A 144,179-nucleotide genomic window follows, 5' to 3' on the forward strand; every position below is an offset into this window, starting at 1 on the left:
ACCTTTCTTGGTTTGCAGAGGAACGCTTGAATTAATTCAGTGCCACACGCGTACTAATGCGTGGCTCAAAACGCGTCTTCACTTTTACATTTATTTACATTTAGCAGACCCTTTAATCCCAAGTGACTTTAAAGTTAAAGTCAACTAAAGGGCGCGCTGCACAACTGCTCTGTTTTAAGCATCAACAGTGCATCAAAGAGTCCATGTAATGGCTTATAATTACTGTAATTGCAACAGTTTCCTTGTGTTGTTTTTGCTATATCTATTATTGTTATCAGTTCACCACTTTCAAGAAACTCCAGCTTGTGGTTTCACACAGCCACGAGCGTTAGACCAGTCCGCGTGGCTGTGGGCTGTTTCTCTCTCCTCTCCTTTTTATAGCTTAACTGCAGGACTGAAGCGAGTGGCTCGTCTTTAATCAGAGACTGGAGAGGCGGGCCGAGGTGCTGACTGTAATGCGATAGCGCGCCCGTCCTTAATGCTATTACATCCACATGCTGCTGCTGCCGCGCTCAGACGCGGAGACGCGCAGTGCCAAACGAGCAGCGTAGAGACGGAGCCCGGGATCTCTATCACAAGACTTCACTTACGGATTCGCTTCACGGAAGATCTGATCCCAGCTGTAGCTTTCTGGCAGTTTTTAAGTGTGAGACAGAGCATTTGGTAGTGGATTGTGAGGGAAGACGCTTCATGTCAGTTGGATTTTGAAGACGAGCGCAAGCCGCGCGTACTCACTCCGCGCTGCTGTAGCTGAGGAAATCAAGGCAGTGGTAACGCGCACAGGCGGTTATCAAAAATATACTTTCTGTGTGAACTTTTGTGCATGAATAGAAAGTTGTTTCGTTTTATTTAAGTTTTTTTGTTTTGTTTCCGTGGTTGTTGCTTTTGTTTAGGATTTGAAAGACAATGTTTCGGAGATGTTAAGCAACCAAGTCTGGGTTGAAATTACAAATTTTGAAGCGTGTCGAGAAAACAAGACATTGTGATCAGACTCGAGTCTCAGTGGATACATTTGTGGACAAAATCATTTTTAAACAACATCTGAGGAACTTGAAGCCCTCAGTATTTTGCCTTCACACGCTGGGTGACATTCACCCTGAAAAGATGGATTTATTCACACAGCTCTGTGGATCTTTAATTTTCGTATGTTTATCAGCAGTTGTTTATGGAGCAGACGGTAAGTTTTTTGTTTTATTTGTTTAGTTTTCTCTAATTCTGCACATTTTGCCAATTGTAGCCTACATTTGTGATTTTTAAATTAGTCCAGATTTTGGAAATATTCATCTTAGTGTCATTTTAGACTATTCTTTGTGTCCTTTTTCAGTTAATCTAAAAATTTAAGGTGCAATAGGTTATCGGTCTTTAGATTTGAAACACCAAACAGCAATGTCTCACATTTTAATTCAAGATAAATTAGTTTAAAAAATAAAGAAATAGAACGATACAAACAAAATAAACGGGTAAACCAACAGCAACATTAGGCTCCAACGTGTAGTTTGTGAATATTTTAAACAGGTTTTAGTCTGATTATGAGTAAGAGCTCAGCGAAACGGACAGTCTCATCCCCGCAAAAGGAGACGCGCGCTGGGCACGAGCTCAGACTAACCACCCATGTCATGATGAACCCAAAACCCTTTTATTTCAATACTTCTTTACATTTTCAATCTTCTATAGGGGCCACTACATATATTTTTATAAACTGGCCCTAAGATATTTTCCCACAAACAATCCGGAGTAAATTGCAGTATAATTCTCTTCAATGAGCTTTCATAAACGGGCTCTCTATGAAATACAATTTATTATATTTTTTAACACCCATTTATGAAACAGTTTTGCAGTACAGACTACACAAGTTACTCATAACCCGTCAGTTACTGGTGATTTTCTGTCATTGTGCCTCGTGTCATGGTTATTTAGTCTTGACGACTGTATTTGTGCCGCCGCGGGCAGTTGAAGCGCCTTCAGGGACTCTCATAAGGAATATCACTGCAAATACACTAAACAGTTAACGCACACATACACAAATAGACTATAACTTGTTTGTGTTTACGCATCTTTGTTTGCGTAATTGTATTAAATATTTAAATAGTCTTTTTTGGGATTTTTTTTCGATCGTGAAACCTGTTTTTCCTAATATTCAGGTAAATACGTTTTCTTGAGTCGTAGAAAACTCCGACTAATAAAATTCACTAAACCAGTTATGAAAGCGCAAACTTTTATCAATCTTTAAATAAACACATTAAGGTTAAGCACAGACGTTACAGTATTGAACTGGTGAAGTGATATGGTAGTTTTGGCACAATATTTTAGACGGGACTTTAATGAATAAAAAACTCTAATTTTTTTAAGTATGATGATTTATATACTGACTGAATACGTTTATATTCGTGTAGTATTGTAGTATGTTAAAAGTTTTTATCATGTAATACGCATTACAGATGCATAGATAATATTCTTCTTTAAAAAAAAAATTAGTCTACTTTACACAAAATCAAAACCTAATTAGTTTTTCATTGATACCTGATAATGCAAATACTTTAACAATGTCACATAAAACGTGTCATCTGATATAAGAAGGCTAGTTTGTCGGTCTCTTTGTAATGTTAGTGGTTTCGTCTCTATACTGTATGTGCTGATGATATTTTCTCTAGTGAGGTTCTTCCGGGCTACATTAAGCTTTATTTTAAAACCAAATGTGGATGGCGGTATTGCCAGACACAACAGATCCACATGGTGATCTGCACCTGATCCAAGAGGAAAATCTCCACAGGGGTTCATCTAAAAACCCAGCTATCTCTCCAACACAACAACAGCGCCTTAATTAGTCCAGTTAAGCTTCAGACGGCTGGATCAGATGGATGAATAGTTTAGAGAGAGAGTGAGCGAGCGAGAGAGAGAGAGAGAGAGAAAATGGCTTAAATATCTACTGCTGGGCTAATATCTACCGCTCAAGCCCTGCTAAAGTGAGCTGGACTCAGCAGCTGATAAAGCACATGCTACATGATAGAATGGATGAAGCCTTTTATTCTGGTGTAGACAAAATGTAATAAGACAAGCTCTTAGAGTCTCATCACTGTGATTAAATATCTGCTATTCATCAGCTGATGTTCACTCAATGAAAATGAGAAACCGTATTGACTCCTGCCAGTCAGCCGAAGATATTTTCCAGCTCCTCTCCCGCGGCAGCCTGCGTAAAGCATGTGAATCTGCAGGTCTGAGCCGGAGAGGAAACGTGTCCACATGCGACACCATATTTTCCTGGTGTGCCTACTGGTACGAGTTTAAAAAGCATGTTGTCCACCTGCGCCTGGAGGCGAAGCTGCGATTGATTACATGCTTACGCAGCTGTGCAGACACACCTGACCACCTGCAGAGCCTCGCCAGCCGTCACCACGCTCCAGAGAAAGCACAGACCGCCGGAGCAGACTCGATGGGTAGTCTGCCCTCACAAGGGTGCAGTACACGTCAGTCTCACGATGGAGGCCGCTGCGTGTCGTGCTAAATTTCGGGAGGAATATGTGAGCAATTCTCTCCTGGCACTGGTTGTTTTCTGTGGCGTACGTACGGAGTCAATGGGAATCTCTTTAAAGTTTCATCAGATCCCTGCTAAGCCCATTTGTCATGTTCATTTTCTTCTGTTCGGTGCCCTCAAGCTTATTTTGTTCCATGTGCATAGCTTTGGTTTTTTGCAAAGTTTGTTAACTTTTTTTACATATGAATATAATTATCTTGTCTTTTAGGTCCACACCTTGTGTGTGTGTGTGTGTGTGTGTGTGTGTGTTTGTGTGTGTAGAGTTAGATTTTGTACAGCAGCTCCTCCTTTGAGCCTTGTGTTCTGTTGACACTGATGAAAGACAGATGTTAGGATTGGCAAGCTGTGTGTGTGTGTGTGTGTGTGTGTGTGTGTGTGTGTGTGTGTGTGTGTGTGTGTGTGTGTGTGTGTGTGTGTGTGTGTGTGTGTGTGTAAGGAACTCAGTGTACCACAATCTGAAGGTTTGATACCAACACCACCGAGAAAACCAGGGCGATGCATACCATGCCTGCTGAGTAATCACTTGTATCTCAGTGCCCATTGTAAAATACGCCACGTCTCCGTGGTTCTGGTGAACCATACTGCCTTGCTCATGGCATCAGTAACCCAGTGAACCACTGAACCTCACAGTTTAAGCAGAAACAAATGCGTCCATTTGAATGACGGGCCAATTAGACCACATATGTTTTTGTAATTTGTAATCAGCCTGAATGGGATAAATGTACGGAATCGCCGCAAACAACAGCCATTATGTAAATTACTGCAGTTTGTTGTCATGTCTGCTTAGTCTGTTGCACCGTTTTTTTTCCCTTTACCATCTCTTGTAATGGGAAATATTAGCACTCTCTCAGCAGAAAATGGGCCTGTAAATCAACTAAAAGAAGGTCAGATATTTGTATTCGTGCCAGCAAACGCACAGGCACTCGTTCACTCAGTCTCGTATGGAAAAGTGCTGAAACAGTGCTATCAGGATGAAATTCAAAACAACCAAGAAACACATAAATAATGCAGCTCTATTCTCATTCCCCCACCCACCTGCTCAGCACCGTTTACAGTTACTTATGGTCCTAAAGCGAGGGGGCCGGCGGCGGGTCTACCCACCGGCAGCATCCTCAATCTTGCAAGAAGTGAGGCGGGAGATACGTCTAGTATTCGAGGAGTAAAGAGGCGCTGAGTTGCTCGACTTGACAAAGTGCCGACACCCGGAAGCTCTGACAGACTGAGATCTGTTGCGGTTGTTGTGTGTACTCAGCAAAAAAGCAAGCTGACTTGGGTTGTGTGTGTGGAATAGTGAGTATTTGTGTGTAAGGGAGGATGGGAGGTGGTATTGACGCGTGCAACAATCAAAGCTATTGATTGGTTCGTGGAGATTTGATTTTGTGAATCGAATGAGTTCTGTTTGTGAAAGTAGAAGATTTGGTTTCTATCGAGCACTGATGAGAACAGTGATGTTCTGCTTTAGTCTGGATTGTGTGTTATCTCAACCATAACGCTTGTTCAGTGGGAAAATACTCCAATCCTGTTGCAGTGCCGCGAGTTCCAGTTTATCATTCTTTAATCTCCCCAGACCGAAATAAAAAGTTCACTGGAAAACACATTAAATGCTTTTTTTTGTAAAATCTTGGTTTATTTTGTAATGACTAATGATTTTTCCTTTTCTGGAAACATTTGTACAGGCTTCCATACAACACATAAAATAAAATTCGTATTTGCATTCAAATCTGTTAAAAAGCTGAACCATGTTATGGAATAAAACTTTGCTTGTTTGTTAAATTTTTTTGCATCAATTACGCAGATAATTTGCCTTTTAATAAAATTAATTTAGCAAAATTCGTAACTTCCATCCATGTTTGCTGCACTGTAAAGCCTGGTTTGTTTTTTATGTGTACGTTTAGTGGGGAACGCACAGTCTTGCTTTTATTTGACTTATATGCATTAAAGGTTTATTATACTTCTAAGCCGTAGCCTCTACGCCGTAAGCTACGTGTGTTTTCATTTATACTTTGCATCGTTTTTCGCGTCGACATGCAGTTACCCATGCAGTTACACATACAAGACCACTAGTAGGCAGTAACTACGTGTGTAACTCTCAATAGCAAATCAGCAGCCGAAGAAGAAGCAACTTGCCCATTAATCCCACAAATGAAGAAGAAGCTTGTGTTTAAAGCCCGGGATACACTGCTAAATTTTTGTCCTCTTATAAGATCATTACCTTATCACACTGTGCGACACGTATTGTTAAAACTCGGGTACGAGAGGCATATAGACTGTATGATGATGACACGGAAGACGGAAGCTTTGGCGGGAGCGTCACACATTGCGCAACGTCACCAGCATGCGCTCGTGGTAAACAAATACCGGAGCGCAGGTCTTAGCAGCAAACACACTGTGTGGTAATCATGCCAAATTTCTGACACTGTCAGAAAACTATCGTAGGCTATCTTTGGACGCAAGACCGGGAAAACGTCCGTCTTTGAACCTCTCTCACTGTACAACATAAGACCACCGATGGAGAGCCACGATCACAGAAATCGCGACGATAGTTTCACGATGGTAATCTTTCGTCTGGGACAGCCAATAATCGTGCAGTATATCCCGGGCTTAAGATGACAAGCAGTGATGATATAAATAGACAGCTAATTTTGTGATTGGTTCCTTATTTCAGGGGCAAAAAAGGTCCATAGTTTCCATGCTAGACTTGCAGCGTGAATAAATTTGCGCGCAAGGCAGCATGGGGAAACCCAGGCAAGTTAAATATCACATCTCAAGCCCATCTTTGTTTTTACTGTGGTAAGCGGAAATCCGTATGAGTAAATGCAGATATTTTTGACCTAATGGGAGGGGTTCTAGTACACCAATCACAGCGTTTGGGGCTGCCTAGCATTGACACAATGTTACATTTTGGGAGAGGTGCATGTCGGCAATGGCGTAGGCTAGCTTTACACACGCATGCGCATTGCGACAAATTGCAACGCCTTTCTTGGCCTTCATACTAAATACTCGTACAACCTTCGCGTACAAATTTCTGATGACCAAATTTGTACGCTGTACCACTGTACACTGACCCTCGCATACTCTTAAAAACGTGACTATACTACAGCCTTAAATCATGGACAAGACCATCAAATTGGCAAACAATTGGCAAACAAAACCAAAATTGCACACACGCGCACACACGGGGTGTTGACTTTGGCCCATTCACCAGGGCTGCATACTGCTGTGATAGCATGTGGCAGAGACTGTAGATGGATAGGCTCCTTTAGGAGCACAGACACAATAATTCATGAGGCCACCTCACACAGCAACACCACACTACTGCAGTACCTGTTTCTCTCTCTCTCTCTCTCTCTCTCTCTCTCTCTCTCTTCTCTTCTTTCTCTCTCTCCTCGGAGCGGAAGTAGATCTCTGCACTGTCAGACCGGTTCTGTGAAGGCCCAGAGTTTAGAGCAGCAGAACACCTTCTAATGAGACCCGTCAGCCGACACCGCACACACACATACAAACACAACCGAGCAAACCCAAATCATTTGAGAAAGTGTTGAGATGTCATGATCGTTCAGTTGCAGCCTGCAGGAGTGTGTGTTTCGGTGTTGTATTGTGCCAACAGCACACAGGCGAACCTTTGAATTGAGCTGCTGATTGGCTGTTCAGAGCTAGATTTGTTATTTTAGTCAAGATTGCATTATTTTTTCTTGTTTAATGGTACTTGATTTATTATTATTTCCTGAAGTGGACCTTGTTTCCTGTTCCTAGCTGCGCATATAAGTGGAGGCCAGCTGGGTTTTAAATCCAATATAGTACTGTACACACCACGCTGTCAAGGTAGGTTTCCAAATGTCACTGCTTGAAATTCTGCTGCGTTGCGGGCACCTGGTGTCGCTCCCATATTTTAAATATTTGACATTGAATCGTGTTAGATCAGAGGTGAGTGGGTTTTAGAATTAGGATACATTTTAGTTGCAGTGTGCATTTGAATGCAGCGTGAATACTGAAGGTGTAAGAGGGTGCAAGTGTCTTGTTTTCCATCGGTGAGAAAGAGTGAATGAGTGAGAGATCAAGCGTGCAATACAGATGAGTTGTAATTGTTCACAGAAAGTAGCGCGGAAACCGCCACAGACCTCAAACTGTCAATCAAAGTTTCATTTTCTCTGAACACTTTCCCAGCGTCCCCAGTGGGCCACTACGTGTGACGTTGAAACGTCAACTTTGTGCATGTTGGTTGCGGTGCATTTATATTGAATTTCAAGTAAAGGCACAATCCATGTTGGCATATGTTCGCCGGTGCTGCATTGTTGGTTTACAGTAACCACTAAGTTTTGGAACAAAATGTGTCCCATTCGCTAGACAAGACGAGTTGTTTGACTTTGATGAATGTGAAAGATCTGAATCTTTCAGCATCTCCATACCTTAAACATTCATGCGTATCCTTTCCGTGAACATGTCTGTTCGGTGCAAGCTGACATCATAACGCTCTACTGGAGGTTAAACAGCTGTGCCTCCATACTACGATGAGAGCAATAATTAATGAAAGCAATATCAATTATTTGAGCTTTGGGAGCTCAGGGGTTATCCTAGAAGAAAATGGTAAACACAGGCACGGGAGAGAGGAAGAGAGCACTGTCTGTTCATTTTTTCCCCTTACAATAAGGGATCTTTGTGGATGAACATTGGACAGCTCACAGCATTGGGTTGACCTTTAACCTCATGTGGACACGCTTCCTGTCAATGAATAGTTTGCCCTGTGTAATAGAGCAGTTTTTATAAAGAAAGACTGATAGTGATGCTGATTGTGTCCTAATGTTTGCAGATTGCTTGCCAATGATACAGTTGTTTGCTAGATGTTGTATATAACAATGTATGGCAGCTAGGGTGTTTTCTGATTGGTCGGTTTGTGCTGATGCGAAACAAAGGGATTGGATCATATTGAATTTTTACGATTTAATCATTTGTGTGAGCCACAAATGTTGCAACTCACCTTTTGTCCTTCTTTGTATTTCTGAGTGTTTGTTTGACTAGAGGAGTTGATATTGAAAACCTTTGCTAAGATGTGAATTGTTATATTGCTTTATTTTATTACCCTTGGGTTTAATTGATTTATGTAATGTAATGTTTAATGGCCTCTTATTGTATATTTGAATCCATGCATTTGATGAAGTAATGTTAGGATTGGTGGAAATTGGGTATTTAAAAACATTGTATGTAAGCCTGATATAGGTCAGTGGATCGAAACATTTTCATTAATAAATAATCTTTGCAAGTATGGGTAGTGTGCGGGGTCTTATCTTTTCTTGCATCTCACCTTTTCACCTTTCATTTCCACAGAGCCATGTGGTGGTCAATTGGATGCCAGTGACGCCGGCTACATCACTACGCCCGGTTACCCTTTGGAGTATCCACCCCATCAGAACTGTAGATGGATCATCACAGCCCCTGAGCCGTCTCAGCGTATCGTCCTAAACTTTAACCCTCACTTTGAACTGGAAAAACTCGACTGCAGGTTAGTAATACAGTATGACATTTTAAGTGCAAAGGCTGTGTACATACTGTACAACAATCCATGCACTACAAATAATGTGTTAAAAAATGAAAGTGTGCCGCGTCCATCTAAAGCACTGATCTCCAACATGAGTCTGTAAGTTGCCCGCCAAAGCACATTCTATTAACAGCCTCAATTTTACTATTTATTTATTATATATTTTTGTATAAGCTTGGCTTATTTTATGTATGATAACATTTTAAACACTGATAAAACAAAAAAAAAATGTTATCAGAGACTATAAATAGCTCCCCAGTTTTATCCATTATGGTAGCTCTTACAAAAAGGTTGGAGACCCCTGATCTAAAGCTTCCTACAGTACATATAACAGTCAATATATCAAAGGTGAGTTATATTTCCTCTGACACAGTTGAAGATGTCTGTTTTTTGGCTATGGGTCCCAGACATCAAAGCAGATGGAACGTGAAGAAGAACAGCAAATTATTCGCTCTAATAAGGCTGTATTTCATATACCCAGGGCAATCATGCTTTTTTTAATGAACAAATTAATTCTGCTATAACTCATAATGCCTTTTTCTCAAACGATAAGATTTGGAAAAGACTGCCGAAATTTCCAGTCTCGCCTAGTGATTATTGGGAGCCTTCCCATAATGCTTTCCCGAGTCTGGCTCTAGAGTCGACATTACAAACGCTCTTCACTTTAATTAAATATCCAATAAACAAAGCTTTGACACGCGTTTCTGGGAATCATGTGCAGGCTTAAGCTCAAAGCATGTATTTCACTGGCAGCTGTGCCCATTCCTCCCTCTGTTGGACAGCAGCAGAAATGCATGGAACGTGTTCAAGAAATGCATGGCACATGTTACACAGAAATATACAGGATGATGCCGTCAAAGTTTTGCTTCACTTTCACACTTTGGGTAGGCTTGTTTCATAAAATAGGACAAATTCAGGGGGAATTAGCAATCACAACTGAAGGCTTTGACGTTTGTGAGTCGTGCTTTACAAACACTTCTCGGCAGAGCCACAAAGTCTGTCACAACCTGCCACTTCAAGCTCTCTCACTCTTTTCACTGAATTTTGCCCTCTGTCCTTTCGGCATTTATTAACATTTTGGATCCATTAATTATACATAGAAGTGTTTTTAAAGAGTGAATTTTGGGAGGGCTTTTGACATTCCTTTGTTGATTTAAGCATTCATTTTTTACAAGCTTTTGTTGAAAGTCGCTTCTCTGAGCACTTTCATTGAGAACGGCAACACAGAGAGAGAGACAGAGAGACAGAGAGACAGAGAGAGAGAGAGATCAAAAGGAGGAGACAGGAAGGCTTGATATATGTTTCATTTCCCCACTTTGCTCCCTCCTTGGTGGTTTGTGCATGGCACAGTAGTGTTGTTATTTTTGTCTTTATTCTTCCTCTGTCTCTGCTTGTATAGCAGAAGATGTTGTACAGTAAATTACATCACGCATTTTATTGCATGCTTTTCTCTGACTGGGATTTTTTTCACTTGCATTAGTAAACAAAGCTCAATATTGCTTAATATTGTTGTTAGTAATTCTTAGGCTAACATCCTTACACTAATAACTAGAGATGCACCGATAAATCGGCCAATAATCGGTGATAATCGGCTTTCGGCTGATAGTTTAAAAACAGCTAATAGTTATGGCCGATATATGGTCGAATTTAAGCTTTGTGCAGTCCCTCCAGAGAAACGTGATTATGCGATCGCATGATATAACGCATAATATATGGGGCGCAAAATATGCGGGACTTGCATGATTTTATAATCCCTGCATTTTCGTAGCAAAAATCCAACCCATTCTCACCAAAAAGCGTACAAATGACTTATCGTGCAATAGATACGGCAAATCCCGATTTTGCGTGCATATGATACGCCAGTCCTTCCCATTCACTTATATGGCGAATCGTTTCGTGACGTTTTGTTTGTTGTTTTCTCGTTTGTTTTCTGTTTTTTTTACCATTTTCGCTTGGGTTTAGGGTTAGAACAACTTTTTGTTATATAAAAATGACATCCTAACCCAAACCCCAACTCTAACCCCAACTCCAAGCGACCATGGCTTAAATATAGATACAAACATAGAGAAACCTGTATATTAAATAACCTGCTTAAACAAATGTGAAATCTAAGCCTAAACCCAAGCGAAAATGGTTTAAAAAGCAGAAAACAAATGAGAAAACAATAAATAAAACGTCACAAAACGATTCGCCATATAAGTGAATGGGAAGGACTGGCGTATCATATGCACGCAAAATCGGAATTTGGCATATCTATTGCACGATAATCACACTGCGTGTCATTTGTGCGCATCTTGGTGAGAACGGGTAGCAAAAATCATTCAAGAATTTTTTTTTGCATTTACCTCTCACAAGCGCAGCAATTTTTGCAAGTTTCCACAATTTCATCGCATAAAATTGCATAAATATCCCGCATATTCCATCGCATTTTTTAAGAAAACGTGCCGCAAGATCAAGGATTTTTGCCCGCAACAAAAAAATATTTTCTGAAAGGACTGTCTGTGTATAGAAAATTTAAAGAAACATCACTAGTTTAATGTTCAATATTAATGGTCATTACATGAATGAATAACATGTAATGTAATATTCAGAATTGAGTAAATGCAAGTTAATATAATCACCTAACTATCAGCATCGGTATCAGCAGATATCAGTCTGAATAATTGGCTATCGATATCGGTGCAAAATTTAATATCGGTGCATCTCTACTAATAACATGACTTTTTTTCTGTGCCTGTACAAAAAGTCACTGCCTTGTTTGGATGGTTCCTAGCCAGGACATTTATATGAAGTTGTTGTTGTAGTAAGCCAAATGAGCCCCCCCAAATGTCATTTATATTTTCTAGTGCACAGATATGGCTTAGGTTGCATCTTTTAAGGAAGCCTATGGGATTTGAAAGTACTGGCAGCCTTTCCTCAACAAGCCAGATATTTGAGGTTTGATTTATTTCTATAGCCTCCGTAGTGTGGGAGGAGTTACAAGTCAAAGTTTAATACTTAGGGGTTTGTTTAAATCCCTAACCCTAAATATGAGCAGTAGTGATAGTTATGCTTGCCTTAAGCTCACAGGATCAAGAGAGACCACGTTTTGCTGTAGTGAAGGAGAATGTAAGCTGATCATAGCTACCTTACATTTGTATGGTTTGTTTGGCGGTGAGAGGAAAATTGGGTTTAAATTGAGCTATAAGACCTTGGCAACTATGCTGATAAGGGTGACTACAGCAATATAGGCTCAGCTGATCGCCCCCTTGAACCTGTGCTCCCACTCTCTCTCTCTTTCTTTCTCTCTCTCTCACTGTGAAGCCCTGTAACCGTCTCAGCCACAGTTATTTACAGCCTATGATTTCACTCTAGGTACAGCTACTTTTACAGCTGTGAATTCTGATCTGTGTGCCTTACAAATATACTAATTATACGTCAATCTTTACTGTACAGTACTACAGGAAAATACAATCAAGATGTTTTTTTCCCTCGGCCAGGCTGTCAAATTTCAGAGTATCGAGCTATTTTGGAATCCAACAAGATCCTAATTTGTTATTGCACAGTAAACACAAGTCTTTAATAAACAACTCATAAAATGATCTATCCATTAGCACAAACAAACAAACACAGCAGCCATTTGTACAAGTATACAGTTGTGTTTTTCCCATTAGCTTCAGCAGAGAAAACAATTCTCAAAAAGACAGATGTCATGCTGGAGAGATTTTAAAACAAAGTTTTTGTGAGGTGGACAGATAGTTTAGTTGTGTTGCCGGGACTCACGGAGGGATAATAACAGACGCTGAGCAGTAATAGTGTACCACTAGTGTAGACTATACAAGCATTCAAGCCCACCCTAACAACAGCAAGGGCCATTAAACTCTACAGTAAGTGTATAGTATGTTAATACATGGCTATGTCTAAGCAAGAGTTAGATGTACTTAACCAACTAGATGTTTTTCGTTTGATTTACTTAGGGTGAACATAGACAGTATTCATCGGTGAACAGGATGGTTATGCAAGTTAGCTTGGACTAGCATGAAAACTGTTAGCTAGTAATTTCTCATAGGAATACATAATGCAACTTCTTAACAAATTCTTTATCTCCTTGTTCTTTTAGCGGATGTTTACAGCATGTTATGGCCCTGGATTTGTTATAAGATGTTATCCTTCACACATATTGTGGTTAAGACACTTTAACAACAATATTTATTTGATCTAAGGTGATCCTGAGGTAGTAACAGCTCAGTATCATTTTATTGGACACGAACTGGCTCCATTGACAGCTTAAGCACCATACTTAATTTATTTAACCTGAATCACTTTCTCTGTCAAATATGATTATGCAGCTCGGAGATCATATCCAGACAAACCTCCCAGTACTGACTGACAAATGTTTATGTTCACACATGCTAAAAACTGGCTGGACTTTTGGGTTTCCTCATGAAGTTTAGTCTGTCTCTCTGCCACCACACCCATGTTGTCTGTCACATTGTCTCTTACTTCTTCCATTTCCACTGTTTTGACTCGCGTAGACTAGCATATGAAATGCAACGAAAGTAAATGTGACCCTGGACCAAAAAAACAGTCATAAGGGTACATTTTTTAAAAATGAGATTTATACTTTATATGAAAGTTGAATAAATAAGCTTTCCATTGATGTATGATTTGTTAGTATAGGACAATATTTGGGAGAAATACAACTTTGTTTGAGGGTGGAAAAAATATAAATATTAAGAAAATTTATGCTATTTAAAACATGATCTTTACTTAATGTCATAATGATATTTGGCATAAAAGAAAATATCATTGATTTTGACCCAATGTCAATGTATTGTTGGCTATTGCTACAAATTTAACCATGCGACTTAAGTCACAAATGATGAGTGATCTACTTTTGTGGTCCATTATTTGGATTTGGAAAAACCTGTGGAGAAAATGTTTTTTTTTAGCTTACAGTTGTGTTCAAAATTATTCAACCCCCAATGCTGTTAAGGGTTTTAGGGAATTTAGTGTACATTTGTAATTGTATTCAGAATGAAATCCTACAATGACTTCTTAAAGAACCATATGCAACTAAAATGACATCAATTGGTTTTGTAATATAGTAGTAAATGTTTTTTTTTGTGAATTCTTCATTGACACAATTATTCAACCCCTTAAAGAACTACCACTCTGAAGAACAGAGGTTCATTGAAGTGTTTTCAATCAGGTATTGAAAACACCTATGGATGTCAGGGAACAGCAATAAAGCCTAATAAGCACCAATTAGGCAGCTTTAAAATGACTGTGATACTCAACTCCTTCTAAACATTTACTGGTGTGGTTACAAACATGGTGAAGTCAAAAGAATGGTCCAGGAAGACAAGAGAAGAGGTGATTAATCTTCACAGGAAGGGCAATGGCTATAAGAAGATTGCAAAGATGTTAAACATACCAAGAGACACCATAGGAAGCATCATTCGCAAATTCAAGGCAAAGGGCACTGTTGAAACGCTTCCTGGTCGTGGCAGAAAAAAGATGCCAACTGCGACTGCTGTGCGCTATCTAAAGCGTAGAGTGGAAAAAAGTCCCCGTGTGACTGCTGAGGAACTGAGAAAAGATTTGTCAGATGTGGGTACTGAAGTTTCTGCTCAGACAATACGGCGCACCCTGCATACTGAAGGCCTCCATGCCAGAACTCCCAGGCGCACCCCCTTGCTGTCTCCAAAGAATAAGAAGAGTCGACTGCAGTATGCCAAAAGTCATGTGGACAAACCACAGAAGTTTTGGGATAGTGTTCTGTGGAAAATTAGAACTGTTTGGGCCCATGGATCAACGCTATGTTTGGAGGAGGAAAAACAAGGCCTATGAAGAAAAGAACACCTTGCCTACTGTGAAGCATGGTGGGGGGTCAATCATGCTTTGGGGCTGTTTTGCTTCTGCAGGTACAGGGAAACTTCAGCGTGTGCAAGGTACCATGAATTCTCTTCAGTACCAGGAGATATTGGATGACAATGTGTTGCAGTCCGTCACAAACCTGAGGCTTGGGAGACGTTGGACCTTTCAACAGGACAATGATCCCAAGCATACCTCCAAATCCACTAGAGCATGGTTGCAGAAAAAAGGCTGGAACATTTTGAAGTGGCCATCGCAGTCACCAGACTTAAATCCGATTGAGAACCTCTGGTGGGACTTAAAGAAAGCAGTTGCAGTGCGCAAGCCTAAGAATGTGAATGAACTGGAGGCTTTTGCCCATGATGAATGGGCGAAGATACCCGTAGATCGCTGCAAGACACTTGTGTCAAGCTATGCTTCACGTTTAAAAGCTGTTTTAACTGTAAAAGGATGTTGTATTAAGTACTAAGATTGAATGTCACTTGGGGGTTGAATAAAACTGAAAATGATGTGAGCACAGAAAAGACATTTGTGGTTATTTCATTATAAATGTTATGTTATATTTGTCTGACCTACACATGCCTCTTTGATGTAATTGTAAGCAGGATGACTGAATGATCAAAATCAATGTCAAACCGGCCAAAACAATCAATTTCAGTTGGGGTTGAATAATTTTGAACACAACTGTAAATAGGAAAAATATTTTATTATTTTTGAGCGTGATGCTAATGCTAATGTGCTAAGCTATGCTAAATGTGGTAGCGCCAGACCCGGAGATCGGCTGAATGGATTCCAAAAATGAAATGTTTTACTCTAGGGGACCTGGAAAATGAGCATATTTTCAAAAAAAAGTGGAGTGTCCCTTTAAGAAGCCTAGTGAGAATACAATTAAAAAGCATTTAGAAAATCATCTAAAATAGAATGGTGAGTGGTGACCAGTTATGTTTGTCACTCTCTCTTATTTACTTTCATGTCTTACTCTGTCCTCTGTCTTACTTTCCATCTCTGTCTCTTTCTTCACTTGTGCTCGTTCGTTCGGTCTGATTAAAATGAGTCATTTCCCAAAGCACGGCCCGTTATTTTACATTCCCCCCTCACTCTCATCAGACTTAGATGAAGTAAACAGTGTTGATAGTCCGACCACACCGCTGCTGCAAACGCTCCCTCAACAGCATTTACAATGCTCTGCAGAGACCACACCATAGATAGCGTTGAATGTGGGCTTACTAAAGAAAAGCATGGAGACGTTGGTTCCCTGCTAAACACCAAGTGAGCTATCTCAAACAAGACAGGCTGATTTCCTTATTGAACATTCAGGAGCGTGCCATAAATGCTGCCTACATACAGTAGGCAATTGCTAGGTTTTGAAACCATTATTCCACAAAAGCGCCAGATGAGTGGGAAAAATAGGAAGGGATGAGCATAGGATTTTTCCTCTAGTACTAGTGCCTGATAATGTGGTGGAATCCAGAGTGGCCTTTCATTGCTCTCTGCCACAGCAGGTAGATGACAAAGACCAGATGCAATTTAAGACAAGCTGATGTATTGGAGTTTACAGGCAACAGCTCAGAGTTTACACAAGAGAGATCATTGCATGAACTGTCATACCGACTGCATTCTGATTCACCAGATTGTTGCACGCCTCCTTGGCACAGCATCAAATGTGTCCCGCTCCTAAAAGTTATAAATAGATAATTGTGGAATAAATAAAATAAGCATGGGTTGATTTATTATGATATATCTGTAATGCAATCAGCAGAGCTGACATGGATATAGAAACAAGGCTGAGCAGGTTAAAGTCATGGTTCTCTCTTTCTCTATCACTTTCATCCTTATCTTTTTCTCCATCCGCACTCGCCTTCTCCTCCCGCAGGCACTGTATTCCAGTTTTTGATATTATCTAATCAAAATATTAATGCACAAAAATGCATATGCCATATGATTTCTTTCTGGGGATTGTCACTAGAACAACAACATCCTTGAGTTCATTACAAGGAGGAATTTATGCTTTACATTTATATACTAAGTTTAGAGATTATTTCACCTAATAAATTATAACATTACACAGTACCAAACATAGCTTGAATTGAATGTAGTTGGGGTGTGTTTTCTCTAACCTTTCTCTTAAAAATAAAGTTTTTTTCAAGCAACGCCATAGAAAAAACATTTTGGTTTCCAAAAGGACCTCTTATGTCAAAGGGCCAATGCTTTCTTTTTATGGTCTGCAAAACTTTAGGATTAGGGTAGGTTGTGTCTGGTTGTTAACCTTAACAACCAGACACATTTTTGAAAACTTTTTTTAAGGTTGCATAGTCTTATTTGTGGTTCTCAAGAAATTTGACCTGTCCATTGTTGGCATCTCACGAATGCTGTGCACTTTGCTGTCATACAGTTTGCATGGTAAAACCTTTGAGATTCATTACACAGATCGTTGGAATGCTTGATTCTGATTGGCCAGTCGCAACATTTGCAAGATGCTGCAAATCAGGTACAGTTTAATATTACACAAAAATGTAATATGTCTTTTAATACCATATATGACATTATATTTACAAACGATTAAACCAAATAGTGTGTTCATGACATTTAAACGTCTTATCTTATCTTATCTTAAAACCGAAAATAAATGGGTTTTCCTCGCACAATGTCTGCATTTATTAAAAATGAGCAAATAAAATTTTTCAAATCAATATTTAATGTTCCTTACTTATGAGGTAAATAGCGGTGTAATAAGCGGGATAATGTACAGACAGCCGGTTGCCTATACATTATCCCTTACTAAACACCTCCTAAAATGTACATTCGATCAGGGTCAGGCGAATCCGATGCCATCTCAACCACGCAGGTCTTTTTTAGACTTATCAGTCGACCAGTCGTTCAGTTGCCATCAACACTGGTGCTCTGTGACATTGAGGTTTTGTCATCTATAAAGGGGGAGATCCGAACTGACGATAACCCGAGAGCATTTTTAGCCTCTCAACTTCGGCTACATGCAGAGCTGCGATCACAGACCCTGTGACACCCCACCGTTTCCAGCTGGAGGCGGAGACATCTGCCTTTGTTCCTGCGGTACCCTCACAAGGGATGGCAGTGAAACTATGTTAACTCAGCATGTAGGCACTGGCCTCTTAGTTGCTGATGGTTGGCATGAGGTTCTACTAAGGAAATAGTTTTACACAGCAGTTTTTCGGCGTGTGTTTTTTTCCGTGACAGATTTGACAAATGAACACATTTGACCACACAGCTAGATATCCTCCCGAGCGAGGCGAACAGTACAGGATGATATCATCACTCTGTTGCTCTCCCCAAGGGTTCTTCTGATCAATGTGCGTTTTCCTCTTGTAATGAAGAATCAATGGATGGTGTGAAGGTGGACTGGACTCAGGGGGTCAGGCGGGACGTATCACATGGCTGTTATGAGTGTTATGACCATTATAGGGTTGCTAGGCTTACAGGGCATGTATTCAGTGAAGTTGGTTTATAAAGGAATACTTCAGATCTTTTTTTTGATAAATGACATGCTTACAATTTTCTCAGAAATTTCGGAAGGCAATATCAACCCCCATTCTTTTCGTTCTCTGCCGTTTGGTTTTACGGCCGAGCAAATGGCCGATCTGAGCGTGGTCTGGGAATTCTCTCAAACAAGCAGTTAATATTTTAGAGCCAGTTTAAGTAGTTTAATACTTCCGCTGGGTAAAACTGAGGTTTTTATGCAAAACCCATGATTACTTACTTTTGCTCAAAGGATGAGAATCCCTGGAGTGAAGCGAATCTGCAGATGTTTATTTTTTAGACTTGCATATGTTTTTGGATATTTGCCAGAGTATCTGCCCATCTTTTATTGGAAGCTAAAGAAATTAGTTAGATTTAGAGTTGACACAAATCAAGCTTTTGAAATGCCTGTTAAAACATTTACAGCCGGGTCAGAAATCAACAGGGATCAAGGCAAATGTACCACAAATTCTGTGTGGATTTATGTGTTATTAAAACAAAAAATGCAATGAATAAACACTTTTCCCTGAAAAACTATTAATTAAATAAGCATTTATAACTTACATTGCTCAGGCAAACATGGAGCTCCGCCCCCAAACCAATACTTTGGTGGTTGAGCCCCCATTATTTTAGTCCATCAATGTCAGGCTTTTCTATGATCTTAGTATCTCAGAAATGCCAAATTTCACTTTATAAAAACTGATTTACAGTATTTTGCTGTCAAAGCCTTGTGTCACTAAGAACAGGGTTCCCTTGAAAGTTTGTGAATCTGGGGGAAAATTCAAGGCCCTGGGAAGTTGTTGAAAATATACATACAAAGATACAGGTCATTGAAAGTGCTTGAATCTATTTTATGCAAGAAGTTTTCTGGAAAAAAATCCATATAATTCCCTGTTGTGTAGGATAATGTCTAGGGATGCACCAATATGGAAATTTTGGCCGATACCGATAACCGATAACTCTTTATATTTGGGGGGCAATAACCGATATATATATATAGGCCGGTAAATATTCATATTATTTTCACAATGAAAAACTCCCAGACCGCGGACATCTTGTCTTTGCGCTAGACTAGCTTACTCTTCTTAAGCCCGCAACACGTGTCATCTTCGTGCTATGTCACAGAAAGCACCAATCAAAACTTCACATGGCCAGCAATGAGCAAGTGAAGTGGTTCAACAAACCAAAATAATCCATCATTTATCGGCTTTCATTTATCGGCCTAATTTTGCTATCAGACCGATAACCGATAATATTAAAAATAAGCAGTTATTGGCCGATAACGATATGTCGGCCGATATATCGTGCATCCCTAATAATATCATAAACATTTTAGACTTTTAAAAACTAGTGCTAAACTGTTCGCTTTAAATGCTTATATGTTCTGTATGCGAATGTTGATTAATACCAAAATGCTTTTTTGCATAGTTGTGTTTGACAAATGAAAACGTCTCGGGTAACGTATGTAACTGTTGTTCCCTGAGAAGGGCACGAGACGCTGCGTCTCCCTTGCCATACTTCCTGCGTCCCTGTAACGCCGTCTTTGGCAATATTTCAGATAGCGATATACTTCTTGGCTCCTGCGTCACCCTGTCTTTGTTGTTATGCCTCAACATTTGTTGAATTGGATATACACATTTAGACGCACTTACCCCGGATGCATCCCCAAAGTGTCACCGCAGTGACGCAGCACGAGTTCCCTCGAAAGGGAACTGTAACAATGTATCTTTCAAAAATGTAACACTATGTAACCTTGTTCTCACTTGAAATGTGTCCCCACATTTAGTCCTTGAATTTGAGGTGTTGGACCTGGAAAGTCCTTGAAAGGTCCTTGAATTTGAAGTTTACTAAGGTGTGGGAACCCTGTAAGGATAAATGGCTCATCTGAAATCAGCAAGAAACTTTTGATGCTTGACTGCTATGCAAGTGTGAAAACATATACTGCCTGATAGCATTAAAAGACACTTGAAAAATAACAAGCTGCTCTATGTAGGAGGGGAACATATGCATACTTAACTACCTTGGTAAAAAAAACTCGGGTGACAAAGCCTGTTTCTCTTTGCACTGACTGGTGCAAAGTAAAAGTGAAATAAAGCAAAATTAAAAGAAAAGGAAATCAGTCATTGACCGAAAATGTTTTAGTGCACATTTACGTTTTCAGCTTTTTCTCTCCAAACACTATTCAGTACTAAGATCCATGAAAATCTAATTACTTTTGCATCTGCAGCAGCAAACACAAGCCAGTGTTTGTGTTGATTTTTGCTGCTCATGTGACTGTAATGGCCCTGCACAGCATGTGTTCTCAGTGATAGGTGAATGGGCTTTTGTAGCAGGGTTTATATCTTAGTTAAATGGTGACGGTGACGAATCAACCAGTTTAACAGTCTCAGACAAAGAAAAACTCAAATCAAAGCACCTAAAAGTTTTATTTATATAATTGATTTATAGCAGAACAGATGCGTTTGTTTGTGTGTGTGTGTGTGTTCTTGCTTTATGCACATTGTAAACACGTTAAAAACATTTGTGAGGACATTTTAGGTGGTCCTCATCAGCCAAATGCCTTTTTTTAATCTATTGATGTCTGCAGGTCTGTACCAGGATCAGGACTAGCGTTGAAAGATGGTAAATCTCCTCATTAGTCTGGTATTAAAACAGTGGATGAGATGTTCTAGATGATAGTGGAGCAACCGAGTAGTTGAAGGCAGTTGCCATTGTCTATGTGAAATGATCCAGTGAAATGATGTCTCTCTCACTGTCTGTCATGTTTTCATCCATTATCACAGAGTTTATTTTAATGTTGAAGGAAGAGAATGACAGGCAGTGTGAGATCAGGTGATAGCAATGAGGAGTGTTGTATAAATGTTTGATTGGAGAGTGCTTGGCTCTTTTAGCGCCCAAGATAAACTTCTCTCTTCTTCTCAAAACAAAGGTCCAGCTCTTTTTCACAAAACCAATGAATCAGGATGTTTATATATACATACATGCATCTTTCATATACACATCCATATCATATACACATATACACATAAGAAACAATCAAACAAACAGAGTTTTGAAAGTGCAGAGGTTATACTTTTTATTAGAGGTCGACCGATATGTTTTTTTATGGCCGATGGCTATATTAAATCAAGCTGTATGGCCGATATGAGGCCGATATAAAACAAAAATTATCACAGTAAACAAGAGACAAACAGAAAATTAGTGTAAATAATAATAATAAAACATTAGTTATGCATAACATTTATAAATACACCCTTTTAAAGTACTTTTTACAATATTAAAATTTTTACAAGACATAATAAATGTAGATCTGACATCTTATGGCACTGTTTGAATAAGTGTGTTAAACTAGTGTGGTGTTGTGTGTGAAACAACATAATGTCATGTTAAAAACATACCTGTCAAGTTTTGGATTTGAAAATAAGGGAAATTTTCTGGCGCTAACCGCGAGCAGTCCCCCCAACCCAAACAAGCTTCAATATCCCTTACATTTTAAGACTGGTGCTATAGCCTAAATGACAACACAAAATGGTATAAGGGGTGTCAAACTCATTTTACGCTGAGGGCCGGATGGTAAATAACGGCACGATGTGAGGGCCGGATAATTTTTTTAAACCTTAGTGTACTGATAATTGTGTTAAAATTAACTAAACAAACTAAATTAATAGCAAGAAAACTGGTGAAACACAAAGCTCTGTGAAAACTACATTTCATAAGTCACACTCATACTGTACAATACACACAAATTTGCATCTGTCCAAAACCCACTGGCATTAGGTTAAAAAGCCTTAATTTAACTTCTTTTGCATTATACCTTAATGGCAAAATTATTTATAAACCATTCACTTTTCTTTGTAATGAGAACATTTAGAAAATGAATATGCATATAAATATATGATGTGTTACAATATTACTAGCATTAACTTAGAAGTGATTACAAGTGATTATAAATGGGAAATATAATAAATAACAAGAATTAAAGTGTGACAATAAATATGCTATATGATTTACCTGCTGGCTTGATAAAGCTTTGAATCCACGTTTGCAATGTTGAACTGCCTTTACCAGCCTCCCTTTCCGTTCTCTGTCTTTATTTTGTGAAGGCATTGCATTGGTGGTTTTTTTTGTCTACAAAGTGTGCCAACAACAGCATATTTAGTGTTTATATTAACTTAGATCTGATCGGGAACATTAAATCCATTAGACAAGCAATAATACTTAGAATGTGGTTATTTTGTTGTAGTTTGCTTGCTAAGTTGCTAGCACTTTTAGAACACCGACAGCAAATCATTACCGGAAGAAATACATAAACAAACTTCCAAATGAGTAATTATCCGGTTTAACAACTGATATAATGTAATAAATCTACCTGTTAATGCAATGAACTTCAGAAACTGTCATCTTCGCTCTCCAGGGAGAGAGTGGACACAGAGATGCTGCGGAGCGGGCGGAAAAACACGAAGTGGATTAGCGGAATCTTAGTGGATCTTTTGCGTGAGGCTAGTGACAGAGCTCAGATAGATTGGGGATGTTTTTGTTACTCCGCCCGGGCTTAATTATTTTGTAATAACGGAGGTTAAAATACGGGAGATTTACGGGAAAATACTAATACGGGAGGACGGCGGGAAAGGAGGGTAAAATACGGGACTTTCCCGGCCAAAACGGGATACTTGACAGGTATGGTTAAAAAGTGAATAATGAATGGTCATTTTACTGTCTGTCAGACTTTGGCTTTACATTGAGTGACTCTTTTTTATTAGAAATATCAAATTTAAGTAATAGAAAATTTACTGGCCGATTGATAAAAATGTAATGGCCAATGGCGATTAAAAAATCCAAATATCGGCATCGGCAGTATTGTCCTCACTACTTTTTATACAACATTGTTTCAAACTTTGCTCAGATTTGGTATAGTTCACCCAAAAAATTTATCATAATTTACTCACCCTCGAGTTGTTCCAAACATTTATAAATTTCTTTGTTTTGCTCAACACAAATGAAGATATTTTTTTAAATGTTTATAACCAGATCTGGGGCATCATTGACTTCCATTGAATTGCACTAATCACCATTTAAAGTTCATTAAAACCTTTCATAAAATTCTTAAACAAAACCCATTCTTGTCTTACACTGTCAAAAATAAAGGTACAAACTGTCACTTTGGCAATACCCTTAAAAAAAGGTCCTAATTACCATTTAGGTACCAATATGTATCTTTGAAGTACTAATATGCACTCTTTGGTGTACTTTTTTGAAAGGGTACTGTCCCAGTGACAACTTTTGTACCTTTATTTCTGAGAGTGTAGGAACTTTTTGATTCACTTCAAATGTTGACTAGTGTATTTTTTCTATTATGGAAGTCAATGGTGCCATAGATCTGCTAGAATTTTTATTTTTGGGTAAACTATCCCTTTAAATTGAAAGTTTAAAATCAAATAATAAGAGATTTTATGATCTATGAAATATCTTTGCTATCCATTCATCGTATAGCTCTATACTTTTACTGTATGCCAACAATTGTTTTTTCTCTTAGAAAATGTATTTTTAGAAATAACAACAAAATGATACTAAAACAAATTACAACTGAAACTCCATTAAGCAGGAAAGAAACCTTTTTCTCTGCGGGAATACATCACGCTCAATGAATATGTCAGAGCAAAGGGAACATCGTCTCTCCTACTCGAGGCTCATTGATTTCTTTGTCTGTGCGTTTGTCTCGCAAGTTGCAGGAGTGTTTAAGACCGTGATCCTCGGCTACAGATGCTCTAAGAGCCCATAGGCTTTTCGAAAAAGAGGTTAAATGAGGCACAGCGTGCCTTGTGGCGTCACGCTTTGGTGTCAAGCACGATTCTACAAGTACAGCTTCATAAAACTAAGCCTTATTAACACGACAACACTGTGCTAAGTAGCAGCACTTTTTACATCTCCGTGGCTGCCAGCTGGACTCAGGTTTCTTTCTTTGTTATTGTATTTTAAAAAGAAACTCTTTTTCATGTGTTATGCTATCAAAAGAGAGCAGATAATACACCTGTCTTTGTATTTCTTATTGTCTGTGCCTCTTTGAATAAAAGCTTTTTGCAGTTTTAATTACTTGTCATTAGGGTCAAGTTTGAAAGGTCTATAATGGAAAGAATCTATTTTGTTCAGCCAGCCAGAACGTGTTAGGTGTGTATAATTGACATCATTCCATAGTTAATTGAGATCAAACTCCTTTTAATCACAATCCCATTGTGCATTAATGTTCCCTAACAAGGCAGTTCATATCCAGAGACTTAAAAACAATTCAAGTCAAAACTCATTATGTCAAGGACTTATAATGCCATCCATCTAAAACCTTCAAAAAAGACTTGCTACTGCCAAAACTCAAAGTAATGTCTACAATGTTGGTGTGCCATTTGTTGTTTATATGCAAATATCAAACTATGGATAAATCTAAGCGACAATCTGGTGCCCGGTCCCTTTCACATGATAACAGACGTATTTGATCTTCTCATAGGTACGACTTCATCGAGATCCGGGATGGAAACTCCGAGAACGCAGATCTGTTGGGGAGACACTGCAGCAATATCGCCCCCCCTGCGATCATCTCCTCAGGCCCTGTTTTGCACATCAAATTTGTCTCCGACTACGCCCACCAGGGGGCGGGCTTCTCGCTGCGCTATGAAATCTATAAGACAGGTAAGCGTGTGCTACGCAGCTGGATGTAATTCATCATAAACAACACGGTGTCAAAGCCTTGCCAATCTTCCAGCGTGTTTGAAGAAAGAATCCTCTGTTCTTGGGCTTGTACTAACACACAACGTTTAAAGCAAAGAGCGGTCCACTGAGCCTGCAAAGATCAGAGACATATGATTTCTGTGTTGATGGAGCTGTCTCCCTTAACACGTATTACAAATTTTCCCCTTCACACAGGAAACATGTGCCTCACCTTTTCTTTTATCTACCCGGACTGCAATGTGTCAAATCCCACCTGCCTGAGAAGTGTTGATTGGCTTTTGTAAATCGGAGGGAAGGGTCCCAATTGGTCAGTGTGGTGTCATTGACAGCCTACTATTTTTATTACTTGGTTGAAAGGTGTAGATTCACTTTGGAGGGAAATCCTCGGATTGGTGAGTTTAGAAGCAGGAAGACACGGTTGCCATTTATGACGAGTTTTAAATGTTTTATTGACAGGCGGGAAATGTGGAATTGCCTCATTCAATGTCTCACATGTCATTCTTTTTTGCATTCGTGAAATGCATCATATGCAGTATCTCTTTATTATATTTGTAAATGCCTCCGGAGCACCCTGCTTAACTGTAACCACCTATTGGTGCATTTTAACAATTTCTGTCCCCTTCACGGAGTCTGTTTGCAATGCACCATCACAAATTCAGATCAAGGCGGCCGCTGGCGGGCTAAATAAACAGCACAGAGAACGTCCCTTGTTCCTTTTTCAACCTTCCTAAAGTATTCCGGGAATGCCTCTTTAATTGGCCCCTGATATATCGTCCCCTGAGGCCAGCGACCGGGCAGATGGGGTTACAAACACAACATGTGTGATGCTCTTTTCTCTTAGCTCCCCATAGTAGTAAACTGGAATATAGAGTTGGAGCAGCTGTCATGAAGTTGGGGGGGGGATTTCAGGGTATAGGCCGGAGAGGAAGTGACATTTAGTGGTTCTGGGAGACCGAAACACAATAGAGAGTGTTTAATGAGATCTACCAGGCAGATGAAAAGCCAAGCTCACTCATTAGTGTGGACAACCGGCACTAAGAGATATCAGCGAACACTTTAGCGTGAAAAGATGCGGGGAGTGGAGGAGGAAGTGATGACATGCCACCCCACAATCCCTTGAGTGTGATCTGATAGTGTGAGAGCTCCATAGCAACCTGGCCGACACAGAGCAGAGGTACAAACTGTGATGAACGCTATCACGACGGCAGGTCGCCGGGTTTTTTTTAATCATAAACAAGCAATAATGATGACACCCGTCGGCGTGTGGAAGCTGGCAGTTGCCATGGCATTAACAAGATCTCATTATACTCAGAGGATGCGTGTGAAAATGTGTAGGAGTGTGTGTGTGGATGCATGCTGGTTCAAGCACAAAGACAAAGGAATTTTTGGACCGTAATGAACTTGAGAAAGTATGCGCGCCAATGTGATTCGGTGGTGTATGAGGATTCGTTCCATCACGACACCTCGAGACATCACCCACATAACCCACATGCTCATTGTTAACACACATGGTCAGACACAATGATGGACATATAGGGTGTCAAATATGCTAAGCCATTAAATGTTTAACTTTTTTAAAGTTCTGTGTGACTGCTAACTGATCTTTGGAGTTCATTCAAACTGGAAAAATAATAATCTGTCGTTTTTCGTGTGAATGAGAGCACAGCCACGCAAATTGCCAAAGCTGATAATTATACATTGGGCGGTTATTTATTTTCCTTGGAACTTCCTTGGAATGCATTAAACATTAACTTTAAATATTATTATTTTAAAAAAATAAATATATTAATGAATATTTATATTAAAATAATCTTTATATATTAATAAATTGACATTAGCCTGGACTTTTTCTCACAAAAGAAGTAAAAATAAGATGAAAGAAATAGAATTTAAAAGTAGAAAAATTCTACACAACAACATCAGAGATTAAAACAGAGAGACCCTGAGTGTTGTTTATTTATATTGGTGGGAGTACTGGACGTGTCCTGGCGTGGTCAGAGTAGTGTTCTCTAGCGCTGATAGGAATCTTGGGTAAATACACAGCCTGAAGGTGTGTCCGCCTTATGTTGCACAGCCTGCTGGCAAGAAACACTGCATCAATTCCCCACCTCCTGCTGCAAACAGGAAATCACTATCTAGTCGCCCTTGAGCCGCCCAACAACTACCTGTACCACTAAGCTCTGGGATTTCAACCCCTGCCCTTGAGAACAAAATTATGTGTTATTTCTCTAGCTACAGTATATGGAGCTTTGACCATGACTTGCGCCTTGCAGACTGAATGTGCATAGTAGGAAACACCCCCAAAACAGACATTTGTGTTCATGTGGTCAGAAGTAAGTAACACAGTGACTGTAGGGATGCATAGCGATTAATCGCGATTAATCTATAGCAGAATAAAGGTTTTTGTTTACATCATATATGTTTGTGAACTGTGTATAATAATTATGTATATATAAAAATATGCACACATGCATGTATAATTTTAGGAAAAACGATATATTTATATATTAAGTATTTATATATATAATATAAATTATACATAAATATACAAATACACATGTAAAAATTTCTTAATATATATATAAATATATATATGCATGTTTGTGCATTTATCTATACAAAGTTATTACACAGTTCACACACATAAATGATGTAAACAAAAACTTTTATTCTGCTATAGATTAATCGTGATTAATCGTTATGCATCCCTAGACTGTACTCACTGTGTTACCTCTGAACCTCATTCATAGTAACCCATTAATTTACATAACCGTGCTTAAAACCTAGCGATTCAGGCGTCACAGTTCGTATGGTCCATTTTTTACACGTATGCGAGGGTCCGCGTACAGTGCGCACGATGCAATTTTCGTCAATAGATCAGTGCGTGCATGCTGTACGCGCACAGCTAGATTTATTTTTAAAACCTTTGCATGCATTGTGTCTGCAGGAGAATGTAGTATTAAAGTAATATGTAGCCTAGAAGATGCATTGCATTTTGTCGCAATGCCCATGCGTCAAACATCTATGTACATGCACTATACTCTGGGCTTTACCGTATGAAAGTTTATCAGAACGTCCAAAAGTTGTAGTGATGATAGTATAGAAGTGCATGTTAAAACCTAATGGATGGAGATACTGCCCTTGAGATGTTTTTCTACATTTGTACATGCACCAATCAGATCACAGCTAAACTAAATGTTTTTTGAGAAATCAATTTGTCAAATTAAGGTCACATTTCATACAAAAACAAGTTATGTCATATATATATTACACATTGAAAATTAGCTTTTTAATGACAAATAAGACTTTCTACGCAAATTCTTATGATTGTAAAGCATCTGAATGTTGTTTAATTTTTGTGCATTTTTATTTAAATGTTCATTATACTGATATAAAATAAATCAATATTTATTAGACTCTCATGACTAAATTTGAACTGCAGGACACAATAAGGACAGAGACAGTCAATCTACTAATGTAAACTTGAACGAAATATCATACTGTACATGCTCACACGAACATTAAAACGTTCATATGAACACACTGCTGTCATGCCACAAATCCTCACAGACACACATCTACATTATTACTTGCGTGTATGGTATGAAAGCATAGACATAATCATGTAAGCACACCACCCACATACACTATAATAATCTCTCTGTTCACTCATCCATGACCAACTTTCGTATTCTACCCAGCAACGCTGCTTAAAAACAACCCCCTTCCATTTCCACTCCGGACACAGACGAACCCAACCACGCTCGCCAATCCAGCCGCTGGCCCCCAACGCATGACCCAGCCATGGCTTTCCGTCTGTATACTGCCTGTTTTTACCATGCTCACAAACGTGGATTAATGAGAGAGAACAAAAACGCTGATGCTGTCACGGTCACTCATGCATACACACTGTAACCCAGTACAGTAGAGGCTCAGCGGGGATCCTGCAAACTGTCTGCCCGTCTGAGGTAGCGTGAGCATGAGGGGGTCAACGCGTGACTCGAGAGTCTCATAAGCACAAATATATACTCGGCTGTACACACAGACTAAGAAGCTGGCCATTATAAAGCAGAATAGCTCCACTGCGAATTTGCCCCATGTATGTGGGTAACACAGCACACCCAGTCTGGGTGCTTTCAGTCGTGTGTTTGCACGGTTTTAATGCGTTAGGGGTCAGAGCAAAAGAAATTGCAATGACAAAAACCCAACAGATAGCAGTGAGATTGCATTTGTTATTTTTACTCCTGTTAAGTTCGTATAATGAATGACATAAATAACTATCCACATTAACTGAATGTATGTTGTTACAGTATAAATGATATTTGTGGCAAGATAAAAGTCATAGTGGTCACCATAAAGACCTAAACTTCCTCTCGTGTGAGATTTAAACTTTTTAATTGCATTTCTGCTATATTTTGGGTCTTTTAGCGCTGGTAATTAGGGTGTTATTTGGGGGCTGTCAGTTTTGACAGGGATAAGACTGCTGCATCATTGTGTTATGCAAAGACGTGCTGGGAATTGTTTAGACATTTCACCCATACAGACATGTGTAATGAGTTATTTATATCATCGGCGAAAATATATATATATATATATATAGTATGCGTCTGTATAAGTAAGAAAAGCATTGAATTGTTAGACGTGCACAAGCAGGTGATGGTGTACATGCATGACTGTTTGACCAAGGATGTGAGTCGCACACATACACAAGCAAACACACAAAGGCCTTGAACAGATGTAGTGTGCTGTATTAGTGCAGACAGTGTAACATTAACCGGTCCTGCTGTCTCTTTGTATATCAGCTGCCAGGGTGCCAGACAGGGCCAGATTTCCTGTGTGCTGCCCACATTGAGGTGTTGCATGAACAGAGGCGATCCTACACCCCATTTAGGGAAGGTTCAGGCCTTCTTGTCTATCATCTCAGCTCTCCCCTAAACATTTTTCATTAATTCGACTGTCAGCACCCTAATTTGTGTGATTACGTCAGCCTCCCTAAAAAAATGATTGTTTCCAAGTTACTTCCATTTTGGTACAATCACTAAAACAAAATGCAGTCAAATTCACTTCTGTTTCTGATATGCAAGAGTTTTAATACTGAGCCTGCAACCTTTGGCACTCAAAGCAAAACTAAATTACCACTAAATCACAACATCATTCAATCTCCTTAAGAGCTCAGTTCCCGCAGGCTGAAATCCTAGAATCGCTTGGGTGCATGAGACCACTTGCATGTGTCTGTGTGTCTCCTGAGTCTCAGGGACAGGCTCGAACCCGTCCCTCATGGGGTCAGTGACCTGTCATTAAGGGCCTCAGAAAGTACACTGCTCTGTCTGTGACTCGAGCGCTTTAAATAGATCGCTATTCATTTTGCAACGGGACTATTTATGTAAGGATATTTCTTCTATGGGAGAAGAGGTGGCTCGCATGAATTGTGTGTGTTTGCGTTTTACTGGGTGACAGGAGGTTGTTACTAAATAATTTATTAGCAAACTAGTCTATATGCTATCCATGATGTGTGAACTTATATGTAAACAGTATATGCACTATTAATTTATCCGTTGATTTGTTCTAAGATGAATTGGGAATGATTCATAATGCATAATCAAAATTTATTAAAGTATTATAAATAATTCTGTTTACAGAAATAAACACTAGCATTGTAAAACATTTATAGTATGCTAGACAATGACCACTGTACACTGTCAGGTACACTGTAATAAAAAGTTGGTTCAACTTAAAAAAAATAAGTTAACTGCTGGCCTTAACATTTTTAGTTAATTCAATTAAAAATATAACATTTTTACACAACTTTTCTAATATTTGTAAGTTGAATTAAATTTAAAGGCAACCAGGTAACATCAGATCAGTCATGTTTTTATACAGCCTTTATGCCAAATCTTTACAAAGAATTTGGTTAATATATACCGTAAATAAATGTTTAAATGTATATTGGCGATTTAAGGACGAGTGTGTTCGTGAGAAGCAGTTGTCGCTTTCCGGCGGCACGAATTCCCACGCAGCTGCTCAGCTGAATCTCAAATAGTTAAAGCGTTTGCGTTATTGAAAAGTTAAGCATGGATCATTGAGCGTTTGTTCTCTGATCCCCTTACTGAGCCCACGCCACCTTTTCCAAAACCCTGTCAACATCTTCTCAATCTTTCTCTTCCTTTAGCTCTCTCTCTCAACATCCCTGTCTTCTGCACTTTTATTTTGTGAAATATACGTTTTTCATATCGGGACCAATAAGATTACGGATAGGATATCATGAGATGTCATTTGTATACCAGATGTGTGTGTTTGTTAAGGAGTGTGTGTACACGTCTGTGCATCAGTATGAGTGCAGTGACTGAAGAGATGGCATTACATGTTAATGTGGTGTGTGTTGTGTCGAAGGCTGCCGGTGACTTGATGGGTAGGACATGTTTGCTAACGCCAAGGTGAAGCATGACTGTGCATGTGTTAGCAATAGCATACAGAAAACAGGAGCGTTTATTATACAAAATTAGTATTAATAGCCAGGCTGAAATCCAGCACAGGTTCCCTGTACTACCTTAAAGAGATAGTTCACCCAAAAATAAAAATTCTGTCGTCATTTTCTCATCCTCATCTAAACATGTATAACTCTCTTTTCTCTGATGAACACAAAAGAAGATATTTTGATGAATGATGGCACAGCATTGACTTCCATAGTAGGAAAAACAAAATGATGGGATTCTATGGTTACTGTCAACTGTGTGCTTACCATCATTTATCATTTATCTCCTTCATCATTTATCACAATACTTCCATAATATTTGTTTTCCTACTATGATAGTCAATGGTTACAATCAACTGTGTACTTACCATCATTTATCAAAATATCTTCTTTTGTGTTCATCTGAGTTTAGAACAACAACCCTACTCAAGTCAATGCTACTTTATTAGACTTTCACATACAAACATCCAGTATGAGGAACCATAAACGCTGTGTTTCAGACTCTTGTGGTAAATAAATATTGACAGCAGCTCCAGGGAATGGAAATCACTCTTATTAAGCACTTTGCAGATGACGGATTTTTCTGTAAAGATTTAAAGCTTCGCTTTGATGAATGTTCCTATTTTTGCACACATCAATATTTTTTTCTCAGAAATCTAACCAAGTCCGAGAATGATTCGAGTAAGGAGTAAAGCAAAGTAATGTGCTTTTACCACCACTCCAAAATAAGTGCACTTTCTGAACATTCTGGTCAATACAAATTTCTCTCTCATACGAGTCTCCTCATGTCTTGCACATACACAAAACTGTGAAGCGAATTCCCTAAACAGCTTTAGCCCAAAAAGCGTTTCATTCACTAACCACCCACAATCCAGTTTATTCAGGCACTAAATGTGATGAAAAACACTGCATGTTATTTATATTAAACCACTGACAGTTCATGGTTAGCAAACCCCCCCTCTTCATTTTTCCCATTTGTCTCTCCACAGGCTCTGACTGTTCCAGGAACTTCACCAGTCCGTCGGGTGTGATAGAGTCGCCTGGTTTTCCTGACAAATATCCCCACAATCTGGAATGCACCTTCATTATTATCGTTCCACCTCACATGGATGTCACTCTCACCTTTCTGACCTTCGACCTGGAAAACGACCCTCTGCAGGGCTCGGAGACCGAGTGCAAGTACGATTGGCTGGAGGTGTGGGACGGCCTGCCGCAGGGTGAGTTTAGACGTTCGTAATCCTGAAGAATTCCATGTGGATTTATAGTTGGGATTCGGATTAGGACTGCGGTATTCCAAAGTCCCGACCACCCCGTGACTTTAAGAGGATTGCATTTCCCATTTCCCTGTGACCTCATTGTCTGCTTTGAGATCAGTATGTCGTATGTCTGCCATACATAATTTGTTCACCTAATGATTTTAAATCCACATACCATGGGACACTGTCCGAGCCATCTGGTTAGTTTATCCACCAGTCTATTCAACTGTTCATGGTTACCCTGTGACAAGCACAACCTGTCCATTGCCCACTGTGCTGGGTTTAAAACTCAGGCGCATCGCTGTTGTGCTGTTACTGCGGCTGCCGCTGGAGCTATTTTAGTTGCCGAGCGTTGGCAGATAAAAGCGGAGCCCAGGGCTTCTCTTTGCCTTATCTCCGTCAGGCGGGCCAAAAAGCCATGGTACCCATATTCTTCCACTCAGAGGGGTGGAGGAGAGAAAGGATGGGGGTAAGAGCAACCATGGTAACCTTTATCAGCAAAGCGAAAATGGGGCGTGAATAACACTGCAATTGGATTTAATCCCTGTCTCGAGTAGAGCGTAGTGCAATAGTCTGTTTCCCCCAGCTGTCTTATTAATGCTTCAACCCTAATACTGCATATGGAAGGGTGGTCCTCCACCTCTTTTGCTTTTAATCAGATGCGCAATGACTGCAGACTATGAAGCATAACAGTACATCAAGGGGGTTTACAAAAGTTGACACTCAGAGCAGCTTGGTCTACTCCGTCAATACCAAGTCTACTTGATGGTAGTCCAGCCAATCAAACATTGAGACCAGCCTGGATTAGATAGTAACCATTCTTATTGGCTTGGACTAGATAGAAACCATAACTTTTACTGGATTTTACAATGGGTTAAAGGAAGGATCTCCCATGTTTGATGGCAAGCTCCAATGCTGCGTACACACCAGATGTGAATTGAACTATTTGCAGGAGTAGATTACATACAAAGTCAATGCAAAGATGCAAATTCGTGTGGGCCATGCGAATGGCGCGAATTGGGTGGCGTGATTGCCATGAACATGCGCTACAGTAAATTAGCCTTAAACATGTCTTCCATGCAAGTTTAAAATATTCAACTCAATCAGAAAATTTGCATTAAAGTTGAATCCCATGAGTAATCTAGAGCAAGGAATGCAATGCCTCGTGTTTGGTGTGTACACACCAGAAGCGAATTTAAGTATTTGGGCGAGTAGATTAAGGGCCAATCTCATTTCTCTGTCTTACCCCTTCCCCTTTGTCTTCGTCTTCCCCTTGCCCCTCGAAACCGAGTAAAGGGGAAAGGGATAAGACAGACCGCTTGAACATTTTATTAAAAGTATCATAAAACATGAGTGTCATAATATAATCTCAATTAAACTGCAGAAAATAACGTTACTTTCATTTGTGCGACTCCTTGACAGTTCGACGTTCATCAATAAAACATCTTGATGCCGGCTCTCCTGAGATATTCCTACGTTAACGTTTACCCCTCTCTTTCAAGTGTGCTCCTTATCACACTTCGTTTCAAGGGCTATGTATCCCTACGCCTTGGCCCTAGCCCTAGCCCTTGATCAAACTGAGAATTGAGACACCACTTCGCCTCACATGAATGCGCAAAACCGAGGTGAAGGGGTAAGGGGAAGGGGTAAGACAGAGAAATGAGATGCACCCTAAATGCAAAGTCGATGCAAAGACGCGAACAGACGCAAATTCGTGCAGGGTGATGCAAATGGAGCAATTTGGACGACACAATTGCAGCGAATCCTCGCTATATTTGTGTCAAACGCGTCTTCCGCCCAAGTTGAAAATACTCAACTGAAGCATAAAATTAACATGACACGAAGCTAAATCCCATGAGTAATCTAGAGCAAGGAATGCGATGCTTCGCTTTTGGTGTGTTCGTTAACTTTTAGATCACTTAGTTAGCAGTCCAATGGTTGTGGGTTCAAACACAGATAATATGTAGCTTCAATGCATTGTAAGTCACTTAGTCTGCCAAATGCATGACGTGCAACTGTAGAATGATATTTCTTATTATTTGTCTTTTGATTTTGGGACAGAACATCACCTGGATATATTTTGAGATTTACCACTAAGTAGGCAAGATTAAAGCTGTATACACACACACACACACACATATATATATATATACCCTGATCAAAGCAGTTTGCTATAGCCACCTCAAATTATCATCAACATTATCAAGAGCGTGAATAAGTTATGTTAACCAGCCATTCAAGAGCACTTGCCGTATTAAAGTCCTTTCCTCTCCAAAAGAGAAGAAAATCAATGTGCATGATTGATACAAAGCTATTTCACCCATCCAGACCCCTGTGTATGTGAGAGAAATATAGAAGATGGATTCATTACTGTGAGATAGTGGCCCCTCTACAACATTACAGCCTGACCAAACTAAATCACATACATCTGTTGACAGACAAACCTTTCAGGATTCAGAGAGGTGCTGTTGTACAGGCTGTAAGCATATATAAAGAATAACCATTGTAATCTTCAAAGGGGCCAGTTTACATCCAAACACTGAGAAACCATTTCCCATATTTCATCTGATCTCCAGCACACATGCATATTGAATCCATCAGGGTTTAAGTTTGTCAGCGAAGGATTTCACATATTAAAGCCAGACTTCCCCAGTCTGTATCCAGGCTGTGTTATATTATCATGTCATACCAAGAAAATTGTCAGGCATTTTGTTGATATATAGTTTTCTGTCTCCGCCCGTTTGATATTTTTATAATTATGTGTTTTGCAGTGGGACCTCTGATTGGACGCCATTGTGGTACCAAAATCCCCTCTGAAATACGGTCGTCAACAGGTATCCTGTCTCTGTCCTTCCATACGGACATGGCCGTAGCCAAAGATGGCTTCTCTGCCCGCTACAACATGACAGCGAAGGAGGTCAATGACAGTAAGTGGCCTTACTTCTTTATTCTTGCCCCTTGGGTGTCATACAGTATCGGTGAAGCTTTCAATCTATAGCTGTAAAAGCTCATTTTAAGTAGTTAAATTGTAGTCAAGATACCCATTGCTAGTTACACTAAGGAACAATATAATTTTAGTCAGCCAACAGATGATATAACTCATCTTTACAATCAGAGGGCACATAAAAATAGACATGAGTTACATGACACTGAATTGAACTGATTGAACTTAAAGAGACACTGCACTTTTTTATATATATAATTATTTTATTGGATTTTCACTGTAATACAAAACGAACAAGACATCTCACAAAAAAAACACGCGTCTCAGATTTTTAAACAAAATATTACTAACCCATACATAACAGATTAGTGAAAAAAAAAGGGGGGGGGGTATATGAATATAGCAGAAAATTTAAATTTCTAGACATTTAGAAAAATACCATGTTCCTTGTTGTATAATTGGGCGAAGATGAGGTTCCATATAGTCCAGATATAGAGTCCACACTTTATAAAACATGCCTGTTTTTTTATGTAATACATAAGTAAGACGCTCTAGGGGAATTTTTTCAAAAATTATCTTATGCCAACCTTTAAGTGATGGAGACTTATCATTAATCCAATTAAGCAAAATATTTTTTTCTGGCAGCAAAGGAAAGAATATTATACAATTTCATGTTAGCAGATTAAACTATGCATTTATTACACTCCTCTTTAAAAAGAAATATGCTCATTTTCCAGCTTCCCTAGAGTTAAACATTTGATTTGTACTGTTTTGGAATCCATTCAGCCGATCTCCGGGTCTGGCGGTAGCCTACCACTTTTAGCATAGCTTAGCATAATCCATTGAATCTGATTAGACCATTAGCATCGCGCTCAAAAATAACCAAAAGGTTTTTATATTTTCCCTATTTAAAACTTGACTCTTCTGTAGTTACATTGTGTACTAAGACCGACGGAAAATTAAAAGTTGTGATTTTCTAGGCCGATATGTCTAGGACCTATACTCTCAAATCTGGCATAATAATCAAGGTCTTTGCTGCCTTAACATGGCTGAAGGAGACGCAATGATATTACGCAGCACCCAAAAATAGTCCCCTGCTATTGATAGTTACCAAGGGTGCAGTTATCAAAGGTGCACTTGAAAGGTACCAGGGTTTAAATAGGACAAATATTGAAACTCTTTGGTTATTTTCGAACGCGATGCTAATGGTCTAATCAGATTCAATGGATTATGCAAAGCTATGCTAAAAGTGGTTCCGCCAGACAGATCAGCTTTTTTTATTTGTTAAACACAACATATTTTGATAAATAATGGTAACCACACAGGTACTCGTATTTACTTCCATAGTAGGAAAACAAATACTGTGGGAGTCAGTGGGTACTGTCAACTGTTTGCTTGGTTTTTAAGTGCATACTTAAGATGCAGTAATATGTTTTGTAATATTAATTGAAAATGTTGTTTGTTACTAGAAAATATTTTTAAAAATAGCAGAACAGTAGTCGTCAAATTCGTAAAAATGTTTTTAGTTTACTATTATCACAACTTTCCCGGCTCTGCTATCACGCTGTTTACTTGCATGTCTTTCTTATATCAAATTCAAGAATTTGATTGTAATTAAGAAATCTCTCTTAACCTTTTCCTTAGACTTCCACTGCAGTAATCCTCTTGGCATGGAGTCAGGCCAGATCAGCGAAGACCAGATCTCTGCATCATCCAGCTTCTATGATGGCCACTGGTCTCCAAAACAGGCTCGACTTAACTACCAGGACAACGCTTGGACGCCCAATGAGGACAGCAACAAAGAATACATACAGGTGAGGTTCTCTCTCGCTTTGTCGTTCATAAGCACTCATTTCTATCTCATTTTCTAATTTTCAGTGTGTCTACATAAAAATAAATAAAGCCAGGATTCAGTTATTGTTGTTGTTCCTCAGGGATAGTCTTTATAATAGTCACATTTAAAGCTTTGTGAGCTATTGTCTCTGTTGTGAATTTTGTACAGTTTGTGTTTACACTTCTTTAGCAGTTTAAGTGGTTTGTGGATTCTGTTTGTGTCCAGGACTCATTACTTCTGATATTACATTTAGTGCTCTGTCGTATTGGTGTCAGGACACTGCTGACTTGTAGGCCTGTGGTAAAGCTCACGGTTGTTTTGTTGTGTTAACACCTAACATCTCATCCTCACTCTCAGAGTCCACGGTCCAAACATCTATCTTGACAAACAGCTGTCGTAAATGCCAACATGCTCGAGGACCTCTGCTCTGTTGTGTGTCTGTGGATTTAAAGTGACAGGGCTTGGTGTATATGTATTTTTGGTGTATATGTGCAGTTTTTATTCTTGCACCATTGATATTCATCTATCATGTGAGAGGTGTTAAGTATAATTTATAAAAGGGGTTGTTCACTCAAAAATGAAGTCATTACTAACCTTTTGTAATACATTTTAAATTTTGGGTGAACTATCCCTTTAAGAGCACTACTATGAGAACATACTGCAACTTTCAGAACTCCAAACTTCTTCCAAAACCCAATTTAATATTCTACATCAGAGACTGAAAATAAAATGTCAATGGTGCCTATTGATTAGAATCTGTGTAAAGTTATATCCATTGTTTAAAGTGATAAACACTTTAACTCACACAAGAAGCTGTTTTAATACTGAATAATTCATGTGAGTGCTTTAACATAACCACTTTCCTCTTTCTAAAGAAACTGGCTCATCATTTTATTATATTGTATGTGCATCACCGCATGCACAAGTTCGGTATTTAATAAAATGATTTATTAAAATCTCTTTTCTGCACCTATCAGCATTAGATGATAGATGTTTATATGTGTGAAACCCAGACTTTTTTAACACTCCTTCTGCTTGTGTGGCATTTCCATTGATACAGTCTTTATGTTTCTCTTTATTTCTCTTCATGTATCTTTATTACTCTTGCTGGGACGTGCTAGGCTGCATCATTCTCTCTCTCTCTCTCTCTTTCTCTCTCCCCCTCTTCTCGGCACAGGGGTTGATGATGCACAGCCCGCTCTGATGGTAACAGCCAGTTGATTGATGAGGGTCCTTTCCTAGGAATAAATAGTTAGCAGCAGTCCAGGGTTCTATTGATTTTTTGTCTAGGTGTGTTTCTCCGTGGCCCTAAGCAGCTTTACAGACGGTAGTGTGTGTGCGTGCTTGTATCTTTGCGTGAAAGCCACACCTGTCTTTCTGACAGATAACAAACGTTGCAGTTTTCCCGCTTGTGTTCGGATGACATGCCGCTGAGCGGCGAGCGCCGAGGATCATGGGTAACAGCCCTCCTCTAGGACACGAGCTGAATGCCTGATTATAGACCTCGCTGCAGTTGAGGCGGGGCAGCAGAGAGGCAGCTCTCATACCGTAATCATCATCATCATCATCATGGGGGGCAGGGTACAGTGAGCAAGGATGGGCGATAATCTGTGCGGAGGGAGTTGAATGAAGGTGGTTAGTATCGATCAAAGCTGAGGTGATTGATCTTAAACCCCTGATAACACCTTTGGTGCCGCCCATGTTCTGAGAAGCTTCGTATTCCCACAGCTCTTTCCCTCTTGCTTTATGTTTTATTCCCGTCACACCGCCCTCTCATTGCTTCCTCTCCCATCTCTTGCCCACCACTTACTCATTGCTAGTTATAGCGGCGTTTTTTAATAAAAGCATCACTGTATTGATATTGTTTACTTGGGGTTACACATAAATAAATAAAAATACTAACCAGGCAGAATGTGAGCATTTCAATGGTTAGCAGTTTGCCTGGAAACACCTGCGTGATGTGATGTAGTCATAGCCAGAATATACAGTATTTTAATATTTGGTATTTGCTGATTTAAAAACCTAGCTTTAAACAAACACACATGCACAATTTCGCTGCTACCCTGGATAAACAAGCTATATGCATTGTTTTCACAATGCTGTTTTCTTTAGGAAGCTAAACAAGCTGAAATTTCCCTCACAAATAACAACATACATTTTTGGTGACGATGATTTCGTGTCAGCTCTTGGTTGGTGTGTGCGTGCACTATTTCAGTTAAAGTGCCCATATATGGACTTCCACTGTACTTTCTGCACTGAAATTGCCTATAAATGATACAGGTCAGTTTCCCGGACAGGTTTTAGTTTAATCCAGGACTAGGCCTTAGTTATATTAGGGGATTTAAAGGCGGGGTGCATGATTTTTGAAAAACGCTTTGAAAAAGGGAGTCGGGCCGAGTACCAAAACACACTTGTAGCAAATCAGCAGTAAGGGGCGTGTCTACTAACCAAAATCATTGCCTGGGTTGCGTACGTATGGGGCAGGTCAATCAAAAGAAGGTCCAGATTCTATTGGGGTAGGGGCGTGTTTGTTTAGGTGATTTCAAATTTCAACACTGGCTTTCAGAGATCATGCCCCCCGCCTTTAAGTAGTTTTTACAAACATATCTCACAAAAACAATACTGGTGTGCAAAACAATGGCACTGATTTACTTTTAAGATGTGTCAATGCAAGCTGTTTTCAGTTAAGAAAAGTCAAACAAGCATTTTTTTCTTGGACTAGACTTTAGCCCTGTCTGGGAAACCGCCCCAAAAAGCAAGATTGTTACGTATTAATCTTTCATGTTCGAAAAAAACTTTCCAAAAATCTGTCACACGTTAAACTTCTTTTTTGACACTTTGCCTACGTTTAGCATATGGTATCCAACTTTTAAACGGTGTTAATAAGTGAGAATACATGAAATAGCTTTAGACCTCAACTTTAAGGTATATTTTTTCATTTTTATCTGTACCTTTTTCCCTTTAAATCGAATCCACAATGTTTGTGCCGCTAACGCAGCGCTCTACCAATTAGGCTACAGAAACATTTTCTTTGTGACTGAAAAAAGAAAACATTTATTTATCTAACATGTCTGTCCTCTTTTTTAGGTGGACCTGCATTTCCTGAAGGTCTTAACGGGCATTGCCACTCAGGGGGCGGTCTCCAAAGAGACACATAAGTCTTACTTTGTCACCACCTTTAAGCTGGAGGTCAGCACCAACGGAGAGGACTGGATGATCTACCGCTATGGCAAGAACCACAAGGTAGGATCACTGGAAATGGCACGTTTGGGAATGTGTGGGTTGAGGAGATAATCAGAAAAAGAGTGAGAAATAGAGAGAGATGAAGCTGTTGGTTTGTTCTCACCCTTCCTGTGCTGGTTATTTATCAGAGATGTGTGAAGTTTTGTCACACATCTGTGCATAACAGGAAGAGCTGCATGTGTAAAACTCTGATTGAGATGTTAATTAGCTTTGAGAAAAGACTAGAGAAACAACTAAGATGACATAAAGGTGACATCTGTGATTTTATTTTATTTGTTTTTAGACTGGAATATGGTGTTGAGACTTCATTTTGTCATCAACCACACTAGTCAACCAGCTTAAACAGCAAAGTTTTGCTGCTGAACAACATAGTGTAATTATGTGTAACTAAAACTGGCTCACCAGCTGGTCAAGCACCTATGCAACACAATCCAATATAGCAGCTTAATTTTCAGGCAAAATGGGGAACTATTCGGGACAAATTAACAAAAAAAAAACTTGTGTAGCAGAGTAATGAAGAAAGGGCAGAGAACAGAGTGATTTATATATAAGTGAGTAATAAAGGCCTGTGTAAAATAAATTAAAAAGCATTAGGCCACGCCTCCTGTGTGGTACACACCTTTCATCTTTTTATTAATCAAACCCTTGGAAATCCTGTTTGGACTTGATTACTTGACAGGGGAACATCTGAAAACCAACGTTAGCATGATGATTTTGAAAGAAGCTGAAAAAACATTAGCAGACGCCCAGATACAGTATGACCCTGAGCACCGCCAACTGCTGTTAGGATCTTTACCCCCTGCTGGAATAGCATCTAGCTTTAATCTCTGAGCTTGGTGCTCCCTTAATGTGCGCTGTGTATTTGCAGCTTTAGTTTCAGTTAAGCTTAGCTTTGTTAAGAAGTCTTACTGGAATGAAAGATACGCACGCTATGGGAGCTGTGACCAATCAGTGTCTATTTGGGACCTGTACTATTTAATAATGTGCTATTTATTCGAATGCCTGGAAGAAATGTATTTTATGTTGGCAGTTATCTTAAAATATTTTTTGTTGGCAGTTATCTAGAATTTTTTTTACGTTGGCAGCTATGAGATGCACGATGCCTCAGCCCAGCAGATAGATTGTCTGTCTGGATGCTTTGAGGCATGGCTTTTTTAATATCACCAAATACTGTAATATAGATTAACCGGAAAACATGTCAGCATTTAAATAAATATGTAAATCTGCAATACAGTTATACTGTATTTTGCATGCATCTGCCATGTAAAGAGACAGGTTATTATTTTTAGAGATGTGTGGTGATGGTTTAGATTGATAGCACCACTAACGCTGCCATCAGTCTCCAATGATGGAGGTGTGTGAGTCTCTGGTCCAGAGGACACTGATAGATTATGTGTGTGTGTGTGTGCTGAAGAGATCCATTTAGGATGTGGGTTGATAGTCTCATTGTACGTGTCTGTGTGTGTGGTTTGGAAAGTGTGATATCAGCAGTGTTGAGCTTAATTTCTTCCTTCAGTCTCTGTGGTGGTTCTGTCGCTCCTCTGCCAAATTACCTCCAGACCATTCATTCAGCCAGAGCTAAATCAGCTCTGATAAGATCACATGGACACCATCTCAGTTTAATACCTGAGTGAGCAGTCGTGCTGTCTGCTGGTTCACGTGCAGCTACCTTTTAAAGGCCTGGTACTATACTTTATTTTTTATACGTACACGAGGGTTAGAATACAGTATACAATGCAAATTTTGTCATCAGAATAGTATGCGGGTACCATTTTCGCTGATTTTTGTTTGGTCGCACATGTGCATACAGGAGTGTTGTAGTATGCACACCTTAGAAAAAGGTACAAAAATTGTCACTGGGGCGGTACCCTTTAAAAAAGTACACTTTTGTACCTAAAAGGTACATACTGAATCCTGTAATGGTAAACATTGGTTCATATCTATACCAAAATAGTACATATTAGGTAATTTCTAAAAGGCCTGTCATGATGTTGATGACAATTTTGGTACCTTGGTACCTGAGTGTAGTCCAGGAAAGGTTTTGCAGTTTGTCGCAATAAGCATACATTGAATGTATGCATACGAGTCAAATAAGTATACTTTGCTGTGCATTTAACTGTTGAGGGGATGCTCGTGTAAAAAAAGTATGCTTGAAAGTATGCTTGGACATTTTGGGTGCATTGTATCTTATTTAAAAAATATATCACACAAATAGCTTTTCTTGTGTAAAGGAGATACAGTACATAAAGATATACTGTAAATAGTCTTTTTAGAAGTTAGAAACATCTTAATATTTTCTAGTATTAAGAAAAATAGAATATATTTTTAATCAGCTTTTTTTATTCTGGGTAAAAAAATCTGAATATGATGATGATGATGGATCTTAGAAGACAACAAAAATCTCATATTAACCAATGGGACCTTACTGTAAAGTCTTACCAAATCAATCACATTAAAGTCACATTTAACAGTTTAAGACATTATTGCATTGCTTACAAATAATAACTACAAAACACAGTTTCAAGTATTTTGTGTGTTTTTTCCAGGACAGTGGTGATGCCTTAAATGCTGTCTAGTTAGGCAACTCGCTAGGCTTAATAACAACAAGTCCCTTGAAAATCATTGTAAACATGGCATATACATGTACACCCACAAAAACATGTGCATACACACCTAGTCCCAAAACTACAGTCTTTCTCCCCTCTCAGAATGTATCTGATAAAGTCATCAACATCATGACAGGACTTTTTTTTTTCAAAAATGTCAAATTGCAGTCATGTCAAAAGGTCTCAATCCCTTTCCACTGGAGGGGAAAATAAGCCAGTCTCTCATAAGGTCCCACACCTGCTATTAATGACAGTGTGACAGTTTTAACCAAGCTTAAGCATTGACTTCATACTTATGAAGGTCTGGTAAATTCCTTGCTTGTTTAACAATGCCATCAACACACTCTTAAGGGGTTTATATAGAGAGAAAGACCATATGGTATGTGTATTAACAGTAAGGCGAAACAAAAGTGAGTGTCGTCTTGGGAGATGACATGGGGCTGGACATAAAAACAGCAGCCTGGCAGCTCCGTCCATCTCCTGTGCGTTAAATGGAGCGTTTTGTATAATGTTAGACCCCAGAAAGACCCCAGGAGCAATCCTCTGTGCTTTTGAACTGTTCAACTGAGGTTTGAATTTTTGTGATGTCATAGAGAAGAGGAATGTGTTCATTGAAGTTTACAGATCTGTCCATACAAACATAAGTACAGTTACCCGATTGTATTGTAGCGGTGTATATATGGTTGTCATTCACTTTGACAGATGGCGGTTTCAGAGGGAACATTTGCACCTCTGAGGTTCATAAAATGTATTTCCAATTATTTTGAGTTGTGATTTGACTTCCAAGTTCAGTTAAAGAGACAGTGTGTATGTGTCCTTTCTGCATTGATATCAGCATATCAGCTTTTTAAAGAGATTTAGTTTTATATGAATAATAAATAATACATAATTTAAAAGTTTAAAGGGACAATGCACTTTTGTATTGAAAATATGCTAATTTTTATCCAGCTCCCCTAGAGTTAAACATTTGATTTTTACAGTTTTGGAATCCATTTAGCCAATCTCCGGGTCTGGCAGTACCACTTTTAGCATAGCTTAGCATAATCCATTGAATCTGATTAGACCATTTAGCATCGCGCTCAAAAATAACCAAAGAGTTTCGATATTTTTCCTATTTAAAACTTGACTCTTCTGTAGTTACATCGTGTACTAAGACTGACGAAAAATTAAAAGCCATGTTACGCCAGCAAAGTCCTTGGTTATTACGGTTATTATTTGGTTATTTTTGAGCACGGTGCTAAATGGTCTAATCAGATTCAATGGATTATGCTAAGCTATGCTAAAAATGGTATCGCTAAACCCGAAGATCGCCTTTCAGTTAAAATAACCAATCATCACCAATCGATAAAGACAATTCTTCGGCTTGCCAACCTGTGCTCATGTCCAGAATGCTGAAACGATGATAAATAAAAGTGTTTTTAGCACAATTTGCCATATCAGGCCATGCAAGCCCCCACCCCTCTTTTTTTCTCTCTCTCTCTCTGAGCCCACACTGGCCTGCAGCCAACTGAAGCCAGGCTGCTCTGTCAACATCTTCATCTGGGGCGTGGAGGTGTGGGAGAGAGCAGGAGAAGGCCAGACTGGGGTGGAGAGAGTAATGACTCGAGCAGAACTGTGATTGCTGACCACATTTCCCAGCGGCCCCATCACTTTGAGGGAAAACTGTATGGAAGAAAGCCAATGCAAAGCAGCCAGAGATGGAGGGAGAGAATGATGGGCAGAATGAAAGACCGAATACAGAATGATGGAGGGACAGGGGAACATAGATCTGTCCTATCTGTCACACAACCTCCTTCATCTCCGGTGACCCTGCCGTGGCCATGTGGCTTTCCATAACCCTGCCCGAGCAGCCAGGCATCTATATGACCACAATTTAGTTCTTTTTCTTTCTCTCAGTCGATTATATTAAGAGAAACAACTTCTCACATGGGTGAGTCTTGGTTACCAAGGCTGCTGTGTCTTTAGATTCTAACCTTAAAGGTTTTGCTTTGGGCATGTTGTTCGTTTTTTAGCAGTGGGCTCCTGTGCTGTGGATATTTGAATTATTTATATCCATTTTTTGGCACTCCTCGCCAGGAAGCCCAGTTGGCCAGCGCTGGGGCCCACATTTTACCTCTTGAACGTTTTCTGTGCTGACAGGTTCCTCGTTGTATAATATATATCAAATTCTCGACTATTTTTAAAAATAATTTACATTGCTGTAAATCTTCTTTCACCTCATTGAATTCTGGGCACCTCATTGAACTCATGGCAATTCGTATGTGTTTTACGAGGTGGCTAATTCGTATTAACTCTTTCCCCGCCAGAGTTAACTCGTCAATGGTGGGGAAAGAGTTAATTTGGACAACCACATTCATACATTTTTGTACGATTTGCCTTTGCCCCAGTGACGTTGGGGTTAGGGGTGGGGTTTTGTTAAGTATACATTTTTGCACGAGATTTGGTCTATAAAGGTAATTTTGCCCTTCATGACAACTGTGAGGGGGTTGGATTTGTTTTGTTACTCACTACCACTACTACCACTATCGAACTGGGTGGGTTTGGTTTCAGTAGCCAGCTACTTCAGCTTCACCCATGTCCCTCCTATTTGCCCATTTTCGGTTATCCGCAAGTAATGCGCTGTGACGCGATGCCATGATGGCGACGGCAGTCCCTACCAACTATTGGTTTCAAAAAAGCTCTTCACGAACGTATGGGTGACGTCACGGACACTAGGTCTATATTTTTTACAGTCTATGATTCTGATCAAACAATTCTTTGATCTTTTGACGTGTAAACAGAATAAACAAATGACACTAAATTTTGTTCATATGTCATAAATTTGCACATGCGTATCAGAATGCTTTTTAAATTCAGACTTTTTTAAACGTTGTAAAACCATGGTTATTTTTTGTAAGGATCAGTCTGGTCTGCTTGCACTCACTTAAGACATAACAAACAGTGTTTACATTATTCTTGGTGCCATGCAGTCTAAACTGATCGCGCCACAAGGTCAAAACAGTATCGTCTCACGTTATCAGTGTGTCACGCAATAAAATGCATCTATTCTATGCAGTCCAGCTGCGCAGATAATGTTCAGGACTGTAAGATTTACTTGAGCGCCACATTTTCATTCTCTTATAAACAACTTCAAATTTATAAAATTAACATTCTCCAGACATTCTCTTTTACCAATTGTAATCAATACATCAAAAAACATGGTTATGTTTTTAAGGAAAATACTAGATATGTATACATTTGTATCCAATACTTCTCTGCCGTGTCTCACTGACACCAGCTCAGTAAAGAGTTCATAGTTAATATTCAAGAGGAAACACTTTCCTCACAAGAGTCATTTCTCAAATATGGCATGAAGTCTGGGAAAGACCAAGTGAATGAATGAGATAAGTGCTCACTGAAAGGAAAAGAGCAGACTGCCTCGCAGCTATTGCCCTGCCTGCAACCCCTCTCTATGTCTCTCTGTACAGGGCTGGTGGTTCGGATGTTGTTGATGTTATTTACTTCTGATGCTGTAGGTGTCTAATGTGAAGATGTTGGTAATGGCAGATTTGCAGTGATATGTGTTACAGTGATCATTATTGATATTTGCAAAAATGCCGTTTAATGGCTGGTAATAGACGATTACAGGGGGTCAGTGCTCCCACCATTGGCAAATGGGACCTATTTTTCGCAGACACAATGTTAAGCAATCCCGCGCACACCTGGTAACTCTGTAGTGAGTTTCTCTTTATTGTAGTAAATGATTTAGAAATGGAAAGACCTTAACTGTAATGTTTTAATAAACCAAATCCAGACGGCCCTTTAATAAAAGGAAAGTTATTTATAGTGTACTGGTATTCTCACAAGAACAGCACAAGATGCAAAAGAAGTTTCTCGTGGGCTAGCAGACTGAAATAAGTTCTTCATATTCAAATATTTAAGACAACACATACTGTATTTTAATCCCTCCTGAAAAAAAAAACCAGGAGCAGTGCCATAAGCAACATAATATAAGTACCGCATGCAAATACATGATTCGTGGTTGATGTAAAATATCCATTTGTGATAACTGTGGGCACACATGCACAGCCTGAGCACGCATCAATCACAGATTACACCCAGACTGCATAGTGAACATGCTGTGATAGAAAAGTAAGGAGGAGAGATAGTGAGCGAGGGCCATGAGAGGTGGACTTGTATCAGTGAACGGGAGGTGGCCCGTGACAGCAGGCATGACTGCACTTCTACTGTTTCAATGCGGGGGTCTGTCATTACCAGCACCTGTGCGTCTGTCAACACAATGCCAGTCAAGAGCAAATGAAGCATAGAGATGCAAAGACAACATTAGCAGGTGTGTATGTGTGAGAGAGATAGAGAGACCAGTGGGGGTTATAACCAGGACCCAATTTTGAATATTTGAATATATATTGTATATGTGCCCCAACCAGTGAAAAGAGAGCTGTGATTTACTGTTTTATACATAAAATAGTTTTACATATATTCTTATATAACCTTTATATCTTTGATACTGACCGAGTAAGGTCATGTCAAAGATGCGAAATCAATCATACAAAACTTTGATGCTCCTAATCTCATTTTTGGATTATGAGACTTTATCCTGGATTTCATAGAGTTACATATTTCTAATGGGTCATTAACTTCTCATTTGGAAAATAGTTTTGTTCCAATGAATTAAATTCTTAAATCTGCCTCTCGGTTAAGACAGCACCTGTCTTAATAACACAAACCTATTGTGATTCATGCGATTCATTGTGATTTTGTTATTCATGTTCATGCAATATTTCACATATGTGACAGCACATGCTACTCCAGAGAGAAAAACTATGGGCATTTCAAAACAACTTCTCATGCAAAAATATTTTACCGAGGTAAAGTTTGTTAGAGGTTGCGTGAGTTGAAACAAATGTTTTGTTTTTTAGACGATTTGCATGTATTTGAATTGCAACCGTCACTGCAACAGTCACATCATTGTACTTACAATTTGTCTGACATCCTTTATTTACTCACCAAAGATCATTTTTGCTCACAAGTTGCGTGTTTTGATTGGATGGTCGGCTGAAATGTGCCTCCGAGAATTTGACTCCACCTCCCTTTATAGATTGAAAGCTTCTGTCAAAGCCCAAGACCTTATGCCATTTCTGTCATTGCTCTTACTTCTCCACTTCCTCCACTTCCTCTGTCCTAGAGGACCAGAGGGAAATCACAGTACTTCAACCTCATCTTAGCCTGTTCCCTAAAGTCCACACAGTAATAGGAATGTTCAATCCTGTTATGCCTTTTTGGATTCATCCACACATTTTTTGATCATTTTGGCATTTTCATGGTTAATACTCTTCCCTTGTATTTGAAAGTTCACCCATAATGACCAGTAGGCCTTCTGACCCAAATTCTAGGTGATGCACATCTGCTGGTTTGTTATAATAGACTCATTTCCCAGTTTTCTGCTAGTCTGGATTTACCAGGCTGGCCAATTGGAAGCCAGAGCTGACAACCTCCCAGTTGATAAGTAACAGTGTATGAAATGTAGATTTTTAATTATTCATAAAATGTAAGGTATGCTTGCTAGGTTGCAAGCATGTCTAGGTGGTTCTAAGGTTGTTAGTCGAAACCATTTTTGGTTCCCTAAAGAACTTATTAGTCAAAAGTTTTTAAAAGATGAATTTCTTTCTTACATTTTAATAATCTATCTGTGAGATCATGTAGCACCTTTATTTTTAAGAGTGTATTTTTTCATCTGGTTTAAAGTCTGCAAGACAAAATCACCCAAATTCTTACAAAAGTGATAGCAGACCTCTCTTCTACAAATATTTTAGGTAACATTCATGCGTTAGCTAAAATATTTGCAAATGCATTTAAAGCAACACTAAAGAGTTTTTTTACCTTAAAATAACGTTTCCTAAAAAGTTTCAGTCGTTCATCCACTCGAAACAGGGTGAACGGCACTTTCACATTCGCTTTGCAGCACTCTATCGGCCAAAACTGCACTAAAGAAGTTTCCAACCGTCGGGTTGCGCTCCTGTAGTTCGAGTGAAACTACAAAAACTTGCTTTATGGCAAGAATCATTAGAATACGTCTACAATCCAATCAGAGCCAGCTTTGCTGCAGTAGGCTAAATTATTTATGACAGTGGTAATGGACAATTCCGCTTCCAACCTGTAGGGGGGGCAAAGAGCAAAAACTCTTTAGTGTTGCTTTAATTTTAATAAATGTTCCTCTTGACCAAGGGCATGGGCTGGAAACATCTCACAGATCTCTGAATGTGGTTGGTTTTTTAAGCGCTGGGTGTGTGTCATGCATGTCACTAAATCGTGAGAAATAGGACTCTCCCATACACCAAAGTTGTGATATATTACACACTGCTCGATCCCAGTTGTCTCAGACACACACACACAAACTGCTTGACTCTCACATGCTGTGCTGTGCTGAAGAACTTCACAGGGAGAGATAGGGCAAGGTCACACACTCCATCATGAGGTTATTAAACAAAAGCAGATTTCAGTGATGCATGTGGAAACTTCCTGCTGACATCAGCTTTACTTGCTTCTTGTTTCCTCTAAAACATCTCTCTGTTCTCACACTCACATTTCTGCTTCACCTTTTCTTTGCTCTCTCATTTCGCCCTCTGGCCCTAAATGGCTTTTAACTAACCATATATACAATGATTAATAACCACAGGTCATCGGTTCAGAGTTTTCCTTTCTTTTATTTAATTATCGGGCGATTTACAGAGTGTCAAGTGTGTCATTTTTCTTGCTTCTCCTCATATTTCCGTGTGTTTAATCTCTTCCTGGACTGCGAAAGCATGGCTAGCACAGACCTGACCCAGGCCAGCTGGCCCGGATGTCATTGGATCCAGAGACAGGTCAGGTCCTGGGGGTCCAGGCTTGGTTTATGTGCAGTAGAGCGAGACTTGTCCTCTTCTGTCCTTCTCCTCTTTCCCAGTTCCTGTCTCTGGAGACAAAGACTCTGACACTCACTTACAAGTCTGGGGAAGGAGGAGAGGTGGAGATGCTATCAAAGCTTGTCATCTTGTCCATCCTCCTCACCATCCCAAGACGCAGTGCTTGAAGCACATGACACATCAGTTTGATCCTTTGGCAGTCGCCTACTGGAAAATTATCGATCTGACCTGCATAGTCCTGTAAACAGTGAAACACAAGGGGTTACTAATAATTAATGTCTAAATATATAGAATTAAACTAATCTCAAAATTAGATTATTATTTATGATGTCTTGATCTCCAAAGCAATCTGAGGCAAAGTTGACTGCATAATAAAACATACTGAGAGCAGCATTAAATAGGAAAGCAAGCTCCAAGCAATAAAAGTTCCCTCTGGAGCACGCCCAAAAACATGGCCACGTTTGATTTTATGTGTTTACACAAAGACATTTAAGCTCTTGAGTGACAATTGATTCTTCAAACATTCTCACACTCAGTCTCATATCTGTGGTCTCTTACTCATCCTAGAGGAAACAGCATTTAATTTATGACCTAAGCGAATGCATCTGTGTATGCAGGGTGGGTGTGTGTGTATTTTTACAGGCGATTCAAGTGAAAATCTCACTTGACCCCAGTAAAGAACCTCTCACTGTGTGAGAATTTGTTTGTTTGTGGGCTTCGTTTGTTTTTGCCAAACGAGAGGTCTTTGCCAAACCACGTCCTGAATACTCATAAATCTCTCTCTTTCTCTTCGCAGGTTTTTCATGCTAATGCAGACCCCTCAGAGGTGGTCCTGAACCGGATCCCTCAGCCTGTCTTAGCTCGGTTTGTCCGCATTCGACCGCAGACTTGGAAGAATGGAATCGCTTTGCGCTTCGAACTTTATGGCTGTCAAATCACGGGTCAGTAAAACTCACACTTTCTCTGAGTTCACACATGATCGTAAACATCCCTTAAATACAGGGCCGCCATCAGGGAGGACAGACGGATATTTTGCCCCTGGGCCCTGTGATTAGGGGAGGCCCACTAAGGTCTTGTATAGCATTGCCTTCTCCAACCAACTTGGTTCTTCAAGTCAATTCAACCTACTATTTAAATGAAATTGTTTAACTTAATTTGTTAAGTTTGCTAGAGCCTATTATAAAAAAGGTACAAAAGTGACTCCTAAAAAGTTTTCTCTCTAATCTGATCGCTCATACACTCAGCAGGGTAACACATACTGTACGTGACAAATATTGTACCAGACTCCCACTGTGTCCCTGTCAAGCGAACTCAGATCTGTTTATTAGCTCTCTTTATGGTCCTGGTTGAGTTTGGCTATTTATGGAGATGGGGAGATAGCAGTCATCTAATTCTGTTAGCGTGTCCTGCAGTGGACGAGGGAGGTGAACTGCTTTGCACTGATGCTATCAAACACATCACACTCCATCATTACGTTATTAAACAGTGATTCGCTCCTATTTTTGTAGACACTGAGCAAGACAAATATGCTTTTAGAGATGGGGCCTTTTTCAACACTGACACAAACAATGTATGAAAACGCCATTGGCCTTCTTATTAGACCTCGGGGGCCCCATTGTCCCTTGGGCACCCAGCCCGGAACAACCCTCTTTCAGCGAAGCATGGGCTGCGCTTCCTGTCTTTACCCTGAAAGAGTGATGATCGGCTCGCGGGATATCCGGCAGTGCCAGGGCTATAAAGATGCCCGCGAAGCCATTGATCAAGCTGTACTGTTAACCCTAATCTGTGTTTTACTGCTTTTGTCTCGGAGTATGGGCGTACCTTTGGGTGTAATATAAAGAGAGATTGTTAGGATGGGCTCCAACCAGATGCTTAAGCTTGTTTGCTTTTATTTTTTTGTTTGGTTCTGTGTTCAAGCCATGAGCCAAAATCAATCATTTATTTCTGGTAGCTTTGCTTTTGCGCCGGTGTTTTGGGCTGAGTGGGTTTGCTTTTAACTCTATAGAGGTGAACACTTGCAGAACCGGAACGCGAAACTCTTCCTGTAATAAATCCCACACGAAAGCACCCACTCAAGGGGATATGCACATACAAACACAACCACACACGCTCTTGTTTATTTATTATTTACTCCCATGCCGCACTTATGACATAACAACATAAAACATTGATCTCACCAGCCTTAAAATGTCAATTTCTCTTAGCATCACCATTACTCATCCTCCTGTTTAACGTTCTGTTCAGATGCGCCTTGCTCGGAGATGCAGGGAATGCTCTCCGGTCTCCTGCCGGATTCCCAGATCTCCGCTTCATCCATGAGGGACATCCACGGGGCCACAGGTGCAGCCCGGCTGGTGGCCAGTCGTTCCGGGTGGTTCCCCAGCCCAGCGCAGCCCGTGGCCGGAGAGGAGTGGCTGCAGGTGGACTTGACGGTCCCCAAAACCGTACGGGGTATCATTACGCAAGGGGCTCGTGGGGTGGATGGCAGCTCCAGCGCAGAGAACCGGGCCTTTGTGCGGAAGTATAAACTGTCTCATAGCTTGAACGGAAAGGACTGGAGCTACATCATCGATCCTAAGACCAATCTGCCAAAGGTTTGTAAATTTATACCTGAAGTAAAAGTTAAAGAGAATCAGAACAAATATTTGAAGTCATTTCAAAGCAATTTTAGATACTACCAGCCGGTCAACCTGATTTTGATAGAGCATCTTAGTCAGGTTGGTTAGACCAATTTGAACCAGCAAAAAACAAACACAACATGGCCATCTTAAATATGATTTGCTTTGCCTCTTTCAGCATGAAAGGCTCTAAATGAAGAACATAACACGAGAAGAATAAAGTTAATTAACCAATCAAGCAAATTCAAAGATTGTGGGTTTTTGAATAAACAGTTCACCAAAATCAGATTATTACCAGACTCATTTTATTCCTTCCTCTTCCGTCTTCGCAACCAAGTATTTCACTTCTAGATTCCCAATCTTCCACTCCGAGAGCAGAATTCAATTATACTGTGTGAGCTTTGATAACATTCCAGTGAAATCAGCCACAGTCGCGTTAATTAAAACCGGAGCTGCGGAGCTCTGTCAGAGACAGAAATCTGGAGAATATCTATTAACTGTTCACTTTCAATCACTCAGCTCTGCTAAAGTACTTTTGTGATCCTTCTCCTCTAGATTTTTGAGGGAAACACGCACTATGACACCCCAGAGATCCGTCGCTTCGATGAGATCGTGGCCCAGTATATAAGGGTCTATCCGGAGAGATGGTCCCCTGCTGGTATTGGAATGAGACTGGAAGTTCTGGGTTGTGACTTGCCAGGTAAGATGTTACGTATTACAAGGTTTTTACCATACACAACAGTTGTTAGACATAACCAAGACCGCCTGTTTAACTGGGAGCATTGTCCTGATGACAGAGGGCCATTAATGACTTCATTGGCTGTTGATTTTAACCATGGTCCTATGGGGGGCAGTAAAGATCTTGTAGGGGATCTGTGGACAAATTCATAAAACATATAGTATTATCTTTACAACTGTAACGATATTTAGTACCGTTCAAGAGTTTAGAAACACTCACTCATATTTTTCCACATATAAAAAATAGTTTTTAAGGGATTAGGGTAACTAAAAGCATCCAAAGTAAATAAAATCAAAATCGTACTCTTGGCATTTTAACAAGCAAGCAGCTTCTTGATGCTTGGAAACTTGGAAACTTTTCTTGGAAATTGAATGAGTTCACTATTGTGGGCTCTTATTGGCTGCTTTTCTCCATTATTTGTTCCAATTCACCCATTTAAAATGATCATTTTATCTTACACCTTCAAAATCAAAGATTTTTAAGATGATGAGAAACATTTCATTTGTGTTTCTAAACTTGATACTGTAAATGCATTTATAACCATGGACCCTGGATTTTTTTTATGATTTCCTCCATTGATGTATGGTTTGTTAGGATAGGACAATATTTGGCTGAGACACAACTATTTGAAATCTGTTGGGTGTAAATTTTTTTAGCAAAATGCCTTTAAAGTTGTCTAAATAAAGTCCAACACATATTACTAATGATAAATACATTTTTATATATTTATGGTAGGCAATTTATAAAATATCTTTGTGGAACATGATCTTGCTATACCCGTGCGACTTATGACTGGTTTTGTGGTCCTGGATCACATATTATATTGTATATTACACTAAAAAAAATGATTCATTCAATTTACTAAATTTTTTAAGGTAAGTTGTTGCAATCAATTTATTTAAACTACATTTTAAAAAAGTTTTTATTTTATTTATTTATTTTCAAATTTTTTGTTTAAATGTAGCTTAAATAAAGTGATTGCAACCACTTACCTTAAAAAAATTTAGTAAATTGAATGAATCATTTTTTTCAGAGTAAAATTCATTTTTATGACGTGCTAACAGGTGGGTGTAAGTTATTTTACAACGGCTTCAAGTGTGTGTCATCCAAATACATTTTAGGGTTTCAGACCTATCCATTTTACACTTGAAACTAAACACATTGCCCACAGCTACATAGCTAGCAAAAAAGCAGAGCGGTTCTCTGTTTGTCAGCTCCATTTTACTTAGAACTGTTTTTGTCCCCGATGTCCTTAATATCTCCTCCTACTGAATCCTTCACCTGTCACAGCATGACGATCAGCCGATCGGACACATGGCTGCTCCCTGTGGAACGGTCCCATGCTCCATAAAGCACAAGGCTGTGGGGCAGTGATCGACAGGCTGTCCTCATAGCTCTGTGTCTTCAGGAGCGCCAGAGGCTAAGGAGCATTAGAGGAGTTCCTAGAAGGAGGCAGAAAGGAAAGTGTGGGTGGAGGCCAGGGGAAGCCTCGGGGCTAAGTGCCCAGCTTTATTAGCGAAGAAAAAGAAAGGGAGATGAAGACTAAGATGGAGTACTGATGCTAGCTCAGGGTTATTTGGTGGCACTTTGCAGGCAGAAGATGTGATCTGGCATGAAAGCTTCATGTGTCAACGTGATACTGGCACAGGTTAACGTCGCCTGTGGGCCGTAAATGAATGAGAGGGAAAGATCAAGAGAGAGACGGAGAGACTAAAATCAAGATAAACATACAAGATGGAAGAAATCAACGAATGATCAAAGGAAGCATGTAAATGAATAAGGGAAAAAACGACTGCCGGGTGATTGTATTTGTGTACACATGCGGTAACGTTTGCGTGAGCTGCTGGGGGAATGCGAGAGTTCGCGATGACAGCGTAGTAAGGCTTTACTGAGTACAACTGCGCACCAGATGTTGGAAACGCAGGAGGCTCGATATACCCCACTCACTGTCGAAACTACAATGCCAGTTTTTAATCTTCCCACTAAATCTAATGACAAACAGACCTTGAGACACGCTACATAGAACCACACATAAACATACTTTTATAATGACACATTCTTTCATTTGTTATCACATGTGGTGCTCAAAAAATTGAAATCTGGTTTAAGCATGGAAATAAACAAAAGGATTTTGTTAAAATTGTACAATTTTAGAGGAAGTAAAGTATTTAAAGGGATAATTCACCCAAAAATGTAAATTTTGTTATCATTTATTTACCCTCATGTTGTTACAAACCTGTATAAATTTCTCCTGGATAAAATTCCTATTCTTTTTTTGCTTCTGATTGGTGGTTACAAACATTCCTCAAAATATCTTCCCTTGTGTTCATCAGAACAAAACAAATGTATACAGGTTTGTAACACAAGGGTGAATGATGACAGAATTTTCATTTTTGGGTGAACTATCCCTTTAAGAGTAATTTAAAAGAAATGAACCGCATTAAGTTTTTAGGAACGTCCTTAAATCAAGCTGAGATACTGTAATGTTTCTTTCTTTTTCTAAGCACAACATCACAATGGCTCATTTGTTTCCTTAACATCTGTTTCGCACATCCACGGTGATCACTACCAGCAATGTTCCTCAAAGGAGCCGTTTGACAACAAAAAACATACAGAATGAAATTCTGAATGAGATCGTCCTTATTCAGCTGCCTAAAGTACACTGCAGTGACTTTATGTGGTTGTTTGCAGCTGTGGTGCGAGTGATGCAGGGGCCGGTCTGCTGTTGTTCTGATTTCGAGGGGCCGTGGGGATTTTTGGAGAGAGTGAGATGTTAAATATTCACAGGGCTACATCAGTCTCACTCCAGTGCGCTGAGATGTTTACGCCAATCAAACATCTGCCACAGTGTTCGTGGGCATCCGCTGACCCAACACGCACACAAAACCATGTATTATAATACTGTATAAGACACAATTTATAATATGCTTTTTGGTGGTCAAATACTGTATGTGTGTATAATCACCACCGACCCCGTTTCCTAAATAGCTGAGCTAGTGACCAACTAAATGTGCACGTATTATTCACAAATAATTGCTCCAGTAGGCTACACAAAAACAGTTATCATATATTCCAAGGTCATGTGCCAGAGCTCCTGTCATTTTGAGCTATGGCTAAGATTTTGTTCCACTCCAGAAGGAAATCCAAAGTGAGGGACACGAGAAGAGAAATAATGAATTGATAAATAAATGAAAAGAGGCGTGGCAGACAGACCTTGTGCGAGCAGGACCGTGAAAGACACACAGAGGCACTTTAGATATTTCAATCAGACACCCTTGTCTATTATTCATTACCGGACTGAGCTCCACATCAAGACAGAGGTGCCTGCCTTTGGGAAAACAGAGAGATATTGAAAGAGAGAGAGAGAGAGAGAGAGAGAGAGACAGTGACAGTGACCTCTACTGGGGGTAGCCTGTCTCAAAATCGCAAGATCTAGAGGTAGACACTTTTGCACCAGTGTAACCCTTTAAACTGGGCTTGCTAAGACTTTCTTTCTTTTCAGCATTTTTATGCCAATAGATATTTAGGACCTGAGGGATTCTGAGTTATTTTGCATCTTTGAGCATGCAAGTAGAATATATGCACAACCGGCACAACGTCATATAATGTCTCTGAACAGGTTCACGCCCACTTTTGGGGGGAAAAACAAACTAGACTTCCCATTGACTTCCATACAAAATAGTGGAACAAATCAACGTTCATACACACTCGGCAGGCGTAAATAACTTAAGAAATCACTCAGATTAAACATGTTGAGTAATTATCTGTCCACCCTGCCTGCCATAAAGCGCCAAAGATACATTAACACATTTAATTTGGTCAATATAAAAACATGTCCCTTTCATTCTCAGAGCATCAAGTTTTTGTAACAACGCTCCCAAATGGCCAGAGGTGTCTTACCCGGACATTTACTCGTACCTCATCGAGTCAACAGGGAAGCCAATGAATGATTTTACTTTGTATTTAAAAGTTACTTAGTATTTATATATTATGCCTTTATATTTAGAGTACTGAGTGCACTTTTATGTCCAGCCATACAACTATTATAGCCTTAGTGATATTTCAAGCAATCACTGGGTAGTGTTGTTACACAAATTTGACGCTGTGAGAATGAAAGGGACATGTTTTTATATTGACCAAATTAAATGTGTTAATGTATCTTTTGCGCTTTATGGCAGGCAGGGTGGACAGATAATTACTCAACAGGTTTAATCTGAGTTATTTTATAAGTTATTTACGCCTGCCGACTGTGTGCGAACGTTGTTTTGTTCCGCTATTTTGTATGGAAGTCTATGAGAAGTCTAGTTTGTTTTCCCCCAAAAAGGGGCAGTGACAATTTACAGTCAAGTTCCCGGATGTGCCGGTAGTCCGTATAGCATTATTATTGTTAGATTTTATTAGTGGAATCTTAACCTTGTCTGACAGTTTTGAGGGTTCAGTCCTGTTCTGTGCAAGTAGATAATAGCTGTGCATGTGTGAATTTTGCTTACATAGACATTAGCTGTCGGCTAAATTCAGCAAGTGCTTTAAAATTCACTTCTGAAATGAATAGCGTCCACCTATAGCCCACACATAGCAAAATGAACAAGAATGCCACACAACTTAGAAAGTTAGACCTCATCTTATGAAAGCACACTGATAATTCAAATGTGTGGGCGGGGCCTCTGTCTGTCAAATGCACAGTGGGTGTGGTTTCAGACACAAAGGTTTATTCTTCTTGTTTACCTGGGGAGCTGGATGGAATTTTTTTGTGTGTCTTCCCATCTTTGATGGAAAGGGGTTGGTCTCCTCTCTGCTCTGTGACCCGACCTTTCACTAAAACTTGAGTGGCTGGGTCTCTCTCTATCGGGATGGATGCATTTTAAACCGAAAGAAATCAACTCTCTTCTTTCAAGTGAAATGGCGCTTTGAAGTTATCATCCACATGTTTCTGTTTAGCATAACCCCACAACCAACGCTTACACACAGCCCACATGTCATTCATCATATCCACCCAGTGTAAATATTTACACTGAGCTCCGCTCCTTTCCGCCTCTTTTCCCATACAGCACATGTCTTTCATGCCCTCCGTGAAAATGCATGCCAACTTCTGCTTTTACCATTTACAGTAGTTTCCTCCTACTGTAAATCTCATATACCTCATTTGATCGTGGCCCATCTGGCAGATTGGCGAATACCTCGAAATTGGTAGCCCAGGATAGATTCTAAAGTCTAAACCTTGGAATGACCTTCTTTAGGTAACAGAAGCACATTTTAAAATGTTTGTGACAGATTCACTCTCCGCATTGCTGTTTTTGTGCCGCACATCTCCGAATAAAGATTGTTTTTTGGAAATCAGCGCTGTTGTTTGAAGCAAGGTTCTCTGAGGACATCTGATGTGAATATAAATACTGAATATTTCTGGGCACGCTGAGCTTCTTTTATATCCATCACCTGGAGATGATTTGTTGGTTTAACTGAGCTCGGGAGAAAAGTCCTTATCAAGGGCCAAGCAAACAGACCCGCCTGAACCCAGAGTGAGTTGGTTTTGGGGAATTCACTAACTCAGCGATAACACGATAAACCTTCTGTTGTAACTCTGTATTCAAAAGACACAGAGACAAAGGCTTTAATTAGTTCAGTGCCTTTTGTTATTGAATTCTAGATGCCAAAAAAGCCTTGTTTCAAGTTTAAAATGTTTAATTAGGTTGCCTATAAATAAACGTCAGTGTTCGTGTGTTTCAGAAAGCAGGTTTGCTATTTAATTTTGCGTGGTTGTGTACTTGAACAAGCAAATGTTTTAATTTCGTAACCTTGCATCAGCTTTTCATTAGCACATTCACAGTTTCTTATCTGATCTGATTCCTGTTCTCTGTTTGTTGGTTTCCACAATAACAAAAACAGATCAGCTTTGTTTTTCTCATAACATTGCATTGGCTCAGGATCTCACTCAGGCGCTGAGGTACTGTACTGCTTGTCTATCTGCCAAAATTTACTCCGAAGCTTTCAATATAATTGAATATTGTTCTGTCTTGCTAAGAAGATGCTGAGTCAGAGATTTGCCAGTGTTCGACCCTGCCAAGGGGTGGCATTCACTATGCGCTTTGAATGCAGAGGTTTAAAAGAAGTAAATCCATCAGGTGAGGGAGAGTGACCACAAAACAAGGCCTTGCTACTATACGTCTGGTATTTCTTTGAGACTTTGAAAGATTTCGTTGGCTTAATCTGTTATCAGGCTGTGGAGGAAATCTTTATGAAGACGCCTAGAGAGTTCTGGGATCCTGATCAATTTGGGTGCGTCAATAGAACCTTGAGGCATACTGGGATTTTTATGGAAAAATCTTTAGCTGTTTTGCCCGGATCCATGGCGGAAGCTTTAGGTAGCGGGACAAACCAGTAGTAGTAGTAGTAGTAATAGTAAATAGTGCCATATAAAGATAAATGTTAGGTTTGATATGCATTGTAAATAAAATATTAAATCAATTTTATTTATTTTTTATTTAAAAATACAAATGCACAGTCAACTATGGGTGTGATTTGAGCCAAACAAGTATAATTTATTATCCGATTATTGATCCTACTGATATTTTTAAGTGCAGTACACTGTAAAAAAAAGTATTTGTTGGTTTAACTTAAAAAAGTTAGTTCCCAGTTTGCTTTCAAATTTTGACTTATAAATATTTGTTTACTCTTAAAAGTTTGTAAAAATTGTTGTGTCCACCAAAATTTTAAAGTAACTTACTTTTTTAAGTTGAACCATCTTTTGTAACAGTGCGTAATATATATATGTATAAGCATTGGAGATTTCAGTTGTTCCCCACACTGTCAGAGATAAATGTACAAAAGTTGTCACTGGGGTGGTAACCTTTTAAAAGGTCCTAATATGTAGCATTTAGGTATAGATATGTACCACTGAAGTACCAATGTATCTTTAAAGTACTAATATGCACCCTTTAAGTACACATTTGAATGGGTACTTCCCCAATAGCCTCTTTCACACAGTAATTCTGGTAAATTAGCATGAATTTACCAGAATGAATTTACCAGTAAATACAAAAATGTGCTGTTCACACACGCAGTGGCATTCAGTTATTTTACCAGTAAGACATCATTTACACATCAGTATTAAAATACCGGTAAATTCGTTGAGAAAGCGGAAGTACCTGTAGCACGCAGCGAGCTCAGTGTTGTATTTGTAAACAATCCACGTCGTTCATAACCACGGTCCGTATTTTGTTGTTTTCACGTCTGTGGTAAACAGTCGCGAAGTTGCTCATGACCAAACAACATTGAATGAGACGACGTCAAACCGAAAATGCGTTTTTAAGAACAGTACTGTTTGCACTTTAGGCTTCACAGAGGGCGTGCTAAGGACGTCGGCAATTCGGCGGTAAGCTGTTTTAAACAACTTTGGTTAAGAAATGTGGACGTAAACTTCAGGTGTGCTCAACTTTCAAGCAGCATGTGTGTGGAAACGTCAGTAAACACTGCGGGGGTAAACGCGTCATCTGTTTTAAAACGCTATGATTGGCCCGAAGCTGTAAGCACGGTCTGACGTTGTCCGTTCTAAATGCCGGTAATCCTATAATTTTCGTTCACACACAGCGCTTACCGGTAAATTACTGGTAATCTTACAACCTGTCTTACTGGTAAATTGGGAGCACTGATTTACCGGAAAGGTTCTGTTCACACATGACATGTTAACGGCAATTTACCAGTAAATTACCAGTAAAGACTGTATGTGTGAAAGGGACTATTGACAGCTTTTGTACGTTTATGCATTCAAGCAAATGGGAGCTAGCAAAACGGCTGCCAAAAGAACTGACTTGTCTGTGGTTGAGTGGTTTCTGTCAGTCGTGTCAGGTCTTTGGGAACGTTCCTGGACAAACCGTTGTATTTCTCAGACACTAGCTGTTTATTCAGCTGAGACACTTGTTTGTTTACACCCTTGTGTCGACAAATTCAGCACCGCTTGACCGCCCTATTAGCACATCTTTAAATGAAATCCTCCATGTTAGATGACATAAGTGTGTGATTTTATCCAGGTAACATGTATTAGGGTAAACTGCCCGCTTTTACTACAGAAAGGTGTAGTGCATGAGGGAGGGCTCTTAGTTCCGTACATCTAGGACTTCCCGTGAGGTTAATTGCATTTGTAAAGGGCAAAAATTAATCGAGTTTAATGTCAGAAGCAACCAGCTGGTGCATCTCTTTCATGTACCCACCCGCTTATAGAAATTAATAACTTATCAATATTACAGTAGGCTCTCCTTTTTATGTTGCACTGAAGTGTCTACATGATTAGTGTTACGCCACTCACGTATTTGCCAATTAAGCCGGGAATTGTTAAGAGTAATGACATTAATAAGTTTAAGAGCTGACAATCATTGCTCATTTACGCCTTGTTGTCTCTAAATCTTCATTGGCTCGATTCCCCGCAGAGAAACCAAGAGAGACGAAACGGCTGATTTAACATTTTCTGTCATAACAAATTATCACGGCGGAAACCACGGAGGAGCGCCGTAATCAGCAATATTGAAAGTTTTGTTGCTGTCTGGTTTGTTTCATTTCGGCCAAAACCTCTCAGATGGTAGCTTTATCATCGATGATAGAGAAAGAGAGAGAGAGAGAGAGAGAGAGAGAGAAAGAGAGAGAGAGAATCATGGAAAATAGCAGTGGTTGAACTTTTAAATGCATTGTGGGTAAACTGTACATTAACAGCAGCGGTCTGAAGTGTAATGGCAGCTCTCTCTCTCTCTCTCTCTTTCTCTCTCTCTCTCTCTCTCTCTCTCTCTCTCTCTCTCTCTCTCTCTCTCTCTCTCCAATTAGAACATTCAACAGTAAATTGTTTTCAGATGCCCAGAATACTTTCCAGATGTGGTTTTGTAATATTTCTGTTATTGTTAATGCAGTGTCTGCAATGCGCTCCATGCATACATTTTTAATATGGGTTGTGTGCAAATGTGCCTGGTGGTTTTGGAAGCTTTTTCGGGTTACAGTTTCTGTGATTGATGTATTTTGCCTTGGCATGTTTGCTTGCACGATACATTATGGGAGAGAGACATATCTAGTGAATGTGTCCATCATTACTTAAACTTTGTGTGTACATCATTCTTGTTTCTAAAATGGCTTTTTATTTCCTATTAGAGACTACAACCATTCCAGACACTCCCACGCCCACTCTGCCAATTCCGGAGGAGACAAGTACCGCCCACAAAATGCCAGGTAACCAATCGAAACACCTCGCAAGTCAAATATATAACTGCAGTGAACAAACAGGAAAGAGTTTTTGCCATACAAGAGCAATCAGCACATCCAATCAGATAAATGCATTTGTCTCAGATTAGCAGTAAATAATACGAATCTCTATTACAGAATTAATGTTTGTGTATATAAACAAACATTTTAGCATATTGCACAAACACTTTTATTGACAGTAATCTGCTGTGCAATTGCAAACGTACTTTTCCCTTCCCAGAGCTCTAATATCACGTTCCCACCCCTCCATTTGTACACACTTATGTTCAGATGAGTAGAGGCTCGCAGCATGAGTGCTAACATTATGCTAACTAGCATAGCGGCGTGCTGCTGAATGGATCGTTGACGGGGGCTCGCTGACTGCCGAGGTGCAGCTCTCCATGTAGATGAGGATGTGCCGGCTCTGTCCGCATGTTAACACAACACCAGCAGCAGCGCGCCCGATCTATCACATACAGAGAGACAGGAATCTGTAGAAATGTAGTGAGATGAGAATCTATGTGTGTGCACATACAGTGAGCATTCGTATATGGATTCATGTGAAGCTGTGCATTTTGGAAAAGCCTAAGCATGTAATCTTATTGTTTTTCTCTTTGTTTCTCTAGCTCCCACAACTTTCTCATCTCTGGGTGGCCTGTGTGACTTTGAACAAAGCATGTGTGGATGGACCCATGACCCCATGTCTGATCTGAAATGGTCTCTGTACAGTTCCTCTAGTCCTAGTCTGGACCTGACACTGGGATCTGACAGTAAGTTCAGCCTTATAGAAGATTTAACATGGCCAACACAAATAACCTCTTCAAATATGAATGTAAACACAAATTTGGAAAAGGCATTGGGAAAGCTTACAGAAAATCCTTGTAATGAGTTGATGCTTATGCAGACATTTCCAGACCTTCAATTGCCCTTGGCCTCTTTCTAAACACACACACACATATCGTCTTATAGTCCATCCACCCATCCCATTACTGGTGCGTAATTAATGTGAAAGCTGCAATCTGGGAATACTATCCGTCACTCTCTCTCCACCATCGTTCCTCTTGTGGAAGTTAGTTCATTTCTCCATCCCTGAGCTTACCTGACCTTTATAAAGCCTGTCTGAAATAAAACGACGAGTGCTTCGCAAAGTAGCCTACAGTTCACAATGTCCTTGCTGCTTTCTTGCCTTGGGAGGTTGTTAAAACAGTCTTGTTCTGTTTTCCATATGTAAGGTTTTAAAGAGAAATCCAGGAATAAAGAGGAAAAATTCTGTCCTGTTTTAACTATTCCCAAACCAAATGCACCCTCGAGCCCCAAGATCAAGTCTTTTCCATTTCTTCACACACTCTCTGTTTAACACCAATTCAGTCATTGCACATTCCTCAACTTTTCCAACTAATTGTTCAGAGACCTCAAAATCTAAAACATACATGGGCATCAGGAGAGGACAACTGGGAATGTTGTCTTAGGCCCTGTGATTATGTCGGGTCCGATTTATTTCGTTTATTACTGTACTTTTACACCAGAACACACTATAACTGTGTAAACCAGGACTGGGCAATTGCATTTGCAAACGTGCAACATTTTTGAGTATGTTTTAACATCCCTGGACAAGATCTGCTCAATTCATTCACTTTACAGCCGGGGTAAATCTTGTAAAATGATCCAGCATCATAGATCCCATGGCTCCTGGAGAACCGCTTGGAAAATGTGTGCACTCCAGTGTACTTCCCAGGAAATGGGAAGGGGACGAGATATGGTTAATATGCAGGAAGACTAATTAACTCTAGATGTATAAGGCTCCACTTAAAAACAATAATCCCAGAAGTAGGTTTTCTTTCCCTCCAGATACCTTAACCCATTCTAAGCAGTCTCCAAGCTGCAGAAAGCGTAATTAATTTTCTTGTATGTATACCCAGCATCAAACAGAGGAAATTCTTATGCATTATTTAAATGGGCCTTTCCTACAGGAAAACCAACAACAGGCTGATCTGATTGCGGTGCTGTATATTCAGTGAGCTCAGAATAGTAAATGTGTCAAAGTAGGACAAGCAGAATGAAAATTACTGTGCTTTCTTTCTATACATCAGTGGAAGTTGGAAGCAGGAATCGCTGCGTTCGTGCTATAGATGAGGCAGCGTGAATAATGATGATGATTTCTGGTGCTATGCTGTCCAGTCAGATCACTCATAAAGTGTTTGCCACCCTCCTCCTGTCTTCTCCACTTTAGAGGTCTTTTCCGGTCTCCTCTTCTTTTTCATTTTTATGTCAGAATGGATTTTCTACACCTTTCTCTGTTTAAGAAGAAATCTAGTATACCTGATTGTTTATTTATCACTCGGCAAACATAAAGAATGTACCAGAATGCTCAATGTTATGTAGTAATGTGGAAAAGGGAAGCTGAATTAAATATACAGTAGCTTTCTGTAATTTAACTTAGTTGGAATGTTCATTTACATTCTTGATGGTCCTGAAATAAGATTTATATCAACATGCGTTTCCCAAAAGCATCGTTAGCTAACTATGGTCGTTGTTACCATTGAACTCTATTGGTAACGACAGAACTTGCGACCATAGTTGTTTTTGGGAAACGCACCCCAGGTTAACATATTTTGGGTTAATGTCATCTGATTGTATAGTAGGGTTGCATATTGTCCCAACCAAGCACGACTGTAATGTCAATCCACTCAATCTCAGCCAATCACAAAATTTTTAGGGTCAGTTTCCCAGACAGGGCTTTAGTCTAGTCCAATACTAAAATGTTTGTTTGAGCTGTCTTAACTGAAAGCAGCTTGCACTGACATACCGTAAAATATATCGGTGCCTTGATTTAACTCATGCAAACCAAACCAGTAATGTTTCTTGGTAAGGTATGTTTGTGAAAAACGGCATATATGTCCTTATATAACAAAGGCCTTGTCCTGGATTAATCTAAACCCTGTCTGATAAACCGAACCATAATGTTTAATAGAAAATTGGGTGGAGTAGGATTTGATCCAATTAATTGTTTGGGTGGGACCACCCAGCCCAATACTGAGACTTGGTTAGGAATAGGGTTAATATTATACAGTGGCGGCTCGTGACTGCTCATCCGAGGGGCACAAATTCAAAATATGTGTTTGTTGCGTCATGTGAACCGTGTGCATCACGTGTTTTGCCAAAATAAATGCCTGCTACACACGTGTCAATACCGTTTATGATAAAAGAGACGCTCACGTTCACAAAATACACGCAAGACACTCACTTAACACTAAACTCTGATTACGCATGAGATTATGCGAGTATCTGGCAAACGCGAGCGTCTCTTTTATCATAAACCCTTTAGACGCGTCTGCAGCAGGCACTTATTTTGACAAGACACGTGATGCACACAGGATCACTGGACGCGCAGAACACATATTTTGAAATGACGAACCACACACGTGATGGGCTACATACATGTTGTGACGAACTTCGCATCAACCACTCTCAAAAAAAGAAGTCACCCGGCCGCCACTAATATGATGTCGATCAAGGAACATGCTGTACTTGCAAAATACATGGTCACTATAAAATTTGATTTGTTTTGAAGGCTAGAGGGTTTCCCCAGTCAGCACTTCAATGCATATCATTATATTCATCACTGTTCCGTTGTTTCAAAGTGTGTTGATGCATTTGCATCCTAACCCTTCTCAACACAGATTCTGGAAACTTTCTGTACGTGGAGGCGGGTCTAAAGTCAGAGCCGCACCGTGCACGGTTATTGAGTCCGGCGGTGGGACCCGAGCGTCGTCCAGTGTGTTTGCTCTTCTATTACCAACTGCGGGGAGAAGGTCAGGACAGCCTGCGAGTGCTGCTCCGTGACGATGAACAGGAAGAGACCCTGCTCTGGGCGCTGAAAGGAGACCAGGGGCCCATGTGGAGAGAGGGCCGCACCATCCTGCCCCAATCCCCTAAAGAATATCAGGTACATCATGCTACTGTTTGTGTAACAGACATGAAAAAATTATGCAGCTTGTTGAGGTCTGCTATGTTTTCATAATTTTTTGCGGAAAAAAAATGAGGGACCTAAGTTATAATTAGGAACACGCATATCATGGGGTTGGAGCCAGTAAGCAACCCCCTATAGTAAGCATCACTCAAATAAAAAGACACTATGAGCACTACAGTCAATATTATCATGGATACTGTGTGGATTTTAACTTACAAACCTTAAATCTCTTACTTTTCTCTTTTATTTGCCAGGTCGTCATTGAAGGATTGTTTGAACGTGGCAGTCAAGGGCACATCTGGGTCGACAACATCCATATGAGCACCAGCATAGAGCTCGAGCAGTGTACACGTAAGTATTAACATCTGGGTCTCTCTTGATCTCTGTCACCCTGTCACCTGTAATTTCTTTCAATTCAAATGCCATTGGCAGGTATAGCAGAAAACCTTGGCATCAGATCGCACATTCTGACCATACCGACACATTCCCTGCCCACCGCTATATTTTACCAGCCATCTATATCCATTCAAAGCCATTAACTAAATTAATCGAACGAAAAGCACTCTTCAAGTGTTGGCTCGCACAAAAAGATGAAAACTAGGCCACACTCGCCCTGTGGGCTCTGATCCCAATCTATGTTTCATTAGTTTCCTTTCCATCTCCGCTCCTATTTGTAAACAGCGCTTTCCAGAGCTATGGCAGGGAATAACTGCAAGTTTTCACGAAACAGACGTTTTTGCCACACCTATCACTCAAAATCCTTTACTTTACTGTACAGTATAGTTAACCTGTATTTAGACATTGATCCACAAAAATAGTCATAATGTTACGCTGAATCAAGAGCTGTCATACGTTCGCTCACGTACACACTTCTGTCGCAAGCCTCGGGTTTGGGACTTCTCTTATCAATTAAAGCTGTTCGGATTTGTGCGCGCCAGTCCTTGCGTCGCTGCCAAATCCGTCCCCTGTTTCTCCAGTGTGTTCCCTTTAAAAGCGACTGCATTCCAAAGATTCTCAACTGGCATTCAGTTTCTTTGGCATTGTGAGTACAGAGCAGTTTGCCAGATGACACACGGCCCAATCCTGTTCTTTATCCATTTTCCTATCTTCTATTTTTCTCTTCTTTTTTTTCTTTATGCCTCCCTTCATCATTTCAGACAAAATAATGGCCTTTAAAAAAGATGAAGGGTTTTATGGGGAGGGGACTTTTACTTATAATTTTAATGGTGTAGATAAAGGCGCTGCAAGTGATTTTTGTGCAGAACTTAAAAAATAGGTATCCTGAGTCCCGGACTGGTAAAATAGCAAAAAAGAAGCAAAATAAGATATTGTTTAACTAATCTGAGGACTGCCTGTCAGTCATTTGAGTGTTCAGATTGGCCAACATAGTTTTGGAGGGCGGGGCCTGGAGAAAGTGGGCGGTCTAATTAACTGGCTGAGTTTTACTTACAGCAATTTCAGCGATAAAGTTTTTTATATGGTTTTTAATATAATATTCATCACACTTAGTCACGCGCGTCAGAAATCCATCTGGAGCAGTGTTATTTATGTAGATATATTTCCGTTGTGCCAAATTGTATTTCACTCAACTTATTATTTTTTTCTTATTTTTCAGAACCCTTCGCAGCTTTCCCTCCTGAAATGACTGGTGAGTTTAACTTACATATTGTCATTTACTGTGCCAATATTTGTGCTTCCTGCTTGTTGCCTAGCAGCTTACATCCTCTGAAGGGCTCTTGATAATCATTATATATTTTAAGTCACATTTTACACAACAAAAGGTTATTTCCAAGTTTGCGACGATAAAGAAGCAAAGCTATTGCCGCTTTGTGTGTCGAGTTGTGAGTTCAGTGATGTTGGTGCTTCGATGTCAAACCATTTCCATCACTATCATTACTGCCATATAGATATTTGGAGCATGGGCTATATCCCAGCATGCATCTGCACAACGTGTGCTGTTTCATATGGTGGCGCCATCATGCTAAACGTCAACAGTGACATATTGATTCAGTAGGCATATTACGCCACATATGAATACATTGCATTGTACCAAAGGAAAATCACATGAGATCTTGTACGTTTCCCCTTAAACTATTCAATGAAGTGTTCTGGTGCTTAAATCAGTGGCTGATTGCATAAACTTCTTAGACTAGTCTAACAAAGTTATCTCATTTTTAAAAGTTCTTTAAGATTGGTCATTACTTTTTGAAGCCAGTTATGAAAAGGTAGATTAGTCTAATTTGAAGCCGAAAAGTAAGACTGTTAGCTAGTTTGTCAGATTAGTTCTTAAGACAAAGTGCTATATTTATGCAACTAGCCACTGCAGATGTTTTTGAGAAAAAGACATTATGTCAAGTGGCTCCCCTGGAGTTTTTTGGATTGTTTAGAGTAGACGACATAGTTTTCAACTCAAACTTAGTTTTCTTAGTTTTGTAAGTTTATTTACATGACAACAACAATTTGGGAGCCTGAAAATGCGAACTTTTGGAAACAGGTTTCAAGTGTTTGAAAACAATACCATTATTGCCTCAAAACGCAAATTTCTGAAAACTGTGACGCATGCGTATTATGTTTTTAGACATTATGTGGCATCACCAGCTACTGGCCTGGCATGCGTAATACAGGATTCATTGTGGTTGTGTAAACATACTCTTAGACGATTTAGTCAATGTCCCAAACTAGACTTAGATACAATGTTTAATTAAATGCAATTTTTCCAAGATATTTTTATTCTGATATGTCTCTCCCATTTTCGAGCTCTATAGTATATTTTCCACTTATGTGGCACTACACAGTTATTCTGACAAAATCATTAAATGCAATTAGATAGCAATGAAAACAGTAAAACACTAAAATTCCCCGAGCATTGCACCGGTGGTGTATGTGACCTGCTGTGCTGATGGTTAATGTTTATTCCCGACAGCTGCATGATCGTGGCCAATAAGATTCAGCCAGCTGCAGTGAAATAGTCCCCCATACACTTTGTTTTAAATGATTGTGGTGAACCACACACATTGCGCTCCAGCCCAGTAATCATATATTCCTTTAGTAACCACCGTCCTTTCTCCAAATTAAAGCTGAAACTATTCCCCGCGCAAGTGCGCAAGATTCATTTCCCAAAGGTGGACTTAGTATTCCTAGATTGCGTGTTTACAAAGAGACGGGAGAAAGATGCGACAGTGGGTAAATGAGAAGTGATCATGTGTGTATACACGTGTGTCGGGTGAGCAGTTTCCATGCACTGATGGGTTGAGGTTTCTGGAAGTTTTGGCTTGAGGCAGATGAAGCTGGCACAGATCCATGCATGCACGAAAACAGAAAGAAAGACTACAGAAATGTACACACACTCATTCAGTATACTTTCACATTTGGTTTCAAGCGAAATTCTGTGAGGACCGCTGTAGTTTAATTTAAGTATCTGAGCTCTACATCATACAACATCTGTTCACGCCCCATAAAACACATAGATGCACCAAAAAGACGTAGTCGCACCTATTGGCTCACACACGAAACCCGCAAAGGGGCTGTGGACAGGCAACATGCATGTGCATCTGCGTGTCTGTGTCTGTTTTGTTTGTTTGCGGCACCAAGTTAGAGCAAAATCACAAAGTAAAATCCAAGATGGCTTGAAGCTATGCAGTCTGCATGCCTCTCTACCCCAAGCCAATTCTTCTGTGTCTCTCCCTCCACCAGGGGAAGCCTTACCTGGCTGGAGTGACCCTACTGTTGACACCACTGTGTCCCTGCAGCCCATGCCCACCTACTGGTATTACGTAATAGCCGGAGGTGGCGCCCTTTTCCTCCTGGGCTGCGTCACGTTGGTCATGGTGCTGTGTTGCCATCGCTACCACCTGGCGGCCAAGAAGAGCCAGCACTCTGTATCCTACCAGAGCACGTACACGGGACAGTACGTGGGGAACGGCCCCGGGGCCCTCGCTGGATCCGGGGTGGAGCCCATGTTAACTATTCGGTTAGAGAAAGAGGAGCCCTGTTCTCAGTGCTGAACAAACGCTGATGTACTGCTGTTATATAAAATAAATAACCAGACACAAGTTGTGCACCTTAAAGACTTGAATTGTGTTTCTGGTGACGAAGATGCCAAACCGACGGAAGTGAGCGGAGAGCACCAGACGTATAAAAGTTGTCAACTTCTGGGTTTCTCTTTGATTCTTTTGTGGAGATTTAGGGCTGTGAGAAAGAAGATGTGCCATGCAATGGGACATCCAGACAAAATCCTGACTGACAGGCACTCTGCACCTACTTTCCTCCAGCTCTGTGGAAAGAAAGGCAGGATGGGAACCTTACTGTGCAAAGCTCTAATCTCCTGTTCAGGGCCAATCCTATTGTACAGTCAAGAGAACTCAGGAGCATTGCCAAATTTTGAGGAAAGCTTGAGAGATTGAGAGAGAGGAAACTTGCATGTGTACTTCATCTGATGTGCACACATAAAGACTTAAGGCTCGAGGAACTGACGTGTGACAGGAATATTCAAAGAGACGAAGCATGAGTGTCAAAAAATTGTCACAAATCCGCTGTTATTCACATAATACTGTATGTGTGGAAAGATAGAGTCTCCATTATGTAAAACACGTAATATACTGCGAAGTGCTCTCCTATGAGGACAGGTCTTTTTATCTTTCTTTCAGAGCTTTAGAACAGTAAGGGACCTTTAGAGAAATGGATTTGGTCTTTATTCTTCAGGCGGATGTCTGAACGACCTGTTTGATCTCCTCCTCGCCATTAAATGAAACGAAGGAAGCTTCTTAAAAGCATTTCGAACGCTGTTCTCCTTTTCTGAGAATGCATTTGATTATCTGTCAATATGTGTCTATATATAAACTCTACTTTTTTGAAAGTCAGCGGGAGATTTGGCTACAGTATGTTTTTATGCAAAGGTCACATGACCCTGCCTTAGCCAGCCTACTCTTCTGATGGCTGACTAACCTACACAACACTGGCCTTAAGACGCTTCAGTGGCATTGGGCTGATTTGAGCCGATTACTGTTCATGTTTATTATTTAATCTTTACATATTCAACTCAAATGAATTCATATTTGGATTGATAGATCGGCACAGGGCCTTAACCACAATAGACACTGAGGGGGACACGTCCCACTCCCCAATGATCAAAAATAGCCAATTTTTTATATACATACCTATAGTCCTGAATGTTTTGCCCCCCACCCCCAATGTTTAAGTGTGGTTACGGCCTTGCAATGTGATAAAGTCAGCTTTATTTTTATAGTTACATAAAATATTAAGCAGTGTGTGTGTTTGTGTGCTGTCCCCCCTGAGATTTTGAATACACACATACAGTCTTGTTAAAGAGAGAGGAAAGCTTTGTTAATGTGCCAAATGTCATACGGTGCTAAAGCACTTGGCTCGCTGGTTTTGCTGCAGGGATGGAGTTGAGTCGGCACATTGGCCCTATACCTCCACACTTAACATTTATAGCTACAGCCCATTTCTCCGTCCACTTGATATAAAGTCACGTACAGGTGCTGATGTCTTACTGAATTCATAACCAACACAACTTTATTTTATATTAGGTGCTTTTTGATGTTTTACTGATAGGAACCTTTATAAAGCGACAAGGGGTAACCACCGAGTATTTGGACACTTAAGTCACACTTAAAAATCGATCAAAATATTTTTTTTAATATAGCACAAACATGCTACCATTTAATGCCGAAAATTGATTTAAGTGTCGAAAAGTGTCTGAATACTTTTGGTTGTAACTTTTTGTGCACTGGTCACTAATGAATCTGAATTCTTGCAAAACTTTAATTTGCGTTTTATTTGCATTATATGCATATGACAATCTTGCTGCATATTTTTCTTTTTTTTTGTAATGTACGAAAACATATTATATTTGCAGGACTATTCTTCAGTGTACTTCAAAATAGTTTTCATCTTTCATGTGCTGCTTGAAACGCAGTAATGTACCTTTGAATTGCAAAACATGCCGTGGTCTGAGATGTTTTGTCTGGGTACGTATTGTTCAATGTTGTCCTCTTTACTTAACGAACACACAAAATAGGCACCATAAGAACACGGAATGACGAAATATATTTTCCTTTTACACACAAGGAGGCTTTGTCCATTACCAAAAGCATCTGTCAGATTTTGGCTTCATCTAAAGCGACAGAGATGAAAGAAGAAGAAAGTAAATCCCGATATCTTGTTTTGTTCTCCATCTGGCAATAGGTGAAAATAATCCCCCATCATGGACATCCCGGTCCTTTCTCCCCCGTTTATCTGCTCTTCACGAAAGAATGTGAAGGCGAGATCAAAGAAAAGCCTGCTCCAAATATAAACCTTCTCTGCTAGATCTAGGGTCTGAAGGGTTTGTTTGAATTACAAAAGCACATGAAAGATCTCAGCAGACAGCTAGAGAGACACCTGACCTGGTAGGCCCATCATGCCGCATTGTCTCCACTCGTCCCACCTAATCCTCTATACAGGAAAGTGTGTTCAGGAATCACGACATTAAATATTCTGAAAGATTGCGGTTTTTGAAGGATCGAGTCACGTCGCTTATTTCTCCCTCATGTTTAAGGTAAAATTTAAGAATATGCTACAGAGTTTCTGTGGCATACAGCTGAATGTATATCATCGCTAGTGTCTGAATTGTCTTGTCTTGTCTTGACCGATTATCCTCGCACACTTGTTGTGGTTCATCTTGATCAAGATGTATCCTGGTTGTTCATTATGCCTGTATGATTATTAATATATTTAACTTAGACTAAGTGATCAGGATCCTGTGCTTTATTTTTTAGTGGGAATGAATGATTTAACCCGGGACATTGTTTTGTCATTCATCAGTGTTTTCAATTTACTTTTTAGGCTGAGTTGCTAAAAAATCAATGTGTCAGCTGATTATAATATATTTTTAAATCGACTGATATTTCTAATTAGGTAATGCACCAGATTACATTTTCTGAAGTCTGTCGTAAGCACTTTTCTGTTGCCGTCCCTCAAAAAATATGAATTAGCAGAAGCACTCTGGCCAAGATGATGTCCAAGAGCCCGGCTCTGGTAGTATCTGCACAAACTGCATTTGCTTTCACCGCTTTAAGAGAATAAGAAAAAGGCACGTCTGGATGCCTCTGGTTGTATATTGTACAAGTTTCAGACATGTCATGATTGGTCACATTTTTGATGTTCGTTATGTTGACATTATGCTTCATTTGCATCTGTATGACTTCTGATGAATTTATGGTCGTGTGCACTTTTTAGCTTTTGTGAATTCAGGGCTTTGACCCGAACCATGAATATTAGCTCCTGTTTCATTTACAATGCAGCTGAATGTTTTAATATATACAGTATGAGATATATTTTAGCCTGAATTTCATGGTCTTGGAAATGTTGTATGGAATGTTACAATAAAGTGATATTTTTCTACAAACCGCAGTGAGTTTTTTTTAATGATTTAATATTGTCGCTTGCATTCACACTTTTAAATCTACAGCTATTTGTATGCAAATCAAATGGTGTGATTTCTCTTAACCGTTTTGCAAGTCACACTTTGTACATTGATATTGTTTTTTGAACAAAAATGCATATAAAAAACCTGTTTAATGTACTGTAGCCTCGACTGAAAATAATGAGGTGTTTTATTTCGGTTGTGTTTGTCTTCCAAACAGAGCGAAGACCAGAAGACCTTGGAAACAATCGTCTGTTCCATGGCGGAGAACGAATTGGTCAAGGTAAATCTATTTATCAACCTTGTATGTTATTAAACTCAACCATGGGCATCAGAAGCCAAAAAAATGTGGGTGGGTCAAAAAAATTTAGAGTAGATGCCAGTTTCTTGTATTCTGGTGCCTTTTAATTAAACTTTTATAGCCTAAAAACAACCTTGTTTTGCCGCGGCCTGGACTGCATGAAAGTAGGCACATTTTCGAAAACACAAGTTTAAATTATGGACTCTAAATAAGGCAAATGGATTGGATTTGAGGAAGCAGCAGTGTGGAAGTCAAGGCTGTAGCTAAAACATGTAACGGAGTTTAATTTATTAGGACATTCCTCAACTGGAATGGATTTCATTGACGGCGCTAGACATATGCGCTAAATTAGAGAAAAGTGAGTGGGTTCAATATCATTTGTCTTGTAAAGTGGGTGGGTCTTGTCTCAACCACATGCAATGTTTTAACGCCCATGAACACATTTTGGATTAGGCCTGTTTTAGACCTTCTGCTCAAAAATACACAAATGCGAATGCTTGGCAAACAAGCATACTGTCAAAAATAAAAGGTATAAAGTTGTTCCTTTTTCTGTCGCTGGTACCCTAAAAGGTACCTTTTTGTACCTTTATGGGTATACAACACATTAAAATGTTGAACCTTATAAGGTACAATATTATACCTTAAGGAACAATTTTGTACCAGTTAAATTTTAGGGGTACAAAACAGTTAACTGTACCTTTAAAAGGACCAGTAATGTACCTAAAAAGGTACAACATTTTATTGTATATACCTGTAAAGGTACAAAACGGTACCTTGGGGTACCACCCCAGCGACAAAAAAGGTACAGTTTTGTACCTTTTTTTCTGACAGTATATATGTGAGGAGCTTAGATGCAAAAGCCGCTAAACGCCACATTCGTCAAAAATGGGATCATGATATATTAACCAAATGCTTTCGGCACGTATTACATGTTCATCAATTAACATTGATTCAGATCCGCTTAATCCTGGCCTCAGGCCATTGAGAAATACAGGCAGAATCCGATAAACGCCACATCAATTTTTGGCAAAGCCCTCTAAATGCATATGAAGTGCAAAGATGAATGATGATGCACGAAACGACCTTGGTTCACATTTAAACTTCTTTTGTGAGTACTTGGACCTGAATACAACCTGAAACTTGGCAGTCACATTGATCACAGCACCCCAAAATGCCTGGTTCAGCTTAATTTTTAGACTTGACTTTTTAGATTTTTCTAGAATTTAAGATTTTTGCCAAAAAGCTTGCGTGCACTTAGAGGGTTTTGCAGCGAAAATGACTAATATTTCAATTACTGACTAATAACATTTTCATTGCCATTTAGGTGAAGTTACTCAATATATATAATATTATATATTTATTTAGACCACAATGTTTCTTAATTAAAATCCATTTTGTTTTTCTTATTTTAAGGTTTCCCATTCCCTGCCTGGACCACGCCCAACCCCTCACGAGAACCTCCAGTGACACGGATCTCCGAGAAAGACAATGCCTGGCTCTACTCTTTGGATCCAATCCTGGTGACCATCATCGTCATGAGTTCCCTTGGCGTTTTGCTGGGTGCGGTGTGTGCCGGACTTCTGCTGTACTGCACCTGCTCCTACAACGGCCTCTCCTCCCGCAGCACAACCACGCTGGAGAACTACAACTTTGAGCTGTACGACGGCATCAAGCACAAGGTCAAGATCAACCAGCAACGCTGCTGCTCCGAGGCCTGATGGAAACCGATCAGGAGAGACTGATGTGACTGTGTGCTTTCTCCGTTGGCCCCTTATGACTCCTTTTGATAGGTGCCGGCTCAATCCCAAACTGTGAATGGACCTCATGGCGCTAACGCGGGGCATAATCTGACCGCGATTGTTGAAGGATCACTGGGGAACAGACGGATTCAAACCAGATTCCCTTGTGGAGTGTGAAAAATCAACACATATCAATCTAATGACTTTCCTCTTCATAAAAGAACTTCAAAGAAATGTTTATTGTTATAGATTTGTAAAGAAAAAATACAGTCTATTAAAGCTTAATGGAAGTTAGAAGAGAGAGGTACTAGGACTAGAAGACGGATCGCTTGTGAAGTCTCGGCCTCCATTTCGTGAACCCTGTGGCCTAGAATATCGTGGACGTTTGGTTTAGTTTAGACTCGTGTCTTTTTGCTGATTGCTTAAGTTCCCATCCTATTATTGTTCGTTCAGCAACCGTTTCTAAAGTGTCAAGCGCCTCTTATGAATGTTTTCTACTTGCGTTCAGTCTGTTTGTAGCAGAATGTTTTTGTTGTGGCCATTAGTTGACAAGGAAACAGTGTTTTACATTCATAAAAAATCCTTTACAGAGTAAGTTAGAATGAAGTATCAGGATTGCCTGTTGTGTCTCCTATTTTCAGTTTTTTATTTTGGACTGTTTGATTTATGAGCATAGAGTGAAAGACACTGTGCTGACAATTTTGAATTTTATTGCAACCTATGGATTGCTAGGAATCAGAGCCACTGAGTAAAGCATCTTCAAATCACTCTTCAAGCTGGCTGAGCTACTTTGGTGAAGGAGTTGGAAAATCCCCAAGCCACTTTCATGTACAAACAATCAAGCCTTAAGCAAACTATTTTGGAGGAGAGCCATTTCGAAACACCAGTTCTTGGGTTTAAAGCCACTGGGGTCTCGGAGGAACCAGGCCTTACGCTTTTTCTTTCATTTCACCTGTCTGTTTACTCCACAGTTTATTTTGGGCTGTTGAAAATGAAGGCTAACAAGACCAGGTTTGGCGTAAACCTGGGAGTAAGGTGAAAATTTGACCATGTTTTCGCTTCGAGATGAAAAGACCGCTAGAACAACTAAGCACGTATGGGAAATATGCGTGAATTTCCTTATTGTACCTCAGACCGGCCTCTCGCTCCCTGGAGCCACACTGGGAGTCCCGTTGACTTATGGGTAAGGGGAGGGGGCTTGTCTTATTAGGAGGTGCAGAAAGCAGTCACAGATATGGATTGCTCAGTTGTTGGGGAAGAGAGAGAGAGAGACATAAAGAAAGAGAGAGTGTTTATTCAGCTCTGTTTTCATTGGACTCTTGTTGATTCTATTCCAAGTGCCTTGGAGCTCTGGCCCTGTTTAGGCTTTGCTGCAGAGCTGTGATAGTATTACCTCGTCTGTCTGGGACAGGAGGCCAACACCAAAAGAGATGGAGATTCCGGCACTGGTCAGAACATTAAAAAAATGTTGTTTGTAGACTTTGTACAGAAAAAGTTCTTTTTTATTGTTATTATTATTATTATTATTTAATAAAGTCTGAATAACAGTTATTGGAGATTGGTGTGAATTATTTATTCAGATTATGCATGTTCCGATTAAAAATGTTTGTATGTAACAGTATGTACTAAATTCATCATTACCTGTAGCTGTCTATCTATCAATATGTCGATCTATCTGTCTGTCTATCAATCCAACCATCTATCTGTCTGTCATTCTGTCAGTCTAACAATTTGTTGATCTATCAGTCTGTTCATCTGCCTGCCTGTCTGTCTGCCCATTTATCGGATGGTCCATTTGTCTGTCTTTCTATGTCTAGCTATGTATTTGTCTGTCCATCTGTTTATTTGTCTATCTGCCTGCCCGTCTATTTATGAGATAGTCTGTCTGTCTGTCTATTTATCGGATGGTCAATCTGTCTGTCCCTTTATATATCTAGCAATGTATCCGTCTGTCTATTTATCTATCTGCCTGTCTGTCGGACGGTCCATCTGTCTGTCTATATATCTAGCTAGTTGTCTGCCTGCCTGTCTGTCTGTTTATCAGATGGTCCAAATATCTGTCTGTCCATCTGTCTGCCTGTTTATATATCTAGCTAGCTATGTATCTGTCTGTCTGTCTATTAATCTTTCTGTCTGCATGTCTATATCTAGTTAGTTGTCTGCCTGCCTGCCTGTCTGTCTGTCTGTCTGTTTATATATCTAGCTATTTGTGTGCCTGCTTGTCTATTTATGGGATGGTCCATCTGTCTGTCTGTTTGCCTGCCTGCCTGTCTGTCTATTTATTGGTTGGTCCATCTGTCTGTTTATATATCTAGCAATTTATCTGTCTGTCCATCTGTCTGTTTATCTATCTGTTTGTCTGTCTGCCTGCCTGTCTGTCTGTCGGATGATCCATCTGTCTGTCTATATATCTAGCTAGTTGTCTGTCTGTCTGTTTATCAGACGGTCCATATGTCTGTCTTGTCTATATATCTAGTTATGTATCTGTCTTGTCTGTCGGTCTATTTATCTAGCTATCTATCTGCTTGCCTGTCTGTTGGATGGTCCATCTGTCTGTCTGTTTATATATCTATATACATATCTGTCTGTCTGTCTATTTATCCATCTGTCTATATCTAGCTAGATGTCTGCCTGCCTGTCTGTCTGTCTGTTTATCAGATGGTCCATCTGTTTGTCTGTTTATATATCTTATTTTGTATTTGTCTGTCTGTCTGTCTGTCTGTTTATTTATCTATCTGTCTGTCTGCCTGCCTGTCTGTCTGTCAGATGGTCCATCTGTCTGTCTGTCTATATATCTATCTGTCTGCCTGCCTGTCGGTCTATCTGCCTCTCTGTCTATTTATCAGATGTTCCATCTGTCTGTCTGTCTGTCTATTTATCTATCTGTCTGTCTGCCTGTCGGATGGTCTGTCTGCCTGTCTGTCTGTCTATATATCTAGCTATTTGTCTGCCTGCCTGTCTATTAAGCAGATGCTCCATCTGTCGTTCTGTTTGCCTGCCTGTCTGTCTGTCTATTTAGCTGATGGTACATCTGCCTGTCTGTTTATATATCTAGCTATGTATCTATCTGCCTGCCTGCCTGTCTATTTATCGGATGGTTCATCTGTCTGTCTGTTTGCCTGCCTGTCTGTATGTCTGTCTATTTATCTGTCTGCCTGCCTCCCTATCTGTCTGTCTATTTATTGGATGGTCCATCTGTCTGTCTGTCTAGCTATGTATGTGTTGGTCTGTCTGTCTGTCTGTCTATTTTTCTGTTGGTTGAGAAATGCACTTACTATTTTGCAAATTTCTCTTTTGAGATGAGAAATGCTTCAAAGCAACTGAGAAAAACTGTAATTTGTCTCTCTGTCTGTCAATCTAGTTATCCATCTATTAATCTGTTGGTATATTTGTCCTTCTGTCTGTCTGTCTGTCTATATATCTATCCTTTACATTTGGTCTATTGTTTTCTACTCCAGCTCAACTGAGTTTCAATTCTCATCGATCCTGCAGGAAAAACTCAAATAATGGTGGTGTGAATTCCACATCAAGTCCATTTTAGTCCCATATGAGTTCAGCTCGTCTCAGGCGATCCATTGAAATCTGGTTGCAGTCTTAATTCAGCGCCTGACACCGCTGAGCAGCTGTGCTGCGGGGAGACGGTGGTGAGTGGAGCGCCACCGTTTTCAAAACACTGTCAGTTTATAGAGAGCCATTCAGACTGGACCACACACAATCCAATTAAACACATTCAGTCCATACATGGAGAGAAATTCAACAATAATGCTCCTCCATCGCTCAGTGCTTTCCTTTAAACATACTGTTGTGGTCTTGTCTTTCACTTTTAATATAAACATACTAAATAATGAGCACAGATGCAGAAAGCAACATAACAAATGAGATATCTGGTTGTGTATACATTCATAGCTCTAATGTTTAGAGCAGCTTGCTGTGGATCACGGCTGAACAGTGGTCCCATCTGAACTGGGATCAATGAAGATACAAGAGCGCATTTGTTTGTTTGTTTGCGTGTATGATGTTGTGTTGATAAATGATGCTTGCACATAATTATTTTGTTGTGGATTCTGACAGCCCGCAAACCAAATAATATTATAAAACGTCAGTCATGTGGCTCGTTCAGGAATGTGCTGACATGTGGATGCCTGCTATCTATCCTCATTAGCAGTAATGCCATGCACGTTTGAGGGATGCAATTCAGCATCTATCAACAATAAAAATGTGCGGTGCAGAATTAAGTCTAAATGTTACAGAAGTCTTTGCTCACTCAGTTTTGTGGTTTCTCTGATAATTTTGGGTTTGTTAAGGGAGCTCTGGTTTTGGTTTCTGTTGGTTTGGTATCTACAAAGACCCTCAGCACTTTTTTTACTGGGAGGGGCTGTTTTTCTTTATACTGTAGTTCCTTCTGAGCAAGCTACATTCTCAGAACAAAGGTAAAAAAGTTACAAAAATTGTCAATGGGGCAGTACTGTACCTTCAAAAAGTACACTTTTGTACCTAAAAGGTACATATCTGTACCAAAATGCTACATATTGGGGCGGTTTCCCGGACAGAGATCAGCTTAAACAAAGATTAAGCCTTGGTTTAATAAGGAAATATAGCTATAGTTTAACAAACATGCCTTACTAAAAAACATCACTTGTGTGCATTTTAAGGAAAAACAAAGGGCACTGATGTGTCAGTGCAAGTTGTTTTCAGTTTGGACAGCTCTTATATTTAAGTCTAGAACTAGTCTAATCCCTGTCCGGGGAACACTGCCCCGATATGTTTAAAATATTTTCCTAAGATTTTGTCTTTTTTGTAAAATCATTCTGAATTTTACACCAAAACCACATCCCTCTCATATTCAGGGTTTGGACTCATTATAATCATATTTGAGGAAAATATCTCTGATCTGAAAACATCAGATCTGATTTTTCTGATTTGGAAACCCAAACACTGCATTGTAATGTGCCATAAAGTGTAACATTTACATTCACTACTGTTCCTTTGTTTGAGCTTCTGACTCATTTTTATTTTTAACCCTGTCAGCTGTGAAAAAAAAATGAAACACATGGGTCAAAAGTAACACAACAGAACTATGACCTTGTTAAAATGTAACTCAGGGTTCCCACGGGTCCTTGAAAGTTTGTGAATCTAGGGGGGAAAATTCAAGGCCCTGGGAAGTTTTGAAAATATACATCCATAGATACAGGTGATTGAAAGTGCTTGAATCCATATTATTCCCTGTGTAGTGTAGGATAATATGATAAAAATTCTAGCCTTTTTAAAAACTAGTGCTAAACTGTTCGCTTTAAATGCTTATGTCTTCTGTATGCGAATGTTGATTCATACCAAAATGCTTTTTTGCATAGTTGTGTTTGACACATGAAAACGTCTCGGGTTACGTGTTGTTCCCTGAGAAGGGAACGAGATGCTGCGTCTCCCTTGCCATACTCCTGCGTCCCTGTAACGCCGTCTTTGGCAATATTTCAGATAGCGTTATACTTCCTGGCTCTTAAGTCACCCCGTCTTTGTTTTTAAGCCTCACCGTTGGTTGAATTTGATATACACATTCAGACGCACTTACCTCTGGAGGCGTCCCCAAAGTGTCACCGCAGTGACGCAGCGCAAGTTTCCTCGAAAGGGAACTGTAACAATGTATCTTCAAAGGTAACACGATGTAACCTTGCTCACACTTGTAATGTGTCCCCACATTTAGTCCTTGAATTTGAGGGTATTGGACCTGGAAAGTCCTTGAAAGGTCCTTGGATTTGAAGTTAACTAAGGTGTGGGAACCCTGGTAACTGCAAACATATTTTGTCACTTATCTTTGCAAAAAAAGAATTAAATTCTATTTTAATTTTAGTTTCATCAAATGTTTCAAAAGCAACCCGATAATACAAACTTGAATTGTTGAGAATAAAAATTTGAAACAATAAAACAGTATAAACACTATGAAAAATGAATTAAATGACCATAATATAAATGTTCAACATAATGCAACAGTATTAGCAGCAAGACAAAAGAAACAAGTTTTATTTTTGTCCTGACAGGAACTCCTGACATTTATTTTTAAAAACTCAGAGGAGTCAAACTTTAGGATGTGTTAGAGCACTAAATAACATGTAGATTGATCAGTAATGTAACACATGAAACAAGAAACATTGTTATTAAAAAATGTACTTACCATAGTCGAAAACAGCTTTCTGGACATTATCAAATAAAGTACACATGAAATACATTAAAATATCAATTGTACTACAAGATTGTAAAACATTATAGATTGTTTCTTAGATATCCTCACAACACAGTAGCATCTTTCTATAAACAACAAAATTATTGAAAGTTGGATGAGATGGTTCACTTATATTGTAAGTATAGATTTCAGTCTGGTGTGTGTTCTGTATATATCTGGTATATTTTAATGGTCTGGGTAAAAAACCTTTTTCCATTGATTTTTCCTGCCACATATATAACTCTTATATAATTTGTTCTGATTTTCTTACCAGCATGTAACATTATCGGTCAGGATAACAAGATGCAAATCATTTTCAAAACATCTTTGCTCGTAATAAAAATCTAGCTGCAGCTAGGCAGTGCATTTGTTGTGTTGTCTTGATGCCAAATGCCAAAAGTAAAGTTTGAAAAATGCTCTTAGGGGTCTGGTTGATATAAAATGCTGATAGGAACAAATGTTTTTTTACAGGCTGGCAGAAGATGTGTAAAATCATAAAGGCATTTTAGGGGATTCAAACATCTTCCCAGTGACAGATGGCTGGAGCCAAGCAAAAGTGACAAGAGACCTAAGTGTGTCTGTCTTACCCATTTTAAGTACAGAATATGTTTGTGGTACTGAAACTTTAACATGATTTGCTATTCTCCTTAGCACAAAGGAAGATATTTGTAATTAAGCACTTGACTTAATAAAAAAAATACTAGTTAATGGTGATCAAAAACGTTTTGGTTACAAACATTGCTGAAAATATCTTACTTTGTGTTCAGCTGAAAAGAGAAATGTTTTGTAACAACATGAGGGTAAGTAAATGATTACAAGAATTTTCATTTTTGGGTGAACTATTATTTTTGGTCTGACTGTGCAAGACATAGCAAAAAATATAAAAAAAAAAACATGGCAAATCCAAATCTTCCATTTAAGACCAATCCTCCATGATTGTAAGGGTTTGTGCCTTTTAAAAGGCAATACTTTGACTCCTATTGCCTCTCTGCACACTGAATTCATCTGGACTGGAAAATGTGATGAAAAGGAGATGGACTGTTTCAAATTTTTGTGAATAGATTCCACACCTGCTTTCCATATCTTCTATTTGATCATGTTTCAGAATGTTGTTAAGAAGGGAGCTTTCCTTCGGTTCCTCTGTAAGATATTAGAGCTACGCTGACCTTCTGTCCAACTATGTTCTTGTTTATAATCACACCCATAAAGAAGAAAAACACTGATGACATCTCTTTAAATAGTTTAATTATTAATACACAGCCAATTATTCCTCCTAGACATCAATGAGAATAAATGGAGCGCAAGCTGAAAGATATTTATACAAAAAGTATGTACAAAAGTATTATTAAAGATTTCTTTACACATTTCTACATTTTACACTCTAAAAACAAATGATGCTAAATAGCACTAAAAGTGGTTCACTGGCTCGTAATCATAGAGGAACCATTTTAAGTGCTATATAGCACCTATGTAGCAAATGTGTAGAACCATATTGTGCTATATAGCAGTAAAAATGGTTCCCCTATAATTACAAGCTTTTAGTGCTATTAAGCACCATTTTTTAGAGTGTTTTTTAGCACCAATTTATCCAAATCCAGGGTTTAGAGGGCTCACTGATGTCAATGAAAAGGTTATTAATAGTCAGTAATTGAAATGCCTGATTTTCACAAATGTCACTTTAATCATTTAATTTGTTTTGGCAAAAACCTCCACTTCTAAAAAAATCCACTTCTTTGGACAAAACCTAGGAAATAGTTAACTAAAAACATTGCAAATAATTAAAGTAAGAATATACAAATAAAAAATAAATCATTGGGAGGCGCTCTGATGCTTGTGACTGCCACATTCAGGTTGTATTCAGGTCCAAGGTCCACTTTAATGTCATCCATCTGTCAGTTCTTACGGCGCCACAAGCAGCAACAGTAATTGTGTTGATCACGACACTTGAGAATGATCTCCGACAACTTTCATTCAATCACAGACCTCTTCAAGCACAATCAGTATACATTTAAGGGGGTCAAATAATACAATTTCATGTTTTTTATATAGTGATTTATTAAGCTGTTTGTGCATGTATAAGATCTGCATAGTTACAAAGTTTGGTCTTAATTCTGAAGAGATCGCTGCCCCAAGGCATGTCAAACTTTGAATATTCTCACGCTTCTGATTCACAGCCTGTAAGTGTGTTTTAATTAAATGAAATTACTCGCCACCATGTCATCCAAAATGTTGATGTCTTTCTTTGTTCAGTTGAGAGGAAAATATGTTTTTTCAGGAAAACATTCCAGGATTTTTTTAATTTTAATGGACTTTAATGGACCCCAACACTTTACAGTTTAAATGCAGTTTAAAATTGCAGTTTCAAAGGACTCTAAATGATCTCAAACGAGGCATAAGGGTCTTATCAAGCGAAACGATTGTAATTTTTGGCAAGAAAAATAAAAAATATGCACTTTTAAACCACAACTTCTCGTGTTCCCCCGGTCCTGTGACGCGCCAGCGCAACCTCACGCAATATGTCATCACGTCAAGAGGTCACGGATGACGTATCGAAACTATGTCCCAGTGTTTACAAGTGTGGAGAAAGAGGACCGTTTCGACGTTTTTGTATGTTGAATGATACTAATTATTATCTTTGTGTCAGTTTATTGTTTAAAATGGTCTGCAAATGTGCGTTTTATAATGGAACATGTGACCTTTCCATGGCATTATGCAATTACGTGAGGCTGGCTCGTCACACATCCGGAGGAAGACGAGAAGTTGTGGTTTAAAAGTGCATATTTTTTATGTTTCTTGCCAAAAGTGACAATCTTTTTACTAGATAAGACCCTTATGCCCCGTTTGGGATTGTCTAGAGTCCTTTAAAACTGCAATTTTAAACTGTATTAAAACTGTTAAGTGTTGGGGTCCAATAAGGTCCATTAAAAAGAGAAAAATCCTGGAATGTTTTCCTCAAAAAACATAATTTCTTCTCGACTGAACAAAGAAAGACATCAACATTTTGTATAACATGGTGGTGAGTAAATTATCTGGATTTTTCTTTTTTTTTAAAGAAAATTGACTAATCCTTTAAAAGCATCTGCTGTAAATTAACAAACTATTAATAAACCTATGTTGGCAAGGCATAAGAGTTATAAATTAATATTTAATTAGGAGATTAGCTATCATTTGACAAATGGCTTAAATACACAGTATACACAAAATCCGCACTGCCGTGGCAGGCCATTTTTTGTCCCGTATTTTTTAGAGTGAGAAAATTGGCAACTCTAACCACAAGGGAAAGTTGGAATGTAATTCACTGACATTTTACAGTAGATCGTCTTTCATGCACTTTGAGGACTTTGCTAAAAAACGACCTGGTGTTTAACGGATTCTAACAATGAACTGGAATTGAGCGGATTTAAAACTTCAGTTAATATCCTCATCTTATTTTTGACGAAGGTGCTGTTTGTTTTTAACAGATTAACAGGTAATTTCTCGTTTGTTTCTATTTCTCCCAAGCAATTTCAGGAGAAACATCTTAGTTGAGGTTAAGTTAATGCTGAAAAAACACAACAGACAACTCCATACAGTATCATAAGCTATGAAAATGTTATGGTAAGCAATCAAATTCCTTTGGGTTTGCTCTCAATATGCTGCAGCTAGAGTTTCACAGCTTCTGAAACATATCAACACTGCATAGCTTAGCTCTAGCTCGTGTAAATATCTATTTAAAAACCTAATTTACAGTCATACATTTTAACAAAATTAAGGAACAAAGAACTTACACTCAAGAGAAACAAAGATAAATCAAATGGTGTCGCTTTAATATGTTTCTCATATGACGTTAAATAGAGAGCAAACTAAGCGTTATGCTCCAATTTTACAGGTCTAAAAATGAAAGACCGCTATAAATCACACAGCAAAGACTGCAGATAGCAAAGTAAGAAATTTCAATACAAACCTAAACTCATCAAAGACTCAAAAGCTACACTATAAAATGATAGCTCTCTAATCTTATTGTGTCCACACCCATCTTGCTTGGTTCTATCATTCATCCTTATAATGACTTTTAGGAGAAACCTCTGGATTAAAGTTAATACTTAAATAAAACATAACAGAGAGACATCACGTGAGCTATACGAAAGCAACAATGCAATTTTCTCCTGGGCAGACCTGCGTCCCATCGGAGCGAGGAGACAGTTGGCGCTGTTTGCCATTAAGGTTGTTTAAACGCCATAAGTGGGATGTTTGGGTTGATGAAAGCTGGTTTTAGCCGCGTCTCGCTGCACAGTCTGCCGCCGTTGAGGTATTTGGCAACAGCATGCAAATTACTGCTAAGATCAGACGAGGCTTCATCCATCTCGTATTTCCCTTTGTGCAGCAATTATGTTTCATAGCCAGGGTGAAATTAACACCGCACGTCACGTTGATTCTGTAGCCCTGCATCTCTGGGTTATTATTCCTCCATATGTAAATGAAGGTAGGTTAAAATGCCCAGTCATATAACTGTTGGAAAATTAAAGTTGGCTTCTTCCTGACACGCTCCGAAAGTCTATCTGACTCAGCCGCCTCCACCGAAATCAAATTACATCTCACTGAAAATCATTCTCTGGCTCTTTCTTCGCAATGATCGTTTTGAAAGTAATTATTTGGGATGTTTTGATTGTTTTCTATTGTTGGTGGAAGTTTTGGGTTTGGTTGTCGTGGGAGAATGAACTTTATGAAATATGTTTATATTGATGCTGTAAAAGTGCCTTCATCGATAATGATGTTATAAATCATCGTTGGTGCTTATTATCTATTCAGCAGATAATCAAATTCATATCTCACTGGGAAAAATGACAATGTTTGTGTATGTGTATCTGTGTGTGTAAAAGATTGCAGCCTAACAATGAAGATCGGGCTGCTTGCGTGTGAAAATTTAGATCAGCTCTTTAATTGCAGCATGAATAATGTATTGTTTTGTTTTGTTAGTGTTACCTTGAGTGTGTTGGCTTGGACATCAATATGTTTCTTCAGGGGAGGAAGAAAAGAGCAGGCTGAAGTCAAAATGGCTGGAAGGAAGCAGAAACATATTTCACTCTGCAAAGAAAAATTGCCAATTATTTTCTAAAAAGAACTAATAAAGAAATTATTGTCTTTTGAAATGCAAACTTTTGACTGATGACTAATAGGAGCTATAAGGAGGTATGAATTCTGTGTGTGTGATGTTGTTAAAAGCTGCTAAACTGATGTTGTGTTATTGCACATGTGTACAGTATTCTAACTAGAGGTCTACACGGAAGACCCGAGACCCGAAGACCCGGGACCCGACCCGGGACCCGTACGGGTTCGGGTCTATATTTTAAATGATCAGCCGGGTCCGGGTCGGGTCTCAATCTATTACTTCGGGTCCGGGTCTGTTTAACATTGTGGTAATACCCGAGGTCGATCGGACTCGGAGAACACACACTCACATTTAAATAAAATATTTCTCCAGCAACAAAAACTTAGATGAACTGTCGCATACATTTTTTCTATGACGCTTAAGTTGCGTTAAAAAGTTTATATTTGGTTGCTCTAACCAGGCAGCTAACGCGCATGCGCTCTTGTAATGTTTCTCTGGCTACCAGTCAGGAGCTTCTGCAGTGAGACGCAATGACTTTACCTTTGACAATTGGCTATTTTATTTAGAAGGCGGGACCTATTCCGCCGTACCGCGCATTTTGCAATGACGTGACTTCTATAATTTTTATAATAATATTATAAATTGACCGTCTTGCTGTTATATCTAAAGTTTTCGCGACTCTGCTCAAAGAGCACAGAGATGATAGCAAAGTAAAGCTAACGAAAGCAGCTATGACACTGAACGAGCAATCGTTATTATAATCCAAATGGGCAAACATTATTAAGCAAGTTGACCCGATACACAACAAAGTGGACTTTTAAAGCTGGAATAAGCATTAAACATTTCAATCGTCAAGAGAGGAATAACATGGATGGAACTTTCTTGGAAATAAGGATTGTGCATCACACACAGTCAGGTACAAGGAGGGAGAAGACTAACTTCTAACGTTATGGGTAAGACAAAAAGTTTAGTTTTCGCTACTTGTTTATTGACTTATTAATAACATTTAGCTAAAGAATATTTGCCGGTCGGGTCTGTGTCTTCCCGGACGGGTTCGGGTCCAGATTTTAAATAATAGACGGATCCGCGTCGGATCCGGGTCCAGCTTTTAAATAATAGACGGGTCCGGGTCGGTTCCGGGTCCAGCTTTCAAAACAACAGACGGGTCCGGGTCGGTTCAGTGTAGCACATTTACGGGTCTGATCGGGTTCGGGTAGGAATTTTTGGACCCGTGTAGACCTCTAATTCTAACACAAAACTCAATAAATAAACAGAAAAATGCAAGAAAACTTTAGAAGTATGTAGCATCGACAGCTTTACCGTTGTTTGTTTACTCAACGCCTTCCCGTTTATACATCAACTGTCCGTTGCTCTCTCTTGTCACGTGGCTTGCTCAAGTTCAACCACTTATATAGTTTAGCCTACTATTGAGCAGCTCCACTGTTCCCGAGTTTCAGCCATGTAAATAATAATAATGAAAGTTAATATAATTCAATCATAAATATAGGTTTTTAATTCATATTGACAGGTGCAATAATTGAACAATATATTCTGCTTTCAATGCTAACCTGACTGACAACACATTCTAACCAGTTAATCTGTCACCCGACAACAGAGACAGAGACGTTAATCTTCTGGTAGATTTTACCGTTAAACAACTTAAAGGTCACGTTCTTCCTGACCCATTTTCTAAACCTTAGTTAGTGTGTAATGTTGCTATAATAGCATAAATAATACCTGTAAAATGATAAAGGTCAAAGTTCAGTGCCAGGCAATATATTTTCTTTAACAGAATTCAAAGCCTACAGCGAATGGCGGGTTTGGACTACAGCCCTCTACTTCCTGCTTTAATGACGTCAATAAAAGAGTTTTTGACTAAACTCCGCCCACAGAAATACGTCAGTCACCAGCTTTGGCTCAAACGGCTCTGCTAAGCTAAGCTGCTATCGAGTCACAACACATTAAACAAACTACACAATCAGAACTCCTTACATATTTCTGAAGGAGAACAAGGAAGACATCAGCCAGTTTTGAGGACAGTGAAAACAGCAATATAGAGATAAGTAAATTATTTTTTATTTTACTTGCTAGCTCATATACTTAATTACACAACAGTTCTTTCTGGTTCTCGAATCTGATTGGCTAAGACCTGTGCGATATTGTGCTGATATCGGCACTGTAACCGCTTCACCTTTCGTATCATTCCGCCACCTAGTGAATGGAGGTTCTAAGCAGGCTCATCTCTGAATGGAAAAACACAGACGCCCTGTTTTGAATCACTCTCCGTTTGTCTCATTAGTTTACTAGCTCATAAATCAGTCTGTGAATTCCCAATCGGAAGTTATTCCGTCAAAGATCAGCGCTCTTGGATGTTACGTTACAGTTAATGGGAGAAATGTCTTGTCACATCGTGTGGATTATTAACACTTGGAAAGAGGAATATAAACACTCGTTTTTTTTCTGGAGCTATATTTCTTATCAGAACGCGAAAACACCGTGAAACAGCAGGTAAGCACCGCAGCTTTTAAATGTGGACATTGATCATTTACTTTATCGTGACCTGACTATTAAAACATGTTATGAGATATGGCCACTGGTATATTTATAAGCAGCATGCAAAAACATATCTCTGACACTTATAAAACACAGTTTTATATAGTACTGACCAGAACAAAGTTTAATAATAATAATCGAGTGCTCGTATCACGTTAAGAATAAATGAGAAAGCAATAGTAACGTTATACAAGTAGTTTTATTAACTTTTACCTCGCGCCAAAACAATAACAACACAAAAGACACTAAATATGAATTAAAAAACAAGTAATAGTTTGATCATGACACCAAATACTGCTGATTTGATCTCATTTTGACGATCATAAACAAACAAGGCCAACATGAGAGCCAGGGTATCTATGTCAGAAATGTAGCCCAGAGAGGGCGGTGGTCAGCGGGGCGAGTGAACACTGATGTCCGCTCATGCTTTGGTTCTCATTCGTACCGAATCTCACTAAGCAAACGTTCAAACAGGCGCTATCTTTACAAATCGACTGCAGATTTAAATATAATACATATACATTCTCGACTGAACTAATCTTAAAACTACACTTTGTGACCAAGAAACGGTAATATAAAGTAAAGGGTTTTCCATCCATTGAGTTGTTATGAGCTTCAAAGGAGCCGAAAGTTTTACCTGTCATTCTGGCCGCCCTCAAATCCGTGGCGGAAGAAGTAGTTCTCAAACAAAGAGGCTTTTAAAATAACTCCGTTGTTGTTTTCTAGTTTTCGTTTTTCAAACGTGTGCCGTCGAACTGTTGTATAAAAGCAATATCGCTCTCGGAGTCGTGTGATATAGCCTGCGGCCTCGTGCCTCTGGCCTAATATATAGAGCTATATCACACTCCTACTCGAGCGATATTGCTTAAGTAAACTATAACTAATTTTAATAGGTTATATTTTTAACACCATGTAATTTTTTGAGTGTGTGATTTCTTTACTCAAGTCTGTCTTTAAAGCATTTACAACAAAGTAAGAAAAAGTTGATTGTAAATGTAATGGTTTACAGTAAGGAAAATATATGTTAAGAGTATGGTAAAGTTAAAAAAAATTATTTGTGTATATAAAGAAGAGAAATCTGTATTTGTAATGAATTTATTAATGCATTAAACATGTTTGGACTTAGTTTTAGTGTTTCTTTTTTGTTTTTACACCACCAAGTCATGGTGCCACCAAATTGAGGCCCAGCGCCACCAGCTGTATAACTTGGTGGCGCCAGTGCCACCTCTCTCAAATGTTAGTTTGGAGCCCTGGATAGTGGTGTTACGTACATGTATTTCTGAATTATTCTTTTAAGTGAACAACTTTGCATCTTTAATATACATTTCCTTATATTTCTCGTTCACTGAATTTTTTTCCCTCATTGGCCATGAGAGCTTTAATGATTTGAATAAACTAATACTATCATTCAGTGTCCCCTGTCTGTATGTTAAAACAATGTAGGGTAAATTAAGGCATTGAGATGAATGTTAGAATTGTCCCAATCAACCTAAATACAGCCTACTGGACTCTAATTACTGGACTTTTCTGAAATAATATTATTATTTGTCAGTATGGCACATTCAAGTACACAATGACACTAAATGACACCATTTTAATTAAAAAAATATTAGAAGTCTAACACGTGTTCTCACTTAAATAGCTAAGTAAATCTGATTATGTCCATTAAATTATACTAAATATAACATACTTTTAAGACAAAATTGTGCCAAAAAGTTAGTTAAATGGTAAAAAATGGTGAAAATGTGTGTGTTTTATAAAAGTTTATTTTCATTATAATATTGCTGTATCCTTACTTAAAATATAAAATATAAATATATAATAGATTTGTTTTCTACATAAAATCATCCTACATAATGTAAAGAGCATTCTGTGAGAATATAACCTTGATATCTTAATATTGACTGAGTAAGGTCTTGACAAATTCTAATAATGTGAAATTCCAATCTCATAAATAAATGATGAGACTTCAGCCTGGATTTCACATGGGTCACTGTTGCACAATGAAATGTTTGTTGTTAATGCATTAAATAATATATTTAAACCATAATAACTTATGCTTGCTAATGCAGTTTAGTGTTGCTAATGGTATCAAAATGCATTTAATTATTTGCTTATAATGTACAGTGTCTGTAAAAGCTTTCACAGTATATTGATTTGTTGTATGTGCCCCCAGTGACACACAATTTTGTTTTATAGATATTTAAAAGGCCTTCACTGTATTAAAACCAGCTTGAAAGAATAGCCAAGGATTGAGGAGCTCTGTGGCTGGAGGTTCATTCCCTTGGCATAAGTTAGTTAAGTGACCAGAGTGGCTTTTGTTCCTGCAGTATTAGCAATGCAACAGGTCATGAGTTCACTTATAAAACTTACAGGTTGAATTTACAAAAGTCATTTTAAATAAAAGCATCTGCCAAATGCATTGTTATGCACAGAGAAAGAAGCTCTGAAAGGTTCAGCAGAGTTTTGATCTTGGATTCCTATATTTTAGCCCTCATATTACTGTACATGTGCACACACACAGACCCCTCACCCAGCACTTTCCCCTCCATTTAATGGGCTTATTTTTAACATTCCACTGCTTCGGCATGGCCATAGGAGCGTAAGAGGAAAACATTATCGTTACCCAGAGGGCGGCTTAGCCAGTTCCAGTGGGTATAGAGGGGTATCATTACCTTTCCTTAACGCTCTCAGGTTCATTCAGTGGGTAAGCACTGCGAGACACGTTTTATCAATCACAGCCTATTGAAGACATTAGTCAAGCCTCCGTGAATGTGTGCATGCAGGTGGTGTGTATTGCATGAGTGTTTGTGTTGGTGTGTGCTTGTAAAACATAATGATAGCTCATGCACGCACCTCGGTAGCTACAGTATATTAGCGAGGACCACTGTGTGTGCGAGATGATTGTAATAGAGCCTGTAATGGCATATGAGCTCTGTGGTTCGGTTCGCCCTCTTTCCATCTCTGCCTTGGTCTCTGTGGTGGTATCTCAGTCAGGGAATGGAGCTCTGTAAGGTCCTATAACTGTAAAATAACAACCCTCCCTGGAGCAGGAATTATTGACAGCCTCAGCTGCTCAGAGTAAAGCCCACACACACATGCATACACCGACTATTGCATGTATGCGTATGAACCCATTAACTTGCATGCTTACCTTCAAATTTGCACATGCAAATCCATGTCACATGCAGTGTGACCCCCAAGTGTTTAGAAATTGTTGTTCATCCATCCATCTGTTTTTTTTCAAACCTGCTTGTCCTCTGTAAGGTCACGAGTTTATATCAAAATATTGGGCCACAAGTGACATTTTATAGTTTAATATTTAGTCGACAAATACTTTTTTGGACTGCTGAATATTATCCAGTGGCTTCATGTTTACTGACTTATGCAATAATTCCTGTTGATATGCTGAATGTACCACCTTTGTCTTACCACAGGTGAGTTTACACACCAAACACCACCAACAGAAAACAGCAGACACAGAGAGAGAGAGAGAGAGAGAGAGAGAGAGAGAGAGAGAGAGAGAGAGAGAGAGAGAGAATCAATGTATTTTGGGAATGGACTCTTACAGCTCTCTCCAAAGCTATAGCCTCTGGTAATCTGGCTTTGAAGTCTGCCCGATTGTTGCAAGACAAAATTCATTTCCTCCCTGTTGTTTATAAAAGTTAATGCTGACAGAACACCCATACTTTGGGTGGACACACAAATTCACTCCTTTTTCAATACCTTACACATTTGCTCATACAGAAATTACCCACTGTATAATCACCATTCATTTACATGCTGTAGTATGTAGTGGGGCAGAATATCATTGTCATGTCCTTAGCTTCATCCTGATCTGTAAAACCAAGCTATTATTAAACACCACCAGATGTGTGCAATGATCTCGCTCCTTTCCTCTTGTGTTTTCCGGTGTGATAAAGCAGCAGGCAGTAACAGGTTGTTTTTCTACACGAATTTGTTTTTGTTTCAGATGTTCGCTCCACAGAGAGATCCAGGTGGATCCAATGCTAATTAAGCTCCTGGGTATTCAGTACGGTAAGAGCAGATGACAACAGCCGGTCTGTGAAAGCCATCATCAGTGGCTCAGATAGAGAGGAAAGTGATTTATCGTACACGCTGTGCGTAGATGTGGTTTTGTTGTATAAAACTGGAGTACAGTAAGAACATGTGGAAATGTGGAGATCTTAGTGCTGCAGGACTTCTGAGATGTTCCTCTGGGTTACCTTTCTCAACAGGACTGATACATGATTGCTAGGGTTTCTGGCTGATATGTCGTGCTGGGAATTATCAAATGATTTGAGGTCATTTTTGCATATTTTAGATAGATTTTCATAGGAATATGCTATTTAAAGTAATAATTAAGAATGGAGACTCTGCTTTAGTTCTTATATTCACAGTTTCTTGAACAATGAAATAATGAATAATGAAATAAATAAATACAGACCAGAAGTTTACTTTGGTTCAGGTGTGTAACCGCAATGACACGCTTGCGCCTGATGAAACCGTTTATATTAAATGTCTGTGTGCAAAATGCATATGTGCAAAAATACTTTAAACACTTAAAACCTTTAATAAATATAAGTATGTATTTAGCTGAAACAAGTTTCTTGTCACTGTTTTAGTATTATAAGTTGTTTTGTATTAATATTATTCTGTTTCTTGCATATATTTCTAAGGTTGATTCATTTAATATACTGTTGGTTAGTTTCACCTACATCAACGTGTCATATTTTCAAAAATGAATTAATATTTTTTTTTAAAGTCAGAAATGTCTCATGGTACAAATGATGGTACAAATGATCAGTTTAATGAGTTTAGTAAGGTTATGTTAGTTAAGTTAGTTGAAGCTAGTTTACTAGTTAATTTAGTTTACTTATTAAGTTTAATAAACTAACTAGACTAACTTAACCACTTTTACTAACTTTAACCAACTTAACTAACTAGCTAACTTTACGTAAACTAAGTTAACTAACTAAACTAGCTAAACTAACTAACCTTAACTAACTAAACTAACCTAAACTAACTTAAGCTAAACTAACTAAACTAACTTAACCTAAACTAACCAAGTTAACTATCTATAACTAACTTAACTAGGTGAAATAAACTAACCTCACTTAACCTAAACTAATAAACTTAACTAACTAGATTGACTTTGCCTAACATAACTAACTAAACAAATCAAACTAACATACTTAAGGAAACTAAACTAATTAAACTAAATTTACTTAACTAACTTAACTAACTTAACTAACCAACTTTAACTTTACCTAGATTTAGTTAAGTTAGTTAATTTAGTAACTTAATAAACAAACTTACCTTAACTAACTAGACTAAATAAACTAAATAAATTAATGAAACTAATTTAACTAACTAAACTAAATTACTTAACTAAACAAACTTAACATAACTTAACTAATTTAACTTACTCCACTAATAAAACTAACTAAACTAACTTACCTTACTTTACCTAACTAACCTAACTTAACCTAAACAAACTACACTAACTAACTAAACTAAAGAAACTAACTAAACCAACTTTAACTAAACCAACTAAACTAAACCAACTAAAATAAAATAACCAAACTAAACTAACCAAACTAATGAAACCAATTTAACAAACTAAACTAAATTACTTAAACAAACCTAACCTGACTTAACTTACTTAACTAATTTAACTTACTCAACTAATAAAACTAACTAAACTAACTTAACCAAAACCATCCAACTTAACCTAAACTAACAAACTAACCAACTTAACCTAAAGTAGCCCACTTAACTAACTAAACCAACTTAACTAACTTCACCTAAACTAACTTAACATAAACTAACTTAACTCAACCTCAACTAACATAACTTAACCTAACCTAACTTAACATAAACTAACCTAACTTAACCTAAAATAACAAACTTACCAACCAACTAAACTAACTAAACTAAACTAAGTTAGTTAGTTTAGTTAGTTTAGTAACTTAATAAACTTACCTTAACTAACTAACTAGACTAAGTAAACTAAGTAAATTAACTAAAACTTAACCAACTTAACTAACCAAACTAGCTAAACTAACTTAACCAATTTAACTAACTAAACTAACTGAACCTAACTAAACTAATTTTAACTTTACCTAACTTTAGTTTAGTTAGTGTAGTTAATTTACTTAGTTTAGGTAGTTTAAGCTAGTTTAGTAACTTGACTAAACTAACTTACGTAAACAAACCTTACCAATTTAACTAACTAAACTAATTCAACCAAATTAACTAACTAAACTAACTTCACTAATTTAACTAACTCAACTAATAAAACTAACCAAACTAACTTTACTTAACTTTTGTTAAGTTAGTTTAGTTAATTTACTTAGTTTTGTTAGTTTACATTAGTTTAGTAACTTAACTAAACTAACTTAACCTAAACTTACAAACTAAAGTATCTTTAACTGACAAACCAACTTAACTAACTAAACTAACTTTAACTTTACATAACTTAACTAAACAAACTAAACAAACTTAACTAGGTAAACTAAACTAACTAAACTAACTTAACCTAAACTTACCAACTTAACTAACTAAACTAACTTTGCCTAAACTGGCTAAACTTACTCAACCTAACTAAACTAACGTAACCTAAACTAACCAACTTAACAAACTAAACTAACTTTACTTAACTAAACTAACTTAACTAAACCAACTTGACCTAACTTAACTATTTATGTTAAGTAAAGTTGATTAAGTAAAGTTAGTTTAGTTAGGTAAGTTAGTTTACTTAGTTTAGTTAAATTTAGTTAGTTTAGTTGGTTGAGTTAAGTTAGTCTACTCAGTTCAGTTAGTTAAGGTAAGTTAGTTTTCGAAGTTAAGATAAGATAAGTTAGTTTAGTTAGGTTAAGTTAGTTTAGTTAGTTTAGTTCATCTAGACTTTCATTCGTTTATTCATTTGTTTTTTGGTCAACAAGCAAAATTCTATTTTGCACATGAAAGGATGACACTTACAGGAACAAACATACAATTATGCACCTGCATGTACACAAACATAACCTTAATAAATTGTATAATTACAAAATCATTTAAAAGAAAAAACAAGCATCATGCAGCCCTGGAAGACCAACAGGCAGATGACATCAAAGCCCAGCGAGAGCCCTGTTTTGAATTGATATTACACATGGTTTAAGATATGTTGAGATATGTAATATATAGTAGGTGAAATTCATATGTGAAGCAAGTAGTATATCCGAATTCACAGTAATCAAAAACAACGTGCTGGGTGATAATTCGATAACGATAATTTTACCAATATAACTTTTCGATAAACCAATAACGACAGTTCGATAAGTGATTGATAACGTTTACGCACTGTGTGTAATGTTCCGCAAGCACTTCTGGATGACTGAATCACGGAATCCAAACAAGGAATTCTGTGTAATGTTGGACGCGCAAACAGGGTTCGTCAAAGCCCGGAACACAGCAGACAAAATAGGTACAGTATACTGTACTCTCTGTCCGCCTTGCACACGCACACATCCGCACAGCTTTAAAAGTGTATTTACAGGACATTCACAAATTCAGGAAACAGCAGATCCACCACTGCAGTGAATACACTGTATGAGTGTGCACTCCCACAGTAACATCCATTTATTAACGTGTGTAGCTCGTATATGTATAACACACCCGTGATCACTGAACTACGTTTTCTTTCTTGTTTAAATGAACATAAACAGCTGGATGTTACAGAGTATATTGAAACTTAAAGCAGTCTGTCTTGGGTCTTAAAGTGACAGTAGCCTGCTGCTTTCTGTGTCAAAAATGTTAATTTTATAAGAAATATATTTTCATTTAATACAGATGCCTGAACATTAAAACAAGATTTCAGTATTTGTATTTGTCATGTTCTGAATAAAAATAGTTTAAAACCACTACTAACTGTCTGGTTGTCACAATTTTCATTCAGGAGCAAAAATCTGCCTTTAAATTTGACAGGAATAAAGATTTGTTACTTAAGATAATTACCGATATCGACTGATATGGAAAACATTTTCTTAATTTTTTGGCCATATCGCCCATCCCTAATCCAGATAAACTACTTCTTCCAGCTAGATTTTTCAATGTGCAGTATCTCAGTTCCCTAAACATAGTAAGTTAAGACTGTGTAAATGAAAATAAACAGATGACTAACTTGTAAGACTAGTCTAAATTGTTAATGCAACCGGCCAAAAACCTAGGGCTGCTCTGTTCTGAGTGGAAACGAAAATGCATAGCAACAAAATCAGAACACCATCATCATTATGCCAATCAGTAACAACATCGTATCATCACGGCATTAAACGATTCCATTTTAAATCACGTAGAATTTTGTTTTACACTGTAAGAAAGATTTGCTAGTCACCATCTGCAAATCAAAATCCTTGAGTTATAATCCACTCAAAATCCATCAGTTATGGTTTATGCAGGTGAGACTCAGCCCCCACACTCTACTATATATTACAATCCATGGCAGCAACATCAGCCTCCTAAAAACTCTTCGGTTGGCTTTCCTGTGATTTAAGCTGGCTTTGATATATGTTTGATCCCATCCAAGCATGTGAAGTAACTTATGGCCTTTTGACTGCAAAAATCTCTGAACTCCTAAGTCTAAGTCTTGCTTGCTTGAGTAACCCAGTATGGCTCCTGCCTAGCAACAGTGAGCATACGGACCACAGAGATGGATTTTATCTTGTAAATCAACACATTGCGTTGACCCAGACAGCCAGACAAAGAGGATCATACGACAAAATCTGTCTGGTCATTACGAGGAACAAGGAAGAGATTAAAATCATTTGAATAACAGCAGCTGTCAAAAATCAAACATCGCAAAGCAACAGAAAATAAAAGGAACATTGATAATTTGGTCTAATAGGTCTGTAGGAAAAGAATATAGCAAATTTTGTACATGCAAAACTTGTCTCATATGCAAAAAAGGTCAATATACTGTATGGGCCATGCCATTTAGTAAAGGACTAGGTCATTATATGAAAATGTGCCTCTGATATGCTGTTTCAGGACAGTGTGAGCAGAATAACATGGCTAACTGTGGCTTGTTAGCTTTCTATTGAGATGAGTAAGGGCTGCCGACTGGTAGCTCCATTAAACTGTCGTATAACAACAAGAACACATCTAATAAATAGTGACACCTCAGTAAACATCTGAAGACAGAGACCTGCACTTTCTCTCATTGTATACCCAGTGCAAGACGCTTGAAATCAATTCAATTAGATGAATAAAGGCCTATATTAAAAGATACAACTATGCATGCAACACAAACAACAGGGTGTGTGTGTGTGTGTGTGTGTGTGTGTGTGTGTGTGTGTGTGTGTGTGTGTGTGTGTGTGTGTGTGTGTGTGTGTGTGTGTGTGTGTGTGTGTGTGTGCATACCATTTGCTCCTGCAGTATGCACTCCATTAAACACATTTAATCTATTGGGTGAAATCCCTAAACAGTTGTAACAATGCTATGCATGTATTTTAGCAGAAAACTGTTGTGGTATGAATATTTAAATGAGGACTTTGTGATTCTTCTCACCACAAACATGTTTCCTTACTAGATATTTTTATCATTAATCAAATCACATATTGATTCTCTGGGGGAGGGGCTCTATACAGAGTCATGTGAGGCACTGGCCAACCACTAGTTTAATCATAATTTAATGAAAAGAAACAAATAATGTAAGGTTTAATTCTTGGTCAAAAATATGTTGTTTAATTGTGATTTTAGCAAGCGATTTTAGAGATATCTGTCTTCTCTATAATCAGTAGTTATTAGGGCGTTTTCACATCTGTAATTCGGTTCATTTGGTCCGGACCAAAAGCAAAAAATTATACATTGTAACTTTTTTAGCAGATTTGGTTCCATTTCACACCACACTGATTGCTCTGATCGCACCAATTGAAACGAACCAAAATTCTGTCATGTGATAAGATCACCATCACTCATTGGCCACATGTATTTGAAGGTATTTCCTAAACGGCTTCACGATTGGTCAGAATCAACGTGCGGGAAATTCCAACGGAACCCCCGGAAGTAAACAAAAGAAGGCAGACACCATGGACAGACGGCTGCGCGCTGTAATTATGTCTCCGTGGTTGTTATACATAGTTTGTTTACAGCACTCTAGACAAACTGTTCATTTTCAGAATGAATCGCGGATGCGGCTTGAAAACAACGTTTTAATGCACTACAAACGGCGAAGACAAAAAATTTCCGAGGCTCCGCCCGCACCTCCTCGCAACTCCAGGTATGTCCGCGATTTGTCATTGTGCTAATATTGCTAATAGAAACGGTCAACAAACACTTCCTCATCCGATAATGCACTGCGCAGTTGACTACGGCAGCTGGTTTAGTCCAAAATGCGCAGTACTTTTGCAGTTAGGTCAGTTCGATCTCGGATCGTGTTCTCACCACAAACGAACTGCTCTAGAGTTCGTTTGAAAGCGTACCGAGACCACCTCTGCAAGCTGGTCTCGGTCCGCTTGTTTGGTCCGCTTTTGGTGCGCACCAGAGTTCGATTGCTGCATTCTCACCTGCCCAAACGAACTGCACCAACTGAGCAATCGAACTCTGGTACGATTCAATCGAACTAAACAAGGCAGGTGTGAAAACCCCTCATGACTGACATAACGGCCCGGAGGCATTGCAAACATGGCTGCCGAGTGGTGTGACTTAAACTCAAGCTGTAAATATCCAACACTATCGGCAGATACAAGTATTTCTCAGTGTATTCCTCCATGTGTGCCTGGGGGAAAACTTTTGTTCCTTTTACGTATTGTACACCTTTGGTCATCATACATGTGAGAGGGGTGGAGCTATAATGATAAAACCATAATATTGTTTTATTCGCACACTAGCTGAATACAGGTAGCCGTAAGTATGCTCCATTATGGGGCAGTTTTTGTGATCTTAGGCCTGTCCCCTCTGAGATTTCAGTTGGAGGTGAAAGAAACATTTCTGACAATAGGTGGGAAAATGAAAGGAAAACAGAATTGTTTTAGCTTAAGCAGTGACCTCGCTTTTGACTGGATGATGCCCATGCGAAATCTCATTCGCACTGTACGGCAGAAGGCAAGCCTGAGAATATGAAGCCTTTTGAATTGATTTTTGCTTCGGCGCTCCTGTTTGTGAAATAACTAACAATTTGAGTCAGAATGTCATTCAGGTCTGAGTTTATTGTGTGAAATGTATATCAAGCAGACTAGTGAGGTTTAAGTGGAATATCATTCCTGTGAGATTTGTTTGATTTGCAGGTGGAAATGTGGCACTGGAGGTGGACAGGTCTTATGAACTAACGCTCACACATACTCATACTGTAGATCAAAAATACCAGCAGAGGATGAAAGGATGGACATACAGCTGGATATGAACGATAAAATATTCCCTCACCTTCTTTCATACATCTTTAATCCAGCCTGGATTGACTGAAAGGTGAAGGTAATGTGGCAGTGCTCAGACTGACTGAACCAATGATTGGGGGTGAAACAGGAACAGTGGACAATGGTCATGATGGTGATAGTGATGCTGGTGACAATGGTCATGATGGTGACAATGGTAATGATGGTGACCCTGGTCATGATGGCGATAATGTTGGTGACTAGGGCTAATGATTATTTCAGTAATTGAGTATTCTAACGATTATTTTATTGATTAATCGAGTAATTGGATAAAAAATATTTTTATAAAGAACAATTCTTAATATATAAGAGAAAATAATACAATTCTTTTAAACAAATACAATTTTTATTGCTAAAATTGCATTCATACAGACTGCTAATCTATTAAGCACAACCCCATTGTTTTCAGTCAATAGAAATTTTATTATAAAAATCACTGCACTGGCACTACAGAGGTTTAAAATTTTGTAGCAGATGCCAAAAAGTATAAACAACAACAAAGTATAGCACCTGTTTAAAACAACAACCACAAGTGAAGTTCATTACATAACTAGACAGGTCAGGTAACTGGAGGACATCAATGTAATATTGTAAAGTTGAATATTTTATGACCATATTGTTCAAAAATGAAATTAAATAATACTATGGCATAATAAAAGTGTATTAATAGTATAATAGTATTTAGTACCCATGAGAAGTATGTTAAACCGCAAAACTTATTCGCTGCAGAGAAACGCAGAACAAGAAGATGACATTTTCCATATCACGACTTATGCCTGAATTTTGCTTCGGAAATATGATAAGGTTTTACATGAGCTCACTGCAGTGAGGAAACAAGATTCACGATCAAAACAAAGTGAAATAGTGCTGATCCATTGATAAACATAACCTCTCTTACAAAGTTACAAACACACACAAGCAAACAACCGGCTCTTGTCTCACGCGCCAGTCGAGCCTGCAGTGTGCATGTGATAAAAGTTGTGTGAGTAACGATGTTTCGTGTGGAAACACATTGATCCATCTATAATAAATGGATATTTTTTGTATTCTAATTATTCCAGTTACTCAAGGAATCGTTACAGCTCTAATGGTGACAATAATGATGATGGTGATAGTGTGATGGTGACAATGGTAATGATGGTAATAGTCATGATGGCGACAGTGGTCAAGACGGTGAAAGTGATAATCATGTAAAGATAATGATGGTGGACGTAATTATGGGCCCTGAATAAGGGGCACTATTCTTTCCCCAACAGATTTCATAATTCTTAGGGAAGCCATGCATTTTCTCTCTGTTCTTACTGTGTTTCAACAATAAATTAAGGAGATGCATTACTTTTAAAGGTGCCATAGAATAAAAAAACTGTATTTACCTAGGCATAATGAATTATACGAGCTCTGCACATGGTAATGACATAACGTGAGCATTAATTCTCGATTGTTTCTTCCTTTTTATGTAAACCTCGTGCATGCAAATGACAGCCGGAAAACAGGCCAATCTCAACATAACACCGACTGTGATGTCACAGTCGAGATGTATGCCCCCAACATGTTTACTAATGTGAGCTACTGACATGAGCCTCAGAGAGAGCAGAGCCATGCAGAGCAGAGTCCTGTACGGGTCCATTTTTGGAGACCCGCTCCTGCCCGTACCTGCATAGTTCAGCACCAGATCCGACCCGTCACCCGTGATAATATCAAAATTAAATCTGCACCCGCTCTGACCCGTTAATATTTGGCCCGTTACCCAACCCGTACCCGCACAAGCATAAATCACACACACTAAAATCATTCCAATTAAAGTGCTTTATTTTTTATCTCGTACCTTTCTCAAAATCACAACAGCGTCATGAATGGGCTAATGAAACAGGCTAAGTGCGTTTTGTTTTGCGCCATTCAAGTAGACTACCATCGGCACAAATGGAACCTGATAACTTTACACAAATAGACCTATTAATGAAAAAAAAAATGAAAAAATTCAACCTACCTACACAACCCCTGCTGTGCTCCTAAGTCTTGTCTCGAAATGCTTCCTAAGAGAAGACGTTCCCAGCTTCCAGCTATCAAACGGCAAAACTTTATGCAACTCTGCAAGGCTCGCTCCAACTAGGCTATGAGAAGCATCAACAAAGGTCGCACTGTCGCAGTGGTGGTGACGTGTCATATATGTCATATCGTTGTTGCGTGTGTAATGGTAATTTAGACATACAAATATTGCACATATTTTCATTTGCGCTACTACCTGCCCGCATGGAGTTAATTATCTGCCCGTGAATTTTAGTAATGTCAAAATCAACCTGTTTTAGACATTTTTATGCGGGTACCTGACCCATTGCAGGACTCTGGTGCAGAGCGAATCAAGAGCTCAATATTATAATTAATGACCCTTCCAAATAGGGCAAAATAGACTTTTTATAAAATAGATTTTTGCACTTAATAAAGTTACATACCTTATATGATAAATTGTTCTTTGATATTTACATAGTATTTCAATGCATTCTTTGGCACCATTAAAAAAAAGTATTGCAGAAATGTACTGAACTGATGGTCATATGCGTTTGAGAGAATATATTTCTAGTCTTCTTGCCAGCCCTGTGTCATAAAACTTGCTATGGACATAAAGATTAGTTGCCTCCAGCCCTTCCACCAAGATCAGGAGGCACAAATCCATGCTTACACTCCCCATTGATCTCCAAGTTATTTGAGGGCATCTTCTCTCCTCAGAGTTCATACCTTTACTTTCTCACTAAGGCTATAATACCATCACAGTACAGAGACACCATGCAGAATCATCACAATTCAATGATCCAATATCTTTCTCTGTGACTTCGTTTTGAAATGTAGGCCCAGAAAATAATTACTTTTTGTATGCACGTATAGGCACGTTATGTATGTTTATAACATCTCCTAAAATTAAGATTCTTCTTTTCAATTTATTGTTTCTTCTTACAGGCTTCCTCGCGCTATCTCTGATGAATTTGAACAATTACTTTGGCACGTCTTATATGTGACTGCTTTATCCCATTGCTCCATGTGCTGTACGCTAAATCCACATGGCATCTGACTTATTAGCCTCTTTGGTTTCTTATGAGCTCTACATTTCACTGCAGCTCACCGCCGAAACATTTATTAAGATCTGCGCAGCACGCTGGCACCGTATGCCATCGAGGGGGTGGAAGGATTAACAGCAATGGAGCTACAGGTCTTAATTTGAGAGCAGATCGTCTTTATGTTCCCCAGCGTGTGTATGTGTGCACGCTCATACAGAGAAAGTGTAAGTGTATGTGTGAATATGTGAGAGACCCCGAGGCTTCATGCTTGTTTAGGTGTCCATTAGCAAATACAAATCTGCATGTAGCTCACATTAGTGGCAACTGACTCGTAGATTGATGACACAATGCAGTCGCTTTTTAAATATTTATATCTGCAGGCCAAAGAGGGCCGGTACGCGTCTGCGGAAAATAAAGGGAGCGAATGAGCGAGAGAGACGACGGCAGACTTTTCTCAGGCCAGTCAGGATGGCGGGAATAATTCACCGTTCCGGCGTGTCAGTTCTTCAGCTCTGTCGCTTCCAGCATCTCCGCCCCCCTTTCTCCTCACTCCTTACACGGCGTTCCCTATAAAAGGGATTTTCACGTTTGTGAAAGCGCTGCTATGGATGCCTGGAACAAAAGATAAAGAGTCATGCCGTTTTCACCTCCTCTTCATAAAACAAATTTTCGAGAAGCCAACAGAAGAACTTTTTATGTTTTTTTTTTGTTTACTGTGGCCTGGCTTGAAGTTCGCAAAGACACGGCCTGCACATAAGGATAGATAGAAAGCCCCATCTGCTCTCTCTCCTCCCTACCCTTTGCCAACGCACCTGTCTCTTTCATACTGCTAAACCACTATTCTTTACAGATGGCTATATCAGGAAGGCATCCTGCCTAACATTAAAAGCAAGGTTTCGCCAGAATGCTTTGCAGTCCTGCCATGTGTCTGTCTTTGAGTCAACCTACTGACTCAACAGATCTTGTGCTGCCAGCAGACATGTTTGTGATTTTGAGGTAATTTGTTTCCCATGGAGAATCGCTGAGGCCAGTGCACATCCGTTTTTAGCAAAATGTCCAAGAAAATGGCTACAGTGTTCTGTGTTTTTGTTTGGCTCCGTGTTTCTTTTAGGATGTGCCAGACTGAACATAATACCAGAGATTATACACATGAAGATGTGTATATATGGCAATCTCAAGGTCAAACTGGATCTTACAGAAGCGTTTGATGGACTCACAGGTGGTCTGGTGAGATTAAGGACATATCCCGAGGTAAATGGAAGGATTTGAGCATCTACACTTCTCGGAAACCATCAAGGATTTGGCTCACGATGCAACCTTTGTGATACTCTTGGTATACAGGAATTTAAGAGAAATGCTGTTCGCTGGGATGCAAAAAATGTTTGGCTTATCCTAAGGAAATTTCCCAGTCACTTCAAACACCCCCATGATAGTTTTGACCACATGACATCCTGTTTGTCAGACAATATGCAGCAAAAACACGTCACTCTCGCGGGACTCGACTAATTGTTTGGATGGTGTTCATGTGTGAAACTCGACTTCTCGCCACGTCTGGCAGCTCTGCAAAACACTCAACTGGGACTCTGCAGTCGAGCTCCCCAGAAACGAATGAAAATAAGCATTTATGCATCGGCCCTCAAACAACTGCATTTAGCATAACACTGCGACACTAGTTCATCTATAAATATTCTGCATGCAAGCGAACAAACAACAGAATGTGGGAAATGTTCTCATATTTAATGCATTAAAGTAATCAATTTATGTTTGTGAGTGTAGCTCCTTGGGTTATTAATAAACCTTATTATGCTTGAGTTATCTTTATGGAACTAACAGGTGAACAGACTTATTCTTCATCTTCCACTTATAGGAGATGGATATAACCTTGTGCCATTGAAAATTGTATACTGGACAAGTCTGCTGCATAATAAAAGCCTTGTACTGTTTATTTGATATTACCCTTACATGCCGACTTGGACCTAAAACGTCTCTCTTACCAAAAATCCCTGCATTGCATTTTTTTTCAATCCGTTCAGGGAGTGTCTACAAATGAGACAGGTCAATATACGTGTCCACGGGGGGCTTATCTAATTTAAAATGAATCATAGTTTTTGACTACATGCTGTGCACCTGAGGAGAAATGACATTAGAGAGATAGAGAAAAGGTCTGAGATACGCTTTCTTCACTTCAGTCAGGTGGCTTTATTATAGAATATGGATATTGTTAAAGCTGGTTAATCCTTGCCTGAGGAAGGGCAAGCAGACAGGAGGAATTTTACTCGGTCTGTCATATTATTCTCAGTCTTCTTTCATTTTTAGTGCACTTAAATCTCATTTGTGGCCAAGCCTGGTCTCAGATTTTTTATAAGTAACCCTTGCCGCGGGTGACACAGAACATAAAATCATCCACAACTCATTTTGACCGTCTGAAAAGACAAAAAAGATCTTCTTCCTTTTTATAGTTTTATTACAGTAATAACTTTGGAGGATGAATTACTGTGTAAGCCATCACTTACAAAAAATTAACCATGTTTTTTGTGGTTACCATGTTTTTTTGGCATATTAATTACCATTGGCAAAACCATGGTTTTACTACAGTTAGCACTGTCAGAGAAAATTGACAAAAAAATGGTCCCAAGCTGTCACTGGTTAATTTTGTACTCCTTAAAAAGGTCCTAATATGTGCAATTTAGGTAAAGATATGTATACATTTGGTGCCAATATGTCTCTTTGAGGTACAAGTTTGCATTCTTTGGTACCAATCTGTGCCTTTGAGGTCCTAATATGCACCCTTTGGTACAAACATGTCTCTTTGAGGTCCTAATATGCAACCTTTGGTACCAACATGTCCCGTTGAGGTCCTAATATGCACCCTTTGGTACCAATCTATGCCTTTCGAGGTCCTAATATGCACCCTTTGGTACCAATCTGTGCCTTTGTGGTCCTAATGTGCACCCTTTGGTACTATCTGTGCCGTTGAGGTCCTAATATGCACCCTTTGGTACCAATCTATGCTTTCGAGGTCCTAATATGCACCCTTTGGTACCAATCTATGCCTTCGAGGTCCTAATATGCACCCTTTGGTACCAGTCTGTGCCTTTGAGGTCCTAATGTGCACCCTTTGGTACTATCTATGCCTTCGAGGTCCTAAAATGCACCCTTTGGTACCAATCTGTGCTTTTGAGGTCCTAATGTGGACCCTTTGGTACCAATCTATGCCTTCGAGGTCCTAATATGCACCCTTTGGTACCAATCTGTGCCTTTGAGGTCCTAATGTGCACCCTTTGGTACTATCTGTGCCGTTGAGGTCCTAATATGCACTCTTTGGTACCAATCTATGCCTTCGAGGTCCTAATATGCACCCTTTGGTACCAATCTATGCCTTCGAGGTCCTAATATGCACCCTTTGGTACCAATCTGTGCCTTTGAGGTCCTAATGTGCACCCTTTGGTACTATCTGTGCCATTGAGGTCCTAATATGCACCCTTTGGTACCAATCTGTGCCTTTGAGGTCCTAATGTGCACCATTTGGTACTATCTGTGCCGTTGAGGTCCTAATATGCACCCTTTGGTACCAATCTATGCCTTTCGAGGTCCTAATATGCACCCTTTGGTACCAATTTGTGCCTTTGAGGTCCTAATGTGCACCATTTGGTACTATCTGTGCCGTTGAGGTCCTAATATGCACCCTTTGGTACCAATCTATGCCTTTCGAGGTCCTAATATGCACCCTTTGGTACCAATCTGTGCCTTTGAGGTCCTAATGTGCACCCTTTGGTACTATCTGTGCCGTTGAGGTCCTAATATGCACCCTTTGGTACCAATCTATGCATTTGAGGTCCTAATATGCAGCCTTTGGTACCAATCTATGCCTTCGAGGTCCTAATATGCACCCTTTGGTACCAATCTGTGCCTTTGAGGTCCTAATGTGCACCCTTTGGTACTATCTATGCCTTCGAGGTCCTAATATGCACCCTTTGGTACCAATCTGTGCTTTTGAGGTCCTAATGTGGACCCTTTGGTACCAATCTATGCCTTCGAGGTCCTAATATGCACCCTTTGGTACCAATCTGTGCCTTTGAGGTCCTAATGTGCACCCTTTGGTACTCTCTGTGCCGTTGAGGTCCTAATATGCACTCTTTGGTACCAATCTATGCCTTCGAGGTCCTAATATGCACCCTTTGGTACCAATCTGCGCCTTTGAGGTCCTAATATGCACCCTTTGGTACCAATCTATGCCTTCGAGGTCCTAATATGCACCCTTTGGTACCAATCTATGCCTTTGAGGTCCTAATGTGCACCCTTTGGTACTATCTGTGCCATTGAGGTCCTAATATGCACCCTTTGGTACCAATCTATGCCTTCGAGGTCCTAATATGCACCCTTTGGTACCAATCTGTGCCTTTGAGGTCCTAATGTGCACCATTTGGTACTATCTGTGCCATTGAGGTCCTAATATGCACCCTTTGGTACCAATCTATGCCTTCGAGGTCCTAATATGCACCCTTTGGTACCAATCTGTGCCTTTGAGGTCCTAATGTGCACCCTTTGGTACTGTCTGTGCCTTTGAGGTCCTAATATGCACCCTTTGCTACCAATCTATGCCTTTCGAGGTCCTAATATGCACCCTTTGGTACCAATTTGTGCCTTTGAGGTCCTAATGTGCACCATTTGGTACTATCTGTGCCGTTGAGGTCCTAATATGCACCCTTTGGTACCAATCTATGCCTTTCGAGGTCCTAATATGCACCCTTTGGTACCAATCTGTGCCTTTGAGGTCCTAATGTGCACCCTTTGGTACTATCTGTGCCGTTGAGGTCCTAATATGCACCCTTTGGTACCAATCTATGCATTTGAGGTCCTAATATGCAGCCTTTGGTACCAATCTATGCCTTCGAGGTCCTAATATGCACCCTTTGGTACCAATCTGTGCCTTTGAGGTCCTAATGTGCACCCTTTGGTACTATCTATGCCTTCGAGGTCCTAATATGCACCCTTTGGTACCAATCTGTGCTTTTGAGGTCCTAATGTGGACCCTTTGGTACCAATCTATGCCTTCGAGGTCCTAATATGCACCCTTTGGTACCAATCTGTGTCTTTGAGGTCCTAATGTGCACCCTTTGGTACTATCTGTGCCGTTGAGGTCCTAATATGCACTCTTTGGTACCAATCTATGCCTTCGAGGTCCTAATATGCACCCTTTGGTACCAATCTGCGCCTTTGAGGTCCTAATATGCACCCTTTGGTACCAATCTATGCCTTCGAGGTCCTAATATGCACCCTTTGGTACCAATCTATGCCTTTGAGGTCCTAATGTGCACCCTTTGGTACTATCTGTGCCATTGAGGTCCTAATATGCACCCTTTGGTACCAATCTATGCCTTCGAGGTCCTAATATGCACCCTTTGGTACCAATCTATGCCTTCGAGGTCCTAATATGCACCCTTTGGTACCAATCTATGCCTTTGAGGTCCTAATGTGCACCCTTTGGTACTATCTGTGCCATTGAGGTCCTAATATGCACCCTTTGGTACCAATCTATGCCTTCGAGGTCCTAATATGCACCCTTTGGTACCAATCTGTGCCTTTGAGGTCCTAATGTGCACCCTTTGGTACTATCTGTGCCATTGAGGTCCTAATATGCACCCTTTGGTACCAATCTATGCCTTCGAGGTCCTAATATGCACCCTTTGGTACCAATCTGTGCCTTTGAGGTCCTAATGTGCACCCTTTGGTACTGTCTGTGCCTTTGAGGTCCTAATATGCACCCTTTGCTACCAATCTATGCCTTCGAGGTCCTAATATGCACCCTTTGGTACTATCTGTGCCATTGAGGTCCTAAAATGCACCCTTTTGTACCAGTCTGTGCCTTTGAGGTCCTAATATGCACTCTTTGGTACCAATCTATGCCTTCGAGGTCCTAATATGCACCCTTTGGTACCAATCTGCGCCTTTGAGGTCCTAATATGCACTCTTTGGTACCAATCTATGCCTTCGAGGTCCTAATATGCACCCTTTGGTACCAATCTGTGCCTTTGAGGTCCTAATGTGCACCCTTTGGTACTATCTGTGCCTTTGAGGTCCTAATATGCACCCTTTGGTACCAATCTATGCCTTCGAGGTCCTAATATGCACCCTTTGGTACCAATCTGTGCCTTTGAGGTCCTAATGTGCACCCTTTGGTACTATCTGTGCCTTTGAGGTCCTAATGTGCACCCTTTGGTACTATCTGTGCCATTGAGGTCCTAATATGCACTCTTTGGTACCAATCTATGCCTTCGAGGTCCTAATATGCACCCTTTGGTACCAATCTGTGCCTTTGAGGTCCTAATGTGCACCCTTTGGTACTATCTGTGCCATTGAGGTCCTAATATGCACCCTTTGGTACCAATCTATGCCTTCGAGGTCCTAATATGCACCCTTTGGTACTATCTGTGCCACTGATGTCCTAATATGCACCTTTTGGTACCAAGGTGTCCCTTTGTGGTCCTAATATGCACTCTTTGATACCAACTTAAGCCTTTGTGGTCCTCAAATGCACTCTTTGGTACCAACCTGTGCATTTGAGTTTTTTTTTGTTGTAGCAATACCATAGTAATTTCATGGTAATTGTTTAACAATAGTTTTTTTAACTGTAGTAAAACCATGTTTTTTAGGCATCAAAATGTGAGAGATTTGCATTGATTGTTGTGTATATATTATGACAAAGTTGCTGTTGAACCCTTCAAAATAGATTATAAAGTCCATCAGATCTCTAGACTAGACACTATTAGCTGTGTCACCTACTCTAAACTGTCGAATTGTCACATCAAATGACCTGCAAAAAAGGCTGCAGCTTCTTTCATCTCTCTTTCTTTTAGGTAATCGACACTCAGTAACGGTTGTTATGGAAACAGAAACTGGTAGCCACTTTGTCACAGATGAAGAGTACACCAGGAAAAAGCATGGTGTGGGTAGAAGCTGTCCTTTTGTTTTACATTTATCCGAGAGCGCTTTTTGATATTTTCCTCATGTGGTTGGGATTCGGATGTATGTGTGGAGAGCTCATCCTTGATCTGTGTAATGCGAGAACCCTCTGCTTGGAGCGAAAACGCTTCCGTGCTTTTCGTGAGTTTTTAAGGCAAATTGAAAAATCGTGAGAAATAATGTCACATCAAATTTTTAGAACTATGAGGATGTGAGCAAGCCAAACACAGATATAAGAAGAATGGCAGCCACTTGTCTTTAAAGCAACAACATGCTGGGAACTATCTTTAACACAATGGAAGTGTCAGCATCTAGACATCACAACCACTGTCCTGCTGTTTGTTTGTATCTCATGAGTCTAAATGAAATCCTGTCGGTTTCATGCAAGGTTTTGTTTGTTTAATGTTCATTTGTGGTGCTGAGAGACATGCACATTATACAAACACTACAGGAATATCCTCCATAGACTTTCTGATCTAAAGATAGGCTGACTGTATGTACTCATTGAGGGAAAAATAACTTGTGATTAGACATACATGCATGACTTCCTATATGTTTTGTGTATTACCTGCTGGGAATGAGTGGGTCATAGGTGAAAGGCATGGCATAGTGTCTGGGTGTCGTTTCTGTGGTATTGTTAAAAACATGGTTGCTTATTATGCTGTTGTCAGATATGCTTCATATAGTGGAATTAAATCTAATAAACAGGCCCTTGTGCTTTATATGCATCTGTAATAACTGTGGTAAGCTTTGAAACGGTATTTACACATATCTCATACTCAGTGATAGTGTATTTGTCCCCATTCAACCATCTTTAAATCATTTTCACTGATCCATCTATTCTTTATACATGAAGTGCTGGAGACTATCCCAGCATATTTTGATCCGTAAGCTGGGAGATGGCAGTAACAGCTGTGGCCACTTTATTACAGGCCATCACAGATGAAAACATTTACACATAAACCTAAAGATAATTTAGAGTCTGAATTTCATAAGGGATGCCTGGTTACGTCCCTTTTTGGCCCAAATTTGGTTTGAAAATATCCCAGTGTTTTTTTTTTTAGAGTACTAGACTACAAGTAGCTTATAGATGCTAGTATATAGTAGTATGCAGTATACTGTAGAAATTACTACACTTCGTTAATCTATACTGTGGTTAACTACGTAGACAGTAGTGTCTTAATTAGACACATTAAAACTTTAATTAGACCTTATACTGGATTCCAGAGTCACCAGTCACATGACCCAAGATCTGGATAAAAAGGCCATAAATATTTACAATATCTCTACTACACTGCCCCAATGTGAAAATATTCATTACCAAGACAGTAATGAAGACTGACATAAAGCTCAAAGCGCCAATCTCTCTCACGGTTGTCATTGCAAAGTTATTGATATTGACATACTGAAATGTGCTCCTCAAATGTCACCCTGGACGTTTCAAATCGCAGTCGTTTCGAAGGCGTCAAGGGATAAATAAACAAATCAACCGGATGGATAAATACAGACGAGATGGCCCACTGTGTATTGCATTGTTATTATGAACGGGTGGAATTCAATAGCGTCGTGGTTTTGGCGGGCGGAATGACAGCGGTGAAGCACGCGAAGGGCGCGTGCATCAGCAGCAAACAGCAGCCAGCCAGTTTTATCGCCATCAGCCACGCGGGCACTGCCAATCAACGTCACGCGGGGGGGATCGGTTGTCACTCACTGTGACTGACAAGAGCTGCGCAGAGTTGCTGTGGTAGCAGCTGGAGGTTCGGGATGAAAGGTGGGGTGTCTGCTCAACAGAGTCCAGTCTGGTGCTGGCCAGACCTGACGAACGAGTGACACACATGAATGGACCGTCTTTTAAGAGTCTGTCCTGTGGGGAACTGCTGGCATTTTATGTGGAAATGAAGTGTCAAGCTTCTTTTCAGCACAGTGGGGGACTTCGACTGTAAATAATTTGACCGGTTAATCTGGTGAAAAACCTCTTAAAGTGCTCAAAGGCACCACGGATGTCTTGGATTTCTGCCTGATATTTGTTTATTTGTTTATATTCAAATTAATAATTTATCTCTATGTTTTATATTGGCTCAGCAGGCCACTTCATCAGTTTCAATAGATGCACATGTGTTGCCGCGGTTACGCGCCTGGCTCGAAGTTAGCTTCTGGTCTATGCTTGTTTATCGGTCTGGCTAGCGACTAAACTGACCTCAGGAACAAATATGTTGTGGAAAATTAAACTGTTTTGCTTTCCAAAAAGACGATGAGACAGTGAGCATGGATCACCGCTGTGCGGATTTGGCAGTCAGGCAAGAATTCAAGCATCTGTAGTTAATATTGTATATCTTAATTTCACATAGTAATGTTAGCTTAGTGTAATGGTTGATAGTTACTCTTATTTAAGTATATGTTCTACAAATTTATACTTTCTTGAGTCTTTAAATACATAGCTTTTACTTTGTTACAAGAATCTTTTGATACACATTTCCCGATATCGAGTCAACTGATGGGAATCAAGACATCGCCAACATTTATACAATTCTGACTAAAATCTCAAGTGATATGGAGGGAATTGCAGAGATATGGAAAACTACCACATCGGTGGAGGCTAAACTATCCTCGTTGATTACAAGATATTGTTTGTATTTAAAATTTGACTCTTCTGTAGTTACATCGTGTAATAAGACCGATAGAAAATTAAAAGTTGCGATTTTCTAGGCAGATAAGGCTACTGTAGGAACTATACTCTCATTCTGGCATAATAATCAAGGACTTTACTGCCATAACATGGCTGCAGGAAGCGCAATGATATTACGCACTGCCCAAAAATAGTCCCCTGTTATTGAAAGTTACCAAGGGAACTATTTTCGAGCAATGCGTAATATCATTACGCCTCCTGCAGCCATGTTACGGTAGCAAAGTCCTTGATTATTACGCCAGAATGAGAATATAGTTCCTACCATATCTGCCTAGAAAATCGCAACTTTTAATTTTCTGTCGGTCTTAATACACAATGTAACTACAGAAGAGTTGAGGTTTAAATAGGAAAAGCATCAAAACTCTTTGGTTATTTTTGAGCGCGATGCTAATGGTCTAATCAGATTCAATGGATTATGCTAAGCTATGCTAAAAGTGCTACCGCCAGACCCAGAGATCAGCTGAATGGATTCCAAAACGGTAAAAACTAAATGTTTAATTATAGGGGAGCTGGAAAATAAGCATATTTTCAAAAAAGTGGACTATCCCTTTAAGTTATACTGGTGTGGTATTTGTACTTGAGACAGTGACTCTACAGTATTTACATTGAAGGAAGGCTACATGTAAAAAAACCTAAAAATAAATAAAATAGTTAGTACAGTATTAGTGTGGACCCTTAGGCACTACTATAGCACTTTTCGGCAGTTAATTAGCATTTTAAGTGTAGCTATTTGTTGTTTCCCAATTGTTGAAATTTTTCCCATGTGGTACTATTGCAGAAAGACAGGCTAATTCATAGTTCATTGTCAATCTCACATGAAAACTATCTGTTTTTCCAGCAGAGCAGATGTGTGATGAGAAAAGAGCTAGTTTCTTTTGGGAGACGTGCTCCACCCATAGCTGATGAGAACAGTTACTTCCAGCCACCCAAAATAAATCATTAATTAGCCTGAAAGTTGCATACAAATAAACAAACAAACACATCACACTTGTCCTCCATCTTTTCTCTCTTGGCGCCCACAAAAGTTTTTGGCCTTAACTTTAGTGAGTTCTGAATGGAGTCAGATGGCTCACTTGGGATCAAACACACACTGGTGATAAATGGGTATAAAGCTAATTTGCAGTCTTTCTTTCCTCTAATTACCCACAAGCATTCTCCTGTCTCCATCTCCTCAGAGAAGCATCTGACTCACAAACAGTCATTATGGCTGTAATCAGTTATTGTCCTTCTAAAAACACTAATTTTTTTAAGATGATATATCTAATATACACAGATAGAGTTTTTCTTTTGTCATTTTAACAACCCTGGCACAAGTATGATTTCATGTGGAGAGAATGGGGGTACAGAGAAAATGCATTACATTATCTGTTATAAAGGTTTCTGTAGACTTAGACTGCCCCCCAGTGACTCACACATGCATTCTTCATTTCTGAATGAACCCCTTAACAACATCTGTAATATCTGCTCAGTAGAGATTTGAGTTTTGGCAATGTCAGAAAATACTTTGTGTCCTGAGTCCTGACTCGGTTTGGTTACAGAAGGACAGTAGTGAGCAGTGGCGGCTGGTGACTTGTTTTTTTTTAGGGTGGTCGATGCGAAGTTCGTCACAACATGTATGTAGCTTGTCATGTGTGTGGTTCCTTTTTTCAAAATATGTGTTCTGCCCTTTGAGAAATCGTGCGCGCATCACGTGTCATGCCAAAATAAGTGCCTGCTGCACTTAAAAAGGGTTTATGATAAAAGAGATGCTCGCGTTTGCATAATCTCATGCGTAATCAGAGTTTACTGTTAAGGAACTGTCTAGCGTGTATTTTGGGAACATGGTCATCTCTTTTATCATAAACGGTTTTGACACGTGTGCACCAGGCACTTTGTTTTGACAAAACACGTGATGCACACAGGATCTCTCGACACGCAGGACACATATTTTGGAAAAGGGAACCACACACGTGACAATCCGAACACTTATTTTGAATTAGCACATCCAGTCACGAGCCGCCACTGGAAGTGAGTGACAAAAATTCTTCAGTATGCTTATATACTGTGTACAGTATATAGACAGTTTCAGCAGTAACAACATAAACAAATGGCTTTTGTGGAACAAACGTAACTTCTGGTGAACACCGCAAAAATCAATAACAACAGTCCTTTAAGAGTAGTTTATTTCTGAAAACAAGCTAAATTAACAACAAGTAGATTACCGTAGTTCATATTTTATAGTTAAAGCATATCAAAAACAACACTGACCTTTTACGTCATTCCAGTTGCCTGCCGCCATCTTGAGTACCTACCGAGTACCAGTAGGCTACTGACAAGCATTGTCTAGCTTGCTACGATTTACGGCTTTCTCATCTTTTACTGTCTATGATTTTTACGGATATGGGAAATGGCTACGAAAGACTACATTTCACACCTCGACTGTCATGAAAAGAAACGCTACTTTAAAAAAAATCTTGGTTAGGGTGTGATGCCTACTCGATCCCTGATGCGTTCTTCCAGCCGCTGTCCGCTGCTACTGAACTACCACTATTTTTCAACACTAAGAAGGCACGACACCACATGAAACTTTGCTCGAAGTATCCTGGATCTCTACACATGAACGCGAGCATTGAGAACATTGTTTGTGTACACAGAGTTTACTTAAAAGAAAGGTTTTGAACAACTGACTTTGGCTGTTATGTTGTCCGCTCGCCATCTTTGCCAGACATAAAGAATCGATTTCCGAATGCGAATGAATGAATCTCATATGAAGCTCCTTTTTTAACTAGAAGGTCAATATTGTTTTTCACTTGCGACAAAACAACGAATTATCCGTGCATTTGAACTATGCTTTAGGAGCTATCCATCTTTACTCTCTTCCCTCCTTTCGTCACATTCGGAGATCGATACATCTTGACTGGGAAGATGGCAGCGAGCGGACGCCAAAACAACCAAAGTCAGTTATTCAAAACCTTCTTTTTAGTAAACTCTGTGTACTCAAACAATGTTTTTAATGCTCGAGTTCATGTGTAGAGACAGGTGATAATTTAAGCAAAGTTTCATGTTGTGTCGTGCCTTCTTAGTGTTGTAAAAATTGCAATTTTGATGCTCACAACATATTGAAGCTAGCTACTAGCTTCTAGTTCTTTTGCGACCACTTTAGGTACTCAAAATGGCGGAAGAAAAGTTTGAGATGTGAGTGACGTCAGCTGATATTCATAAATATAGCCTACTTCAAAGGTTTACCATGCTTGTAATTAAAATAGCATATTATATGATTGTAATTGAGATGTTCACCCAAATGCAATGGCACAGCACCTGCAAATAAAATGCTCTTGGTTCTGTGAACTACCCTTTTAATAAGAGTGGTTCACTTTTTATCACCTACGGTAATGCGATCTGAGATTGGACAACCATGCAGAAGCCTTTCCTGTACAATGACAATCGCACAGCAGATGTATGATCACAATCACAGCTCAATGGACATTTGACTGAGATAAAACGTTTCCTCTGTTCATTCTGAGGCACTTTAAATTGGATGTGTTAATAAGAAGAGATCTTATCTGTCTGTATACACATTGTGCTGGACAGTTCATAGACTCCTGATAGGAGGGCCCATTGTGCTCGGCAACATCACAAGATGTGATAAGATCGTGTCCTGTGGCAAAGCCCATAAAGCACCAGCAGACCCTGTAGACTTAAGTGAACTCTGAATTTATGTCAGGCGTTTGCTCTATGTTATCTGTGACAGACTATTGTTTTTCAAAGGTGAGAGGATTTGGATGTTGGTGTATGCATAACAGCAGAAGGGTAGAAGAGGCATGTGGACTCATTGTTTATTTGAAAAAAAAAATGGATTTGATTTTGAAAGACTTTGTTCATGCCCGTTTCAGTTAGACCACAAAGGCAGATGAAAGAAAACACACCAGGGCAGATGGGGAAGCTTTCACATTTTCTGACTTGGCTTATTGATCATTGGACATCATGCAGTGCTCAACGTCTTAGACTGTTTAAAGAGCATTTGTTTTGAGAGGGGGGCAAAGTCAGGCTTTTTGCTTCTACAGCCAGCAAATGCTCCAGCAGGACTCCCCAGTGTGAAGTTCTTTCTGGAACAAGGCTGTAAACAAACATTCATCCATCCTGCTTTTATAAGACCACAGACACTTTTATTACATATTCGTCCTCTCAAAAGAGTATGTACCTCCTTTATCTGTATGAGGTGTGACCTTTATGTATGTGGCTGTAATGTATGGTCCATTCGACAAAAATCTGATTGTTAGCTAAATATATTAAATTTTAGTATATGATTATTGTCTTTTTCCAGGTTTCATGGTGTTTTGTGCACTTAACGTGATGAAAAACGTTCGAAAGTTGGCCCTGGCCCATATGTCGGCAATTAGGCATAGGCGAAGGTTGGTATATTGGCGTGAAAAAAAACTGACTCTTTGTTACGGAAACCGCATTTTCTCCCTTGGTTCGGTTTGTTTAGGCATAATGTGAACATGGCACATATCCACGGCAAAACAATCACTCATAGACCGCCTAACTGAGGTAGTCTCGGCCTAGTTGCAAACAAACTTTGGAGCCGTTAGGTATAAGTGTGAAAGCAATCCAACCCAAAGAATCAATGAACAGGCTATGTTATTGCTTTTTTAACCATGAACATACCTGATAGCTTTTTGGTAACAAATTCTGGTGAGCATGCTATGCCATTCAAAACCAAAGTGCAACTGTTCTTTATAAAATGTCTTCAAATTGCTCTTCTCCACAATATGTACATAGTAAGAATGTTTTCTTGCCTAAGTTTTGATTCTTGGACAGGGGACACCAAAAAGCCACAATAATCCCACAAAGCTGCTGTCTGTCCATCCTCACGCATCCGTAAATCACAAAAAATAAACAGATGCACTCTGACCAATTAAAGGAGAGTTTACTCGCATGTGACTTGTAATACAATTTGGTCCATTTGTAAATATTGTCTCTGTCCGAAACCACCTAATTCAGGCAAGTACGTAAGTACATACTATTAGGGCATAGTACTATAGAAGGCGAATTGGGATGCAGCTATAGACCCCTTCAAGGTTTGTAAACATTGAATGACTATCGGGTGCGCGCGCAGCATGGGGTCAAACTGTTCATACCATCCAGGCTTTATAATTTAATCTAACAGGGCTGAAAACTGATGACTTGCCTCAAATGAAGTGAGCACTACAAACACAAGCCTCTTTGATATTTGCATTGTCCCAGTCTGCACGTTAATTGCTTGCAGCCGTAGATGTTGTATTTTTTTTTTTAGATTCTGCATGAATCGCGAAAACTTAACGGAAGACCTGGTGCGATTTTCACAGCCCATGACGCAAGTAGGCATTTTTGACGATATCAAATAATACGCAACTCAATCTGCTGTGATGACTTTTCTGACCCCGACATGCGCAGTGGGAACCCCCTGTGACGTGAACCGTGAAGGGGTCTATAGAATCGAAAAGCAGTAGGCGAAAAGTACCTGGATGACCTACTAGCCTACTTCCGGCAAGATCCCAAAGTGTTTATTCACTGAAAACAAATCTCCAGTTGCACATGATTAAATCAAGTTTTCTTAAAATGAAATGTATTTTAATTTATGTTAATTTCATTTCATTTTAAGAAAACCTAATTTAATTATGTTCAACCGATGTCCAGATGTTTTTTTTTTCAGTGTTCGATGGACACTTTTCTATCCTGTGAAGAGGAGTTATCCAACAAAGAAGACGACAGAGGGGCGTTGTTTGATTAAAAATGCCCGAAAGCCTTAACGCGGCTCTATTCAAATGCAAAAAAATAAATTAAACAGGCAAATACATATGAAGAGTTTGGTTCCAAAACGCAATAAATCCATTTTGACAAATTTCTGTAAAAACGTGTTTTCTATACCTAGAAAGTGATAAGATGAAAACCACTATTTTCTGTTACAAACTTTCCCATAGCATCTTTAGGTTATAAAAACATAAAAAATTCAAATCCATAACTAGATTTTCAAAGATTTATAATAAAAACGAATAATTTTTTCCACAAAATGCAATAAATCCATGACAGTTTTTGTTTCAAAATGCTAGAAATCTATTAATTCAATGCATAAATGTGCATTCATCTTTGCCATTTTATATTCATTTAGTTGACTAGTTGTACACACTGATTAAAAAAATAAACATTAATGTCATTAATCAAAACACTTACTTGTCATATTAAGGACACTGTCATTGCTGCGGTTATACTTGACGTTGACGCAGAGATCAGCTGTAAAATGTTTTGGTCCTGCTCGATTTTCGTTGACTTTGAGTAAAATAATGTAAAGTTTTTCATAAGATCTCCTGGGGTCAATGTGTAAGCATGAGAAACTTGATGCTGTCGGGAGACAAGCACCCGTCTCCCGAGTGCTTCACGTAAATTATTACATGTTGATGACAATCTTTCCCGTCACAGAAAACAACCACAGGTTTATCAATGCCATTAAAGTATTATTTTGTTTTGTTTGTTGATCACGAAGTACGAAGCCTGGGTTTCGGCTGCGTAGAGGAGCCCGGGGAAGACGCCGCAACCCTCGGCCTCTGCTGCGTAGAGAAGCCTGGACTGGCTCGAGCTTGGACGGACTAGTAGTGGCTGTACTCTGGCTGTGTGCTTTCTGCACAAAATTTCTGCATCAGATCAGGATATGGACGTTTGTTTGGTGAATGGTCCCGGGCAAGAGAGGTACTTTGCGCGTGTTTATTTCACAGATGTACGAGCACAAGCGCTGAGCCAGCGCGTCTGTGGAGTATACATATTGTGCAGTGGACGCATTTGTGTGCAGGATGCTGCATCTTCTTCTTTGGGAATATACGTTTGGCCAAGCACTCTTAAAAATAAATCAGAAACTGAATGAAGCTTGCTCCTGGACAGCAGCGTCCTGGATACATATTTTAGAATCCTAAACTGGAAGCGACAGCCAAATCCTGCAGGAATAAACGAACATCTGACCATAAAGTGAGTGTTTCTATTTTCTTTGTTATACTAACGTGGCATTTATGTACACAATAGCATATCTGAACACTGTTCCGATTAATGGGAGTGGCTTGCAGAGCTGTGCCTTGTGGGAGTGGTAGCTTTCAATACAAATGTGCCCTAAAGTCACATTCTGTCTTTTCTCGGTCAAATAGGCGCAAAATTCTAAATTTATGTTACATTTCGACTACAGATATGACCCATTTTCAATAAAGATTAATGTTTGATGAAATGTCCCTTTAAAGGAATACTCCACTTTCTTAAAAAATCCAGATAAATTTACTCACCCCCATGTCATCCAAAATTTTTATTTTGTTCAGTCAAGAAGAAATAAAGTTTTTTTGAGGAAAACAGTCCAGGATTTTTCTTATTTTAATAAACTTTATTGGACCTCAACAGTTTACAGTTTTAATGCAGTTTTAAAATTGCAGTTTCAACGCAGCTTCAAAGAGCTCTAAACGATCCCAAAGAGGCATAAGGGTCTTATCTAGCAAAACTCTAAATAAAAATATGGGCTGTGTCCGAAACCGCATACTAATCAGTTGGTACTGAATGAGATAAAGTACTTACTGAGTGTTAAAACAGTAGGTACTGTATAGTATGAATCCTAGTAGGATGATTGCGTTTCGGACATAGTACATCCGCCATGTTGATACATCACGTGACATATGTCGTCATCCCGTCCTGTCATACCAGTGCGAAAATGGCCGCATCGCTGCTTTCGCCTTTCTGCTTCGTTGCATAACTCTGCTCCTGGGGCATCATGGGATAGTGAAGTGTCCATCTTATCCACGCTTCGAAATCTAACCGGAAGTAGTAGGTCATCCAGGTACTTTTCGCATACTGTTTTTGAAATACTACGTATTCAGACATAGTGCTCGCCTTGCCTACTGCTTTTCGCCTACTATATAGTATGGAAGTAGGCGGTTTCGGACGCAGCAATGCACTTTTAAACAACAACTTCTCATCTTGCACTTGCCGTGTGACACGTCAGCTTGACCTAACGTATTACATAATCATGTCAAAAGGTCATGCATGCATGGAAACTACCGCTCCAGTGTTTACAAGTGTGGAAAAAGAGGACTGTTCCGACCTTTATTGTATGTGAAATGATACTAATTAATGTCTTGTGTCAGTTTATTGTTTAAAATGGTCCGCAAGTGTGAGTTTCACATTTGTGACGCATGACCTTTCGCCGTGCTTCGCGAATTACGTGAGGTCGCGCTGACGCTTCACACAGCTAGTGCAAGACGAGAAGTTGTGGTTTAAAAGTGCATTTTTTTTTTTTCTTGCAGAAAATGACAATAATTTAGCTAGATCAGACCCTTATGCCTCGGTTGGTATCGTTTAGAGCAGTGGTTCTCAAACTGGGGTCCTATTGCCTGAATGTTTTGTGGAACCAAAAATTGTTTCTTCTATGGCATACAGTACTTTTAAACTTATATATTGTGTATTACATGTATTCTCGTATATTAGATTTCTGCACAAAACTATTTTATTTCGGTTCACCTGCACTGGTTGGAGCCAACAGGTGGCTTTCTTAGAGCTGAACGCATCCTTAGAATTAAAGCAGCTCATGAAAGACTCGGCTGCCCGGATGATTCCAGATGAGGCGAGGCGTTTTGAGAGTTTGAGATAATATATACTGTACAGATGTGAAGCCTAGAAAGAAATGATCCTGGAATAGATGGAGTGATTGAGATTTAATAAACCTGATCCCCTTTTGTGTCGTGCACAGAATCGAAAATACCAATCATTTCTCTGGGTGGCTCAACTCATTCTCTCAGCCGGACTCCCTAGGATTAAATTGATTTTTACCTCCTTTTTCACCCTCCCGTCTCCTTTAAATTGCAATTTGCTGGTTCAGATGGATTACAAAAAGGAAAATCACCACAGAAGAGAGAGCGGATCTGTGCTTTTCCACTAGGCATGGCAATAAGAACTGGAGCGCACAACAAAGGGTGCAGTGAAATGAGCTGCGTGATGGACAGCACACTCTCGCTCAGCGGGACAAAAGCCCTCATAATGACCAGCTGACAGGCAGACGGCCATTACCACACACACAAAGCCACAATAAGATAAAACAGATCTGTAACTGTCCTGTCATAGAAACCAGCCTATTGTGGACTGAAAATGATAAGATTTCTAGTGCCGCTATTCTCCACTCATCCTCAACCTCGACACTCACACATGAACACAGTCTTTTTGCTTTCCCCCCTTTATTCACTCCTCCTTTGTGTAGCTTTGGAAAAGCAGACGCTTTTCTTTCTCCTTCCTCCCATGTGGGAAGAGAGAAAGCGGGGATTGAAATTGTACAGAAAAGGTCTTAAACTGTTTTTGTGAAAAGGGACAAAGCCGAAAGAAGGACTTTTAATGTTGGTCTTGCTTATTCATTGATTCAGGGAACTACACTGCGACCAAAATGGTCGCATATGCGACCTTTTGAACTGCCATGCGACCTTAATTTTTAATGGGTCGCAAATGTGCTACCTAATGTTTTAGACAATATGCTATGATTTACTATGAGCATTTATTAAAACAGAAATGTGGATTTTAAGAATACGTTTTATAACGTGCTCTGAGCCTTCAACACGTTGGCTTCATTTTGCGTGAAAGCACGTCGTGTCTCTCCCTATAAGTGTGCGTTCGCGTGCTCTCTGTTTCTCAATGAATTGGGTGCGACGCGAAGCAAGCGCAGTGTCTTCCATGTTTCTGAACTTGAGCAGAGGTCTTGAGGACGCGGGATCCGTATGGTTCCGGGATTATATTTTAAATGGTCAGTCGGGTCCGGTTAGGTCCTAGTTTAATTACTTTGGGTCCCAAGTCTGATTAATATTGTGTGTATAACCCGATTCGATCGGAAAACGGCCATGAGCGCTATCGCGCAAAAGCTCGAGTGCAGTTTCAGCATGCCTCCGGTTTCTATGCCGATGGTTCTTGTTACGACCATGCGCTGCATTTTCTTTCTCACATTTTTTAAATAATCTTATTATTAATAAACCATATCTTTTCTAAAACCATATCCATATTTAAAAAGTTTGCACAGAGATTGTAGCAAAAAAAGCAGTGCCAATGCCAAGCCCATTGCACTGAACAAGCCCAAGCTTAAGCTGACCTGGGATATAAAAAACACAAAGCAATGTAAAGTCTGTCACCGGGACTGCAAGTAGACTTTTAAATCTGAAATAATGAGTAGATTAAGCTTTTTTAATCGGTAAGAGAGAAATAGAAAGATAGAGCAGAAGCAGTAAAAGTGCCTATCTAGTAAAAATTATAACCATTATAACATCAGTCACATTTATAATCTATAGACCTGCACTGTCTATTAATATAGTATACATAGTATTGTATTATATTGAGTTTGATAAAAGGGGTCTAATTGCTTCATATATCAATGCAAAAACAGTAAGTGTTTTCGTGGTGCTTTGACAAACAGTGTCAGCTTTGTTAATGGCAAAGAAAGTTTGGGGTGGTTAGATTAATGAAATATAATGTGAAATTAATAATAATTTTCAATAAATCAAAGTATTGTGTTGTGTCACACATTAGGCCATTAGTTCTTCATCACATGTATAGTAGACCATTATTTGTCAGTGGGTAATGATTGCCCGTTTCACCGGCTACCACCACAAGTAAATTTCAGATCTGTGGGAAACACTGCAACGTTTAAGAAAACAAGAAGGCATGTGGTTTAAAAGATGGCAAGTAAAATAAAAAGCATATCTGTATGCAATACAGTTTCATTATTGTTCATTATTATCCAGAGCGCCTTAATATAACTTGAAAAAAATATGTGCGACCAAATCATATTTTGCGCCAGTAACTGAAAAAGTTGGTAGCGCAAGTGCCACCAGTGGAAAAGGTAAGTGTAGTTCCCTGTTGATTACTGTGTATCTTAAAGATTGATTTTTCATCTCTTTCCATGCTCATCCCCCCCCCTCTCTCTTTCTCTCTCTATTTAGTTTCAATTTAAGTGTGCTATATTGCCATGATAAAAACTGTACATTTGTGTTCCCAAAGATTTGCAGCTGGACTGCTAACAAATAGTGCAAATAAAAGTATTTATTATTTAAAGTATTTAAGAGTATTTATTTTTAAGAGTATCTCTCTCTTTCACACACACAAACAGTGTATTTTTTACAATCATATGGATTGCATTTAAATGCTGTTGGCATTTTTGAGTGTTCCAACAGAGTACAGTTTAATGTAAAAAATAAAAAGTCCATCTAGAGTCACGCAATTGTCAAAGAACGGCAGGCAGTTCTTGTCTATAATCAGCCACATTTGTCTTTGGGCCGGCACTGTCAAACCTTTGGCTTGACCCTAAGCTTGATTTGTGCAACTAATTATCAAAAGTTTACTGCTATGTGGATTGTGGTCATTATTAAAATGTAAATAAATCAATGTAATAGCCCACATACTTCAATGGCCTTACCCACACTGGCCTGTATTCTATCACAGCCGCAAGAAGGATGTGCTTTAATACACGTGTTTCTACTTTATAGTACCAGAGGTGCTTAATTTACCGGAGTCACATAAGTGGACAAAGACCAGTCCACAATGCAATCCAAATCAAGACATTAAAACATGGTGACTTAAAGGTGCAATGTGTAACTTTATGAAGGATCTCTTGATAGGAATGCTATATTCAATTCAATTCAATTTTATTTATATAGCGCTTTTCACAATTTGGTTATTGTATCAAAGCAGCTTTACATTAATAGAAGCAGTGAAAAGCACAGAAAATCGACAGATAGCACCACATAATACACAATAGCACAAGCAGCTAAATTTGCTGCGGCTATAAATCAACATTAAAGCGAATGTATTACTAATGTAACGTATAGAAGTAAAGCCCAAGAAGGCTGCCTCCCCGGGATGAAAAACCCCTTAGGAGAAAAAAAACCCCGGATTTTTTAGCCGGGGAAGTAAAAAAGTCCTAGGAGGGAAAAACCCTAGGGAGATATATATATATATATATATATACATTGAAACGGATATGGAGATTAAGCGGAGATTAAGCAGGTTCTGTCGGTGGTCATATAATCTACATAACTATATTGTCAGTGGTGCATAAAGACCTTACATAATGAACTGTATTGTTTTTATTACCTTAGAATGAGCCGTTTTTACCTACATACATCGCAGGTCTCCTTACAAGGAAGTCACCGTCATGTTTCAACAGCAGCCCTAAACGGACAAACTGTTCAGAGTGTGTTTCGTCCCTACATTGTCTCAGACAACGACATGTTTGTCCTGTGGCAGCTACCATGAAATTGAGGGGTGAGCTGTTGGTTGCAATTCGCAATCTCACCACTAGATGCTGCTAAAATTATAGAGGAGAATTGATGTTATTGTACTGACTACTGTATGTTCACATGCACTTAAACGGCCCTAGGAAGGGTTTATCAAAAAAGCACTGCTCTGAAACGGTGTGTTAACTTGAATACAATTTTCCTTATACTGTTTAATGGTTTTAATGGTTAACACATCTCACAGAAAAATGCACATGTAAAGAAAATGACAGTAGATAACAGACAGTTTTAAGTTGTACTTCGTTAGTCTTGCCATAAAGCAAAAGGGTAGAGAGTTCATAGAGGAGGTTAATGTTTAAGTGTGAAATTGCTGTGCTTTCAAGCGACACAAACTTAAAGTTCACCCAACAATTTTCATCATCTACTCACCCTCATGTCTCTCTAATCCCATATTAGAGAGTGCTATATAATATTGTTTTCATTTAGCTATATGCAAACAGTCTGGTTTTTCATTTCATGTGCAGCCACATCATCTAGTAATTTTGTTTCAAAATGAAGCGAATTCAACTGATGTGTCAAATCAGTCAGAAAAGCTGCATACGGTCACCTGTTACTAAACGTAAATCACATTGGATTTCTATGCAGAGCATAAATCAGTTTTATAGAGCAATCAATGAGCATTCCTTGATTTGACTCACTAGCAGAGATGGGACCAAGTCACACATGTGCAAGTCTCAAGTAAGTCTCAAGTCTGAACCTTCAAGTCTTAAGTAAGTCCCAAGTATTTTTTTTCTTGGGCAAGTCAAGTCAAGTCGAGTCACAGGCTATGTCAAGTCAAGTCCAAGTCACCTTATTATTGCAATTTTACCTGCAGAATCTGATCTTAATAAAGATATATAGAATATAAAAAATAAAGAAATACTCATGTTCAGTAAAATACATCATGGAATCAAACAAAATTATAATCTCTTCAGTTCGCGCGCCTACATTTGAAATAACGAACTTGAGCTCGCAAAAGACGTGATATGTGAACCGGCCCTAACATTGTAGAATCCAGTAATTTTTCTGTGTGTGTGTTCAGGTGGCAAACTTAGACACAGTAGCCAAGTCTCGTACCGCTCAGATCAAGGGAAGTATTTAAAAAAAAAATCAAAATTATTTTGCCCACATTTGTCCCCAACACGGTATGATGAGGGTTAATGGCTACTTTAGCTATTATTACATTAGCTAACTACCAACTAACCTTCAAATGACGGACGAAATTGGAGGTTGTCGTCTGGCTGCCCGTGATTTTAATGTTGCATGTCTTGCAACGTTCGTCTGTTCGTCTTTTGCCATCTTGTTGAAGCCGAAAGCGATGACCCTCGCTACCCCTCCGGCTGACATGTTGACATCTGTTCTAAGTGGGCGTGGTGTGCTTAAGGTATGAGAGGGCATGACTGATGATAGTGTCGTGATTCATAACAACGCCATTCTCAGCCTGCGCTCCAGCTGGGTCAACTTTATTTTTTAAAATAGTTTATATATTTTATATTCAAACTAAAAACATGATGTGATTAACACTCAAGTCATTCAAGTCATCGTGTCTCAAGTCAAGTCAAGTCCCGAGTCTTTAACTTCCAAGTCCGAGTCAAGTCTCAAGTATTTTATTTTTTGTCAATTCAAGTCACAAGTCACAAAAATAGCGACTCAAGTCGACTCGAGTCCAAGTCACCAAGTCACAAGTCCCCATGTCTGCTCACTAGGTTACACTAGTGAGCACTATGTAATAAATAGTTAAAAGTTTAAATAATGCTGCACTATGGAGTGTTTTTCCAGACAGAGCTTATCCTAGTCCCAGACTTAAATGAATGTTTGAGCTGCCTTAATTTTAAACATCTTGTTCTGACATATGTTATATCAGTGCCATTGTTTTGTCTCAGTTTGCCCACCTGTATTGTATTTTGTAAGCTATGTTTGTAAAAATTACTTAAATGTCCTAATATAACCAATGCCTAGTCCTGGATTAATTTAAACCTTGTTCTGGAAACTGCCCCATATACTGAATTAGTTTCTTCAGTAGACCCCTTCACAGTTCACATCACAGGCGGTTCCCACTTCGCATGTCGGGGTCAGAAAAGTCATTACAGCAGGGTTCAGTTGCGTATTATTCAGTATCATCAAAAATGCCTACTTGCGTCGTGGGCTGTGGAAGTCTCACAAGATCTGCAAGTTTTTTGGGATTCCTGCAGAATCTCAAAAACAAAAAAATACATCTGTGGCTGCAAGCAATTAAACGTGGCGACTGGGACAATGCAAAGATCAAAGAGGCTTGTGTTTGTAGTGCTCACTTCATTTCAGGTAAGTCATCATTTTTCAGCCCTGTTAGATTAAACTAAAAAAGCCTGGATGGTATAAACAGTTTGCCCCATGCCGCGCGCGCACCCGATAGTCATTTAATGCTTACAAATCTTGAAGGGATCTGTTGAATCTTTATTTTTGCTGCATTTTTTTGCATTTCATAATCATGATAATTCTGAGTAAAATATTGGTGTAAAATATTAAAATGCAGCCCAGATTTGAGACACAAGAAAATCTAGCTGTATTACGCTCGAAATGACCACAAGGGGGCACTACATACCAATAAGCACATCAACTGGCCATTGTAAAGCCGGTTGAAACAAAATAATAGGATTAAAGGGATAGTTCACATAAAATATTAAAAATATAATGTATGACTTACAGTAAAATAGTACAACTAAATTATGTTATTTTGTACTCATTTGCACTTTTTAAAAACTTTTTGGTAACATGTTAAAATAGTTTTCTTCTCTGGTGGCGCCCTAGCACCTGTTAACTATACTAAAAATACTTCCTTAGTACTTCTTAAGATCTTACATTTACAGTGGTGTAAAAAAGTGTTGGCCCTTTCCTGATTTTTTTGCATGTTTATCACACTTTATAACTTAACTATGGTTTAGTTTCAAGTTTCAAACACTATTTATCCCCAAAGGGGCAATTCATAGAGTTATGCAAACAATACAAACTACATAAAAAACATCATACATTAATAAATAACACAATATACACGGAATACCTATGAATCATGGTCCACTAAGAGTGGAAGCCTAAAAAAACAACAACGACGAGCCCATACCATATATAAGAATACATACGTAATTTAAATGTACAAGACTGTTTGTCTATAAAAATCATGACATATTAACCAAACGAGCCAGAGATAGTTGAGAATTTAAAAGAGAGAGGATTTAAAAGCAAAACCGATTTTGGAACAAAGGTTGCCTTCCTCCGTTGTGTCCTACAGCGTGGACAACGAAGCCGTGAGTTTGCTGTCTATAGCAACACGTGAGTTCAGTGTCTATAGCAACACCCAGGCAAACAGGCAAAAAGGGGAACCTAAATAAATATTTTAAGTACATGTTGACCGTTTTCATTGACTTCCATAGTAGAAAAAACAAATACCAAGTCAATGGGTAGTGTCAACTGTGTGCTTACATCTATGATCAAAATATTTTCTTTTGTGTTCAACAAAATTAAGAAACTCATACAGGTTTAGAATAACATGAGGGTGAGTAAAGAATGACATTATTTTTAAGATCCTCAACTATTCATTACCACATGTGACCAGTAGAGGACAGCATATTACACCATTTACCCTTTCGCAAGAAATAATGGAGGCTAGGAGCTCTGCTGATCATAACGCTATTTACAGTATCAAAGTGTGTTAAAAGAATAAAGATTTAATTTGTTTTCTGAAATAATCAGACTTATAAACAAATGTGCTGAGATCTTTTATCTGGTTAATAGCTAATCCATGATTAGGTGTTGAAGAAGAAGTGTGAGTAGTAGCAGATCTAGAAAATTATTCATGAAGACATCTAACATCAAATCACTGACTGATTATTTGTACATTTCCTAACACAGATCCTACCCATCAAGTGTCAACCAAAAACAGATTGTCAAGCATGTTGCCTCCCATAATATGTAAAGGTCTTTATGAAATGTTAGTTTTGTAAAGAAATTCACACTTTTTACCCGTAAAATAGTTGCAGATAATGAAGAAAAAGCAGCCAACAACTAAGCTTATTCATCATATATAGAAATTAAAGGGGCTGAATAAATGAGTAAATGCTCAGAGCCATAATCTAAGCTAATACAAGTTAAAAGTTTTGATTTAGATTTTTGTCAGCACAACATGGCATAAGCATTTTCCTATTTTAATGACTTTAATGATAAGGAATGAGTAGGTGTGGTCAAACTTTTGACTGGTGGTATATGCGCAAGCATGCATGTGATCTGTCGGATTGGCCCTCCCTTTCCAGAGTTCACAGTCCCTTGTTGTAGCAGGCCAGTTGGATGGGTGAGCAGCTTCTTAAACCTCTTGGTAAAGTCAATGCCCTAGGTTCACAAAAGCCAAAAAGCATCAGACTTTTACAAAAGGAACATGGGACAAAACCCAACTATGCTAAACTTCCGCAGCTCAAGACTTTGTTTCAAGTTTCTTTGTCTGGCGCTTTCATTCTTTCACTTTCTAACACCCCTATTTTTTATTCCATTCTTTATTCATTTATTCGTTCTGTATCCTATCATCCCTGTCCTTTAGTTGAACGTCGTTTTTCCCTCTTTCGGAAATTAGTGATGTATGTGTCCTTCATCATCGAAGCAGTAACAGCTTTGCATTTGGAGTCACATGAAAGCCGTGCTGGGAGAAAAGTGAGCTTTTATGTGGCAGAGAGGGTTTGAGAGGGGTAATAGGGAAGGTCACCAACCCTGCCAGTCACGATTAGGGGGCATTAGAGGCTTTTAGCCGAGTTAACACGCTAGTACAAGGGCCTTTTTGTCCACGGCTCCATCTGCCCGATGCCAGGGATGAAAATCAGTTCTCTCGCCATCCATTTCTACGGCCCCAGCTCAAGAAAGAGGGGTTTTGCTTTGGCCCTGGGCATTTTCATTAATTGTTTTGGATTTTACTTCAACCCTTCACCTTTTCTTTCCGCATTCGATTCCGAGCACACCATCAAAACGGTCATGAATGTAAATAAATAGCTCTATGAAAAGATCCATGCATTTGCTCTTGACTTGAGATACATTTTCCAAAAGCAGACAACTCCGGGATGGTTCCGGACCGAAGTCGGCAGCTCCGGTGCAGATCCGGCCCAGAGTCGTCTGCTGTCAGGGATATTTTTTGGCTTCTGACTATTTTGTTGCTGTTTTTTATCTAGTTTAATGTAAAAGTCAGTGAGATTGCAATTTTCGAAGCGCTTTAATTTTAGCGTGTTAAAGTGAAGTCATGCGTGGATGTTAAAGTTTTATTGTATGTATAATTACAAGCAGGGATGGGCAGTATTTCAAATACATGTATTTAAAATACGTATTTGAAATACAAAATAGTATTTTGTATTTTGTATTTTAAAGCCTTTGAAAAAAATGAAATGTAATTTGTATTTAAATACATTTAAGATGAGTATTTTTGTATTTTTAAAATACTCAAAATACTTTGAGCCATGCAGTCAACCAATCAGGGTGCTGTTTTCATGCATCAACTAGTTCAGACCAGACACCAGAGTTCAGGTAAGCAAATATATCTGTGCAGCTTTTAGTGGGTAATAATTGAAATGTTGGAGTGGGAAAAAAAGCAAGGGCGATTGAATCATTGGGTGTGATGTTGCACGACTGAGACAGAGTGTGGAACACTGACAAATAGGCCTAAACTTTTGACTTAAAGGAAAACCACCATTTTTGTATGTTTTGCTGTGTTCTTACCTCGGCTTGGACGAATGAATACATGACTATCTATTTTCAATGCATGGAGGACGAGCACTTTGTTTGCAACATTTCGACCTCAGCGCACAGGAGTGATGATGTTACTGCGCCAGAGGTTGAAGTGCTGCAAACTAGGTGCTCTTCCGCCATACAATATAGTTCTCATTTTTTATTCACTTAAAAATCACGTTTTATTTTGTGACACAATACTTACTTGTGTAACTACTCATGTAACAGTCTTTGAATAGGGAAAACATGGAAGTGTTTGGTGGCTTCTAAATTCTTCCCTGTGTAGATTCTAAGGAATAAATGGGGCTAGGCTAAATGCTAACACATTCATGACACGCTGTGCAAAGATAAAGTGCACATATTCAAAAAAGATAGGCATGTGTTCATTCGTCTGGGTTGAGGTGGGAGCATGGTGAAATATTGAAAAACTGTGGTGTTTTCCTTTAAAGGCCCTTTCACACGTGACGCGGCAAGTGGTGGAATCAGCACACAGTTGCTGATTTCTTTTTAGCTTTGTGCAGTTGAAGCCTTGTTTACACTTTTGCAATTCGCATGGCTCTACTCTACGGCGTGAACCTGCAGGCTCCTCAGTTAACCTACAAGACTTTTATGCTTGACGTGCTTTCCATTGTATAATTCTGTAAATGAAAGAGGGCGACTTGGAGCATGGCCGGACTTACCATTGGGCTTGAGTGGGCTTGAGCCCAGGGGCCCCGGCCAATAGGGGCCTCCGTGCCGGCTTGCGTTCGTTTGATTTGTTCAGTCGTTTTCATTTTTTATTTTACAGCCTATTCACCTTATTTTTCACGACAACAAGGGCGGCGCCATTTCGCTCATTTTGTCAACGTTCTTCCGGCCGCATAGACGATGAGCAGCTGAGGCCGTTACTGAAGGCGACGCGTTAAGCTTAAAAAGCTCACTCGAGTGCCTTATGTTTCTTTCTTACCAATTTTAAGCCAACTGAGGAACACCCTTATCCCAAGTAATGGTTCGACTACGATGTTCCGGTAACTTTAAACCACGCCGGGTGTTGAAAAGGTGGCCAGTTTCAGGTAAGCTATCTTAGCTAACTTTGTGCTCGTTCGCCTAAAGTTAGATTTGTGATGTCCGTTCTACAAATACACTTAAGATCAGTAACGTTAGTTTATAATATGCAACTATTTGAATGGTTTTAATTGTCCACCTATGTTTTTATATTTACGATAGTACAACGAGATATTATAGTGCATTGCATTCTTACAGTAGCCCACGTGATTCCTACAAGTTACTGAGATTTCAGATGCTAGACTGTCAGTTCATTTCTCATTCAGATATTGATAATGACCTATTAAACAACGTATTATTTAACACAAGTTAAAGGTTGTGTGTATAATGTTACTGTCTCTTTTTAATGCATCTCTCTCTTACACACTGTTCTGTTTAAGTATGGGTGCCATTTATATATTAATTCTTATGATGCAAGTTTATTTTAAATACTAACATAAAAATGTTTATGGTTATATTGTTTTCACAGATGCATTGATGTGATGCAGTGGACAACTGTGAGGATGATACAATCAACATGTTCCTAAACTGTGATGCAGAAACACAATGGGAGGATCCATCCGTCTCTGACCACAACTACACTTTAAAATCACAACTCAACCTGAAGCAACCTACATCTGATATGGGAAAACAATGGTGCAGTTTCCCTGACAGGGCTTATGCTGGTCCCAGGCTAAAATGCATATTTGAGCTACAATAATTTAAAAACACCTTTTACTGACATACCTCAACATATATGAGTGTCATTGTTTTGTCACAAGATGCGCACCCGTCTTGTTTTTTTGTAGGGTTTGTTTTAAAAACTAAAATGTCCTAATATAATTAAATCCTAGTCCTGTAAACCCTGTCCGAGAAACTGCTTCAATGTGTTGAGCTGGCACAAATGTACATATCTCTGCTGAGAAACAACCATCTTTGGTTCAGCTTTACAGAGGGTTGATATTGCATCCATTACACAGTCGCCAAGCACTTTACCAGTACATACACCAACAGCTTCCAGATAAACACTTGGGATCAGCTCCTGATGACTCCGATAAAGCTGTGTCTTAATTTATTGCAGGGTGGTCTTGCTTTACATGTTGTAAAGTTACATTAAACCTTCATATGTGATCAGATGTCATGCAGTGATATTAAACATGTACAGTGTGATCAGATGTTGTGCATTTATATTAAACCTTTACTATGTGATCAGATGTTGTGCAATTATATTAAACCTTTACTATGTGATCAGATGTTGTGCATTTATATTAAACCTTTACAATGTGATCAGATGTTACCTGCCATGCAGTTATTAAACCTTTACTATGTGATCAGATGTTGTGCAATTATATTAAACCTTTACTATGTGATCAGATGTTGTGCATTTATATTAAACCTTTACAATGTGATAAGCTGTTACCTGTCATGCAGTTATATTAAACATTTACTATGTGATCAGATGTAACCTCCCATGCAGTTATATAAACCTTTACAGTGTGATCAGATATTATCTGTAAGGAATTTCTTAAACCATATGTAAGCTTTGTAGATTCCACTTAAAAGGATTTAAGTCGCCTGATTTGAAGGAATAAGTGTTGGCAAGTTTGCAAATGAATTCTATCATGGTACCACATAAAAACGAAATAGTTATTGGACTGGCTAAGGTGCACAATTGCTTTTAAAAAGACGAAATCACTGTGTAAATATTGGTAGACATACTTTTAATAATTTTCAATGTTGCTCCATCAACTCCTGACAGGACGAGGTAATTAAATATGCCAGGTTACTTGCCGCGGCCGCTTCATATCGTCTAACCACGAGACGATTGATGGGACAATATAAGACTATCCGAGCGTCAAATGAAGTTTTAAACGTCCTCCTAATTTAAAAAATTTAAAGCAGTAGCGATATTTGTCATTTCTCAAAAGTTAAAGTGAACTACAAACAATCTTCTAACCACCAAACTAACCACCGAATGCACTGTGCCATATTAGCAGCGGAAGTCGGTTGACAAAATGCGGAAGAGCGAAGAATTAAAAAGGGGCGTGGCGGAATAAGGTGAATTGGTTGGTGCTGCATTTAATTCGTTAATATATGTCAGTCATCTTGGTGCTGAATATGACGCGCTGAGTTTACTGCTTTTGAAACCCAAAGATGCTAGTATATAGCGAATACGCGAAATGAGAGTCATGAATGAGCTTTACAGATAACGAGAAAGAGCAACGCGAAAATGAAGCGCTCAGTATGAAAAAGAGATTACTAGAGTAAGTATGGTCTTGTAACTCTGTTTTTTTTCTTGTTTGTTTGTAATCTTACGTGATACGCAGCAGGTATACGCAGTATACCCACTAGGAAAGGTCAAGGATTTCCGTATACCCATTTAAAAAAGCGTGAAAATACTTAACAGTGTGTGACAAACCTTTGACACTATCATTCATCAATAGGGCTTGGGCGCCGCGTTGCATTCTGGGACGTCGCGGCCATGTTGGTGGCCTCGCGAATGTAGACGTACAGCAAGTTGAACGAGGAGAAGCGGCGGAGTTGGGAGAATTAAAAGAAAGAAAAAATATGTTAAAATCCGGAAAAGGATGTGGAATTTACTGGGATACGTTAAACAGGGAAGCAGGGACCGGTATGTGGACAAAATCGGAACTATTAACGTTTAGGATCCATATGAAAAAAGAGTAAATAAAGAGCCTTTTAAGATAACAGCGTGGTTGTTGTGAGAGCACGATTTCACGCCAATCTGTAAGCAAAGTCACGTATGACCTAGCTTTACAAGTAGCTTAGTTAATGCAGCAGTTTTTGCTGTCAGCAGAGGGATAGCAACAGAAAGATAAATGTTGAAATGTTCCCGTATTTTGTGCGAGTAAACCGGGACAGTTCCCTTATGTTCAATGTTGACTTAAGCTATATAAATTAATATTCAGATGTTATACTTCACTGTCGTATATATAAATGTCATTTATATGTCATGTATACACATTACTGAGGGGTTGAGGTTAATGTTTGGTTTCCGATATTGAATATAACATAATGAAGTTTTCTGTAATCTGTCATTTTTAATGTAAATTACTTTTAATGTGTTACTTTATTATTAATACAGCAACGGTTTACCATGGTTGAAAAAATAACGACAAATTAATTAAATTAAGACACACAATTGAGAGAAAGTATGTCTATAAACAGAGCGCAGCATGGAGCGCAGCAGTAAAGGAGGCAACCAACATGGCCGCCACGACAAGTAATGACGTCACGACGCCCAAGCCCTATTGACATCTGAATCACTCACCATTCGCATGCTCCACTTGCTACTTTGGCGGGTTGAACCTCATATACAGTCGGCGATTTGATATTTGGTACATTTGACTTCATGCGGCACTGCGCGATCCGATCATTAGCCTATATGAAATCAAATTATCACGGCGCAAAAGTGACTGTAAAGCAGACGGGTGTATTAATGTGGTTCAACAACAGCCAAAAGAATGACATCAGAGTACCGCGAGAGCGACTCGAGAAATCACACGGGGAAGTCTGCTTTCTAATCGCTCTCGCGGTACTTTGACATCATCACCAAGCGGTCTGCGTAGCGCCAAATGAAATCCAATCTGCTCGCAGTCTGCAGCTCACACGACACTGTAACCAAACTGTGAAGGAGTGGAGCAGAGCTACGAAACATAACAAAATCCAGAGAGTTAACCACGCACATATGATTATGTCAACATTTAAATCATCAGTCCAGTTTATTACTTCATCTGGAGGTGAGAATGCACTAAATCATGGCCATGTTGATGTTCTGATGGTTTTTGATATAATCCACTAGCTAGCCTACTGACTGTAGTTTCTCTTTCAGCATGTTTGCTTGTGCTTAACAGAATCACAGTTTAAACTTCTGAAAAGTGTTCATTTTTATATATACGTTAAGGTTTTAATGTATTACGTTCATATCAGACGCAAAAATTAATGAATGATCATCTTCTCCACTTTGGTTTTTGGTGTCTAATATTACTGGTCTTGTCATAATTATTATATTACATCCTAAAATATTTTCTTTTCACTGCACCACTTAGGCTATATGCACAAAATACGCTTGTTGATTATGTTTATAACTTTAACATTCACCTTATTACACACCATATAATCAAAACATATCATTCTTTTCTTAAGCTAAGTCTAACACAATGATTTTAAATGTTGTTATGGGGTATTTTTTAATGCGCATGATTAATTTGGATTTGTGACATCCCTAAAATACATGATTTAATTTTAGACTGGGCTTATGTTCTGCTTTAGAGATATAGGGGCAGTTTCCTAATCAGGTCTTATCCTAGTCCAAGACTTAAATGCATGTTTGATCTGTCTTAATTTAAACACATCTTGCACTGATATATCTTAACATATATCATTGCCATTGTTTTGTCTCAAGACGCACACCAGTGATGTTTTTTGTAAGGTTTGTTTGTAAAAATTAATTGAATGCCCTAATATAACCTAGCAATAGGCCTAGTGCTAGATTAATCTAAACCCTGTCGGGAAACTTCCCTAAAATGTAGTTCTATGATATATTTTTTATTTTAGGTTGTTTACTGTATGTGCACTCTCAGAAGATAATTTACACAAGCTGTCACTGGGGTGGTTCCCTTTCAAATAGTACAGCTTTGTACCTAAAGAGTGCATATAATGGGTACAAATGTACCTATATCTGTACCTAAATGGTAAATATTAGGACCCATTTAAAGGGTACCGTCCCAGTGACAGCTTTTGTACCTTTTGTTCTGATAGTGTAGGGCCCAAAATTTATTCAAGCCCAGCGGCCTCCACCCTGTTAAGTCCTGCCCTGCTCGTGAGTAATTGTTCTCAAAACCATCAAAAAGCAGTGATGAGAGAAAGTAGTTTGCCGAATAATTTGTCAAACACTCATCTCGTGAGAAGTAAATACGTGGATTTCTTCACATATAAACTGTTTAGGTTGTTGGTCGACGACACATGAAAAAGTTTTTATGATGTTTTTATAAAACATCACTTTACTTGAATGGGTGTTCATAAGGCTGACATGACACGTGTCATGAATATGAAGGAGATTTTATGCACATTTATGACAACTAGAGCCCGACCGATATGCGTTTTTTGGGGCCGATGCCGATACAGATATTAGGGAGTAAAAAAAGACCGATAACGATATATCGGCCGATATTCTTTATGTGTATATTATAGTTCAGTATATACTACAGTATATTATACTAAAGTACTGTACAGAATACACTATATACTTTAACATAATATACTGTATATGAATAAATACAATGCAATGCAATGATCACTCACATATGTGGTGATCACTCACAAATGTGGTGATCCAACACTTATATTGATGTTACAAAGATATGAACTATAGGCAAGAAGTTAACAATAAACTTTATTATCCAAAATTAGTTGGATATCAGTGCACTAAACAGTAAACTTGACTTATTATAAATAACTTTAAAACACAAAGAGAACAAAATACATAAAACTTGCATCATTTGCAGTTTTGACGAGAACGTTATAAAGAGAAACGTATGAAGTCATTGATTAATATTAGCTTTACAGTAAGTTGTGTTCTTCACAAATTAGTTAGCCACTTACCGTTACGAAGACAATGCTTGACGGAGCACATACTAATGTACGCTATGTTTAATGTTGTGCACGTTTTTATAACACAAACCCAGGGTTCCGTGCAAACTTTAGACTTTTATAAAACTAAAGCGTCTTCGCTCCGCCTCTTTTATTTAGCAAGGGTGTAGAGTTGCGCAAGCTTATTGAATCAATTGCTCTGAAATGAGCATGTTACCTAAAAACACAAGCAGCAGTAATCTCATATAGTGATATATAAGTGCACGGCTGCGCGTAGTTTAAACGTGTCATTTCTCCGTCTCGCGTCATTTCTCCCGCTTGCGTTTTAACTCGCAAGTCGACAAAGAGACGGATTAAAAACACCAAATGTAAGCGGGAATGCGTCTCTCTTGTCCATTTATAATCCAATCGACCAAAGCGCGTCTTAATACCAGGTGTAAAAATGTTGTGAAGAAGACACTGCGTGACTGCTTCCATGCCACCTGAACTGAGAGACTGACTGACTGAAGGGAAGGGGGTGGGGGATTGAATGGTGTCACTACAGTGAGTGACCTGGGTCACCATTAGCAACCAGTATGGCGCACTCTGCTGGACAAACAAGTACTTACATCTTTCAAAAGCATTTAATGTGTTCTGTAACAAACGTTCATATCGGCGCATATCTGCGGCTTATACGCCGATACAGATATATCTGCGACATGCTCATATCGGCCGATAAAATCGGCAAAACGATAAATCGGTCGGGCTCTAATGACAACTGTCATTAAGTGTCATTTGTTCAATCGTCATTTTTATTGCAAAGATGACATTGTTTGGGATGTCTTTGTTGTGACAACTTGACATTAACAAGTACATCATAACTTGTCATGACAACTTGACATTAACCAAGACAACATAACTGACCACTTTTTACCAGTGATGCAAATATAATTTGTCATTAAAATGTCATTAATTGTTAATACTCTGTTAAATAGTTTTATAACAGCATCACGAATATTCTTCAGTTCATAATGTTTATTTGACCGAGTATTAATAATATTTGACATAGCATTAACACTTAATGACATTTAAATCACAGTTTAATGCAATGTTAACCCACAAAGCTAGGTAGTTTTTGGGTTTGATAATTTTTGTTTATGATTTATAACAAGTTGTGTTGTATTGGTTTATGTGTCAAGTTGTCATAACAAAGATATCACAAACAATGTCATCTTTGCATTAAGAATTACATAATTGGGTAAGTGACACTTGATGGCAGTTGTCGTGGACGTGCGTGGGATCTTCTTCATGTTCGTGACACGTGTCATATTATAATTATGAAGGTTTCATGTCAGTCTTATGAACACCCCTTCAAGTGAAGTGTTACCAAGTTTTTTTTCTAGTTTTTTAATTCCTTCAGGGCAGGGGAAAGCAAGAGGTACGTAAAATAAAATGAAAGTTTCTAAGCAGTTGCACACATCTAAATGCTTTTTGGCATTCATAAATAGACCCAGATAGATTTCAGCCTTATATGGCTACTTGCACTGAATCACCAATTTCACATGTATTTTGTGTATTTTCAAAATACAAAATACTGTATTTGTATTTAAATACATTTTTCTTCACATTATTTTGTATTTGTATTTAAATACATTTTTCGACACAGTATTTTGTATTTGTATTTGAAATACATTTCCATGTATTTATGCCCATCTCTGATTACAAGGAACATACACTCATAAATAGAAATATAAACCAGTAATGTGTGTTCTCATTATGTTGTTTTCTCTTTAGATCTCTAATGAGATCCACACACCCAAAAAATGAAAATTCTGTCATTATTTATAGTTTTTCATGCAAGACCAAAGATCCTAAACATGCTTCAATATGATGTTACTAAAATCACATCACTGAATATTAAGCTTTTCTCTAAATGACAAAGCAAAGACATGAGCTGAACACCAATGTACTCTGTTTTCATTATAATATTACAGTGAACCAGCTGTCTGCGATGAAGAGCTGGAGATCTCTGGCTGTCACAGTGTGCGTTTATGTCCTCCTCAAGTTTTTGAAGGGTGAAGGTGGATGAGTGCAAGCAACAGCATCTATTTAGGTCTACAAACACTTAACTGTCTTCCACCCCTCAGGTACTTTAGGTTTTGTCAGTTATCTACGCCAGTGGTTCTCAAACTTTTTCAGCGTGCGGCCCCCTTTGTGTACGGTGCATTCTTTCGCGCCCCCCCAAAGAAAATTTACGACAAATTTGTTCAAAAACGTAACATTTTAATTAGACGAAACATATTAAATTATACAAAGTAGTGCTGTTAGTTAATAGCTTTATTTTTTTAGGTTTAATTACACAGAATTCATGATAAATTAATGTATTTTAAAAATGTCATAAAACTGGGGCCCCCCGGCACCATCTCGCGGCCCCCAGTTTGAAAACCACTGATCTACGCAGTTGTGCCAGTTGCAACATGTGCCAGTTTTTACTTAGCAAATGTTAAAATCTAATTCTACTATTTCAGCTGGTTACCATGATTTTGTTGTTAATGTCATGTTGTTTGTGTCAGGTTGGAGACTATGTTCTCTTTGGAACCTACATAATCCAGCTCTACACTGTAAAAAGTTTGCTGTAATTTTGCAGCTGGTTGCCAGTAACTTACTGTAGAAGATAAAGTCTGAAACTGTTTCATGTTCATTTAACTTTGAACAAAATGTTGCCAGTAAATAACATAAATGTAAAATCTACAGTAAGTTACTGGCAGCTAGTTGCCAGTAATACCCATTAATACTGTAATTTCTACAGAAATTTTTTACTCTCCACTCCCCTACTGAAAAATCCAGCCAAGACCAGCATAAGCTGGTTTAAGGTGGCAGTAGCTGGTCTGAGGTGGTCCTCCCGGCCTGGCAAAGCTGGTCAAGCTGGTGAGTCAGCTGGTCTCCCAGCCTGACCAGCTAAGCCCAGCTAGACCAGCTTAAAAAGTGACCAAAACACAGCTAGACCAGCTTGCTACACCAGCAAAAACAGCTAAAACCAGCTCACCAGCTTATGCTGGTCTTAGCTAGATTTTTTAGAAGGGGTCAACTGGTTTACATATTTACATTACATTTATGCATTTGGCATACACTTTTATCTGAAGCAACTTACAGCGCACAAGCAACACATTTTTTATCAGCATGTGTGTTCGTTGGGTTTGATCCCCCATGTTTTTTACGCTGCCAATGCAATGCTCTACAACTGAGCTGTAGATACAGGATCCAGAGCTCATGTTTGTTAGGTACCAGATAGTTTTTGTTTGTTTATCCATTGACTTACTGTTTCACTGTTTTCTTTGCCCAAAATGATACAAAGTGCTTTTGTTGACATGGAGAGCATGTTTAATCTCCTAACAGAGGAGAAAGAGGTGAGTGGCCATGTTACAATCCCGTCTGATTGGACATTTGTTTTGTTTTTTGGTGTCAGGCGGTCTAAGTTATTTATTTATTTTTGGAAGCAGTAAGTGATTACTTATTGATTTATTTCCTTGGGTGCTGACTGAAGTTATTCTTGTGAAAACCGCCTTCCAAAATCACACAACCCTCCCAGTTCTTTTAGATTTTATTCATATGCTAATAATACTACTAATACCCTTATTTGATTTTTACCTTTTTAAAAGCTGATTCTTGAACTTGATAAGAGAAAGGCCTCAACGTTTTCATCATAGTTTTAATTTAATGCATTCTTGAGGTCTGTCTACTGTAATTTGATGTCTGTCCAATTCCAAGCTTTTCTACTATCTGGCTGTTTGCTCTGTCCTGAGATACCTACCCAGGAGATCTGTTTTTAACCTCTAGATTTGCCACTTCTGTAGGTGAGATGATGCAAATACAGAAGAACTGGGCTGCGTTCAGCCCCGACAAAACGTTGCACAACGTTTATTAAACAGAAACGGTGATGTGTTGAATGCCCTGTTGTGATGACACAAGAGTTGCAAGTACGGTAGCTGAAAGGCCATTCCTTGTGTTCTTTTTTAAATGTTTCTGAAGCCTGATGAAATCATTATAAATGTGTGTTTAATACTGTAAAATACCTTCGATGTTTCAGTCACTGACCTTGCCATCCAGAATGAAAGACAACATTCCAACTTGAACCCACTGAGCGAGCTGTCTCTTTAGTACCGCGTGGTTTACATACATCTTGCCGCTGATTGGGCCGACATTTCTAACACACACCAAACAAGAGAAAACGCATCTAAAACTTGTGCACACCGTTTCAATGTCGTTCAACCCCGAAACCGTAGCAAAACGTTGTGCAACGGTGCGAGCTTGAACATGCCCCAGATGTTCACAGAGGGGAGAATTAATACCAAAAAAAAATGTTTCAGTTACACTGCTGGGTGAGTCCTTATATGTCAATATGATAATGTCAATGACAAAAGTAGCTTACTATCCAATGTGTAGTGATGTTTAAACCAGCATGTACTGTAGTATGTGTGTTATGTATGTAAGCAATAAGGTACGATGGCCGTGACTTATTTACAATACAACACTAGCATTGAGTACCTTAAAATTATTACCAAACAATACAAATATTAAAACAGAAATTATGTGTCGGCACAACTTTAATGAGGTAACATCTAAAATCACTAAAAGCCTTCCCTCCTTTCTGAGCTGTATTGTTTTCATTACCTTAGAATGAGCCGTTTTTATCACTGCTCTACAGCAGGGGTCCCCAACCTTTTTTACACCACGGACCGCTTTCAGCTTAAAAAAAAATTTGCGGACCGGGGGTTGAGGGTTGGGGGGGGGGGTGCTGAGTTGCTGTTCAAACAAAGTGCTGAAAATGCTGAAAATGTATAACGTTTTAAACGGAAGACAGATCAAACAACCATGCATTGGGAAAATTAATAATGGCTTTATTTATAGTATATTTTATATAGACATGTAAAACCATATTTTGGCGGATAGTTTTTTTACTTTCATTGTTTCGGTTTGCCTGCCCATTTAGTCTTAATAATTAACGGTAAACGAACTTGGCTTGCTTCTCGAAGAGCAGCTCGAATCTTGGTTGGGCTCGAGCCCCACGTTCAAGTAACAGAACGGAAGAAAAAATACAGTGAAGGAGGAGAGATGCCAGAAGAATTGCGGCTGGGTGCGGAGGCACGGAGACTCAAGTTTACCATATAATGATGATTGACAC

General features: G+C 39.0%; 1 protein-coding gene and 1 long non-coding RNA gene across 3 annotated transcripts; both read left to right on the forward strand.

Moving 5' to 3' along the window:
• Positions 1 to 359: 359 nt before the first annotated feature.
• nrp2b (neuropilin 2b) lies at positions 360 to 77,947 on the forward strand. 2 transcript variants are annotated; one of them, XM_055215432.2, is made up of 17 exons: positions 363 to 1,177; positions 8,855 to 9,029; positions 24,910 to 25,091; positions 32,592 to 32,819; positions 35,630 to 35,785; positions 37,447 to 37,616; positions 40,724 to 40,879; positions 51,184 to 51,328; positions 52,632 to 52,981; positions 53,561 to 53,705; positions 62,871 to 62,948; positions 63,587 to 63,730; positions 66,641 to 66,906; positions 67,185 to 67,281; positions 68,546 to 68,578; positions 74,577 to 74,639; positions 76,071 to 77,947. In XM_055215432.2, the coding sequence occupies exons 1-17, from the start codon at positions 1,105 to 1,107 to the stop codon at positions 76,373 to 76,375; spliced, it is 2,766 nt and encodes a 921-aa protein (XP_055071407.2). In that variant the 5' UTR covers positions 363 to 1,104; the 3' UTR covers positions 76,376 to 77,947. The 2 variants fall into 2 exon arrangements, with proteins under 2 accessions (XP_055071408.2, XP_055071407.2); XM_055215433.2 differs by lacking the exons at positions 74,577 to 74,639; positions 76,071 to 77,947 and adding an exon at positions 70,624 to 74,338 and having other exon boundaries at positions 360 to 1,177.
• Positions 77,948 to 133,171: 55,224 nt separating this feature from the next.
• On the forward strand, positions 133,172 to 134,178 carry LOC141350193 (uncharacterized). The gene is made up of 2 exons (XR_012358179.1): positions 133,172 to 133,434; positions 133,896 to 134,178. It is a non-coding gene; the product is annotated as an uncharacterized lncRNA (long non-coding RNA).
• The last annotated feature ends 10,001 nt before the right edge of the window (positions 134,179 to 144,179 follow it).

The sequence above is a fragment of the Misgurnus anguillicaudatus genome, chromosome 17 (assembly GCF_027580225.2).
Source record: "Misgurnus anguillicaudatus chromosome 17, ASM2758022v2, whole genome shotgun sequence".
NCBI classification, from domain to species: domain Eukaryota; kingdom Metazoa; phylum Chordata; class Actinopteri; order Cypriniformes; family Cobitidae; genus Misgurnus; species Misgurnus anguillicaudatus.

Bases quoted from the DNA above. Each gene is read 5' to 3' on its own strand.
- nrp2b (XM_055215432.2), top strand. From the start codon at position 1,105: ATGGATTTATTCACACAGCTCTGTGGATCTTTAATTTTCGTATGTTTA. The intron at 62,949-63,586 runs GTAACCAATCGA...TTGTTTCTCTAG, and splicing joins TACCGCCCACAAAATGCCAG to CTCCCACAACTTTCTCATCT. The intron at 67,282-68,545 runs GTAAGTATTAAC...CTTATTTTTCAG, and splicing joins AGAGCTCGAGCAGTGTACAC to AACCCTTCGCAGCTTTCCCT.